This window comes from Caretta caretta, chromosome 8, assembly GCF_965140235.1.
Source record: "Caretta caretta isolate rCarCar2 chromosome 8, rCarCar1.hap1, whole genome shotgun sequence".
Taxonomy (NCBI): domain Eukaryota; kingdom Metazoa; phylum Chordata; order Testudines; family Cheloniidae; genus Caretta; species Caretta caretta.
Window position 1 is genome coordinate 55,233,230 of NC_134213.1, and position 138,474 is coordinate 55,371,703.

The window sequence follows — 138,474 nt, forward strand, 5'->3', positions numbered from 1 at the left end:
ATTTCATTTCTGTGGGGGACTGGATGCACTCTTTTCTTCTGGGTCCAAATGAACTGGCTTGTCTAGAAAATAAGGTTTTAAAAGGTATCTTTTGGTTAATGTCTGGGGTGCATTAAATGCTAGGATCCCAGACATCATGACTTAGTCCTGGTGGGGAATGACTGATGAGTAAAGATTAAGTAAATATGTTTGAAGGATGAGTAAGAGGGTAGGGAGATATCCAGCTAGTGTGTGAAGGAGGTACACCCCAAGGAAGGAGATGAATTGGTTAGAGTGGTGTGAAAGGGGACAGGGAGGAGTAATGCAACGAAATCAAATAAGGAAAAATGTTGATTAAATATCAGGAAAATCTTCCTGACAATGAGCTACATTGTTCTCTTGGGGAAGTGGTAGAAGTCCCATTGACAGGGGTGTTTAAAGATATGCTGGGCAATAGAAAACACACTGCAGTGATCAGTTCTGCTTGGCGGGTGGATGGTGTAATGCTGGCTTTGTAGATCGGTGGAGGAAGAAGTGGAAGAAATTGTGTATTTCGCAGCACACGGAATCTTTTTTAAATGTACTTCACCAAATGAGCGAACGACCCACAAGGTAGTTTGGCAAGACCCCGCTGTTAATTACAACATTGGGAATATTTATGCCTACCCTTTTAAAAAAACATCAGATAAGGTAATCCTGGGTGGCAGAAATCGGCATGCCATCAGTGGCACCTTGGTGGGTTGGGTTTATTGCTTGTCACAGCCTATGGCTAAGCTCCACTGTGTTAAATTAAAAAAGAAAAAAAGCTCTAACAAAAGATCACTCAAAAGCAGAGGCAGGTAAACATGGCCAAGGGGAATCCCAACCATGCAGTGGCATCATGCTGGTTGCACTTCACGGACTCCCCAAAATGCTGCTCCTGATCCCCTGGCAAGGAACCATGCAGCATAGTCAGCACTAGGAATTTAATCCTTAGGAGGCTGTTGGGCAGTTTAAGAGATTTGGAAGGAGACCTAAACATTAACGGCCTGAATTAGAGATTGAGGTTGGCTCTGAAGCTAGCAGGGCAGCAGTAAGTGGAGAAGCATTGACTGGACTGGATTTCAAACCAGGGGCTCAGGGCCCATTGAGTAGAATAACCAGTTAGGTGATCAGAAAGCTTGGGTTCAAGGCTGAGCTTGTAGTGCTTCTTAACTATTTCTCCCTGAGCTGGTAATGCTCATGGGCAGTTCACCAAGGCATCAGGTCAAGTGTAGTTATACCCAGCTGAGACCTGTGACCGTAATCAGAAGGCATATGGTGTCGTGCATAGGGCACTGGACCTGGGTTTTAATCCTGTTTCTGGCCTGCTGTGTGAGCTGAGGCAAGTCACTTCACCTCTCCATGCCCTTTGTTTTGTCTATTTCGATTGCCAGCTCTTCTGGTCAGGAACTGTCTCTCACAATGCATCCGTACAGCACCTTGCACAATGGGACCCTGATCTTGACTGGGGCCTCTAGCGCGGCTGTAATACAGGTGGTGGTGATCAATTCACGAAGAGCACTCTAAAGTAGGGAGGGTGACTGAGACCCGGCCCCCTCGATTTCAGTGGCAGGCTTGGGTACAATGAAGGATTCACAGCATCTGCAGTGGCTTTTGTTTAATTTTGAGGGGCTTCTGCTGAGGAGAGGAAACATATTACTAGAACCCCAGTTGGCACTGACTGTGGGGAAGCTCACACTGCTGATGTGTCTTTCTATCCCTCCAGATCTCCCTCCTGTCTGGTTTTGTGCTGCTGTTTTGGTTGGTGTAGGACAGCCCCGAGAGCTGGTAAGGAGATCTGAGGTTTGGGTGTGTCTGCTTCATATGGGCTGGGCTCTCCTTATTCACCAAGTAAGTCTGACTGGGGCACATGCTTTCTTCCTGTGTCGGGAGTGACTCAGGTACAGGAGCTGATAAAACCACCTGAGAAGAGAAAGCAAAGCACACTGGAAAGCCAGCTGCAAGCTCCTGGCTCTGCTCTGGTGTGTTGTGTTGTGTATTCATGCCTGGATCCCCAGAAATGACTTTGCACTGGCTGCTAACCCTGAGCTGCCTCTGTGTCTCTGTCTTCCTGCCTGCAGCCATTGGTACCGACAGAAGAGAAGGTGAGGCTTACATGATTAGATCGTCCTGCTTCCGTTTAGAAAACTGATTTCACTTACAACTTTTTTTTTTATTTTTTATTTTTAATTCTGCACTGGTTGAAGGGTACTCCAAATGACCTTACCTGCTACAGAGCCCCCAGGTGAGACAGCACTAAGCTGTGAGATCTCACTCCCCTCCTCCTGGGATTTCTCAGAGATGCTTGTGGATGGGAGTGGTAATGTTTTGGTTGGGAATAAACACTAGATACTGTTATCTGGATTTCCTTGGCACTTAAACATCACAGGAATGCTGCATTGGTTCATCAGGACCATTGGTAGCCCAGATGATTCTGGGACCCCCTTTAAATAACGTACTGGTGTGTAACTACTTTCTTTAAAGACTCTCTGTTTGAGAGGAATTGGGTCTGAACATGCTAATTATGTTATGCTGCATTGTGTTAATATAGCACTTTTAGTAAGCCAGAGTGTACGCTGCTAAGCCAATGCACAAACTGGAAGAGGAGAGCCTTTTTGGTTTAGTAACACAGAATTCAGATCTTGCGGAGATTTGCCTTTCAAAATGTTTTGTGTTAGACCAGGTCTGCACATCCAGTGCTTGCAGGTGAACATGTGTCCAGTTATCTGTTGTGACACCACACAACTAGTGTTTTTATATGTTGCGAGATACTTTGTATGATGGTGTTGGTTGTATATCTATACATGTTTGAATGGGCGACTGTGACCGGTACTGTGACAGTGCAATTATTTGTGTGTGTGGCTGTATGACGGTGTGACACCTTGCCTGTATAGTATGTTTTGCTACATTGCATTGTATTTACATGTATGGTTACAGAGTGTGTACTGACAGTAATAGGGTCTTCATAGACCATGTAAGCTAGTCTGCCTTTATGGCTATTGCTGCTACTGTGTATCATATACAATGATGTGACACTGTCATGGGTTATGTGTGTTTTGTGACTGACTTGAATGTGTGTTGTAGGTAATGACATGCATCTAAGTTTGTTTATAGACATTTGCTTAACACTGTCAGTTTGAGGGCAGCATCTGTAAGTACATTGATAAAGGCGTGCTGCTGTGTATATTTTATATTTGCCAAAATGTATTTGCATTCACATTCAATACATTTTAATTTTTAGTGGTTTGGAAGTAGGGTCTATAATTTTAATTATTTTTAATGTAAACGCACCAAGAGATAGTGGAAAAACTAAAGGAAGAAGTATTGAAAACAATTCTGTTTTGCAAAAACAGATGTTTTCATGTAAGGTGCAGCACTAATCAGATTATTATAACAAATATAATTATATCTGAAATGAAATCTCTTAATAAACCATCATAGTTTCTCTTCCCTTTCCCTGCAGCAAATGAATCTGTGTAGTCAGACATTCAATTTATGTGGACTTTGAACTTTTTATTGCACTTGGTATAAAGTGACAATCAACGGCAAATTATTGACAGGCTCTCATTCAACAGGATTAATCTATTACAAACGTCCTGAATCAGTTAATATAAGTAGCTCAGTTTTAATGTTGTTGGTACTCTCTCCTGCACTCACCAACCAGCCATGTCCTCACAATCAATACAACTGTGTTTACAACTGAGCTATTTAAATCAGGTTAGCTAAATATTGAATTCTCATTTAGTTACAGAAGATCAGATGCTGGTGTTTCAAACTGCTCAGCAAAACCCATTGTACTAATAGATGTGTATGTTGTGATGTAGGCAGGTGTCTGACACTAAAAGTTTCCTGGTATTGCAGTGTCTCATTCAGTGCGTGCATGCCTGGTTGTCAGCGTGGCACTGCTTATAATGATTTGGGGACAGAAGGCTGTGCACTAGCATGAAACAATTTTTTCCATGTGCCATTATGTGTGATGGTGCGAGCTGTGTGTCACTTGTGGCGTGCGTGTCTTTTTCGGTTGGCTGTGGGTTTATAGGCAGTGACGTTTGCCTGTACCCAACCCCTGCAGGTATTGGTGCCAGATAGGGAGATCTAGGCTACCTGTGCCTTGAGTCTGTTAAAGGCTTGTTCTCAAGCAATTCTGGTGGGAGAAACATCCTTGGATGTATCAGGACCCTGGGTGGAGTCAGATGTGTGGGGCTTAGCAGTGTTTGTTGTCTCCTTCAAGTGGGGAGAGTTTGGCACATGGATTGGAGGTACTCTCATTGTTCGGGGGCGAGGGAGGCTTTGGCAGCTGGAGGGGAGACTGAGTGAGTGCTGGATACTGGGGTGTGTGTGTGTGTGTGTGTGTGTCTTTCTGGGGCTGGAGGAATGGGCTGGATTTGGGTGCTAGCTGGCAAGGGTTGAACCCAGGTTCATCTTGCTGTGATGGGGTGGAGGAGCTGGCATGCTGGGCTGGGTCCCTGAGATATACAGAGCTCTGTGCAGTTGGCACATGCCATGGGCTGGCCCTCCCAAGTGTTTCCACCTGTGACATTTAACTGTCGGAAAGAATAGGTGGGTGTTTGGGGCTTGCTGACCAGCAAAGACAGCCACCCCTGGTCTGCTCCTTTCTGCCTGACAGGGATTCCTCTGCACTCTCCTCTGGGATGTACAGATCCTGCCAGGTTCCCAGGGTTCATACTGAAGTAATGCGCTCTTCAGGCTGGCCTAGAGATCTCGGACTCAGGCCTTTGCCTGGCGGAGGCCTGGGAGGCTCCACTGGCTTGGCACAGTGCTGTGTATGCCACTTGGAAACCAGACAAGGGGTACATCTCTGCCATGTCTCCCCAGCTCTGTCTTTCTGTGTTTGTCCAGCCCCAGACAGAGCAATGTGCGTAGGAAAAGCAGGGTCAGGTCAGAAGAGGCATTGTCCTGCAACGTCAAACTCCACTCCTCTGCTCCTCCCAGGAAACACTGATGCTAAATACATTCAATGTGGGAATTGCAGCGCCCTGGAGAGCACGTGTGGGAGAAATACTGACCCACTGGAGGAACAAGGCAGCCTGCTGAATTCCATTAATACTGTTGCCCCTTTTTGACCCGAGCAGCTAGTGAAAGTTCGGGGCCCTGGGGACGTTCCGTTTGGAAGTAGAAATTGATGGAGTCTGGGATTTTCTTTGGTGCAGTTTTGCAAGAAATGTACAAAGCCCCTCTTCTCCAAATGCAGGAGGAAATAGGAACAAAAGGAGCAGTTTCCTAGCTTACAGTCCCAAGCTGCTTCAGCCAGGACCTGACCCAAAAACTCTCTCTAGCTTTCTCCTGAGCCATGCTGTGCTCGCCGGCTCCTGCTTGGCTTTCTTCCTCCTCTGAGCCTCTCTGTCATTTTTACACACACGTGCACATGACTCCCTCCCCCAAAGCCCCTTGTCTGCAATCAGACACCTGTGCTTAGCCAGTGCCAGCTGACTTGGGCTCGTGGGGCTCAGGGTAAGGGGCTGTTTAACAGATGTAGACGTTTGGGCTTAGATTGGAGCCTGGGCTCTAGGACCCTGTGAAGTGGGAGGGTCCCAGAACTCATGCTGCAGCCTGAGCCCAAAAGTCTACATCACAATTAAACAGCCCCTTAGCCCGAGTCAGCTGGCAGGGGCCAGCAGCAGGTGTCTAATTGCTGTGCACACACACCCTCAGTCCAGAACTCCTGGGTGGGTTCACAATCCTCTTTTCTCTCGGGGGGGGGGGGGGAAGGAGGGGCTTCCCCTTAACTCATCCTGACAGTTATGCTAATTGAAGGGTGCGTTCACACCCAGTCTCAAAGCAGTTTGTGATTCAAGCAGCACCCAGTATCTCTCAGCATAGCAATGCCACAGTGCCTACAGCTGAGGTGCAGGGCAGAGACATGAGTTATGGGTTAGCTCATTACAATGAAATAAATAGTATTGCCAAGCCACGACTCTGACTTCTTGTGGGCAGAGGCAGACTGGTGACGCTGCTGCTGCTGACTGATGCAAGATGTGGCCAGTGCATGGAGGCAAGCAAGATTTTCTGCTCTCCCCTGCTTGACGAGTGATCTACATGGCTGAGATGTCGGGGGAGAACGGAACTTCTTTCCCCATTTTGGGACCTGGCTTGGGCTCCCTGCTCCAGAGAGCCTGTCAACTCTGTGGTGATGAGGAGGAATTCCAGGCTTTGGCAGACTTTCAGTGACCCGTGCGCATGCCTGACGGCACAAAACCTTGTGGGCTGCGGTGTCATTCGCCTAGAGCAGGCACAATCCACTGAAGAGTCTGTTATGGAGCTGGCAGTCCACCAGTGAATTCTAGCTGCACTGACCTGACCATCTGCTGGTTTTATTCATCTCCTAGAATAAACAAATAGGAAAAGAAGGTTGCCTGTGGATTCAGCCATCTCCATGGGACCTTACACAGAAAGGGGAGAGGTTATGGTTACACAGAAAGGGGAGAGGTTATGGTTGTCGTGGAAGCTTGATTACATTTAAATGTGTTGGTTCCCAGCTGCTGAAGAGACTCTTTGCCCACTGGTTTGGTCGGTAATGTTGCCAGCTTCATTCCTCACTACAGCTGAAATATGAGTTGCACAGATTCAGGAACAATCAGGGTTTTCATAGATTCATAGATATTAAGGTCAGAAGGGACCATTATGATCATCTAGTCCGACCTGCACAACACAGGCCACAGAATCTCACCCACCCACTCCTGCGAAAAACCTCTCACCTATGTCTGAGCTATTGAAGTCCTTAAATCGTGGTTTAAAGACTTCAAGGAGCAGAGAATCCTCCAGCAAGTGACCCGTGCCCCATGCTACAGAGGAAGGCGAAAAACCTCCAGGGCCTCTTCCAATCTGCCCTGGAGGAAAATTCCTTCCCGACCCCAAATATGGCAATCAGCTGAACCCTGAGCATATGGGCAAGATTCACAAGCCAGATACCCAGGACAAAATTTTCTAAGGGCTGGTCTGCACTATAAAGTTAGGCCTGCTTAACTACATTGCTCAGGGCTGTGAAAAATTCCACACCCCGGGCGCTGTAATCAAGCCAACCTAAGCCCCAGGTTGGACGCTGCAAGGTCGACATCAGAATTCTTCTGAGACCCTAGCTACCGCCTCTGGGAGAGGGGGGTTTACTACAGCAGTGGAAGAAATTCACTGTGCCACTATAGCATTCCTAGTATAGACACACCCTTCTTTATGCATGAATTTAAGAGTAAGGCAATGGTAGGGGGAGTTCAGGGCTTGCCTGTCTCCTGCTCCCGCCCTCCAGAAGCTGGAGTCATGATCAGAACAGCAGGCGAGAGTTTCTCCCTCTTTTAGTATCAGGGATGCTTTGAGAATGAGGTTTTGCTGGGCACGTACTCTGGACACCCACATCTTGGCACAGCATTAAAGAATCCCAGCTGTTCTATCTGCAGGCCCCACCTTTTCCGAACAGCTGGAGACTTCAGTTTTCCCAAGGTAGGGCCTCTAAGCACCAGATAGGAAAGGGCTTTTCCACTGTAAATCCCTTTCTTCCCTCAGCCCTCAAACACAGCATCGCATTATCAACTCAGACAGTTCAGGGTTTTTTTTAAAACAATCTGTTTTAGCTCTCCCAGGCAGAGGCTCCTGGGGGAAGCCCAGCAGTAGGAACAAACACGCAGTCCACTATGGGACACCACTTCAGGTTAATAATGCATTAGCCCAATCTGTTGCCCTGGGCCAAGGCTATAGACGTAGCTCACAGCTCCATGCAAAGGCAAGACGTGAAAATGTGCCCTGCTCTGATCCCCCGTAGGATGCGCTGACACCAGTTTAACAACCTGGCCAAACTTCGGGGATATGCAAAAACTTCTTGGATGCTGTGTCCATGTGATCAGACAGCATTAACCACACAAGGGAGTCAAATGAGAATGGAAACCTTTTGAGAAAAATCTGGCTCAAGGAATGACTTCTGTGGCTCTGGAACAGACCAGTCTACCAGTGGCGGGATTGCAAGAAGAGAATTATGTTACTGGAGTGGACCTATCTTGGTTACTGCCTCCTGCCTTTGGATGGCATCTTCTTCATGTTAGCAGCCTTGGCTGATGTATGTGAATGTGTTTGTCAGCCATGCATGTTAATGGTGCATGGGTGAGGACGTCAGTGTGTGTTTGGGGGGGTGGTGTGCTGGGCACTGTATGTCGAGGTGGTGGGAGTAAAGGGCTAGCCCAGCATGGTGGGTCACAAATGTGAACAACATTTTTAAAGGAAGGGGACAATGGGTCTAATTCCTAAGTAAAAATCAGTGTGCTAAAATACCAGGGGAGAGTTAGGTCTGCAGCTGTGCTGGAGGGCAAGCAGGTTCCTAGGAGCCTTTCCCTTGCATGCTGCCCACCCTGGGGCTGGGTAGCACAACCATCAGGTGGCGATGGGGAGTGAGCATTGCCAGCACCACTCAGCAGCCCAGGGACAGAGGGCAGAGGCTATCCCCTTCTGCAGCATGGATGGCTCTGTGTCTTGAGGCAGATGTTAGCCCTCAAGGGAAGTGGAAAATGGCTACAGTGTGTTACCTGTCCTCAGTCTATGAACCAGATTTCTGCTTGCTCTGGAATTCCTCCGATCAGTGTCTCTCCTTTCCTAAGCAAGAGATTTCTTCTTTTTTCTGTTCTCAAGCTTCTCTCTGTCTCCCTCTCTTATTTGTCTTAGGAGACTTTCCCTGGTTTCTCTTTCCAGTGTCTCCCTTTTCCTTCACCCTTCTGCATTTTGTCTCCATTTGTAAAGTGAGGTTAGCGCTGGTAGAAGATGCTGGATTAACAGCCTGGGAAACCCAACTTCTTGGTCTAGATGAGGTGCAGCAGGTCGGATTTCCCTAGCAGGGACAATCTCTACAAGGGCAGCTCACCCCAATGGCCCATTCAGTCCTTGGCCTCTCTGATTCAAGGTGGCCAGTGATTTGCAGGGTTTTTCTAATGTAGACACTTGGATGCTAGAAGCTGAGACATTACAATTTCCAAATAGTTTGCAGATAGGGATGATTTTGAGCCAGTGACCTAGAGCAGCCTGCATCCAATTCCCCACATCTTCCCCACGTTCTAAACTTTTGCTAAATTGCTCCTCTCTTCCTGTCTCTCTGTTCTCAGTCCCGTCTGTTCTTTTGATAACATCTTTGTCCTCCCGCTGACCAAATGTCTCACCTGTAGTTGCTAAGGAACCAAGGCCCTGTCCTTTCAACTGCCTCCTAAAGGGGACTTTGACCCTACATCTGAGTTTCTCTTTTAAAAAAATTGTGGTACTGAAAAGTGATCTGTGTCTAGACATGCCTGGGTGTGCCATGTACGTGAAAGCAATTCTGGTGCCTTGAACAGAATAAAGTAATTCTCTTCAGTTGTAACCCTTCTGCCAGGTAGAGTTGGCAACAACAAGGGCTGGCTTCAATATCCAGAGTCCCCCTTAACCATACAGCACAGAACCAGCTCGAGCCCCCACCCAGTAATCTGGGAAAATTATACACCACCCTTGTGCGCCTCTAAGAGGCAACGCTTCCCCTCTTGCGAGCACTGAGTCTGTGTATGGCAGAGAGAATTTTTACTACAAAGGGGAAAGGAACCTGGCATTAATTTAGAGAAAATACCACAACCATGATTGAAACACATCTGACCATGAGCAAAACTCCTGCCCCAGAGTACATTGGGCAGTGTCCTTTGCCTCCATTTCTCACCTTGCGGTATAAAAGTCCAACAAACTACGGTCTCTTGCCTTTAACACGCCACTTCCCTCTCCCTCCAGTGCCTCCCACTCCCAGCTGCTGTCCTTGGGCAGGGGAGACCCAGCGTTGAGAGGTGCATTCATGTGAGTTCACCTCCCATCTGGAGGAGGAAGGAGTGTTGAGCAATGCCTTCCCTGCCGCTGCCACCGCAACTGGGTCACATTTCACACTGTGTCACTGCTGCACCATTGCTCATTCTGACAATGAGGAGTCCAGTGGCATCTTAAAGACTAACAGATTTATTTGGGCATGCCACCGTTCACTCCACTGCACTATCATCTGCTCCATCACCAATGGCCCTGTGCTGTCACCTTCTGCTGCCACCTGCTTCTCTACTGTGACCTCTGCAAATCTGTCTCTCGAGGTTCCACCCAGTTCCCGGTGATTTCAGCTCTCAGTGTGGGTACCTCACTGCTCGTGCAGGTGGGCAGTCTCATCTGCAGGGAGGCTGGCCCACAGCAGATCTGAGCAGCACTTAGACCTGATTACTGGTGATCTCAGCTCTAGCAATCCCTTAATAAAACAAGAGACTCAATGGAGCCTAATTAGCTCTTTCTTTAAACAGTGGAGGGGGTAGGTTAAATGGCACTTAGGAGTCTTACGCAGAACCCACACTTCCAGGCAGGAACACCTGTCCCCATCCCCCTCACTCTCCACTGGGATCTGGCATCCAAACCCATTGCTTAGTGAGTTCAGTTCAGTTGAGGGTGACCCCCTCAATCTGGACAGGCTAAATACAGTTCTGCTGCCCTTTACTCATACATAAAGGTAATAACATTTCATTACCCCTGCATTGAAATTTAAATTTTTTTATTAAAGCTAAAGTTAAAATTGTTTAATACACAGATTAAGGAAAAAAGAAAAGGAGTACTTGTGGCACCTTAGAGACTAACCAATTTATTTGAGCATGAGCTTTCGTGAGCTACAGCTCACTTCATCGGATGCATACCGTGGAAACTGCAGCAGACTTTATATACACACAGAGAATATGAAACAATACCTCCTCAGTGGGGTGGGAGGAGGTATTGTTTCATATTCTCTGTGTGTATATAAAGTCTGCTGCAGTTTCCACGGTATGCATCCGATGAAGTGAGCTGTAGCTCACGAAAGCTCATGCTCAAATAAATTGGTTAGTCTCTAAGGTGCCACAAGTACTCCTTTTCTTTTTGCGAATACAGATTAACACGGCTGTTACTCTGAAACCTGAGATTAAGGAAAGAGTGTGTATAATTCTTACTAAAGTGATTTGTTACCCAACAGCAGCCAAAACTGATCACTTGGGCAACACAGCTCTGTCTGCTATATACCTACACAGAGTAGCTGTGTTCATATACATACAGTCTGGTCCTGAAGCCTTTTCTCCCCAGCTCGTCACTAGCTTTCAGGGAAGAGCTCCTTCAGAGCTCGCTTACACAGCAATAGAAATGTTCTCAAGCAGCATCCCAGGTAGGCCATTCAGAGAATCCATTCTCTGAAGATCTGTTCCTTGGAAGGCTCTGCTGGTATAACAATACTGATATACCAGCAAAGGTCTCTTAGTGTGGATGCAGCTTATACTGGCAAAGGGTTTATTAGAGCTAGCCAGCCAGAGAGTGAGGGGGGGAACTTGTCATTCTGTACAGGAGAGATGCTCAAATGTTATTACTAAATGTCTATAGCCCAACTCAGCCCATCCTGCAGGTTTCTGTGTCTGGGGGAGATGAGTGTTCAAGACTGGGAGGCCATGCAAGTTATTCACAGGCTGAGAGAGGCTGTCACACCTACCTGCGTGTGGAAGTGGGGAACGTGCAGAGGGTGGCAGGTACACGTGGCTCTGACAGTGAGCACAGATTTGCAGGAGATCTTAGTAGGAAACTCTTCTGAGCTCTGGAATCTTGTTCTGAAGAAGTCATGGAGAAACAAGGCAGGCAGGGACAGTGTGAAGGGAAACAGAAAATTACACGTGAAACAGCGTACAGTTACAGACATGTTGCAAGTGATGTCAGCGTCCTCTCTTCAAAGGCTGCAGTGGGGTGGGAGGTGCCCTGCACATCACAGGATCTGGCTCTTTATCCCTGACTGAAGAGATTTCTTTGCTTGAAGGGGTTTTGCATGTGAAAATGCCAGAGAACTAGTTGCAACTTTACATTAATGATATGGAGTATTTGCCAACAATTACCACATTTGATACGTAAACCAGGGGATATCTGCTATCTCTGATGCTGCAATGTCCCTGGCTGGGGACGTAGCTGCACTGGGGCTCCCCAGGCTACAGCCGCCCCCCCTCGCTCCCAGTGTGGTCCACGTGCTGTTGCATGTCGAGTTGGGCTCTGCCACACGGAGTCAGTGGCTGAGTTGAAGCAAGGAGGAGGTGAGTCCGACCCCCATCCTGGCAGGATGGAGGCGGGTCTCAGCACTGAGATGCTGCTGAGTGCAGGGAGCAGTGATTGAAGGGCGCGTGCTGCTGTGTGGTGGAGAGTGTGAGATCAGCTCTGGTTGGTTTGGCAGCGTTAGCAGACCCCAGGTCTGTCTCAGGTGTTTGGAATTCCAGTGTCGTGTCTGAACCTGGCGGTGTGCGCTGGCAGCCAGCTGGGGCAAACGTACAGCTGCTGCTGCCAGGGGCTCCCAGGAGTTCTACTGCTCATCTCCAACCACAGGAGTGTTTGGATGCTGATGGGCTTGTGAGCACAGGGCACGATTTCTGAACACACCATTCTGCCCAGCTGGCCTCATCGGGTGATGTGCCTCTCCCTGTTAACCAGCACACTCGGACACGCAGGCCAGCTGTGCCCCGTCCTCAGCCCAGTTTCCTATTGCACCCAACACTTCCCCTGCAGCAGCAGGCCCTGGCCAGTGGTTGCAATAGACCCGCAAGCTGTTCCAGGGGGCAGGGCAGCCTTGTGACGCAGTTGCCCTGCGGGCGAACCTGAGCACCACAGTCAGTAACCAAACAGCCGCACTGCCAGCAGCTGCCCTGGATTATCAGCAAGTTTGGAAGAGCTTATGCAGACTCTTCCTGTTTGGTGGGCTGGGGATAGTCGTAGACTGACATCATTGCTGCATGGTGACAGGGTCCCAGGTTGGTGGGTGTTCGTCTGTCCAGCGCGCTGCGTGCTGTGTGGCCTCTTTCCTTCGCTTCTCCTTCCCCTTTGGTTTGGTTCCTTATTTCTGAGCCTTCTCCCCACGTAAGGCACTGAACAAACACCACTTGTTACTTTCTGTTGCAGATGACTTTGTGCTGGACGTATTTCTGCCATTTGCTCCTTTGTTTCATTGTAAATAGTGATGCTGCCCCCACCCTTTGTACAGACACAAAAGATTATATTCAATTCATTTTCCCTTTGCCCTAAATACCTGTCCCTTTTGCTCTCCCAGGAAGTTTGGACAATGGGACACAGCCTCAGCTGGTATAAACCTGCATCGCTCCACTGATCTACAAGGAGCGACTCCAGTTCACGGAGGCTCAGAATCTGGCTGTGTGTGTGATTGTTGGTGTTCAATATATAGCTAAACTGAAGGGTGGGGTTGGGGGGAGAATATTTATTTTAAATCTGTTGCGATCCCAACCCAACAGCACTCCGTATTGTGAGCTCTGCTGTGGTGTCAGACTTCTAGAAGTGACTAACTGACTTCGGCCTCCTGCAAAATCTAGCCTCAGGAGTTTGCTTTCTTAAGAAAACTTATGGTGGTGCCCGGGAGTCCAAATCACCAAAAGAACCCAGTATACTTAACACCAATTGGCATAAACCAGGGGTGGCCAAACCTGAGCTCGTGAGCCACATGGGGCTCTTTTACAGTTCAAGTGCAGCTCACAGAGCCCCCCACATCCCCACCCCATTCTCCACCTACAGATTGGGGATGGGGGAGCTCAGGGTTTCTGCCCTGCAGCAGGGTGGTGGGGCTAGGGGCTTCTGCCTTGTGGGGAGGCGGGGTTTCGGGCCTTCAGCCCTGCGGGAGATGCCTGTCGGGGCTTCGGCAGGAGTGGGGCTGAACCCCCAAGCCCTGGCTGGTGCACCCAGCCCTCAAACTTCTGAAGATTATTGTATGCAGCTCGGAGGGTCAGTAAGTTTGGTCACCCCTGGCTTAAACTAAGGACACAAATGGCTAGATGATAGAGTGGTCTGTTAGGGTTGCTAACCCTCCAGGACTGTCCTGGAGTCTCTAGGAATTAAAGATTAATCTTTAATTACTGATTGTGTCAGGTGATGAAACCTCCAGGAATACCTCCAACCAAAATTGGCAACCCTATGGTCCATTCAGGTCAAAGTTGGGGCATGTTAGTGGGACAATGCACTGCCCGTGCTATGCGTGTTTTATGGCTAAACAGGGCTTTGATATCCATGACTCTCAGGCTGGCACCCTTTACCAGCGGTATGTTTGCACATGAAAACTTAACCTCCAAACCTGATCCCTTCAGTGTAAGAGCTACTGGGGTCCCTCTGTTTAACTGTGGCCATGTCCTCTGCTCTTTCAGTCTGTGACTGCAATGGGAAGTCCAGTCAATGCATCTTTGACAGGGACCTGCTCCGAGAAACAGGAAATGGGTACCGTTGCCTCAAATGCATTGACAACACGGATGGCGTTCACTGCGAGAGGTGCAAGGAGGAGTTCTATCGCCAGCGGGATGGAGAAAGCTGTCAGCCTTGTAACTGCAACTCCAGAGGTACCTGAGCATCTAGATGGGACACAGGAGGAGGTGGGGGGCACTTATCTACTCTAGTCCTGAGGGACGGGGGCTGGGCTAGAAGTGATCAAATCCAACAGCTGACTTGGAGTTGCTATGTATTGCCAACTAAAATAATTCCTGCCTGATTCTGGTGGATTAAATTGAATGGATCCTTAGCCACGTCTCTCCCAAACTCTATCTGTTATGGTGAGCGCTGGCCGGGTTGTGGGAAGAAGGGACAGTTTGCCCTGGGTCCCACCTTTGAGAGGGCCCCCAAACTGAGTGACACTAAGACCTAGACTTGGGTTTGGAGGGTGGCTGGGCCACACCTGGGTAATGCTGTGACTCTGCACATCAGGTCACAAAGCTCCTCCCTCAAATTTGGCCTGCTGCCCCTCCATCATGATGTCATGACTTAGGGGCTGCCAGGCCAAACCCAAGTGGTGCTGCACCCCTGTGTGCCAGGATGCAACACCTGGGGCGGGGCGCCGGGCTCAGCCCAGTGCGACAGGAGCTGCTGCTGCAGGGTGAGTGCAGGGTGTGGTGGCTCAATTTCAGATTTTGCCCCCGAAAAGCTCTGTGCGGCCAGACGCTGCTGGGATGGTCACGCTGCTGGAGTCCCAGTTGTCATCAGCACGGCAATGCTCTGAGGAAGCTCACGCTGCTGAAATCCTATCTTAGGTTGTGTACAGTGTTGCTGCAGTAACAATTTCCTCCCTAACCCTTTCCAGAGGGAGATAGAGGGGGAAAGAGTGGGTCCCACCTATCTCAGCAAGCTGTGTCTTGTAACAGCTGCCCTCCCTGCAGTGCCTTTTCCTTGTAACATTTTAATAATATGGTATCGTAATCCTGGAGGCCTGCGCGAGGCGTTCTGTGGGCACGGCTCACGGATAGCAAATGTCCTCAATGAGTTCATCTGAGCACATCCAAGCCAGCCCCCTTCAGGTCTGGCGAATGAATACGAGCTCTTGCCAGTTCAGGTCCAGCAGATCTAGGGAAATTTGTGGTGAGGGTTCGGAACAACCCAGAAGAACCCATGCTGCAGAAGCCCATCCTTAGCTGGGATGCCGTCACAATGTGATGACTTAGGCGTAATGAATTCATTGTTCGCATCAGGCGGGGTTTGCTGAACTTTGTGGCTAAAACCCAAATCAGAATCTAAACCTCTGCCATGGATTAAGACACTGCAGATGGAGAAAGATGGATTGAGTGAGACCAGCTCAGGCTTACCAGGCACTTAACCTTTGTGGAAAAACACATGGCCCGAGGTTACGTTACTAAGCAGTGAGTCATGCAAGTTCATCACCCTTTAGAGATGTCATTGAGAACATAGATCTAATGCAAGGCTTTGGGGTTTGGCTCCGGGACAGGCCTGGCATTCAAGGAGCACACAAGATAGCAGGCTGCCTAATAGAGTGAGACCGGAGCTGTTGGTTTTACCTTCCCCTCTTCTCTTTACCATCTGCATGATGTTAAAGGCTCTTTATATCATTTTTAGTGAGTGGTATACCCTAAAGCAGAGGTGGGCAAACTATGGCCACGGGACCATCCTGCCTGGCCCTTGAGCTCCCCTGCTGTCCCCCCTCCTCTGCAGCCATGCCAGCACTCTGAGCGGCGGGGCTGCACGCTCCTGCAGGGCGGAGCACAGCGTGCTTGGCTCTGGCTGGGGGGCGTGGCTGCCGGACATGCTGCTCTGAGCGGCATGGTAAGGGGGCAGGAGGCAGTGAGCAGGGGGGTTGGATAAGGGGCAGGGAGACCCGGGGGGCAATCAGGGGACAGGAAGCAGGGGGCGGTTGGATGGGGTGGAGGTTCTGGGGTGGGGTGGTGGGGTTTGATAAGCGTGAGAGTCCTGGGTGGCCTGTCAGGGGGCAGGCGGGGTTGGATAGGGAGTGGGGTCCCGGGAGCAGTTAGGGGCTGGGGGTCCTGGGAGGCGACAGTCAGGGGAGAAGGAGCAGGGGGGGTTGGATGGGTTGGGAGTTCTGAGGGAGGCAGTCAGGGGGCGGGAAATGGGAGGGGGTGGATAGGGGGCAGGGGCCAGGCTGTTTGGGGAGGCACAGCCTTCCCTACCTGGCCCTCCATACAGTTTTGCAACCCCAATGTGGCCCTCGGGCCAAAATGTTTGCCCACCCCTGCCCTAAAGCCAAGACTGTCAGGAAGCACAGGGATATCCTGTGAGTGGCAGGAGTAGGGGATGCAGACCCATGTGCTAAATTGCATTTGTCACTGCATGCACCACTTCTCCTGCACTGTGCGCAGTACTGCATCTCTGCCGGACAGGTCCTTTGAGTATTCCAAACCTCTGAGCAGCTCCAAACAGCTGCCGGTTCTTAAACTCAGCCTGCCGCTAAAATATGTCCTTCATGTTCACTTTTAACTGTCACGCTTGCTCTCAGCCCACCAGTCTACTAGGACTGGAACCTGTCCCCACTCTGTTAAAGGTTTGAACTCAGCAGGTTGAGGGTGATCAAAAGGTGGGACCATCTGATGGCTGTTCAGAGGTCTGTATGAAATGCATTTGCTGGCCTTTGTCCAGATCCCACTGGACAGGTATCTACATCACAAAAGATCTTAGCCAAAGCCCTGGACCTCAGTGAGCCTTGAGCCAGGTCCACAGCTGCCACCACATTTTGAAGTAATTGGCTTTCTCGCAAGAGGCTGAGGATTGACTGGGTCATAGAGGTGTAAGCATAGTGTGAAGTACCATGTCTGGGGGTGGGTGGCAATGTACAGGCTGCTGTACCTGTTCTGTGGATAAATAGAAAACTTTAGTCACCAAAGTTGTAGCCTGTTACCTCTCCCCAGCACTGCCACTTCAAAAGAGGAAATAATACGTAAACCACACACAGTGTAAATGCCCTCGATGCTGTTTATGGTGCACTGACCCGTGGCAGCTCATTCTTGTGAGAAGAAATGGGATTAATGGCTTTGATGTCCTGGAGGGAATCCCAGCAGAGGTGTTCACCTTGTTGCAGTGATTACATGGCAGGGATATCTGTTGCTTGTCTGGTTCTGGTGGTAATAGCCAATTATCTGTGCACAGAAAATACCTGCATTTCTTAAATGCTACAGACTTGCTGTACATGTCAATGAAGCTCTGCACAGACCCGTTGTCCGCAAACACAGAAATCAAGTCGTCTTTAGAACCATTCGTTAACACCAAATAGAAATGCACAGAGGTTTTCTTCTGTTTGTTGGTTGGTTTAAATTCTAGGACTGAAAATATCTACTTCTCTTTGGATTGCTCCCAAGTACTGTATTCTAACAGGAATGGAAACGGGTGCATGAGAGCACACTGTGAATATGGCAGTGTGAATGTGAATCTGTTCTCTACTGTAGTCTGTCTCCCTGTCGCTCAGGCGGGCAGCGCAGGAGGTTAGCTGGGAATAGAGACAGCCAGTTCAGGAGAATGGTGTGACTTGATGTCATGTGGGCAAGCTTGGTCAATGATCCTGGTCCAGATTTTTAGTTGATATAAAATTGGTGCAGCTGCATTGAAGTTAATGGAATTACAGCAGTTTACCCCAGTTTGTGATCTGACTCAGATGAAACAATTCTGGGACTACCTGGTGGTGTGTGGTGTTACTGGGGTTATAGTAGGACAAGAGGCTCTTTGTCCCTTAAGAGTCCATCAGCTCCTACCACTTTTTATCCTTTGCCTGAAGTCATAATCTTTTGTGGGGAGGTGTTGTAACAATTTCCACAGCAAGAACTGATATCACACGCATACACTGTGACCTCATGGGTAGAGCTCAGAGCAGATACAAAATTTGTGTCAGCATTTGATCTGTGATCCACAAGCATGGTCTGCAAATATAAAGTGGATAGCCACAGATTTGCAGGGCTTTAGATAGAAAATTTGGATCCTCATCCATCCGCGATCCGCAAACCTGGTCTGTGGATAGCCGCAGATTTGCAGGGCTCTACTCCTGGGGGAATTAGCAGCAGGGGCAATGGAGAAATTAAAATGAAAGCAACTGCCTTCAGCAAGTGCCTTGGATATTGTTGTGTATTTGGTTATCGTGGTAATAGCACCTTGTTGTTGCTATGGCAACTGAGTTAGATTATTAGGGGATAGCCCAGCCAGTTTTAGCTGGTTTGGTTAGTTCAGTGTGTAAAAATAAATGGTTGCTCACAGAGCTCACAGCTCTCTGTGTCTTAAGTGATTTCTTCCTAAAACTGCTGCCCCCAAGGATACAACAGATATCCCCAATATGGGGGAATTGACTATATAATAGTACAGGGGTCGCCAGACTATGGCTTGGGAGCCACATGCAGCTCATTTACCATTAAAGTGCAGCTCGCAATGCCCCCATGTCCCCCCATTCTCCACCTACTAGTCTTGTGGGGGAGCTCAGGACCTCTGCCTTGCAGCGGGGTGGTGGGGTAGGCGCTTTTGCCCAGCAGGGAGTGGGGTCTCAGGGCTTCAGCAGGAGTGGGGCTGAAGCCCTGAGCCCCAGCAAGTGTGCCCCAGTTTTCGAACTTCTGAAGATTGTCGTATAGAGCTTGGAGGGTCAGTAAGTTTGGCCACTCCTGCAATAGTATATGATAAATAGTGAGATTTGTCTCAAATTAGAATTTTTTCCCTATCATATTTTTCCTAAGGGTCCCAGTGGGTGTTAGATTCCTTCATGAGTGTTCTCAACACGAGATAACCAGAGACAACACAGTGACGGTGAGACTATGGAATTCTCTGCTTCTCCTGTTCCCATAGGCTCTCTCGGCCTGCAGTGTGATAACTACGGCCGGTGCAGCTGCAAACCCGGTGTGATGGGCGATAAGTGTAACCGGTGCCGGCCGGGGTTCCATTCCTTCTCAGAGGCTGGGTGCCGGGCAGGTGAACAAGTGTCGTAAGTACCTGATATGAGCTATGAGGGCTGGACTGGCCTCTCCAGAGCTTTGCCAGCCTTTGTGTGGAGCCTGTGGTGGCTGGAGACAATTTATTCATGGGAACTGAGCATGGTATGGTAGTTTCATCCCCCCTTCCTAGTGATAGGCGCCTCTCTCTGATCCTTATTCCTAACACTGTGGCCATAGCCATTCTAGAAGTGGCCATGAGGACAGAAAGTGAAGTGCTCATTAATAACACTCCAGTGCACCTCCATGCAGAGCTCACGCCCTAACGTGTCACCCTAACGTGAAACACTCCTGATCTTCACGGACTCTGGCGGCTCACGTCCTGCAGTTGCTTATGTACTCTTATCCTGATCCATCTGGAGTACTGAAATTCTAAGACAATACTTTCAAAGCTGATGGAAAGAGAGGTTTGGACACCATTCACAATTAACCCGTGGAACTCTCTGCCACATGATATTGCAGAAGCCATACATTTAAGTGTTCAAAAGAGTGTAGTGATTTATTTGCACATGAACAGTTATAATAAATAAATAAAACAAGCAAACCCTGCCTACAGGTGTGCTGCATAGCACTTAGCATAATGGAGTACCAATCCTGAGTAGAGCCCTGCAGCACCTCCACATGGCAAATAAATACAACAGGGACATAATGGCTCACGCTCCTAGGCACAACCCAGACTTGAAGAGACAGAAGTTAGGAAGAAACCTGCCTCCATGGACAGGTTAATCCAGAATTGTCCTTATGGGGTTTCTTGCGTCTTCCTCTCACATGTCTGGTGCTGGTTACTGTCAGAGACAGGTTGCTGGACCTCAGATCTGATCCAATGTGGAGTGAGTTCTCAACCTGGGGGTGTGAACAAGTATCAGGAGCAGTGACCAGCCTGCTGTGTCTATATTATTAAGCAGGACGGGGTCCCAGCTAGACAGGGGGCAAGGCTGAGAACCACTGTGTTTCTAGTACAATTCCTGTGTTTCTAGTACATCACCATGTACCACCCTCGGTGGGCCAACCAGGCTAGACCATGTACTTGCTGTGTATACCGAGCTGTTTACATATACCCGCGGTGGTGATTCAGCTGAACTGGAAATCAATCCAAGACGCTTTCTTTCCTTCTTAGGAGTGCTCAGTGTGACTGCGATCCAGCCGGTAGCGCGGGACATTGTGTTTCAGGTCGCTGCATCTGCAAGGCAAGCGTCTTGGGAGAGCGATGTGACCGGTACGTGCATGAGCCCTTCACTTCTACAGAGCAGACTTTAAAGGTCCCCTTCCAAATACAGACTGTAAACCCAAAGGGCTCTGCCGATTAGCACGTGGTTCCGGCATGGGAGTAGGGGTGTGAGCCACCTCCACCGGGTGTGATTTCTAGTCCCAAAGCCTCTTGCCCCTCATGTTTCCCAGAGTTCGGCTATGCCCTTTGCCCACAGGTGTAGTGCCAGATCTTTTGCTTTCAAGGGGCTGCCAATGGGCCCAAAGCCTTGTGTGGTTCCCATTGGCCATTCCTTTTGTGAGGATACCCAGTATCTCTCTGCCCAGGTGCTGGGTCACAGAGTATCCTGGGGGCGTGGCAATAGCATCACTTGACACAAACAGGAGCAGGGCACTGACTGATCAGCAGAGCCTAAGAAAATCCCCTAATGTGTGTGTCAAAAAGTGCCTCTGGATGAGTTCTTCAAGCCAGTTGCACCATCACACACCCAGCAGGGAGCTATTATTCCTCCCAGCCCTCTGGAGCAGAGCCATGTCCAGGCAGGTGAAGCTGCATAGCAAGATCCACCCCAGACCTGCTACAGTACGTTCCTCGGGTACGTGCTGTGCTCTAAAGCTGGTCCCTTGCCCGGGATAGAGAAGGGCAGAGGGCTGGTGGGGGAGTCTGCCCCAGAGGTGGTGAATCACACTTGTTCATGAAGAGCCTTTACATGGGGACCAGGTTTTTTCAAGCGCTCAGCACCCACAAGTGGAGCCAGAGAGCTCAGCACCCAGCATGTACTTTAGAAATTCTGGTCCTGACTGGGGGGTCTTGAGCTCTTCAATGTACGGCCTATGTTGGGCCTTTGGGAAGGAAACTCCTTGTGACTCTCTGTAGCAGCTGTTTGGACAATGGCTGGTTGGTGCTGGGGGAGGGGTTGGGGTGGAGGACTTCTGAGAGAACTTGCGCATGGCTAGTTTGAAATACCTTCTCTGCAGCTCAGTTGTTCCTGGCATTGTTGAGCGCAAAAGGACAGCGAGTGACCCTCTGGCTGTAACCTCTGCCTAGAGATACATATCCTGACAGCTGCACTCCGAGCCATCAGCTCTTGGGTGGCCAGTGGGTGCTTTGTGCTGGTTGGGTTTCATGGGTGTGTGCAGGGAGGCTCACCCAATACAGCAGGTGAGGTGGCACACGCTGTGTGTGACACCAGGTGTTCCGTGCTGATGTAAAATGTACCCTAAAGCCCAGTAGATTGATGCAATCTCTTTTGCAGGTGCAAGCAGGGCTACTATCATCTGGACGCAGGAAACCCTGAGGGATGTTCCCAGTGCTTCTGTTATGGTCACTCCGCCATGTGTGCCAGTGCAGAAAATTACAACATCCATAAAATCACCTCCACCTTCCAGCGAGGTAAAACCTTTCCTCTCATGTTTGCGTTACTGCATTACCTTCCCATTGTGTTTGCACCTTTGTGTACGTTGCCTGCCGGGACGCTGTGGCTCTGTTACCTCCTGCTTTATGGCGTGTGTGAATCTTCCTTTCACATGATGTTCCCTGGTGGGGATGGAGAGATTGGAAACCATCCTGCTACACCAACCTATCACCCAGTGACCAGTTCTCAGTGACCACCCTGCCTCCCTTCCAGCCAGCCGGCTCTCTTCATTTGTTCCGTGGCATGCCTGAAGAATTTTTCCTCCTTTTATGGACATGTGTTTTACTTAAATGCATGGAGAGCAGCACTTGAGACGAATGCAGATATTCAGCTTTCTACTCATGGTTGCCATTGTCACCTCTCAGATATGCATTGTCCTGTGTGGGGAGGGCAGCCAGACATTTGTTTTTAAAGAAATCAGTGGGCCAGATCCCCAGCTGGGGAAATCAGCACACTACACCGACGTACACCCGCTGGGGATCTGTCTCAGGGTGTGTATTTATTAAGTAGCAGGAAACGTTTATTCTGTGTAGTTTCTAATTCAGTTGGGTGTCCCCTTTGATCTCATCAGAGTGCCCTGTGGCTAGCAGTTCTGACCTCACAGCCGCTCAAGCTTCCCTTTACAGTATTTACTCATGGGCTGATTTGCAGATCATAGAAAGCCAAGTCTGAGAACACAATGTCCATCTAATTCCATCTTCCTGGTCTTTGGCATGTGATCCCTGCTGTGAGCAAGGATATCTCCAGTCAGAGACAGCTAGCGTACGAAGAACTTGACTGCTGACTGTGGTCAAGGTGGTCACTAATGTACGGCATGAGGAAATGGGTAGCGCTGGCCAGAATGCTGCCCTGGGGAGAGGCAAGGGAGAGTGGAAGTGTGCAGGGCAGAAATGATTGATTACAAATGACCTTCTGACTGCCTTTCCTTTGCTTCGATTTCCTGGCTCTGATGGCTGCAAACGGTTTTATTTTCCCTTTTAGATGCTGAGGGCTGGAGAGGAGTGTATGCAAGCGGGTCCCCTGTACAGCTCCAGTGGTCTCCCCGCCATCGGGATGTGTTTCTTACAGCCAGAAGATCAGAGCCCACCTATTTCCTGGCACCGGGTATGGAAGTGTGCAGAATGTGGGAGACGTGTGTAGGGAAGCAGCCAAAGGAGGAAGAGCCATACAATGAAACTGAGCTCTGCAAAGCTGCGTTCAGTGCTTAGCACAGCCATGATCTCACAGACCCCTCTCCTTCATGCTGCTGTGCTCACACCCAGTCACACCCGGGAAATCTAGCTAGAAAAACACCCTAGAATAATACAGACTTGCTCAGTCTCACGACACCTGCTGGCTTGCTGTTGCTGTGCCTGGATAAATCATACTGATTGACAGCTGGGGGCTTCCCTTTTTCATGACTGCGGGGGGGAAGGATATTGGTTTTTGAGAGAAGAGGGAGTTTGCCAGTTGCACTGTGGAAGGAGTGGGTTTCCTGGTGTTCATCTACTGGCTCTGCCTGTCTCTGGCATGACTGTGTGAGCTAGCAGGGCCTGGCATGAAGGAAGAGGGGTGGGGTCTAGACAGCCCGTTCTGGTCTGGGAAGCACATTTGATGGAGAGAGGGCAGGCAGTAATGGTTGCAGGGCGGATGTGGGAGTGTTTTTCAAATATGAGGGCTTTTGGATGCTCTTTACCGGGGCCCAGAGTGAGTTTCAGCAGCAGGGGGTTGGACTGGATCAGGGCACTTGCCACTGGAGAGTCAGTAAATGCCGGGTCCCCATATTCATCGCTCAGGCTGGTGGTGGGCATCACAGCAGACGGGATACTGGGACCTTCCGAAGTGTGGGCTCCTGGGTATCCCCATGCGTGGCACGTGCCTGGGGCCGGCCCCAGGAATTAAGACTTCCTAATGGGAGAATTTGACTCTTTAACCTTCTCCCTCTGGGTCTCTTATGTCCCTTCACAGCCAGATTTCTTGGGAACCAGCAGGTGAGCTACGGCCAGACCCTGTCCTTTGATTATCGCATGGACCGAGGTGGTCGTCGTCCTTCTTCCCGAGATGTGGTCCTGGAAGGAGCTGGCCTACAAGTCACCGCCTCCCTCCTGCCTCATGGGAAGATGTTGCCCTGCGGCATCAGCAAGACATATACATTCAGGTAAAACAGGAGGATGTTGGGGCGCTCTCACCCCTCAGCGACTGCAGAGGAACTGCCTAGTGACTCAGTGCCAAAGATGTGCCATAATCACTGAGGTTTCTGGATAGTCCAGCTGCCAGACCCACCCTAACCAGGTAGATTCCCTGTGCTCTAGTGTGTTGGACCCTTCACAACCAGGGGAGGCTGCAGTTCAGCTCCCAGTGCATGAGGCCATCCATCTCTGGGGAGGCTGTGAGGCCTGGCACTTAGTCTGTGGGACCCCAGGCCTTCTGTAAGCAAGAGAGGCTGGAGTTGTTGATTCCCAGTGGGCTAGTGAGTCGGTCCGTCTCCAATGGTGAGAGTGACACTCATGTTTGTAGCTTGGGCTGGATGCTTTCCCTGCCACTGCAGCTCACCCTGCTTCTTGCCTCGAGGTGCCGTGGGGTTGACTGTTCCAGTGGTAGGTAAGGAGGAATCATAGGTGTCCTCTATCAGGGCTCCTCGGCTGGGCTTTGTCCCATGTCAATAACACTCTGCAAGGGGCTAATCATTGGCGCCCAGGTTCTTTCTGTTCCAGTGGGAGTTTGGAGAGAGCCGACAGCAAGATGCTCTTCCATTTTATTCCTTGTTTCTCAATTTCTTTCACTTCCGATATGCAGACTGGATGAGCACCTGCACAGCGGATGGAGCCCCAAGCTGAGTTACTTTGAGTATCGCAGGTTACTCGGAAACCTGACGGCCCTTTGGATCCGAGCCACATATGGAGAATACAGTGAGTGTGGGGGAGGGTTGGGGTCTGGGGAGAGCATCATATAGCACTTGTCATCTCCAAAGCACTGTATTAAACCTCACAGCACCCCTGCGAGGTGGGTAAATCTTGTAGATGGAAAACTGAGGCACAGACCAGTTAAGTGACTTGCCAAGGCCATGCAATGAGTCAGTGGCAGAGTTGGGAACAGGAGAGCCTTGACTCCAAGTTCCTTTCTGTAACCACTACACACATTCTCTGGGTATAAGTGCAGTGTTCACAGAAAACACCCGCTCGTCTCTGGTACAGACACAGTCTTTAGAATGCCTGTTGTCTTGGCCCTGGGGAGGAGTTCAGGGTGCAGCTGCTGGCTGTAAATGTAATGAGTTGTCTCCTCCATCAGGCACTGGGTACATCGATAATGTCACCCTGGTTTCTGCACAGCCGACCTCTGGAGCCCCGGCTCCCTGGGTGGAACGATGTGTGTGTCCTGCTGGCTATCAGGGGCAGTTCTGTGAACGCTGTGCTCCTGGGTACAAGAGAGACTCTTCCAACCTTGGGCCTTTCAGCACTTGTGTGCTGTGTGACTGCCAGGGGGGAGGAAACTGCGATCCAGACACTGGTAAGGAAAACCACAACCATAGCCAGGGACTTCTGGGTGCTGCCAGGAGTGCCTGTGCACTGTGGCTAGAGCTGGGGGAAGGGAGGTGTTGCTGTGGGACAGGTACCAGGGTTATAGGTGAGGGTGCTGGGTGATAGGAATGCCATCAGGAGAACCGTTCCCAGAAATGTAGGTGGGACAGTTTTGCATTGAAAAATGTAGTTTTGTCAAAATCTTAATGTTTGATGGGAACCTCTCAATTTCGATTAAACTTTCAATAGGGAAAATCTTGTTTCGTTTTGATATTGAAACGTTTTGTTTGGACTTTTATATGCTATTAAAACATGAATTTTAATAGTAAATCCGATGACCTGTATTTAAAATTTTAAAATAAAAATCCACGTGGAATCAATAGAAATCATAAAGCCAAAGCTTTTTTACTTTATCAAAGTGTCATGTTTTTCCCTAGTTGAAATGGTGGATTTCAACAGTCCTGAATTTGAAGTTTTCAGAATTTTTGTTCTGCAGGAAGTTTTAAGATTGCGGCTCTTCATTCTGATTCAGAATGCAAATCAAGTTTGGAATGTTAGAAATTCCAGCAGAACGGAAACTCCATTTCCCCAACCAGTTTTTGTCATGAGGCTGCAGAGGATAAAACTGGGAGATGGGCAAGGTGCTGGGTACCAGGAAAAGGTGCTGGATTCTGGGCAATGGTGTCAGGTGCCTGGTACACATGCCTATGTCTTTATCAGGAATGTTTTATGCTCCATAAAGCGCTCTGTGTTCTGTCTAGGTGCAGAACTCTGACTGTTACAGTCAGTTCTAAGGGCTGGACTTACACTTACATAGCCTGAGTGTCTAGCTCTGCGAGCTAGCTGTCTAGATATGGTGCATCGTAACATGATAGCCTGTTATTGACTGGAGGAGTGAACGTGGCCCCAAGTTATGAAGGACTGTGTTGAGTTATGGAGGAGAGGAATGGTGCCAAGTCACATACGTGCAGCAGAAGGGTTGCCAAGTTATAACGAATGGTGCCAGGCTACAGGTGGTAGTGTTGGGTTATGAGGAATTGTGCTAGGTGGGTCAGTGCTTGGTTCCAGGCAGGTGCTGACTCACATGGGATGGCGCAGGTGGTAGGAGGTGGGCTGGGGTTATGAGGAAGGGTCTTTTCTTGCATGTACAGTGGCAGTGCCAGGCTGTCAAGGCCTGCACCACAATACAGGAACCACGCCTGGCCAGATCTGCACTGGCTGTTGTGATACCTTTTTGTGTCTTTCCTAGGAGACTGTTATTCAGGAGATGAAAACATGGACCCCAACACCAGCTGCCCATTTGGTTTCTACAGGGACCACTGGAATCCGCAGAGCTGCCGGCCGTGCCCTTGCAGAAATGGCCAGGGCTGCTCAGTGACGCCAGGGAGAAAGGAGGTCGTTTGCAATAACTGCCCTCTGGGAGTCACTGGTAATGGCCTCCCTCTGGTTTACCTGGAGATTTGTTTCCTTTCTAGGGTTCTTCTAGTCTCCTGCAGGACAGCAGGATAGGAAAGGGTAGCGTAGAGAGTGTTACCCAGTCCTTTTCCATTGACTATTACATGTATTCCCAGAGAATGCCCTAAAATCTCTCCCTAGCCCCTGGTTAGTACAGAGTGGGGTTGTGATGGCTGCAGTGTGATTGTGTCTGTGCAGCCTGACTAGCCGATCTGTCCCCCACTCTGGTTATCTGTTGTTCTTTATTCTATGTATTCCCAGTAGCGCAGAGCGGCCCCAGCTGAGATCAGGATCCTGTTCTGCTAGCTGCTGTACACACGCACAGAGAGACAGACCCTGGCCCTAGAGCGTTCACACTGAAAAGACAAGACTGGCAAAGAGGGGAGCGGGGAAAGAGGCACTCTAAGATGAAGTGCCTGGATCCAGGTCACACAGCAGGGCAGTGGCAGAACCAAGAGCAGATTCCAGGTCTCCTCAGTCCCAGCGCAGTGCCCCTGTTGGTCAGAAAGGCTCCCTCTCAAGATACCACTGCCTAGGGAGAGAGATTGTTGCTCCCCTTCTTGCCCCTCATCTGGGATGGAAGGTGACTTGCTTTCTGGGATGGTTTGTGTCAAAGGCTCCATGGAGCTAAATCTGCTTCCCCTAACTATATGAGGAGGGCGAGTTCCCCTCCACGAGAACAGAGCTGAGATTGTGAAATTCATTGTCCTGCAGGTCCCAGCAGGGCGTAGTGCAGGGACGGGCAAACTTTTTGGCCTGAGGGCCACATCGGGTTTCCGAAATTGTATGGAGGGCCGGTTAGGGGAGGCTGTGCCTCCACAAACAGCCAGGCGTGGCTCGGCCCCCTCCCCCATCTGACCCCCCCTGCTTCTCGCCCCCTGATGCCCCCCCCGGGGACCCCTGCCCCATCCACCCCTCCCTGTCCCCTGACCGACCCCGGTCCCTCCGCCCCGACTGCCCCCTGCCGCCCCATCCAACCCCTCCTCTCATTCCTGACTACTCCCCCAGGACCCCTGCCCTATCCAACCACCCCTTCTCCCTGTCCCTTAACTGCCCCCAGAATCCCTGCCCCTGACTGCCCCCTGCCACCCCATCCAACCCCCCCAGGGACCCCTGCCCCCATTCAACCCCCCCTGTTCCCCACCCTCTGACCGCCCTGACCCCTATCCACACACACCCCTGACGACCACCCCGAACTCCCCTGCCCTCTATCCAACCCTCCCGCTCCCTGCCTCCTTACCGCGCAGCACAGAGCACCGGATCAGGCGGCCGTGCCGCCCGGCGGGAGCCAGCCACGCACCGCGCAGCACAGAGCACCGGGTCAGGCGGCTGTGCCGCCCGGCGGGAGCCAGCCACGCACCGCACAGCACAGAGCACCGGGTCAGGCGGCCGTGCCGCCCGGCGGGAGCCAGCCACGCACCGCGCAGCTCAGAGCACCGGGTCAGGCGGCCGTGCCGCCCGGCGGGAGCCAGCCACGCACCGCGCAGCTCAGAGCACCGGGTCAGGCAGCCATGCCACCCGGCTGGAGCCAGCCACGCCACCGCGCAGCACAGAGCACCGGGTCAGGCCGGGCTCTGCAGCTGCGCTGCCCCAGGAGCTCGCAGACCCGCCGCCCAGAGCATTGCGCCGCCGGCACAGTGAGCTGAGGCTGCGGGGGAGGGGGAAGAGCAGGGGAGGGGCCGGGGGCAGCCTCCCGGGCCAGGAGCTCAGGGGCTGGGTAGGAGGGTCCCGCGGGCCGGATGTGGCCCGTGGGCCATAGTTTGCCCCACCTCTGGCGTAGTGCCTGCGTCCCCTGGCAGTAGGGGGAGGGCAGCGTTCGATGGGGTTTGGCTGCTGCTTTGGGGCCCTGTAGTTCTGGAGGGTAACTGGTCTCTGTCTTGTTTGTCTCCCCCTCCCCAGGTGCTAACTGTGAACTCTGTGCTGATGGCTATTTTGGAGACCCCTTGGGCGACAACGGCCCTGTGAGACCCTGCCAGCCCTGCCAGTGTAACAATAACGTCAATCCCAGTGCCGTAGGGAACTGTGACCGGCTGACGGGTGAATGCCTGAAATGCCTCTACAACACGGCTGGCTTCTCCTGTGACCAGTGCAGGGACGGGTTCTTTGGGAACCCCTTAGCCCTCAACCCAGTAGAGAAGTGTCAAGGTAGGAGTGTAAGCCAGAGTGTGCCCCTGTGAGAGTGTGGAGAGTGTGCCTGTGAGTAAACACGTCCCTGTGTGTGTGTGAGTATCAAGGCTGGGCATGTAAGTCCCACATCAGATAAAGCCTCCAATAGTATCTGGATAAACCCAGGCTGGCCTTTCGAGAAATCTGGGAGGTGCCAGGACCTGAGAGCCATCCAAGCAGTGTCAGGTCCTACTGATCTGATACCTGGATGGCAGAGGGCTCAGGGTTCAACAGGAACTCACCAGACCATAGATGCCCAGCCCCACTTGAAGAGGGGGTTGGTTGTTGCAGAAGAGTGGGGGCAGGTGGGGATGCTGGGGTGGTGAGGGCCGGCCCTGCTTGCTCTGCATTCTGAGGGACAGCAGGACAGTCTCTTGAATTCAAACAGGAGAGGCAGTTAATGGAGGGCAGCCCATATATCGGGCATTGCAGGACATGGTCCCACCAGACATTCACCACAGGATACGGTGGAAGCCGCGCTTCCATCCACTATATCTGAAGGGAGAAAGGTTAGACTTCATCCCCCATCTCCCCCTGCTGGCCATAGAGGAGGTGGTGGTAGGTAGATGCAGCATAGGCCATGTCTACCCAGACCACTGGGGAAGGGTTCTCTTCTCACCTTCCTTGTGGAGGCTTCTGCCCTTCCCATTAGGCCCTGGCTAAATGTAATTAAAGCCTCATATCTCTGAGTTTGTTTTCCTGTTTACCCTTTTCACAAGCCTTCCTAGCCCTTCATGGAGCCATTTGTGGGGCCACAAGAACACAAGCTCCAGTGTTCTCATGATGTTCCATCCATCTCTCCAGGAGCTGAAATACCGGGAGGAGACCAGAATCTTGTGATGTCTCAGGCCCCACAAATGGCTCCCTGAAGCCTTACAAAAGCCTGTGAGGAATGTAAAAGCAAATACAAATACTGAACCCAATGCAGACTCCTGCTGAACAAGTCAGCCCTGGAGAATGTGCACGTTTGCCTCAATGATGCTAAGAGTGTGATCCGTATGCGGGGTGGGGCGACAGAGAGAGCTGCTGCTATGTGAGCATGCAACTTCCATGATGCATAAAAAGTGACCGTTAATTTGCTGTTTGACTCCAGTGCTTTGCTTGATTTCTGGATGGCTCACGTTAAGACTTGGGCGCTTCCCAGAGGTGTTGATTTCTGTCTGCATATGGGGAGTTTCCATCAGCAGGGTACTGCTGAGGAGATCAAGGGGAAAGGCCCTGAATTCCTTCAGCATTTTCTGAGGCTGCTGAAGGCACTTTCGGGGGTTACAATTGTGGGGGAAGGAGGGATTAAGAGGGATGTGACTGAAGTGTATATGCCCAGAGAAGAGCTAGGGAAAGCTACTAGACTTGCTGGTAAGAATAACAGGCACAGAAACTGAATCTGAGACAGGAGCCTGGTCCTGAGGGTATGTGCTGAGAGTGTAACTGGGCAGGGAATGGAGTCCCAAACCCAGTACTCATGTCGTGACGCGCTTTCATAGCACTTTTAATTTTAAAGGGTCCCAGCCAGCGTTTCACATGTTCTGTACAAGAGTCACTTCCTCCACCACTGAACCAGCCATTTCTTGAATCCACATTCAAGAAGGATTTCACAGTGAGCAGCAATGTTACACATTATTTTAGGACAAGTCAATAATACTGTGTCCAGCTGAAACTCCCGGGGAGAATTTTAGGTAGTTGGAATATAATGGCTAGGACACTGAGGCTAGGCCACAAGCCTGAACCCCACATTTTAGGTCCCATAAAAAATGGGAGCTCCAGCAGTACCTTGTTAGCGCAGTGCTGATTCAGAGGCAAGGCTGGTATAAATAACCAGCCCGGCTCCTTGTAGCACCGCTGATTTTCCTTGGAGGTTCCCCATCAGCGTACGAACCAGACCTGAACTCCTTCAATATGGAGTTATAGATATTTGGAAGCAGTCAGCATTCAGGGGAACAGTGACTCTAGCAGCAGGGTAGGGTGGAGTTCACTGGTCTCTGTTTAGCCCAGAATGGGAGGTGGGCATTGGGCAGACAGGTCAGTCAGGATGTGGGTTGTTGTGCATCTTTGAAAACCAGTGCAGATGCAGAAGTGTGAAATCCCCGCGGAGGCAGATGGGAAGACGTTCTGGCGAGGACAGGCACGTGTTATTATGAGAGCTATGTTTCCTTACGCTCCTTAGTCCTCAGTGTTGAACTGATTTGTGGCTCCTTCCAACCCTTTGCTTTCTCTGCAGCCTGCAACTGCAACTCGGTAGGTTCTGACCCCCTGACATGCAGAAGCGATGGGAGCTGTGTTTGCAAGCCAGGATTTGAGGGGCCCAACTGTGAGCACACCCAGTGCCCAGCCTGCTACAGCCATATGAAAACACAGGTATGAATCTATGAATCTGTCAGAGACTGAACCAGTAGCTGTCAAGGCTAATCCACAGATGAGGCTCAGCAAATGCTCCTTTCCAGATACGGAGGAAATGAACCACCCATGCTCTGAGAGCTCAGATAGGCCCAGAAATATAGATCCCCTCTCTCCAAGAAACAACTCCGTGCAGACTTGGGGACCACACTGACAGTCTTTCAGCTCTGCTCTGGACAGAGTGAGGGCTCTTTCCACCTCTTGAACTCTCATCTTTGTAGGAAAAGGCGAGACAAGGGAGATCCTTCTAGCCTCTTCCTATGGACGCTGCCATGCAAGACGAGGTTAAGGAGTCTGGGACCTTCTTCCTTTCGGAGCGTGGAGCGGAACACATTCACAGTCGCGCCACCTCCTGCTTGGGTTTCAGGGTTAACCATTTTCCTGTGCACGAAAGAGCCCAGTTCAAATCCAGTCCAGGGCTTTAGTGACCAGAAGTAATTACTCTCTGGTGGCTGTTTGGTGGCCTGTCCGGTCTCAAGTGGGCAAGCGTTCACATCCCTAATGCCATGGTCATGACTGGCCCTAAGTAGTATCCTTAGGGGTGGTCTCTGTAAGCAGGCCAAGGACTGAATGGGAGATGGGAGCAGAGGCTTGGTTATCTTCTTGCTGCTAGTTACGCTCCCTCTAAGAGAGGTTTGTGGCACTTTGCTCAGGCTGTGTGTGGGAAGCTTGCACTGCCTGGTCTGTCAATAAAGGATTTCAGCCACCAGGACTGTTAATCTGGCAATTTGACCAGAATTAACATTCACTAAAAGGACTCTTCGTCCAGGTTACTCTTCCAGACTGTGCTGGGCTCTCTACTTCTCACAAATCCTGGGGCTTCTCTTCTTCCCACCACTTGGTGCCTGTGGACCTGGTCCAAGCCCTTGTCTCTTTGCCTTTGTAACCCACCTTTCTCTGCCACTTGCTAATTCCATGGCCTGCCTCGGTTTCAGGTGGATCAGTACTTGCATCAGTTGCAGCAGCTGGAGGTGCTTGTGTCTCAGCTGCAACTTGGCAGTGGGGCAGGGGCCAATGAGGAGCTGGAGGGGAAGATGCAACAGGCTGAGGAGACCCTGCGTGAAATCCTGAGAGAAGCTCTGAGTTTACAAGGTAACGCCAGGCACCTCCCCTTGGATGGGGTTGGAGAGACAGCAGAGGGGCTCCTGGAGGCTGAATGCAGTGAAAGGAACCAATGCTAGACACTCGAGTGCCAGGCAAAAGATGCAGTTCTGAACCATGCACTTCAGAGATAAAATTCTGGGACAGCCTTTCCCCTCTCCCCATCCCCGACTATGCGGATGAGGGGTGCAGTCCTGGACAAACCCCCTGACTGCCGGTACAGTATGGGGATGGAAGGGGGACTCTCTGGGACAGCCCCCCAACTGCTGGTACAGTATGGGAATGGGAAGGGATGGACACTCTGGGACAGCCCCTGACTGCCAGTACAGTATGGGAACGGGGGGCATTCTGGGACAACCCCTGACTGCTGGTACAGTGTGGGAATGGAGGGGGGACACTCTGGGACATCCCCCAACTGCCATTATAGTATGGGGATGGGGGGAGTACTCTGGGACAGCCCCCAACTGCTGATACAGTATGGGGACAAGGGAGCAGATGACACTCTGGGACAGCACTCCGACTCTGGTGTGTCCAAACTTTCTTTTTCTCCATTGAGCTGTCTGCCTGTTTGTGCTCAGTTCTGGTTTTGTATCCGGCGGCTCCCCTGCAGCCCAGTAAATCTCTCTTTGTCTCTCTTGTCAGCCTCTGACAAGTCCCTGGAGAGCCGGGTGTCCAAAATGAAGGGACAAGAGTCCAGCTACCAGAGCCACTTGGCCAACATCAGGGTGACAGTGCAGAGGCTGCAGGCACTGGGGCGTCAGTACCAGGCCCAGGTGCAGGACATTAGGAGGCTGATCGAGAGAGCCCATTTGGACCTTGGGCAAAGCAAAGTGACCCTGAGTGGGCTGGTAAGTTCTCCCCAGGACCTTTCAGCACAGACACTCCAGACCAGCGACCAGCCTCCCCCCTGGTAAATACACCCCTGGCCACTGCTGCAGAGGCCAGAGGAATCCTCTTCTGCTGACTTCTGTTCCCTTGCTCTCCATGGTGATGTTTTCCTGGCACCTGATGCTGACTCCCTGAGCTCTCCCAACCTCCTGCCTCGAGCTCTTCTCCCTCCCCCTCTGCTCCCTTATTCCTTAATCTTCCTCTGCCCGGTTCGTGCTAGCACACTAAAAATAGTGTTCTAGATGTTATGGCTCAGGCTGGAGCTTGGGCTTTTAAACCTCCCCCTATCCTTAGGCTCCAAAGTCTGAGCTCCACCCCGAGCTGCAGTGTCTATGCAGCTCTTTTTAGTGCAGTGGTGCGAGGCCCCATCTGTCAGCCTGGGCTCTGAGACCCGGGCTGTGTAGATGTACCCTAACAAAGGGTGGAAGCAGGTATCCTGCTTCTCCATAGGCTCCTTCAGTTTTGTTACAGGGAGGCTGCAAGTGTAGTAAAAGTTATTTTGTGGGTGCAGAGTAACAGGGGAGCTTTGGCCAGCACCTTGCTCTAGGACAGGAGTTCATTAGCATTGCTCTTTTACCTGGGTTCATACTGATGGGAATGGCTGGCTAGGTTCCTTTGGGCGCTGTGGCAGAGCTGTGTCTGTGTGATGTACTCTCTTACCTCCAGCCAGTCATTATCAATCCCTCCCTTTTGCCAGCATTAAATCAGAGAGAGGGAGAGAGAGACAGTGCAATTAATTTCTCTTTCTCCTCAGAATATTCCAACTTCAAATCTCCCGGGTGGGTCAAACAGTTTTTTGATGCTGGCCCAAGAAGCTCTCAGACTAGCAAACAGGTGAGCTGATCGCTGCGTCCACTGGCATGTTCTAGGCCATAACTGCCTCTCCCCCAGTCCAGATCAACTGGTGTTAGATGCACAACGGGTCAACACCATTGCCAAGAAGCACATATTCTACAGGGGTACGGTTCCCTTTCTTAGCTCGTTGGGTTTCCCAGAAAGACCTGCTCTCATGATGCAGACAAGGTGGGCGACGTGATATCTTTTATTGGACCCACTTCTGTTGGTGAGAGAGACATGTGTGTAAGTAAGTAAAGATACCACTTCACCCATGGGTGCCAGGTTTATATAATTTTTGGTGGTGCCTAGAACAGGTCCAAGCAGAACCGTCCCGTCCATAGGATGGACCGGGGCAACCGCCCCAGGGCCCGGGCTTTGGGGGGATGTGGGATCCAGGCAGAGCATTCCCGTCCATAGGAGGGACCAGGGTAACTGCCCTGGGCCCCGCGCTTTGGTGGGGCCCCTCGCTTCAGCGGGATGCGAGGTCCAGGGCAGCTTGGTGGGCTAGTGGGGAGCCTGGCACCAGCAACAGCGAGTGACCTAGCCCCAGCCTGCCCCTGCTGTGCCCCTTCCCTGCCCCCATTCCACCCCTTTCCCCAAGCCCCTGCCCTGCCTCTTTCCAGCTTTCACCCCTCTCCCGAGCAATGCTGGGAGCTGGCAGGGCAGAGTGAGGTGGGCTGGGGCCGGGTCACTCGCTGCTGTCGGTGCCAGGCCCCACACTAACACCCCAGGCCGTCCTGAAGCGCGGGCCCCGCCAAAGTGCAATAAGCATAAATATTGGTGGAGCTGGGCCCACGTTCCTAAATATTGGTGGAGCACAGGCACCGCGGGCCCATATAACTCGCCGCCTATGACCTCACCCACCTTGTCTCTCTCATATCCTGGGACCGATGCGGCTGCAACTGCTCTGATGATGACCACCTGAATAACAAGTGGATGGAGGAAGTGAGGCAGCCTTTGCAGGCCCATGTCTCATGGGAGCCCTTCTGTTTTCCAGCCATGTGCAATCAGCAAATGCCATCGAACAGGCAGTCAGGGCGGCGGCGGATGACTCAGGACAGGCCCTGGAGCTGGTGCGCTCAGCTGTGAGCGGAGGAGGCATCCTGGCGAGCTCTGTGCAAGGGCTGCTGCGAAAGTAGGTTCCCAGCACACGTGTGTGTAGGTCTCCACGGTGGTGGGAGGGGAGAGAAGAGAGTATGGTAAGAAGTGCCTCTAAGAATTCCATCCTCCTTATGAGGTGTCTGTCGGGGGTATACAATTTCCTTTGCGTGTTACGCACATTTGTGGGGCCAAACTCATCCCTTGGGCAAATCGTCCATTGGTGTCAATGGATTTCCACCAGGGATGGGTTTTGCCCAGACAATCTCAGGCATATTAAGCCCTGATCTACGCTAGGAAATGAGGCTGGTATACCTACGTTGCTCAGGGGTGTGAAAAATCCAACCCCCGGAGTGACGCAGTGAAACCACCTACGCCCTGGTGTAGACAGCGCTAGGTCAATGGGAGAATTCTGCTGTCGACCTAGCTACCGCCGTTTGGGAGTGGCTTACCTGCGCCGACCAGAGAACCTGTCCCGTCAACGTGGGTAGCATCTTCACTGACCCGCTGTAGCAGCTTATGTGTAGCGGCTTAGAGTGATAGTAATAAGGGAACTAAGAGAAGAGCTACACAGATGATTCGGGAGCAGAGGGGACTGACCTATAGGGAAATATTAAAGTGGGATGACCAGGATTTGCAAAGTGCCTATTGATTTTGGGTGCCCAACTTGAGATACCTTAAAGGGGCCTGATTTATAAGAAGAGCTGAGAGCCCATCTCTGAAATTCAGGCTCCTTTAAGAAGTCTCGTGATTTTGTTTGCCCGTCCTTAGTCACCTTTGAAAACCTTGGCCAATGCGTGAGCCCGGGTCTGAAGCAGCTTGTGACACAGGACGGCCTGCTGCTTTTCATTTCCTGGCTGATGTGGTGCGGGAGGCTGTGTTAAATAACATGAATTGCTCCAGAGTGGGAAATGTACATGATGCTTTGCAAAGATGCAGCACCCGACCAGCTTGCAGGCTCGCTGATCTGAGGCAAATGGCCACGCGATCTGACCCAGCAGGGAGGAGCTGGTCTCTGTGTCTCATGGGCTGTTAAACATGAGGTGGGTGTTATGGCTTACGATGCTTTTCTATTTTTTTTTCTTGGCAGATATGATGAAACCAAATTGCTGGCCAGTGATCTGGAGACTGACGCCAGCAGATCTGCCTTGGATGCTGACAGAGCCTATCAGGGCAGCCTGCTGCTCCTCAGCTCCGTGTCTCGCTTCTCAAAGATCGACACTGGGTCCTTCCAGGTGAGGATTTCTCATCTGCTAGACACTGGAGAACCTTGAGGCACTTTGTAGATGCAAATCACCTTCTGCCAGCCCCTCCACCATCCCGGTGTCCTGTTGGGAAGGAACTGATATGCTTCTCTCACCTCACTCTGTCCCCCTCTCCTTTCCTCCCATGAGCACAGGGGCTGACGAGCCTTTGCCCGTCATGAGGCTGAATGTAATGGATTCTTACTCCTGCTAGGTGGTCCAGCATCCTATGGAAAGCCTCACCACCTGCAGCGTGGCATGTTGCCACCCTGCTAAATGTACGTCCCTTTCAGGCCTGCTCTGGTTTCCAACAAGTGATACCGCGGTGGCAGCCAATCGGTGCTGTGGACCAGTCCTCATGACTGGCGCTGGGTACCTGTGTTCAAAGTTAACTCTTGTTTCCTTGGTGTCTCAGGAGGAGGCGAACCGGCTCAGGCAGGAGGCAGACGCTCTAATGGGCTTGGTGGAGACGTACACGGCAGAATACAGGCGGCTGCAAAGCAACACAGGAAGCTGGGAGGAAGAAATCAAACAATTGTTACAGAGCGGGGAAAGCAAGAGACTGGTAAGACATCATCCCCCATGTTAGTAGGTATCCTGAGAGAGCTGCCATCTCTGGGATCTGTACACTACTTTCTCCTGTCTGTGTTAAGGAGCAGGAGGTGGGTGAGCAGACAGGCTGCAATCCCAGCTCCATTATTCTGTTCATGTGACTCAGGCTGGGACGGGCGTTGAGCCTTTGCTGGCAAGTTGTAAATTTAATCCTCCCCGGTGAAATGAAGCTGCCTCAGAGACGGCTTTGGGAACAGGACCGGGCCTCCTGTGCTCTCTGCTTGATTTGCTGTCTCCTTGTGTCCCTTCCGGCTCGTTACAGGCTTCAAGTCAGCTGTTGTCCCGCGCCAACCTTGCCAAGAGCAGAGCACAACAGGCACTGAATGCTGGCAATGCCACTTTTTATGAAGTTGAACTCATCTTGAAGAATCTCAGGGGTGAGTCTCTTTACGGCGAAAGCATCTTACTTCAGCAGCGGTCACCGGTTCCGATCTATTGCTCTGAAAGCTCCACATTGCTGTTTCCCCAGCTGGTGATAGTCACAGTATGTTCCATTGCAATGTAACGTATGCCAGGTAATCCCAGCTCCTAGTTTCAAAGGGTTAAAGGAGCATTCCAGGCAGATCATTTTAACAGTTCCTGGGCTGTGAGACAGTGGAGCAAACCTCCTGGGACTCTTTCTCTCCCCGAGTACCCCCATTTCCCCATTCTCTAACTGTAGACATTCTTCCATGGAATAAGCAGCACCAGAGGTGCCAGTCTTTCCTAGGCTGATGGGGGGGGGGGGTTCCTGCTTCCGGTCGTCTCTCGTTTGTTCCTCCGTCAGTGAACCACAGCCCTGACTTCCAAGGCATTGCCCTCTCCCCTCTGGGATCTGATGGGGCTGCATATTTTTCTCCATTTTAGGGTTTCACCTGCAGGTAGATGGTAGGAGAAGAGAAGCTGAGGAAGCTATGAGAAGACTCCCTCTCATCAGCAATATGGTCACGAATGCCAATGATAAGACTAGACGAGCAGAAGGCGCCCTGGGCAGTGCTGCTACAGATGCAAAGACAGCCAGAAGCATGGCCGGTGAGGCAAAGGAGATCACTGGTGGTATCCAGCAGGTAAGGGAAAGCCTGGGCTCTTTGATAAGCAGAGCATTGGGGAATGGCAAGGGTAAGGATGGGGAGTGACTGGAGAAGGGTTGGTGAGAAGCTGTCATCTGCCTGGATTAGACACTAACCCTAAGTCCTGTTCAGGTCTCGGTCAACATGAAGGGTGTGAGTTACTTGAATGTATCACGTCAGTGTGTCCTGATAAATGATATGCAGTGTCTGAGCCCCAAGTGCAGACCAGAAAGTTTTGTGACACTGGCCTGGCATCAGTGAGACTGCAGGTTCAGCCTCTAAGGCAGGGGTGGCCAACCTGAGCCTGAGAAGGAGCCAGAATTTACCAATGAACATTGCCAAAGAGCCACAGTAATAAATCAGCAGCCCCCCATCCGCTCCCCCTCTCCAGCCCCGAGCGCCTCCTGCCCACTGGCAGCCCTGCCAATCAGCGCCTCCCACTCCATCCCCAAGCCTCCCGCCCGCTGCAATCAGCTGTTTTGCAGTGCGCAGAAGGTTCTGGTGGGGAGGAGGGAGGAGCAAGGGCATGGCAGGTTCGGGGGAAGGGGCAGAGTGGTAGTGGGACCTGGGGCAGAGCAGGGGGTTGAGCAGTGAGCACCCCACCGCACATGGGAAAGTTAGCATCTGTAGCTCCGGCCTCAGAATCAGCGCCTATGCAAGGAGCTGCATATTAACCTCTGAAGAGCCGCATGCGGCTCTGGAGCCACAGGTTGGCCACCCCTGCTCTAAGGGGACAACTGCTCTACAGGTGGGAGGCGTAATTCCTAGCTCAGCTAGGCCCCCAAGTACATAGCTAGGAGGTGGGACAGGATTGTACTTAGGCACTGTAGCTGCACTGCTATTGTTAGTGTGCTAGCTCGATGAGAACTGGCGTTGTGTACGTCTACCCCAGCCGGGAATCACACCTCGCAGCTGCAGCGTAGGTGTGCCTGAAGTCACACAGAGTAATTCCATGTCATTGACCTGTCCGAGAGGCTGAGTTCAGGGAATGGCTGCAAAGCGGAGTAAAGCTCTACAGAAGGGAAATAAAACTAGCTGGGAAAAGAACACGATGTTGATGCAAGTGGGTGAATCTCATAAAACTTGGGCCTGATGGGCCCATGTTTCCATGAACTGGGTCATCTTTCTGCCCATTCATCTCTGGTCTGATTTTTGGAGGCGCTAAGGACTAGCAGGCCCATGCTGAAGTCAGTGACAGTAGCGGGTGCGTAGCACATCTGAAAATCAAGCCACTAGTCTGTCCTTTCAAGTGGGTGTTGCCACTGTTTCTCTCTTGAATGAATCCTTGTTGGGACTTCTTTCCTCTCAGATATCTCCTACTCTTGCTGCCTTTGCTTTCTTAGGAGATAAGGCGGTTGAACTCGGAAGCCAACAGGACAGCAGATGGGGTCCTGGCACTGGAGAAAGGAGTCACAGCTTTACTGGACGAGGCCAGAGAAGCAGAAAGGAAGCTCACGAGGAAGGCTCTGGAGATGGATATGGATGCCACGACTGCACAGAAAGTGAGTTCCCATCCCTTGCGTTTAAAGGGACTGCAAACCTGTTTGGGTGACACAAGCCCTTACTGCCTTGTTTTTGCCTCTCTCAGACCGGTCAGGAGGCACAGGGAGCCCACACCGGTGCCCGTACTGCTGGGGTTGCTGTCCAAGAGACACTGCGTGCCCTGGAAGATTTTCTACATCTGATAGGTAAGTGTATAACCACCTTCTTCTTCTTCTTCTTCATTCTTTGTGTCATGGTAGTGTCCGGAGGTCCCACCAGAGATTGGGCCCCATTGCGCTAGATGCAGGACAAGCACATGTTGAGAGGTAATTTCTGCCCTGCTTCTAATTTAAACTGGCAAGACAGAGGGTGGGAGATGGGAAGTATTAGCCTTGGTTATTCATTTATAAAATGGGATGAGATGTCTCCACTATGAGCTAAGGGTGTGATGCCCTGCCCATGTCCCACACTCACAGTAGCTTGATGAGTGAGTGTGACTGAAAATAGCAGTGTAGCTTGCGGTGGCGGAGCCATGCTGAGTATGTATCCACTGGTGCTGCTGCGGCTACACCGCGATTTACACTCACACTACCTGCCATTGAGCTGCCAAGAGTGTGTGTGCATGAGCAAGAGAATTGCCCCTCATAGCCATAGACAAAGAGCGATATGAAAGCTTGGCCCGTGGGCTGCATGGCAGAGCCAGGAATTGAATCCTGATCTCCTGAGTCCCAGTCCAATGCCTTCACCACAAGTCCAGTTTTCTTTTCTACCCTCGTGACTGTGCCTCATTGCTTGGGATGTTGTTGATTTCAGATCCAAACTTTCCTCCACCCCACACCAGCCTGGAGGAATTTAATAGTTTATTACCTGTCAAGTACTGATCTCAGAAACGTAACCTCTCTGAGATGAGGTTGTGAAGAACTTCACACGAGTGTAAAGAAATGAATTCCAAGTATTTCCCAGCTTCCTCTTTCTCTCCTGGTTTGTGCCTTGTCCTCCATTTTGAGTCTGTCATGCTTTTTTTTTCAAAGACATTTGGCCTAGGCAGGTTGAGAGCCTTGGATAACTGTAGCTGGGGTGTGGGGCTAAGGGGTATGTACTTAGGAAGATCCAGTTCCCAGCATCTGTTCATTGTTTCCTTTTCTTTATTTTCCTCCTCGGAAATAGACCAGCCTGGCACTGTGGATGAGCAGGCGTTGAAATTGCTCGAACTCAACCTCAGCAGTGCCAGGACAAAGAATAGCCAGTTGAAAGAGCAGATGGCCGAAATGGAGAAAATGGCCAGTCTGCAGAGGCTCCGGGTTCAGACTCTGGAGAGGAACATTAATGAGATCCTGGCAGACATTAGGAACCTGGAGGAGATCCGCAACAACCTCCCCCCAGGCTGCTATAACACAAATCCCATTGAAAAACCTTGAGACCTTTAGGAAGACTCTCTGGACTGGGTCTCTCAGGCTTGGATACTAGGGCTTGGCCTGATGGGTTGTAGGGGATGGGGAAGCCAAGCCTGCCAGGACCAGCTGCCTTTGGCTCTGATGAGCTGAACACAAACGCTTTGGGTGCAGCTGGTCAGACTTGTTGTGGCAATGTGCTGACGTTTGCCTCACGACACCACGTTTTGATGCCAACATCACCACAAGGTGCCTCTGAGCCGGGAAAGCCTTATACTCTGGTATCCGTCCCTGGAGTGCAGGAGGAAGGAAGGAGAGACCCGGCTGCATGAAGAAGCTGCTGACCAAGAAGAGCCATAGCTAGTAGGAGCCCATCCCTAGAGCGTGGCCTGAGGAGTCAGCAGCAGCCGGTTCAGCTTCTGGACAGTCGCCAAATGAACGTCTTTCTAGAAACTGAACTCTGACTCCTGTGGATCTCCCTGTCCCTACCAAGGCCCTGACGCTTGGGCACAGCCAGCAGAACTTGCCACTCTCCTTCAATGCCAGTGCCTATCTCATTGGCTTTCACCACCCAACGCAGCATTGGCTCCCCTCAGTGTATTGCAAGACCCTTTCTCACCAGCAATCCTTTCCGAACCCAGCAAAGGACAGGGACGGGCGCAGGGCCAGGGAGGTTGGGGTTCCCTACTGCGGCACTGTCCTCACTGACTTTCCAGTCTCGACACGGACACTAGTACTGCCTGTACATCTGTTTTTGTGCTTTAGACTTGTGCAGGGGGAGGACCCAACTTGTGACCCTTTCGTTAAAGGTGCAGGTCTTCCCCAACGTATCTTAGCAAGGTGACTAAATTACTGTTTAGTCAGGGATTTATTTTTGATGGTTTAAAAATGATCACACCGAAGAGGGTGGGAGGATGGTCCAGTAACTCCTTAGACTGTTGAAGGGGCCCTCAGCTGGAAAGTCCTTCCTACCAGCACACTCGGCTCCCGGGGGAGATTTCACACCCCTCTCTCCTCCCCCTTCTCATCCTGGGCTTTTCATTCAGGTGGGTTCTCAAGGGATTAACCGGAGAGGATGTCTTTGAGATCAAACACTCAGGCTTGCAGTATCTAGGCCCATTGAAAGCACAGGTGCAAGACCCAGGAGGGATGACTCAGCCCTTCATCCTTCTGAGGGCAATCAACTATCATGCAGTTTACTGTGCGTCTTTCAGATGAGACTTTGAAAAGCAAATTCTTGTTTTCTCTGCATGGACATCAAAGTTCCCCTGGCATTTTCCGTAATAACGGGGGTTTGTCTTGCTGACCTTGGCCAAAATTACTGGCACCCAAGAGCCAAGCTTACCCTACACAGTGTTAGCATATTGATTGCCCTATTAAAAACCCCCAACACCGTAAAGGTAACCAGATGTGTCTCCACCTCCAGTTTGGAAGCAGTTTGGTGCTGCCTCCCAACAGACAATGTTCGATGTTTTACATAAAGCAGCCTCGCATCAGAGGAATTGTGTCTGATTCTTAATCGATCATTCTCTAAAACTGGAGGGAAATCTCTACCACCGGTCCGATTCCATTTTGTTCCTCTGTCTCAGTGGAGACAGTCCCCTGGCCCTTGTGGCCACTAGAGACTGCCTCTGCTGGATCCTTGTTACCTCTTGTGCCCCTCATAGTGTGGCAGGATCAGCAATCTCAACCGTGCCCCAGAGGAGGGGGACTTTCTGGGGTTAAACTCACCCCTCAGTTGCTCAGCTTCTCTGATAAAGTGCCACCTCCTTGTTTGAATATTATATGTTAAATAATCATCTATGGTATATTTCTATTTATAGTGAAACACACTAACCACTGGCTTGTTCTGTGATTTCTCCCACTGCACAGGACAGGACAGATGTTATGGATCTGACTTTTTTTGTTTTGTTTTTTTGCTTAAGTGCATTTTTTACTTGGAAAAAAAAGTCAATAAACAACAAATCCTTGTGGCTGGATGTTGCTGTTTCTTTCTTTCTTCCTGCTCTCCATTTGCAGATAGGTTTCTCTGTGTCCAGCAGAGGTGAACTGGCTGTTGGGGAAAGGAGGCGGCAGCTTGAGTTAGCGGCTAGAGACGGCTGAGATATTGAGATGACGATACTTTCTAGTCTGCATCTTCTCAGAGTGCTGTACAGTGATTGGTAATGACTATTAGCCTTGTTTCACAGATGGGGAAAGTGAGGAATGGAGTGATTAAGTGACCTTCACAGGGGAAAAAACCCTGAAGTCCTGACTCTGTCCTCTTCTCTACCCTCTAGGTTCTCAGACTTTCATGGGGGGAGGGGGAGAGGGGGAGGAACCAGGCTTCAATAGAAAAAGTGTCCCATGGAGACCTTCCCTCCCATTCGTGATGGTACAGTGTCCCCAGCAGCTTTGGCCTTTCCTTTTGAGGAAAAGTAGTAATAGAGGAACATTAAGTTTCTCTTCTGATGGCTCTGGCTGAGGCCATCTTCTCCTCCTCCGCCCTATGTAGCAGCAGCTGCTGGTCTGGCCCTTCTTCCTTGTTTGCAGCGGCTTTTACAGGCCTCCAGGCTCTTTTTTGCAGCCGGTGAACTTTGATAACTTTAGAAGGAGGCGGAGCCAACATCATGTGACCTGCCAGCTCCCTACAGAACATGTGTAATCCAAGGGCCAAGGATATCCATTTCCAAATTTCAGCATTAGACCAGGATGCCTCCCTGATTGGAGTGGCTATAAAATAAGTGCAAAGTATTCTCCTTATTCTAGGAGACAGCCATCCAGCTGTCACAAAATGGAATGGGACATTTCCCTAGCTGAAGCAGCAGTGAAACACTACAGTCGAATAGCATCAATTTTTATTACATAATTTAAACACTTTGCTGATAAAGGGGTGGATTTTTTTTTTGTTTTGGGTTATTTTTCTTTTTGTCGACCACTTTTAGCAACAGAAATCCAACTCCCAACTCTCTCACAAAGATGCAATTGGCAACATGGCAACTTCAACCCATTGGGGTTTTTTTTTTCTTTTAAAACTTTTTTTTATTCATTTCAGTAAAGCAAAACTGTGTTACTAAAATTGCGGGTTCAAGGACCATTCCACCCTCTTTCCCCCGTACACTGAAAAACTCCTTCCGTGCCAACCCTTGTTGCATGGGTTAGAGATGGAGGTGCGACTGCTCGCGCCAACCCAAGGATTAAATCCAGACTGATCCCAACAGTTCGACAGTCCACTCCAAAGTTATGCTACATGCCCACCCCCCACACCATGAGTTTTGCTGAGCAGATAAATGAAGGCATAGATAAGACTAGTAAGACATAGTATATTCATCATCCATACCACAATGCTATGTTTCTAAGGCATGCCGTCCTAAACTGGATGAGATAGAAAACTGGCCTGCTTCCCATCTCACACCCTTCGATCACCTGAAGGAGCAGGGGATCGAGAGCTTTTCGACTCTTATAAACACTGTCTTAATTCATTTTTATTTCCTTTTTCTATCTTCCCTCAGTTAAGAGCAATTGTCCTACCTCCCACTCCAGGGGCAAGTCTCTTCTCTCTGAGTTTATTCTCTTGGTGGCTCGTTCTAGACATTGATTGCTTTATCTCCTCCAGCTTGGAGTGGAGAAGTACAGTGGGTTCTGGCAAGGAGCAGTTGCTATTTTCTGAAATAGCTTGTATGTGAGACAGAGCTCGTGAAAAGCTTGACCCACACGGGGTAGTAAGAGCTGTTTGTCTAGAAGAGCTTAGCTACTGACGTATAGAGAACTCTTCCCCTCCCTCCCCCACAAAATGACCGTGCCCTGTATATCCACCTGCTATGTATGTGAGCAGGAGTCTCCAGGAAGGCTGCTCGTTCCAGGTTCCCACATGCTAGTTTGTAGAGCAGTGGGTGCTAGCTAGCAGCAGGAACTCCAGATGGAGACGTCCCTGAAGAACAGGTGACAGTACACACGTTTCCTACTTGCTCCCATCAGCCTCTGTGGATTCTGAGTTGGCTTGGTGCCCCCTTGGAGTCCATGTTTTCCCCCACCTAGACATACATGCTGCTGCCAGGAGCGGCAGGAAGAGCAGAGAAACGAGCCTGGCAAAGCCAGTCCAACCTCCCCACACCCTTTCCTACTCTTCTGCTTGTCATGGGAAACTTCAGTGCAACAGTGACAATTCCTGAACTAACCTTTTCAGGTGGGGATAAAAGCCTGGGAAGGGAACGCTTGCTGGTAGTACCACTGACAATCCTGTTGCCTTTCTAATAGGACAGGAATGGGCTTGTGGTCTGAGCAGGGACCAAGGGATTCCTGGGTTCTGATCCCTGCTCTGACATTGATTTTTTTCTGGGCCTTGGGTAAGTCACTTAACCTCTGGATTTCTGACTTTCCCTCTGTGAAATGGAGGTGACAATACCTACCTCTGAAGACTGATCATTGACTTCCTGTAAAGCGCGATAAACTGCAATGAGTTTACAAATGCTAAGTGTTATTCTGGTTGAAGGGCTGACAGCAGTGATTTGCCATGACAGAGTCGCCTTCCTGGACTCTGGCTTCTCTTGGTAACTGGTGATAGTGAGTTCACAGCAAGCAAGATGGCTGCGTGGAGCAGCGGGTCACCAAATCTAGTGCAGCGTCTTCTCTTTGAAGCTTCCACTGGAGCAGGTTGTGCTTCATTGCAACCCTTTAAGGGCTTTTGCTTTAAGGTCCTTCCCTGAAATGCTCCCTCTCCCTGCGGGGGATCACAGCCCTCCAAGGGGCACAAGCAGCAAGTTCCCTGGCTGGGATTCTAGTGCCCTCCTGCTTTTCATGGCACCTTGGTGGGAATGCAGAGAAACCAGCGGAGAATAGCTACAGCACCTTGTTACAGGAATGCAGTCGGGTTGAAACAGCCCAGGTTAGCACAAGCATAGCAGGGAAGTAATGGCAGGTGCCTGAGAACTAAAGACAAGCAGCTAAACTCCAAATAAAAGGGCTAACTGGAAAAGCGGAAGGATGAAACCTAAAACTGGGCTTTGCCTTCCTCTCTAATGGTGCAATAACTCCAGAGCACACAGTGTCACAGGCCGGGAGTCCTCTGCAAGTCAGTGGTACCCTGCACAGCAACCTGCTTGCCGGGGCCAGTATGAGGCCTTTGTGTCTCTTAAACATCCCTGCTCCTTCCAACCCACTCTCGGCATTTCTTGGCCAGTGTATGTCCCCCTTGCATCTGTTCCCCTTGCCAGCATTTGGCCCAATGTGCTACAACCCCAGCCCTGGCCCGCAAAGCACAAGAGCGGTTTGTCCGGAAAGAGGCATGCAGGAGACGGGGGAAGGTGCAAGCCCCAGAGCTCTCAGGCTTTTAACAGACTCCTCACGGGCAGCTTGAACCCCACAGTCTGGGAGGGAGGAGGGGGAGAGGGAGGCAGGCAGGCAGGAGTGGAGATCATACTAGCCAGGGAAGTGCCAGCAAGTAGATCCCAGGGGTCGGGTATGAAGGGAGCAGCTTGTGCCTATAGATCAAATGAGATCCCTGAGAGCTATGCTCTACCCACCTGCGTCTGTATAAGGCAAGTTTGCTCAGGGGTTAGCTGTGATGGCAGCCCCCCTCCCTGCTAATGAATTCATCAGCCCCTTTTGACATATCATTGTAACCCCCGCTGAGACCTATGTGCCTCCCTGCACAGCAGGATATGATGCCTGTTGATCAGAAAGACGTGTATTGACTGTTGGTAAATAGCAGGTTACAGAGCCTCTCCCCCGTCAGCATCCCACGGACAGATGCTGCCTTGTTGTGGAAGGGACATGGATGCTATGAAACCTAATGGTTGGGCTTGAGAGAAGCACAACCAGTGATCTTCGGCTGCCGTTTGCTTTTGAGTTCCCATGATCTAGTCTAGTATGACAGGTTCCTTTCTAGGATCTGGGTCAGGTACCCTCCATCTGTGACTCAAACACAGCATGACCACTTAAGGGACATCCTGGAGTGACCAGGTTCATGTCAAGTGAAGATTAAAGGAGCCCCCCCCCCATGAATATCTACAGCAGAAGCAATTGCTGCCAGGCTGAGGTGTGCTTTCCCCTGCCCCCACCCCCCTGCCCCGGGAGCCTTAGCTCCAGAAAACCATTTCAGAATTTTCACAGTTCTTTTTTACTTCAGAGCTAAACTGTCCCATAAGTGGCCTGAGCAGAGCTCTCAGCCTAGCCCGAGTCTGGGCATTGAGCCAAGTGGGTTAGGATTTCCCATTGCCAAGCACGGACATAGTGCATCATGTTACGAGGCCAAGGGGCTCACACTAAAACTATTAATAAAAAGATCCACCGTGTTTTATTTAGCGTAAGTGCCGTAGGATGGGAAAAGACCAAGCCCCTGTTCCTGGAGCATGCTGGGAAGGTGGACACCAGGGCCACTTCCCTAGGGCATGCTGGGAAGGTGGACACCAGAGCCACCTCCCTACAGCATGCTGGGTACATCTCTATTTACTGTACCCCCTGCCCCCGGTGTATGAAGGGGAAGGGTTCTCCGAAGCAGATTGCTGAGATGTGTACCATTGGGGTATCCCACAGCTCCCTGGAGATTCCTGCACTATCGAGCGCTAGAGTCAGTGAGTGAGACAGGCGGACGCACCGGAGGCCGTGAGAGAGAGAGAGACAGACACACAGAGAGCGAGAAGTGTGATGGAGAGCTGGAGAGAAGTGGGGCGGTGGGGCTGCCTTGCTGCAGCACCTCAGGCTTTAACCAGAGGCGTTGATGTATAGCTGGCTCTTGAGGATGTAGTCAATGACGGGCTGAGACAGGTAATCCACAACGTGTCCATCCCCATGCTGCAGGGCCAGTCTGGGGGGCAAAGAGAACAGAGGGAGTCAGCGCTTGCCAGTTACCCACCCCATGTTGCCCCAGACCGTTTTCTCTTCCCCAACAGTAAGCAGGTGTTTGGATAGGGCTCAAATCAGGCTCCATGTGAGCTCAGTCCATGGAGGAGCTATTCACAGCCCTCCACAGTGAAGGGTGCATTTACGAGGGTTACTGTCTCTCACACGTATGCACACGGTAACATTTTAGCCAAAGGAGCCATTGGTCTGAATGTGTGTGAGATCAATGCAAGTGGACAGGATGAGACTGGCGAGGGAGGACAGCACAGTGGTTAAGGCACTGGATTTAGGAGACATGGGTTCAATTCCCTGTTCCATCACTGACCTCCTGTGTGACCAAAGTCACTTAATCGCTCCATACCTCAGTTCCCTATCTGTAACTAGGGGATCAGACCACTTCCCTCCCTTACAGGATGGATCCATGATTATGAGGTGCTCAGATACTATAGAGATAGGGCCATGTAAGTATCTAGATAGATGGGGAAATGTTTGTGGTGGATTGTGGGAAATTCTTGGATCCACTGGATGGGAGATGAGAGGGCGGGGCGGGTCTCTGTACCCTGCAGCAGGAGGCCCTTCGAGTCACGCACCTGCTTTTGGTTGAACTGACGACAGACATCGGGTGGTTCATGTCATCCTTCACGACCAGGATGTTGTTCTGTGGTGAAAATGAGAAGAGCAAATTAACATGACTGACCTCAGCCCTCTGCTCCTCATGGCTTGTGCACCCAGAATGTCGGGGTCTCTGGCCGTGAGGACAGCAGTGCCCAGAGGTGAGTTGGGCACTTCCTTGGGGATGGTGAGAGGGCTTCTGGGTTCTCCATCCCAGTCGCTGAGGTCTGGAACAAGGCCTGTGAGCCCTGAAGATGTAAGTGACACACAGGCCTCACACTGGTCCTGTGCACAGGGATGAATGTCTTCCTGGATGCAGAGGCTGGGAGCACTTGCAGGTACTGGTGCTGCTTTATGGAAGTGGTGCAGCGGTAAAGCTTCGTAGCTGCCACTGCACAGCCAGCTCACCCTGCCCATTGGCCTGTCCCCCAACGGCACCATGGCACAGTAAGAAACCAGGGGCGGAAGGCAGAGCCAGGCCAAGTGGACCCAGTCCCAGCCATGATGCAGGGAATGTCTGTGTTGTGTGAAGTCACTTACTTTGTACTTGCGGAGTATTGAGGAATGGTTCATGATCCGGTCTGTGTCTGTGCCGTCCCGGGGCACCACCACGATCCCGAAGTCCCCGACAATCACCTCCATCTGGGAGCAATGCAAAGAGGGACGTTTCAGAACCTTCTAAGCCTCCCGTGCCAGGGCGACGCTGGCTCAGGAACCAGCTCGCAGGTCCCTGACTCAAACAAAAGATGCACTGAAATATTCTGTGATGTGTTGAAAGAACTAAGTCTTAACTTACCCTCTTTCTGCAAACTTCCTGGGAAGTCTTTGCCAGAAACATGAATGTCATTAAGGAGGCTAATTGGCAGCTTCCCAGGGGATGTCTACACTGCCAGTTGGAGGTATAAATTCTAGCTCAAGGACCCACACCTACACTAGTGCACTAAAAATAAAATGTAGCTGGGGTGGTGCGAGGGGCAGGAGGCGCTAGCTGCCCTGAGTATGATCCCACCGAGCTATGTATTTGGAGCAGCTAGCCCCTTGCACAGCTGCGGCTGCACCGCTATGTTTTAACATGCTAGCTCGAAATGATTGCAAGAGGGCCCCAGCTCTCACTTGCTTCATCCTCGGCTTTGTGATCTGCATTGGCCCAGGGGAGCGCAGCTGTCCTGGGGGTTCCTAAATCAAAATTCAGCCTTTGAGGTAGTTGGGACTTGAGCCATTCATTGCTTTGAAAACTAGGACCAAGGTCTTAAATTGGCATCATAAACTGACTGGGAGCCAGTGGAGGGACTTGAGCCCATGCCTGATGTGCTCACTGTGGCCTAAGCCATGGTGAAGGTGAAGCCACATTCATGCCTGTGCATCCTCTCTCTTCACATTCAGCTTCAGTTACAGCAACCCAGTCTGGAGGTGAGGAAGGCGTGGAGTGCTGTGCTCCGGTCCTTGCCTGAAGGGGGAAGGTGTGAAGATGCCTAGTAAGCTAGAGGTGGAAGAAGGCATTTTGGGAAACTGATGCTAGTTTCATCCAGGCTTAGCGAGGAGTCAGAGAGAACTCCAAAGCTTTGCCCCACTTTGGCGAATGGAAGCTGTGCACCTTCGGTGGAAAGTGAGACGACATCTTGACCAGCTCTTTGAAGCACTTTCTCCTTTCAAACAACTCCCCACAACTTAGTACTCTGAGCATATCAGGAAATATCTGAGCAAATAAATGGCCACCTGCTAAACAGCATTATCTTTACCTGATACAAATGTTATTCCTCTAAGCAGGTGCTGCTCGCAGCAAGCAAAGCAGAATCGGCAGTGAGCTGCTGTCTTCACTCCCTCCTGTGCTTTAATTGAAGGGGAGGGTGTTGGGCTGCTTTCCCCCCAGAATCCAGTCCTATTTTGCGTGGGATCACAAGGGTCAAACTTAGGGTCCAAATTAGAGCACCCAATTTTGACCCTTAGCACTCAGACCAGCTGAAATTATCAGACTGAGCACTGATCTGCTGCACTGAAACGCAGGTCTGAGCACTGAAATGCAGGATTAGGTGCCTTAATTTAAGCCCTCAAATTACAAAATGATCCATTATTTTTCAGTCTGTGAATTGATTTTCTAGAGTCATGTCCGGATGGAAAAGCAGCTCACAAAGCAATTCGTTTCTCGGGGTTTCCTTTCTGGTTTGCCCAGTTGCAGAGCAGGAGAAGGGAGTGGCTGCTGTTTCCTAGACTGGATATAGTTGCTGAAATAGAGTCTCTCTGTTGATCTCACTGTATCCGAGTTAGAAGTTTGTTTGCTTGAGTACTCAGTGTGGGATGCCAGAGGAATTTGGCTTTAGAGATTATCTGGCACTGGATCAAAGACAACTCCCAAAGCCATTTTCTGGTGGTCCAGTGTGTGTGTTCCACTCTTGTCCAGACTTTGTTCTTTCCTCATCTAGATTATCTTCCTCTCCTGGGTCCTCCCCATTTCCCAGCTTTCTCCCCTGATATCCACCCAAAATTTGGAAACCCCATTCTCTCACAGCCAACAATTACTTCCGCAATATCACTTACGGCTGCCACCTTGGGGTAAACCACACGCCTGATTGCCCCAGAAACCTCTGCCACCACTTTACCCACAGTGGACTTTCCAACACCTAACTGGTTGGCAATGGACCTGTAGCAGTCTGGGGTAGCCAGCTTCCAGACGGTTATAGCAACTTGCTTCTGGACCAGAATGGCCACCCTCATGCATGTGTCTTTATGGCGGAGTGTCACGGCAAACTGCTCACAAAGCCCCAGAAATGTAGTTTACTTTGTGTTTCTTCTTCTCTCCCTCCCCCCTCCACCTCCCACCCCGCTGGTCATCTCAGGTCTGCATGATGCTGTTACCCCACCAGGCTGTGCTTGTGGCCCTGCTCCAGAAGCCCAAGTCACCAGCGGCTGTACAGAGTGCCATCAGCAGCTTCAGCCACTTTGCATCGGCCATGTCTGTGTCCTCCTCCTCCTCCTCCATCACAAGTTTTGTCAGGTGGCTTTGGTGGGTCAGAAAACACTGCTGAAATGTCCACCAACGTCTCACAGAAGCACTGCCCATTTCCTGACACAGGAGTACAAGTGCAAACATGAGAAGTTCTTCAAAAGGTGCCTCTTCCATGTTGCTGGCTCCAGTAGCTGGGAGCACACTGACCAAAATGACTGCTCAGCAGGCTGTTCAAACTTCCCGCCACATGGGGGGTGGACAGTCAAGTTTTCCCACAGTCCACCACAGCCAAAGACTAGAGAGGCCACATTGTGGGAGGGCAGTAGGGAATCTGGGATATGGTTGGCTTGACTTGGGTCTGCGAGCTGCAGTGAGGATGCCAGAGCCCCAGTTTGAGCCTGGGTTAATGTCGGGTTAACAATCATTGTAGACGCTCAAGCCCTGAGTTCTGTAATGCAGGGTCAACTGACTTGAGTCCCACTAACCCTGGGTTTACATTGTAATGTGGAATACCCCATACACTGCAATATAAGCCCAGGGTTAGCTGACCTCGTGTTAGCAGATCTTGGGTTTGTTAACCTAGGGCTTGAGTGTCTTTGTTCATGTGTAACCCCAGGTTAGGAATTGTTGAAATCTGGGTCCCAAACTGGGGCTGCAGCGTCTAGGCTTCATTATGCAGGTCCGAGTCCAGCCACCCCTATCCCAGGCTTCCTAGTGCCCTCTCAAAATGTGGCTGCTCTAGCCCTTTGTTTGTGGTGCATTGTGGGGGGAAACTTGACAGTCCACCAAACTTGACTGTTCAGAGGACAAAGAAAGTCGGCCCGTGGGACTGTGGGATAATTTTGGCAGACTCCCAGAGCGCAAGTTCAGTGGGGTTGTGTCTACACTGCAAAGCAATAGGGCTTGAACCCTGGGTCCCATGGGGTCCTGGGACCTAGCTCTGAGCCACAGTTTAGTGCACTTTGTGTGTAGATGGAAGCAAGGGGGTTAGGCTTAAGTCTGAACTCGAACCCTGAGCTTACATTGCAGTGTAGACATATCCCACAATTATCTTCCTCCATGTCCACTGTTCTGACCATGTTGCTCTCCTCCAAGCCCTTGCACAAACTTCCTGTAGCCTTCTTCACCAAGTCTAAGTTTCTCAGTCAGTCTTCAAGGACTGTGCCACATTGCCAATGAACCCCACCCCACCACACCTCTTATCTTCCTTTCACACAGCCCTTTAGGCCTGGAACTCCCTCTGTGTTGCTGTTCAGGAAGGCCTCTCCTTCCCTTGATTCAAACACCTGCTTAGAACTCTCCTCTCCCACAAAGCCAGCTAACAATCATCCACTTCAGTAACACTGTTGCCCAGTCAATAACAAGGAAAAGAGCAACGCTTGAACCTCCCTCTGGGTCTCCCAGCATGTCTGATCTGTCTTGTCTGTGTCAGTTTTAAATTACTCGGGTAGGACCACATATCTTTCTGTGTCTCCTATAACACCAAACAAAGGATTTCACTGGAAAACATGTCTGCCACGTTCAAAGGTAGCAGGGAAATCTCTCCCCTTCCTGAGCTCCCCTCAGGTCAGTTGAGACAGAATGTAACAGCTTATGGTCATGTCATGTAAGACCTGTCTGACCTGCTTTGGCATTAGAACATCTAGCAGAACTAGCTATGTCCTTGCAAGATGGAGCCGTTGCTTTTATGCATGTGTCTGATTTAGGTAGTTCAGTATTTTCTGGCTCTGACAAAAGTGATCATCTGGACAGATGGGCAAAGCTTAGGCAAATATTCTCCCCAAATCCAATTTCCTAGCATGTTCTCTCCCAAAAATACATTTACAGCCACGATGTTTGCATCTGTTTTGTGTTCCCTTTTGCAGATATTCTAGTACATGAATTCATTGGGGGAAATGTTCAAGGAAACAGCAGATTATATGTGATTAATACAGAATAATCATGGAAAGCAAATTTTGAACTCCTAGTTCCAGGAACACCTGAAAACCTTACTCTAAAAATTACACTTATGCAATCAGGGAACAGATTATTCACATGCTTACAGGCTTTGCTGGACTCGGTCCTTGGTCCTTAAAATAGAATTCTGTTGTGTTGACAATGTTATCTGTAATTATCTGGGGGAAGTTCCATGGCCTATATTATACAGGAGATCGTACTAGATCAGTGGTTTTCAACCTGTGTTCCGTGGACCTCGGGGGCTCTGCAGACCATGTCTAAGAGGTCTGCAAAAGGTTGTCATTACTATAGAACAGTGGTTTTCAACCTGCAGTCCACGGACCCCTGGGGGTCCACAGACCATGTCTAAGATTTCCAAAGGGAAATTTTTTAGGGGTCTGCAAATGAAAAAAGGTTGAAAACCACGGGATTAGATTATCACGATCATTGCATCTGGTCTTGGAATCCATGAACATGGATAGGTTTGCTGGAGGTGGAATTTCTAGCTAGCAAGAGTATTAATGTAGTGGCTTTAAATTATGTTTGTTGCTATCTGTCACTCAAATTAGGAGAAACCTTAGGTGGTGAATGGGGTCAGTTTGATGATAAACTGGGTTATGATGACCTAGGCACATTCTTACTTTTATTGGTAAGTACCAGAGCCCCAATATTGATGGGTGTATTAGAAAAGCACATCAAATGATCCTTTGCTCCACACGTAGTGTTGCGGATTCTTGTTATTTTAGCATGAGTCTTGTGGTATTTGATGTTTTTACTTAAAGCACCAGTTCTTGGAGTCAGATGACTGTGAGAATCTCAGCGGTCATAATTTAAAAAGTCAACATCTAGCCCTCATGGTTGCAGAGAAAATGTCTGAAAATGTGAACCAAGTGGGCACTAAAAATGCCAGATGACCGCAGCCAAAACCCAACCCCCCAATTTTTTAAAAAAATCATGAGATTTTTAAACTAATTTTCATTATTGGGGCGGGGGGGGGGCTGACTCATGATTTAGACTATTCGGGGCTGGCAATACAGCACTCAGCTTTAAAGACAAAATAATCTGCCAAAGTAAAAAAAAAAATTTAAAGATGGTAACATGCATTTAAGGCAACACAGATTAGAAGAAATAATTTCACCAATTTAATTTGCTTTTCCTCATGGATGCTGTAATAATGTCTCCTTTCATTCAGTTCGGGCAGTGAACTGAGACTGGTCAGTTTCACTTCCTGGTTCTCATGCCCTAGCACAAGGCAGCTGTGTTTGGGTTCCTAACACTGTCGTGCTATATAAGAGCTAGGTTGGAATTATTATTATTAGTGGTAGGTTTATACTACACGAACACTGTTTTGCTTGATTTATTTACATTTCTTTTTCCTCTAGTGTCATGAAAATTGGGTCTTGTAAACCCCTATACGCCTCTCCCCATATTCCAAATTTACAGCCTAAATCTATTTAACAGCATCTGTTTATAAAGGAAAATGAGTTTGGGAGATGGCCTTTAAAGTTTTCCTTACATCCTCAGAATTAGCCATAAGTAGCTGCAGTCCCCAGCTGTCTCCGCCACTCATCTCCCTGAGGGTGGGGAGAAAAACATGATGTGAAAGGGAAAGTTTTTGGCTCCAACCTGAAATAAAAGCCGAGTGGGTCCCGAGAGTCAGAAGCAGGATGGCTTGCTCAGCTCAGGGTGTGAAATAGAAGGGGGCGCAGGATGGAATGGGGGATAGACGCAGACTGTTCAAGGTCTCCCATGTGAGTTGATTCAGTTGTTTCCTGGGAATGTTATGCCACATGTAAGGTCACCGTGGGAGAGAGCAAAGAGGCGAGAAAAATGAGAGGGGAGGGAAGGAAACAGTGCACAATGGATTGTATGCAGTGGGAGGCGGCTACTCACGTCAGACTCATTCCAGAGGCCTGGGATACAGAAGGACTCCAGCAGGTCACTGCCACAAAGCAATAAGATACGAAGCTCTGAAGAAAGGGAGCAGAGAATGGAGACATTCAGAGACATGGGCTGATGGCTTCCCCGTGACACTACTGAACCAACAACCCCTGCACTGTGCTGCTGGAAACACTCTTTCCGTAAAACACAAAAAACAGGGCCTGATGCTTTGTGGCTATTCAAGGTCCTGTCGCACTTTCTGCAAGAACAGTGATGTTAGCGCGGTGCAGTACTCTGGCCAAACCATCTGCCTACTCTAAATACCTCTGTAGTTTCAAACAACATTTCATTTCCTCTCCTACACTGCTGTGCAGCATTGCTGTGGGCAGTTAAACAGCTGTTGCATTCCACCCCAGAGATGGCTGCATTTCAGCATGTGTGCATGTGCCGTGTAAAGTATGTCATGGGGAAAGAAGTGATTCCTGTGTATGTAGGTGTATAGAAGTGCTTTGAGATCTTTAAAATGACAGATATTCTATTAGTTCTGTTAGATATTACAAGGACCCAGACAACTGGTTAACACCAGGGTCTTTAATGGGGGTGTCCCACTGCTCCCCAGTACGTACCTTACTCTGCCATGACAGTGATGAATTTGCCAGAAAGCCCCGATACTTGCTTGCTGCAGGGCAAACCTGTTATCGACTTTCATGTCCTCCCTTTAACTTCCCCTGTTTGGATCAGTCTCCCCTAAGTGGCTTGCTGACCTGCACAACTGCTGGCATTTTACTCCTGAGATGTGTACAATTCTACTTATTGACCCTCAGAACCTAGGACATTTAAAGGCACAGAAACTGCAAGTGGTCAGTGTTAGAACTGAGTGTTGCCGAACAGATTTCTTTGTCCACATCACCACTTTTGGCCACCAGAGGGAAGCAGCAATATTGCTTAAATTTGCAAGGATAGAGGAACACCCAATGTAATGCAGCCCCCCCACACACCCTCCCTGTCTTAGCCACCTATAGCTTAGCGTAAGTCAGCACTTTCCTCTACTTCTGAACTCTGGGCGGGGTTAACACTTAACACTTATAGGGGTGCATAGAAGGCTTCAGTGATCATCTCCTGCCTGAGCTATCCATGCTATTTCTAAGGCTTTTAAGCTGCTTTACAGCTAGCTAGTGGTGGTGGGGTGGGGGGGTGGGGTGGGAAGTGTAAACAATGAAACGGGTCTAGAAGCCTCAGCAGGATACTTCCTGCCAGAGGTCTGCTAGCCTCTGCTTGTGAAGTGCAGGGAGGCTTATAAGGATGCGAAGGGTTTTTTATATTTGGACACGCCACAAAATGGATCCGTGTGTTAAAGAAATATTGAAAGGAACTCCCTCATTTGTAAGAGCTAGACACCTCCGCTATTGGACTGGAGGCAGCCAGAGTTAGGAGGGGTTGGTGGGAGATGCCCTTAACTCTCTGTTCACCAGCTGGGGCGAAAACCATTTCGGAAGGGGCCTGACCAATTTCTGACGCACTGGTAACTGGGCGTCTCAGTCTGAGTGGCTCACGCCAGGCTCTCCATGGTATTTTGTGTGATGGGAGAAGGGTATTCATCATTAGAGAACACTGAAAGTTGTTCACCAACTTTCACCAAGCTGGCGCTGAGTCCTTTCTTCTGCAGTTGGGCCAGGGACACTCTTTGTGCTAACTCGGCAGCCCTGCTGTGTTTCTTTAATGCCGGAGACTTACTTTAATGGGGGTGGGGAGAGGTGGGCAAGGAACACTTAGAACAGGCTATACCATGTATAGCAACTTCCACTGGAGGATTTCAAAGTACCTTACAATGGTGGATAAGTAAGATTTTGACTCTCCTCTTTGGCCTTGTCTACACTAGAGAGGGTTATACTGGGATAGCTCTACCATCAAACCCTGCTAGTGGAGATGCAGCTTATACTGGAAGTGAGTTCTTTGGCTGGTATACCTTACCCACCATTTCCCAGATGAAATCACATCCCTAACCAACACAGCTACGCCATCAAAAGCCAGCTCTAGCTTTAGATGCAACCTTAGGGGCTCTGAGCAGTTAAATGACTGGCCCAAGGTCACAGTGAGTCAGTGTCAGAATTAGGAAGAGAAGTCAGGTGTCCCGACTCCCAGTTCTCTTCTCTAACCCTGTAACAATGCTGTCCTCCCCCCAGTGAGGATGGGAATCAGCCCAGGGCAGTTCATCACCCTTGTGAGTCAGCCCAAATCCAGATGCCTGGTGTCCAATGGGAGCAATGACCCGGTCTGCTAATTTTGCACCTGCATTGTGCTCAGTCGCTAGAACAGACTGTTAATCTCCGTTCCCTGCGTGGCCCCTCCCATGCCACCCACTTCTGCGCTTTGCAGGGCCCCGCCTTCCCGAGGGAAGAACAGCGCATACTCACCAATCTCCTCGTATCTCATCACGGTCCCCAAATTCGCATTCTCATCTAGAGAAAGAAGTGCCAGAATCCAAGCTTCAAATGAGCATCCGTGCTGGAGCATGCCCAGGAGGGGAGATGGCTCTTTAACTGTTCAGCAGTGGCTCCTTAGTGTTAACAGGATTCCTCCTCCACCAGCCTACCTGTCTACCTGGCACCTGGTGGTGGGTTCCCCATCACTCAGAGTCTTTTGAAGGAGATTGGGCATCTTTCTAAAAGATCTGCTCCCACTCAACAGGGGAATGGCTGGGTGAGGGTCTAGGGCCTGCGTAGTGCAAGAGGTCAGGCCAAGTGATCATAAAGGAATCATCCAGCCTTACAATCTATGGTGAGAGAGACTATGTAGATTTCCTGTTAGTGGTTGGAGTTAATACTTCCAGGGATTCTTTCACCTTGGTGGTGTCTGTCTACATCCAGGCATTGCAAACTCATGGAGTCGCTGTGCCTCTTCCCCTAGCGTAGCCAGGCTCGAGCGGGGCAGATTTCCCTAGTTAAACTAATGCTTCTTCCTGCTGAGCCATCCAGGGAAATCCTGGGCGGGATCTGAGTGCCTACCTGCAATGAATCTTGGCATAACCCCTGACAATCTCTGTGACAACCAGGGAGAGGCTGTCGGGGAGAGAGTGGGGGCCTGGTCCTCAGCTGGTATAAATGGACATAGCACCACTGCTGGATCTACATTGATTTTCACCTGCTGAGGATCTGGCTGTGAGTGATATTGCAGCACTGGGTTGGATGTGAAGCAGGAAAGCGGGGGAAGACTGCGGAGTGGGGAGGAACGTAGATGAATGCAAGCATCTACATTTTCATGACATACCCACAAAGGTGAAGCGTTCCATTGGCGGACGGACACAGCAAATCCGGCTCAGACTTTCTCCCACCTTCCCCAAGATCTTTGCTGGAGGGAGAGAGAATAGGTAAAAGGCAGGTTCAGAGTCTGAGCTACCTGCAAGAACCATGTCCCACTGCACAAGGCCTGTCTTTTATTCCCCTACAGAGCTCTCAGAACACACAGGGCATTTGACCCTGAGGGTGTGAGGGAATCCCCACTGGCCGTCTCTGCTGGCTGGGTTCTTAAATCAATAAGCTCTTGTCCCCACCTTCTGTACTGTTTGTATTCACCTCCGTCTGTTTGAATGACTTGTTTAGAGTCTTGATGCAATATTGAAGTTATTTCATGTAGACGTTCATCATCCTGAAGAGCTTTTTTCCCCGCACCAAGATTTGGAAAGAAACCAATATTTTCTGCTAAGGATCTGATCAGCAACTTGGTGCAAATGGCCCCTTACTGGTTTGGTTACTAAAGCCTCAATCTACAGAGATAATCATTGTTTCTTGATTTCAGCCCCCTCTTAAAACACTTTAATTTCACCCCATTTGGATTTTTAACGAAGCTAGGTGTGCAGTTGTCGGTGCAACATGCACTCAGGACTGTGCTTAATCTGCACCTGGAATGACCATGATTGCAAATACAAAACAGGTAACAGCATATTTAAAATGTCCTCAGACAGCCCCCTGAGTGGTTAATCATTGGATTTAAGAGTGACACGCAGTACTTACACGCAAAAAAATTGGCGTGAAATGGCACTTCTACCACGTTTAAGGGTCAGGCCTGGTTTTGGGGCAATTTTAAGATACCTTTTTCATGTAGATTTAGTGCCAGAGTGACAGCCCTTCGAAAGGGAAGTCCTCTATTCATTCACAGAACAGGTAAGGCATAGACACTGGCAGTGTGAACTTCCTCCCAATACTCTGCCTATGCACCTTAACTTGAACCTGAAGAGACCACTTCTAGCTGTGGAGCGGGACTCAGTCTCCATGGCCCGTTTGGTCTTTCTCCCATGTTGCTCCCGGTGCCAATTGTGTGGACACTCAAGTGGACTCTGCTGATAGATCCCAGTCAATAAGGAGTTGGGGAAGGGAGAGAGAAGATAGTAAAAGGACCCAGTGACAGGTAGGTTGCATTTTCCAAACTTGAACCCAAATGTTGCTGAATTGCATGGGTCTGGAATCTCAATTCACTCAAATTTATACATTTTGGAACCATAGACAGTCTTACCTGAAACCTTCATTTATTGTTTCTTGGACAGGTCTGTTTCCCTTCCCCATCTCTGCGAGAACAAGTTTGGGGATTTCAGATTGGTGCTGTCTGCAGGGCTTGCCTCTGCTCCATTTGGAGAGCTTACTTCCCTCTGCTGTGACCTACCTGCAGTGGGCTTGTTGGAAATGTTGCTGTTCTGGTAAATGGGCTGTGGAGACTCATTCTGGGGCTGTCCAATCACCGGGGTCATGGAAGGTGTGTTCACATTGGAGAGGATGCAGCCAGTCACTCGCTAGGGTGGGGATGAAATGTAAGGAGTCAATAATACAACTCCAGAGCCAGAAACACAGCCATAGATCTCTCTAGCTTGGTAGCCAGCCCTACAGCTCACAAATTAACAACGTTCTCCAGCCTTTACTCGGAGACACAGCCAGCCTCATTTCATACTTCCTGTTCCCGTCTGTAGACCTGGGCTGGGAGACTCGCTCAGCATACCCTAAGCATCTCCACAAATAGGATACCCACTGGAATGATTTCTAGTACGTGCAATGAGGCCAGCTTGATCTGTGCAAAACCATGATAAGGATACAATTCAAAAACTGGTATTGACAAAATACTAACCCAAATGCCCTCTCCCATTTAGTCCTGTATATTTGATGGCCGCCTTAACTCTTAAGGTGAATTAATAAGGACAATTGTGTGGTTTCAAGTATTCCTCTCCTGGATTTTAGGTATAAGATGAAGGCCAAAGCTAAGCAACAGGGGAGATGCTGTTATCACTGGAGATGATGTCTGTCCGCACGCCCGCAGATCTTATACCAGCTTGGCAACATTCTAGTCACCCACTCACCAGAGCTGAGTAATGTTTTGTCAGGCAGGTAAAGTGTTACTGGATTTTCCGTGATTGGTCACAGTAAAGGGCACCTGAGTAGATTTTGGTGCCCAGGCTGGATAATTTTGCAAGTCTGATTTATACATTGCCATTTCATTTTTTTTCTAATAACTCGAGATTCTCTGTCCCCCGCCCCCCCCAAGCACACATGGGCCTTATGGGAATAGGAGACTTCAAACCTTCTCTGTTCTTTTAAAGTGAATTTGGTGTCAGCCTGGCAGCCCTGAGGACTGAATACCTCTCTATACCCACACCATGAGGTTGGCAGAGGGAAAGGCTGTGTCAGCTTCCCCCATGCTGCCACATTGGTATGCTCTTCCCCTGTTCTGTAGGGACTGGCTCTGGGTAATTCAGTCTCCATGGCCCATTCAGTCTTTATCCCCTTTGCTGAGTCTGCTAAAAAGGGTGTTGGCCAGTGATGATCATATCCGAGTGCCTGCGTGACCATCTCTGGGATGTGAGGGGCCTTCAGCCTTATGGTCCATCCAGTCTTCTCTGCTGAGTATGATAAATTAACTTCAAATTAGTGCTAATTGGTGGTGGGTTTTGTGATGCAGCCACCTGCGCACTAGGAGCTGAGCTGAGTTCTCCAAAGTCATTTCACAAAGGCCATTGTGAACAGCTGCTAGGTGACAGTCGGCTTCAGTCAGTGTCAAACTGTGCCAGATTGGAGCCACTCCCAGAGGTGAAAGGCTCCTGCTCAGATGAGCTGCCGGTCCCCTGAGCCATACATTCCCCTTTCAGGCCGTGATCCTAAGAGGAATAGAAAAGCTGGCTCTCGATTTGACTGTGTGTGAATTTGCTTCTGTGAGGAGATTGCTGCACACATCTCAAAGAGGCAGGCAGGCTTTAAGCATTGTTTTAGCCCTGCAACGAGTTAGCACCGTTCTGGGTCCCCCGCCCCCATGTTGTTGCCCAGGATAAGACTGCAATGCTGCTAACTCACCCTATGCTAGGAGAGAAAGACAGCAGAATAATGACTGCACTCAACACACATTCTTGCATCAAATCTTATTTCCTGAGCCACTCCCAGCTGCTCCTTCCTTCCGCTCCCTTCGAACTGGAGGCAAGAAGTGAACAGACGGGGCCTCATTAACTGCGGAATCCTGGGGTGGCTCCTGCCCTGCTAGCTAAGAACTTTAAAGGAATGTTAATGCGGAGGGGCAGGGGGGAGAGAATCCAGCCCACCCTGAGCTCTCACTATAATCCCTTCCCTCGTGCTACTGCAGCATCCGCGCCACTCGTCTCCCTTCAGAGGAATTGGAACCATCATAAAAATTTCATCTGACTGGAGGGTGGATTTGAAATGGTTCAGAACAACTTGGCTTGTTCCTGGAATGTTCCCCCAAGGTAACGATAGCGCTGTGAGACATCAGCTCTCCTCCCTTCAGTTCAGCTCCATGGGGCAGGGGCTGGTAGGATCCAGAGGGGCAGAACAGCAGTGGGAAGTAGTGTTGTATGAGACCCAATATTCGGCCTAGCCTGCCTGTCCAGACCGCTGAGGCACGAGTTCAGGCTTTCCTCGTCTTGTGTCTCAACTACTGTAATCTGCCCTTCTCTGGCCTGGTTGCCAGCCACACTGCCTCCCTCAGTCCAGTCACAACACTGCTACTAGGGTCAAAGAATCATAGAAATGTAGGGCAGGAAGTGATTTCAGGAGGTCATCTAGTCCAAGCTCCTGCACCGGAGCAGGACCCTCAACCTAGACCATCCCTGACAGGTGTTTGTCCAACCTCTTCTTAAAAACCTCCAATGATGGGGATTCCACAACCTCCCTGGGAAGCCTATTCCAGATCTTAACCACCCTTAAAGTCAGAAAGGTTTTCCTAATATCTAATCTAATCTTGCTGTAGGTTAAGCGCATTACTTCTTGTCCTACCTTCCGTGGACATGGAGAACAATTGATCACTGTCTTCTTTATAAGAGCCCTTAACATAGATGAAGACTGTTATCAGGTCTGTGCTCAGCTGTCTTTTTCCAAGACTAAACATGCCCAGTGTTTTTAAGCTTTCTTTATAGGTCAGGTTTGCTAAACCTTTTACCATTTGTTGCTCTTCTCTGGGCTCTCTCCATTTGTCCACATCTTTCTTCAAGTGTGGTGCCCAGAACTGGACACAGCACTCCAGCTGCGGTCTCCCCAGTGCTGAGTAGAGCAGGTCAGTTACCTCCCGTGTCCTACATAGGGCAATCCTGTTAATACCCCCAGAATGGTCGTCTTGACTTGCACTTTCATCACATCACGTCTCTGCTTGCATTCCTCCAATGGCTCCCCCTCTCCCATGAGTGCCTTGTCTTTGCCTTTAAAGCCTTCTCCATTTACCCCCTCCCTAGCCATCAGATCTACTAGCTTACTGAGCTGTGGACACCCCAACATCACTCTGCCAGTGGTGCCAGCCTCAGTCACTCCCCTGTCTGCTTCTCCATCAAAACTCCTCCACGCTTTCTTCCACCTACCCCCTGCCCCCCCCACACACACACCTGGTGAAAACTCCCTGTCCAAACGCCTGAAGCTTCCACCTTCTCTTCTTTTAACTGCTTCCTCTAAACCTGCCCCTGCTGTGATGCCTGCAGATCCTGCCTGCCTGGCACTGCAGCAGGCCAGTGGCATGGCTGAGCCTTCTGCTTTTCTTCTTAACTCGGTTTGTTTAATTGGTTCCTCCTCCTGCCTTTCTTTGCCCACTTGACCCCTGCCCTGTTTGTCCCTTTCATCCAAGTCTCAGGGCGGCATTTTGATGCCAACCTCCCCGTTGCTGTTGCTGGAGGGTAGGATAATGGTCTAAGGTCATTAGCTGGAGAGGTGGTGGGAAGTCCCATTTCTGTTCAGGGTTTGTGAGCTTCATTCTCACTTCTGCCTGCGCCTGTGGAGGGGTTTCACCTACTGTGTCACGTATTCTCTGGGGTTTACCCAGCACAGAAGATGACCTTGAATTTTCCTGTTGCTTTGAGTCATTCCTTAGGGCCAGCGGAGCCAGGTTTGTCCCGTGGGGTTATTTTGGTAGGTGAGTAAGCAGGGCTTCATTCACTTGCCTTTCAAATGCCCTCTTTTCCCCTAGATTGACTGTGTGGCCAGCAGGGTGATGTCTGCTTAGCTGTGAGTTTGCCTTTTCCACCTGCTCTCACTGCAGCCTCGTTCTTGTGTGCGTCCTGACAGGTCTTTTTTTCTTTTCCACAGTGTATAGAAGCTCAGCATTTCCCTGGAGTAGACATGGTCCTGGAAGTTTGTCCTTAGCCCTTTTCCAAAGGTAGATTCAATTTGGTTATGTGCGGCACAATGTTCTTTTCATTCCACTTTCTTCTACTCTCCTTTTGCCTAGTTCCCGTACTGTGAGGGCCCATCTACACAGTGAAACTTAATTCAGATTGAGGAAGTATGTGAATTTACAGTGCAACAGCTACTCCTGAATAACTCCACTGCAATGGGGTGTGTACACCCCACACTGGCAGCGAAAGGGTTAATGGGAGGCCAAGGCCTCGTTTAGCCCACTTGGTGGCACCTGGAGGGTGCATTAGGTACAGTTCATAGGCAGACTCAGGTGGGGTGGAGAGTCACCTTCATAAAGCGAGGCACTCAGAGCAGTGGGGGAGAGACCCAGTGGGGTGGGGGCTCAGAGGGAGAGAAGGCCTGGGAGTCTCTCCTGAAAAAGGAGCTGTGGCAAATGGCCAGGGAAAGAAGGGACATGGGAAAGCTGCAGGCATGGAGCGGATTCCTACGGTGAGCTCTAACGGAAGGACAAAGTCCAGTGGAGGCCGCCGAGTGGTTCGCTGTCCCAAAAGAGTTGGGGAGAACCCAGAGAGGCTCAACCCCAGGATGAGTGGAGTGGCTGAAGTGGTGCTTGGTTCTGTTTGGGGGGTTTTGAGTTCTGCGGGGAGAAGTCTGGGACACACACACACACACACACCCAGCCAGGAGGGGTGGGGGTGTCGGACTGGTGATGCTGTTGGTGCAGGACGTTGATACTCTGTAATGGGTGGACCTGGCTGGCCGGCAGAGTCACACAGCAGACCATGTGAGCCCTGAGGTGGAGAGGAAGAAAAAGGGTGGCAATGCCAGGACTCACCAAAAGGGGGTGCTCCGGGCCAGTGAGTTTGTCACACCATGTACACCTTGCGTGATCTGCATACCAGGTGCTGTGACTGTCTCTGATTGGCAGCTGCTGGAGTTTGGGCCTTGGTGCATTCTTGGGAGCCTTTCCTATTTGCTGGTCTGGAGAACTATTCAGTTTCCAGGAATGGCGGCTGTTTGGAATCCCTTGCTTGAGCAATTCTGTTGTGAGGAGCAGGGTTTTGTTTAAATTGACATGTCCCCCTCGTTCCTTGTTACTGATGGTATTTTTAGCCTCTCCGTGTGGGTGTATTGATCTGGGCCGGACTGCTTGCTGCAATCTGTGATTGGTACTTTGCTGGCTGATGATGACGTGCGCACTCAACCCTAGAGGGCTGACTCCTTTTTTTTTCAGCCAGGAGAGGCAGACACGCACCTGTGTAATAGTCTATCTCCTTGACCTGTGTCGGGCCAAGACCTCAGCTTGGGTAAATCATCACAGCTCCACAGGTGTCAAGGGAGCTATGCTTTATTTCCCCAGCTAAGGATCAGTCCACTGAACATATGTATCACGTTGATGTAACTGAGTCAACCTGAAAGAGAGAGAAACCTGCCTTGCATTGGCTACTGCTGACCCTGAACTCAGCCCTGAAAGTGCAACAGATCAAAGCTATTTGAGGGACACTCAGGTTGGGCATTAAAAATGCATCGGTCTAATCACTCTCCTGCACCACGTCTCCCACTAGCCACAGCTTTCCCCTCCCCCCTGTGACACATCTGCCCAGGTGTGACTCACCTTCATCAGATCACGGTGGTGTTCCAGCACACTGCAGGTAGTCTGCCAGGTGTCCTGATAGCACTCCCAGGGGTCCACCCTGCAGGGAGGTGAGAACATAACAAAGAGGGTTTGCATGTGAATCTTGCTCTGTCCTTCACCATCCAGCATGCTCAGTTGCAATGGAGAGGCCAGGAAGAGACAACAGATAGGACCATGCTGCTGAGAACCATCCATGTTAACCTCCTCATGTCTGCCTGAGATTAGAGGCTGGAATAAGATGCCAAATGCAGCTTTTCCAGCCATCACATTCTCATTGTATTCCCCCCACATGCCTTTGGTTAAACGTCTCCATCCCTGCTCTGTTTCCTTTTCCCTCCGCAGTCCTGGGCATGCCCACTAAGAGCTCTTCTCCTCTAGCCCCTGGCCAGGTGCCAGACACTGCATGGAAATGTATTGAGACAGCAGCTTTGGTCGCCAACGTGACAATGGGACAGAGAAGCACACTGGGCTCCTGAGGAAGAGGCTGTCCAGGGTTTCTGCTCACAAGGGTTGCTCACAGAAATTTTTCCTATGGTGTGCACAGCTGAAGCACTCTCAAGTCAGGGCTCACAGCATCACCAGGGGGCCCCTCCATTGTGACAAATTTCGGTGAGTGGCGTTGCAACCTGGCACATTGTGTCACAACATGACTCTGTTTGGGGGCCCTCTCAAATGGGACTGGGTGGGGCTGGGACAAACTGCTTCTTTTGCCCTGCCCTGCTAATGATGTGCACCATGCATAACATCCGCATGGCTGCCCATGCCACTGCTGCTCTCAGTGAAGCACTTTCTCTCTCTGCCCCCTCACCCAGACAGCGTCTGGGAGGAGCTGATGGAAGTTGCATGGAGCTCAGTGGCTGCTGGGACATGGTGTCACTGAACTACGCCCGCACTGCAGGCAGATCACTGGCCTGGAGGGCACCTCCGTGGGGATACTGGGCACCAGCCCAGCCTGTTGGCAACCTACATCACAGAGGGGTGTGAGGCCCCGTAGAGAGGCTCTTACCTGTCCCCACTCTTGGGCCTTGACCTACTGTAGTTCTATCCATATGGGAGGAAGCATCTGAGGGTTGGATCCTTAACCCTTTTTGTGCCGGCGCTGCTGAGCCAGTGAAGAGAAGCCCCAGGCAGGGGTCTGGGTGAGAGGGGATGTAGCTGTGCCTTGGGAGGCAGTGTCCAGGAGCTGTGACGTTATTCATAAAAATTAACCCTACCTCTTGCTTTTCCCCCCCTGGGCTGGCCTCCCACTGTGAGGTAGGACAGTGCTCTTATCCGCATTGTACAGATGGGAGGCTAAGGGACTTGCCCAAGGTCACACAGGAAGTCTATGGCAGAACAGGGAATTGAACCTAGTCTTCCACATCCTCACAGCTAGTGCTCTAACCACTGGACCATCAGTCCCCATAGCCTGATGTTTGTAAAATCACTTGGGAGACATGGAATGTATCCAGCAGTTGTTTCTTGAGGCCGTGCGGGGAATTCATTAGTCTGGTGCCTTTGTCTTTTTGCACAGAGACAATGTGAAAGGCAGTCTTTTTTCTAGGAAAAGCTTCCTCCATTGGGCCTTTTTCCCAGAGCAGGAAAACACTTCTTCTTTTTTTCTTTTCTCAGATCTTCTGGGAGCTCCCAATCTTTCATGAATTGCTAGTCGCACCCTGGCTGTTCCCAGAGCCTTTCCTGGCAATGAGATTTCATGCCTGTCTCACACAGACTGTGGGTGCAGGGATTTCCACCCCTCCTCTATACACCAGGTTGTGAAAGGCAAACCTCCAGTGCTACAGCCTGGCTTAATTGAAAACTTAATGAGCTGCTAAATTGGGATGTTTCTTAAACATTTTCTTAGCAACTGAATGTATTTTTTCTCACACACCCCACCTGAGGAGTCACAGACACGATCTCACGAATTAAAAACACGCCGAGTGCCTAATGTCTGCGTAACCTCTGTGCTATACATGCCTGAGCTAAGTTAGAAACCATCTCTGCTCTTCATTAGAGTCTGTGTATCTGGGATTGACACTAGCGGTAATAAGAAACAATAGCACTCGGAGTCTGTGCATACAGACACGCTTCTGCACGTATGGCCAGATGCTCCCAGCTGTGTCAGACACACACGCTCACCAAAGCCAGGCAGACACTCAGTCATGACCATCCATCCAATCCTTTTGATAGCTTCCATATCATGTGATGCAACTTGGTGTGTCTCCATGTGGCCATCAATATTAGTCAACTCTATCTGGGCCTCATCCAATGGAAAGAATCCCACTGAAGTCAATGGGATTTGGATCAGGCCCAGATATGCCCTATTTGTTACTCCTTTTCTCAATCTTCTTGATCTTCCTCCCTTGCAATTCCTCCTGGTACTTGTCCCTCTCTCCTTGTTCTTCCCCTTCCCTCCTCTCCTCCACAGCATGTTTACTCATGCCCTTTCTTTTCAGCAGCCTCCTCTCACTTTCTCTCTCTCTCCTTGCGTGAGGAACGTGCCCTTCCTCTGACCTACAAAGACTGCTGAGTTTCTTATATAGGCACGCGCACTCACAGTAACAATGAGCCATTATTAAAACATGCTCTTTCCATGCAAATTATAATGGCACAAATTTTTCTGGTGCATAATTAAGGTAATTAGTGGAAGCTTGCTTTAATTACACACTGTGTGCTTAGCCGATAAGGATGTCTGTCATCAGCCGCAGTCGGCAGGGCTGACTGGAGCTTTGCTTTCACCTCCTTCCTTGATGGGGATGTTTGATGCACACCACTCGCCGGCTCTGAGATGAACCCTTTGAAAATCCTCTCCAAGCTCAGTCTGAACTGACCTTCCCCTGAGCTGGTGAATGTGACTCGAACCGGATTCCTACAGGCGTTGCCCCATAAAAGGAGTGTTGTGTCTTTCAAAGTCTCCCTGTATAACCCTACCAGTAATACCCAAGGTGTTACTCACCTGATCCAGTCAGAGGACTGGACGGCCAGTTGGCACATGGTCAGACGGTGTCGGCTGGAGACCAGGCCCTGAAAGAGAATAGTAGCTAAGAGAGGATGCAGGGAGAATCAGTGAAGCTTTGTCCAATATCAAGTCTTCCCTCAAGCTTGGACCTGATTCAATTCTGAGGTTTCCCCACCAAAACCTAGTTCTAGCTCTCTTGAATGCATCACAGGGACACAGATCCACTAAAAGGAGTGTGAACCCAATAGCACCCTCGCAGATGGGCCATCACCACTGTTATTCATCTGTATAGAGCAGAGGTATCTATGTCTTGCCCAGATTCAGAGGGCAGAAACAAGCAGCCTACATGACATCATAAGAGTTTTGCTTCTCTCTGAATCCCGTCTGGCCTGGGGGCTAATGATAGGGACAGCATTTTCTCCAGACTTTTTGGTTAGGAGGAGACTTCTGCAGCTCAAATATAGAGATTTCCCCGTCTTTGGATTTCTTTCTCCAAAGGATGCTTTTAACAGCTCCTGTCCCAGTATTGCCAAGCCCAAGCATATGAAAATCATGAGCCAGGCCCCCAAACTTATGAGATTGGCTTTAAAAACATGAGATTAAAAAAACCATTATTTGCTTTCTGGTGTTTGTGCCTTTAGGGGTCACATTTTCCAGCTTTCCTCTGTAACCGCAAGGGCTAGAAACTTGGGGGGGGGGGGGGGGCGGAGTTAAATGAAAGCTGAGATTTTCGTGTAATCACAGGACTCCAGGAGCTGCAGCTTTAAGAAAAAAAATAGACTTAGGGTAAAATCACAAGAGCTGGTAACACTGCTGTCCCTACATCAGGTTCATCAGAACTATTAATGGGTACTATCTGACTCGCACAATCTATCCCAGCCCTCTGCTCAGCTTCCCCACAGCTTTCCCTCTGGCATCAGCTGAGCTGTAAGATTTCACTCTTTCTCAGACTCCGTTTTGGAACCAGCATACCTGGTTCCCCAGGGTGTTCATTGAACTAGAAACCCTCAGACCTAACTCTTCCTGTTGTTCACACACACTCCCAGCTTCCTGCAGATTACTTTGGCAATATCACACAGGAGAGAGCAAGAACTTGATCAACCAACCTGCTTCCCATAGGAGTCATGTACAGGTGAGACGATTCCACCAATTACTATGAACCTTCCAGTCTTGTGCAGATAATCCCGGGCTCTTTCTAATGAAGAAAACAAACAAAAAAAGGAGGAGGAAGGGGATCACGATGTAAATTCCACTCAGTAAAGCCAAAAGTTAACTAGCATTTTGAGTCAGATTTGAAAAACTGGTCTCAATTTTCACATGCAATTTGTGCAAATCCCTGAATTTTCTCCTGCACATAATTATGCAAGCAAAATTTACTGTGCAAAAGTGGTGGCGGGATTGAGGCCCCTTGGAAACTGTCCCTTTGCCTTTAGGATAAAGATGAAGCTATTAAATGCAAAGTCAGGGCTAAATTCTCTGCTGGTGTAATTGAGTGGCATGCCATTGAAGTCCAGCCATGCCCATTAACACCAGCACAGATGCTGGCTCTGAATATTTCAGTAATGTTAAGGATCTGATTAAAATACACAAAACCCAAGTGCATTTGTAATACAATGGCAAAGAACGTATTAATCTCCCTCTAGTGACTGGTACACTCCAGGATAACCATGTACTACTACCACCAGCTAATGAAAATAATCCCTTAGCTCAAGTAACAGAGGTGTGACCTGCAGTGCTAAACATCATGAGTTGATTTTAAATCCAGCTGATGACCCAGCCCTGTGTGTATGAGGGGAGGGGAGATTGTTGTATATTCAGAATGTAAGGCTACCAATGCCCTCTTTAGCTTAATTTGTCATGCCAGTGTGGCAGAGCTCAAATGGCATTGAGGAAGACCCCAGATAAAGGATGTAATTGGTTTTAATTGGATGCAGGTTAATAGTGAACATAGCCATTACCATCCGAAAAGTGTTTGGTGGCCTATGTGAAATAAGCTAGTGGGCTCTGCCCCATTCTTAGTGGACACAGGTGTCTACATCACAGAAACCACCATTACAGTTGGCAATCTCGGCAGAGAGCCCAGGGAAGGAATGGGGTCTGGTGACTGACTTCCTGTCTGACCCCTAGAAGTGGTCATTGGTGAGAGGATGAGGGGAAAGGTTGCTGTGCCATGGGCACTGCTGTAGGGCTTGGTCTGTGATTAAATCTAGCCCCTCAGTCTTCAAAGATGTCAGTCCAGCGCTGACTTCATTTAACAATCACAGTAATTAAAACAAGAATGCGTGCAATGGAGTGACCTGTCTTGCAACAACATTGTGGGTGGAGTGCAGCTAAATCTTTGGGGCAGATTGAAAATGGGCCCCATACATTTCTGTCATGACTGTTTGCATTTATTCTCTTTGGCACTGTCTGTGCGGGTGCATTAATGGGGCTGGTGAAACTGTTTTAAAACACAATTTAAAAACAGCTCCTGCTGACACAGCTTGTCTGGCTAGCAGAGGCAGTTTTACAAACTACGTTTTGCATGTATGTGAAAGACAGTGTGGTCTAGTGGGTAAGACACTGGCTGGGGGCTCAGCAGACCTAGTCTCTCTTTCTGGCTCTGCCACTGACTTGCTGTGTGACCCGGGGCAAATCACTTCACCTCTCTGTGCCTCAGTTTCCCCTCCCATCCTTTGTCTTGTCTATCTCACTGTAAGCTCTTTAGGGTAGAGACTGTCTCTTACTATGTGTCTGTACTCTGTCCAGCACAGTGGGGCCCTGGTATTATGGGGGCATCTAGGTACTGCTGTGATATAACTAACAATATGTGATACTCGGTCTAAATTACATCAGCAGAAATTATGTTTTAGAACAATTCTATTAGCACATCTGGAGTTACAGAGGAGACTCAGCCTTTGGGTTTTTGAAGAAGGATATTAAAACTATGCATAGGCTCCATTCAAGGTGTCATCACACTCCCTACACAGTAGCACATGAGTGACTAGGGCAGGCAGTATAGAGCACAGATAGTTTGCATAGTAGATAAACACTTGTGCATCATGTATGCCCCATCTACAGTACTGGAACACAGCATGCTGCCCTACTTCTACTTTGCCCTATGTACATTGCTAAGGGAGACGATCTTGTGGTCAAACCATTATTGCCAATTTGCATTTCCATTTTAGTGTGGTTTTGATCTAACTCTTCTGCAGTCCTTGCTGCAGCTCTGGAGGAATCTTCCCCACACCCATTAATTCCAAGAGCCAAAGTTTAACATCTGGATTTAAAAACAGACATATATCTGTAACAGAAATAGTCTGAAAATAAAACAGAAGGGAGAATAAAGACACCAGCTGGTCAGCACTGATGCTTGAAATATGGTTCTGCTCTGAGAAATGTCTATGCAGAAATTACATAGATCTTCCCCTTGTGCGTGTGCAGAATTATGGGTGCTCACTTTAGTGGCCAGTTAGGTCCCCGTCCTGCGTTTGGATCCATATAGATGAACCCCTGTGCCTGTACATGGCTCCAGGTGGGGTACATGTTCTCCCGCACAGACCCTGTCATAAATATAAAGGGAAGGGTAAACCCCTTTGAAATCCCTCCTGGCCAGGGGAAAGCTCCTCTCACCTGTAAAGGGTTAAGAAGCTAAAGGTAACCTCGCTGGCACCTGACCAAAATGACCAATGAGGAGACAAGATACTTTCAAAAGCTGGGAGGAGGGAGAGAAACAAAGGGTCTGTGGGTCTGTCTGTATGCTGGTTTCTGCAGGGGATAGACCAGGAATGGAGTCTTAGAACTTTTAGTAAGTAATCTAGCTAGGTAGGTGTTAGATTATGATTTCTTTAAATGGCTGAGAAAAGAACTGTGCTGAATAGAATAACTATTTCTGTCTGTGTATCTTTTTTGTAACTTAAGGTTTTGCCTAGAGGGGTTCTCTATGTTTTTGAATCTAATTACCCTGTAAGATATCTACCATCCTGATTTTACAGGGGGGATTTCTTTATTTCTATTTACTTCTATTTTTATTAAAAGTCTTCTTGTAAGAAAACTGAATGCTTTTTCATTGTTCTCAGATCCAAGGGTTTGGGTCTGTGGTCACCTATGCAAATTGGTGAGGCTTTTGATCCAACATTTCCCAGGAAAGGGGGGGTGCAAGTGTTAGGAGGATTGTTCATTGTTCTTAAGATCCAAGGGTCTGGGTCTGTAGTCACCCAGGCAAATTGGTGAGGCTTTTTACCAAACCTTGTCCAGGAAGTGGGGTGCAAGGTTTTGGGAAGTATTTTGGGGGGAAGGACGCGTCCAAACAGCTCTTCCCCAGTAACCAGTATTAGTTTGGTGGTGGTAGCGGCCAGTCCAAGGACAACGGGTGGAATATTTTGTACCTTGGGGAAGTTTTGACCTAAGCTGGTAAAGATAAGCTTAGGAGGTTTTTCATGCAGGTCCCCACATCTGTACCCTAGAGTTCAGAGTGGGGGAGGAACCTTGACAGACCCGATGGCAGGACTGGGGTTCACTTGCCCTGGAGCAGCAAACTCTGGTTTGGTGAGGGGCAAGTCACAGTTACAGTGGTGCAGCACGGCAGTACTAGGGCTTTGCATGGGAGCAGCTGCATTGGGGTAACCATAGCAGTGGCTCAGACCTGCAGTGTGGAGAAGCCCTTTGTTTGTATGATGGGTTTAGTCCTTAGCACTCCAGAGCCAACACACCTCTAGAGAACGGGCGGGACGAGTCTCTGTCTCATGCATCCGCATGGAATTGTTAACTAAGTGCCATGTTCTGCCCTCAGAGCCCATTGCTCGCCCTCAGATTGCCTATAATTACAATGGAACTTGCTGCATGTGTGTGCACTTGCCTGATATGTGAAAGCCTCAAATCCCTGCTCTGCCTACATCAGAGCAGACTTCGTCCCAGGCCAGCGCCCTGCCCACCAGGCCGTAAAGTGCCAGATACATGTCAGCCTCAGCAGCACAGTGCTGCAGGATGCTATGCTGTAAGAGTACCAGAGCTGCTGGCATATGTTGTGTAACGAGATCATCTTTGTGCGCAGTTGTCTGCCAGCCTCTCCAGAAACAAGGAAATTAACTTTTTTATCCCCCGAGTGGAGTTCGGTGTCCACTGTGCTGTGAACTGACAGAGCGAGAGAACTGAACATGAAGGGAAACTGAGCTAAGAGAACTTCAAAGGGACTGAGCTGGACCAACACAGTCAAGAAATTCAGTGCAGAGACTGTTTAGCCCTCATGGGTTAGAGGGGCTTTTAGCATAGCTGATGCTGGCCCTTTCCCATTACATGCGGACAGTGGAAGAAGGGGGGGGGGGTCTACAATGGAACAGGGGAGACTGTTGGAAAATGTCAGGACCATACACTATTCATAGCCCATCCCCAGGAGGAAAGGACGGTCCAGGGGTTAGGGTGATAGCCTAGGACTTGGTAAACCTGCAGTTAAGTTCCTGCTCTGCCACAGACTTCCTGTGTGACCTTGGGTGAGTCAATTAGTCCATCCGTGCCTCAGAGCCCCACCTGTAAGCCATGGATCGTAGCACTTCCCAGTTGTTGTGACAAGACTGCAGGTCGGTCTATGCTGCAGCTGGGGCAGGAGCACGCATGCTAGTGTAACTCTAGCTAAACAGAGCAGCGCAGATGCGCCAGCCAAGCCTGCAGCATGGGAGAGCAATGCCGGTATGGACACAGGGTTCCGGGTGGGCTTGTACCATTGACACCGGGGTCTGCGCTCCCACATCTTCACTGCTATTTTTAGCCAATCCAGCTAGATCAAAGCTAGCATGTGTGAGGCTGCCTGGGCTCCAATCGCACCTCTGAGTGCAATGCAGACGTACCGCCTATGAGGTGCTGAAATATTAATGGGGGGCAATGTAAGTTCCTAAGTGCGCAAAACCTCAGTGCCCTGGGTAGACCAGGCCTAAGAGAGAGAGAGAAATTAAGGGTGGAGTGTTAGTAATAGTCTCTTTGTCATTCTGAGTGTTGTCTGGTTGTTAATCAGATCCCTCTCATTGTCAGGGTATTACAGTGTATTTAGCAATTTCGAACCATTTGCTTTCAAGATGCCCCTGCCTGGACATTGCAACCGCTTGTGAAAATCTGTTACATAGCACCATGTCCTGTGTTCTTTCTCTGCAGTACTAGGAAAACTGGCCTTGTGGTTAACAGTAGAAGTGGGAGTCAGATCTGGTTCTGTTCCCAGCTCTGCCATGGACTTGTTGTGGGACTGTGGGTAAGTCACTTAATCATTCTGTGCCTTGATTTCCCTGTCGGGGGGTGGGGGGGTAATAATACTTACAACCTCAAAGGGCTGCTGTGAGGCTCAGTTCATTAACTTGTCAGCCTGCAGAGGTTTCACTTTATTCTTCTACAGCATTTTCTAAGACCTGAATAGCCCCGTGCCTGAGTTTGCGCACAAGATGAGATTTCTTTATTCCTGTACAATGGTTTTGGGGGGAGAGTGTGTGTGTGTGTGTGTGCACGCGTGAGTACAAACGAGTTCAGTGTGAAAATACTGCAAGCATCACTCCCTTCAATTCCCTGCATGTGACTCCTTTTGGGAACCAAAGCTGCAGTCTCAGACAGGTTGAGTTGCATGTTTTCTGTAAGCGTGTGGTCCCTGCTCTCATTCAGCAGACCAGAGAGGCCAAATCAAACCCAGGAGCCCGCACATTAGGCTGGTTAATTCTCCAGGATGAAAACAAACCATTTTCTTGAGTTCCTTCACTTTCCATTTGTCTGCTGTCTCCGGCTGCTGCTGCTTAAACAAAACTCTCTCTCTCTCTCTCTCTCTGTTCATGGTGTTGTTGATCTGGTTTCAGAGGAACAGCCGTGTTAGTCTGTATTCGCAAAAAGAAAAGGAGTACTTGTGGCACCTTAGAGACTAACCAATTTATTTGAGCATGAGCTTTCGTGAGCTACAGCTAACATCTGATGAAGTGAGCTGTAGCTCACGAAAGCTCATGCTCAAATAAATTGGTTAGTCTCTAAGGTGCCACAAGTACTCCTTTTCTTGATCTGGTTTGACGTTCATTGTATCTGGCTTAGGAGTTCCTAGCAACTGGGGAATGGGTTTGTGGCTCTCAATTTCCCAAATGTCGCTTCTGACTACTTTTTGAAGGAGGGGAAGCACCAGAGACTTCCATCACTGCCAAGGCACTGGGACACTTTATTATTATTGTTAGAGAATTTGCTTCCAGCTCGCTCATTCCTGCCTGTCTCTGGAGACCTGCATCCTCTCCACTTGAAAAGTTCCTCGGGTGCCATCCCTGCAGGGACTTCACCCACTGCAGCAGAAAGATTTACCAACATATGGATGCTAACGGGAAGAAGAAGAAAAAAACGAAGGCACGCAGAGAGGAGAAAAAACGGTGGAGCAGTTTTCCATCCAAGGTGCATTAGGTTTTTGAGGATGATCATTTTAAAACTCAACAGCATCTAACAAAGTTTGCAAGGAGTTGAGATAACGTATTGGAAGATCTGCTGGGCTTGATATTGTGGCGTAGAGCATTGGAAGTTAAGGAGGCATCAGTGCTTTTTTTAAAACCTTCAATTCCCAATGATTGATTACATCCGTTAAAATGCGCTTTCACCTGAAATTCTGCATTGGAGGCTTCTGCCCAGGAGCTCATGTTTTGAAACAAAATTTCTGTGAATCACTTGAGTTGTGTGTGTATTTTAATGACAGAGGGACCAGGAGCTAAGTAGTTTAAGTTTTCTGAGCTCCTTGAATTGCTAAACTGATCAAGTGATGCATTGTTAAACCCATCCTTTGCTCTCAAGAGCCTGGATCATGTATCGCTTCCAGATCAGTCCTGTGGAATAGCCATAGTGGATGAGATTGCTTTGGAGTTGCTCTGACTTTTGAATAATAATTTATCTGCACCAGCGCCCTCTTGTAGAGAGTCCCACAGAGGTTCATGCTTTCAGCTTTGTCATGCAGTGTGTATATGAATGCACTCAGAGAACCGATCTAGCAGCATGGCCCAAGGTGTCATCAGCAAAGTGGGGATACTTGAGACTGTGTCATAGTCTCTCCTGACCAAGGCTTCGTCTCTGCGCTGCCTGCCTGGCTGGGGATGTGAGACGGCTGGATGAGGCTCGGCTCCAGATGGCAATACGGGATTGCTTGTTGGAAGGAGGAAGAAGCTGAAGTGTTGCTCGTGTGGTGGTTACTCCCATGTCAGTACAGAGAGTTCCCAGTTGATGTTATATTGTTGCTTGTGAGCTGAATGTGGAAGCCAGTGTCTTGGTAATAGTCGAAAGTGGCTGCTTGCATCCTCAAAATATTCTGCAGTTGTGACCTCCTCTCCCCAAGTCGTGGCCCCAGTCACAGTGAGAGGTGTCTGATAAGCACTGAGGGGATGTGCGACAGTCACCTTAGAGCGCAGTGGTACACTAAGCATGCAAGGCACACCCAACCAGATGGGCGTTGTCCAGCTAGCAGCCTGCGGGCTGGACGATTCCATCTGGCCCCCATGGAGAACACAAAATGGCATCCTCTGCATGGTATAACCGTGCAGGCCCCAGATGTGTAAGGTCATGCCACATGGAGGACACCACTTAGGAGAAAAAAATGGTGTCCTCCACACTGCACGACTTCGCAGGCCCTGCCTATGTGAGGCCACACCGCATGGAGGATGCCATTCTGGATTGCCTAAGAATCCCTTGTTCATAGGAAGACAGGAATAGCCCTGCCAGATCAGACTTGTGGCCCATCCAGACCTGTATCCTGTCTCTGTGAAAGGGGCGAGTACAGCTGCTTCTGAGGGAAGTGCAAGAAACCCCCAACTAGGCAATTATGGAATAATGGCAGGGGACCTTTCTTCCTAACCTTTCCTCCTAACCTAACCTGATGGCTAATACCCTGGCACAGGAGGGGGGCAGGGGTTCAGGATGATTTTTTTAATCCCATCTAAGGTCACGGTGGATGCGGCTATTACACAGATGTGTCTAAAACTTTCTTTTTTTAGGGCCTTAAACTGGAGGGAAGAAAAACCCTGCATTCCTCTCCAGCCCCTCGAGGAACCTGCCCTGCTCCTGCCATTCGAATAGGAGTAATAACCCTGGGACCTTCCCATTGGTGGTGACATCCCCATTGGGTGCCAACAAGAGTGTTCGCTACAAATAGGATTCTCCATTAAAATCAGAGGACCATATTAATCTTTGGTGGTGTATCTCCCTTGACTGCAATGGAGATACACCAGAGATGCATTAGGCCCAGCTTCTCGTGCTTTGGTGGTAACGGTTTGTCCACAGACCTGCAATATGCCATGTGCTCTGGTCACTGTTGCTTTGTGCATGGCGGGGCTGATGGGACCTGGCAGGCTAGCGAGTGTGTGGGGAGCAGCGCTGTTACCCAGGGGCTCCAGTGGAGTTGGTTTTGCTGCTTGTTTGGGTCATGATGCTTTGCAATAGAAACAACAGTTCCTTTCATGGAGACTGGGCGCTGCTCGCCAGGCCTAGGTGCTCTGAGGAAAATCCCCTTCCCCTTCCTCGTGGGCAGGCACACGTCCCATCCAGTTGGTTCTGGCGGCTGCGCTCTCCGCTCCCCGGCTCAATGTGGTTCTTTCTCTCCTGGTTTCCCTGGGTCAAAATCACCTTTGGCTTCTCCATCTCACTCCCCCGGCGACAAGGCTGGTGCGGGGGAGTGGGGAACGGCGGGGCCTCTCCCTGCTAGTAGGGCAGGGTAACTGGTGAGCTGAGAAGGTGGGGGAGAAGTCAGGCTAGGGAGTCAGGAGAAGGGGGAGAGGCAGAGAACGCCAAGGGGAATAATAAAGTGAGTATCTATTGGCTTCAGCACAATAGCCGTGCTGGAGAAAACAGTTCCCTGAACTGTACATATCACCTGAAGCCAATTTTCCCCTTCCTTGGGGCAGTATTGTACTGCTGTTGCTCCTGGCCCATAGATCCTCAGCTGGTGTAAACTGGCTTAGCTCCATTGACTTCAATGGAATGGATTTGCTCCAGCAGTAGATCTGTGGAACGGAAGCTCTATTGATTGCTGTTCATTCCCTTTAGAGTATGTGGTCTAGTGGACAGGGCACTGGACTGCAACTTAGGAGACCTGAGTTCTGTTCCTGACTCTGCTCCTGAGCTGCTGTCACCTTGGGCAAGTCACTTCATCGCTTGGTGCCTCTGTTTCCCCTCCCACCTGCCTGCCTGATCTCTTTAGACTGTGGCTTTTTGGGGCAGGGCCTGTGCCTCAGTGCTACTGCAGTAGAAATATAAAATAACGTGACACATTCCCAGCAAGAGCGACTCGCGCACACAAATGGCTTTCAATTCCATTGCCCACCAAGGCCTTGCTTACATAACAAAAGGGCTGCCAAGGAGCCCTTCCAGAGCTCTGAAACATTGCTCTATCTTTAATTTAATTCAGACTGGTTGTCTGCCCCCACTCCCCACCCCCAAAAGCTGCTCAGGTTCAGGCAGGGTTGTCAGCCTTCGATCTTAATTTCTTGGCTTTGTCTCATCATCTTATGTCAAAATCTTTATGTGCTTGGGACTTTGTCTTTAATATTGTGTGGCGCTGACTGTCCCGTGAATGTAACCAGGACTAGCTATGCAGGACGGGTGCATGATGAACATCTGCAATGCACTTACCCTCCGACCTCTCTTTGGCTACACAGCCTCATTTCCACATGCAGTGTGCACGGTTCCACCAAATCTGACAGTAACTGTGAGGGGTCGCTTACAGGGAGCAGCGAGAGCGGACGGTACATATTTGTCACCGCTAGATCATGACGGTGTAGCGAAACAGGCCTCTGGCCTGCATGAGGGACAGAGCGACCCCCTGCTTGTGCAAAGGACAACAGCTTTTTGGCTTGTGTTCGTAAAGACTGGCCCCGATCCTGACTAGTCCAAAGTATTTTACTTGGGGGGAAAAAGATCATGTGCATAAAGTCCAAGCTGATTTACACCCCTCTCTTTCCAAGGGAGGTGTGTGGGCTTGGGTGGGGTGTAGAATTTGGCCCTCAGGCTTTTAAAAACCCTGCGATCCCTCCCCGTGCTTTTTAGAAGTTGCACAACTGTCAGGGATGGTCCAGGGTTGCTTGGCCCTGCCTCAGTGCCAGGGGCTGGACTTGCAGACTTCTCACAGTCCCTTGCAGCTCTGCATTTCTACAATTCTGTTACAGAGATCGGTTTAGCAGTAGCCACGCCAGCTTTCTGCGGCAGGTCAGGTATTCAGACTCCCCCACAGTAGGCTCCTCATGCCAAGCTCTCACTCTCTCCGGGCAAGATGGGCATTCCTCTGACGTTGTGCGAGAAGGGTCAGCCCTCTGTGCAGGCATTTTTGTAGGGATTCACACTCACACTCTCTGAGTGCAGTAGAAGTCCTGGCCCCTTGCACTCGTCCGGTCTCTGGGCATGCGGTGGGATTCACCACCATCGTTCGAGTGCCAGTCGAGACAAGCAGACAAGCAGGATTCACACACCCAGGCTTCCAAATGCAGCAGGTCCAGTCAAGCGCTTTGAGATTCTTTTTTCTAAAGAGGGACATTTGGAAGCTGTGTCTGATATGGCTGTATTAGCAAAGCAGTTCACTCTGTCCCTGTTCACTCCAGCCCTCAGACAATCGCCAGGTCACAGCCCTTGTGCTCTGGGACAAAGCCCTGGCAGTTCAGAGGACACATTAATCTCTACAGCCTGTCATCTGACTGGAGAGGAGGGGCAGAGCCCCCCAGGACAAGAGAATTAAAACATCTCCTGTACTTTGAAACGCAGCTGAGCCAGGCCCATCTCTGGCAGACAGAGAGCATCCTTTCCGGGGGAGGAAATCCTGCATGGGAGGAATTTATAGAGCAGAAAGGGGGCTGCCAGGGTCAGACTGAACCATCGGGGGCAAGGAGAGTGATGGCACAGGAGCGTGACCAGAACAACTGCTGCTAAGAGATAAAATCCCAGCCTCCAGGAAGGCAGCCAGCTACTTTCTCTGCTGGCGGGGATGGGTTATTAATGAGATCAGATCATTTCTTCTCTTCATCCACTGTAGTTCCCCCTCCCCAGGACTGGGTACTTGCGCTGTGTAACATACCACAGGCAGGCTCCGGACAGGCTCCCAGACCTCGCACAAATACTCCCCACTCATTGGATTGCTTCCACTTGGTTCTAACTGGCTCTTTTTAAGCAGTGAGATAGGGCCAAGAAAGGGAGATGTAGCGAGGGGTTTTCTTTCCTTCTGTTGCCCCAAATGACCTGAACTTTTTTTTCCCCCTCAGCATTAAATGAGCTGCCTCGGGGCAGAGAAATGGGGCCAAATCCTCAGCTGGTGTAAATTAGGGTGTCCCTCTTGGAGGATCTGGCTCATGGCCTCCTTTGCATTATTGTCCCTGGCACCAGTGCAGAGCAGCAGTTCTGTTCTCCAGGCACAGATGGGAGCGCCCCTATCCATGTGAGACAGAGAGGAGAAATGCCTGCAGTTCTTGCTGGAGAACAGGACTTAATGAGCAAATTGCCTCCCCTCCCTCTTTATTTCCTTTCCCTCAGCTTCCCCGGCCCAGCAGTTAACACTGGGGAGGGGAATCAGAAGGGGGCTGCTTTCAACATCAAGCCAGCGCCTGCCTGCGGGAGTAGCCCAGCTGCTGCGTTGCAGGTCACTTAGGAGTCAAACCAATTCCAGGGTTGCTCTAGGGACTGATGATGTGGAACAAGGGCTCTGCCTCGTGAATCTATGTCAGCGGCCCATGTTAGCACTGCCACGGTTACAGGACTGTCAGTGCGTCCGTTATAAAGCGTCTTTTTCAGGGGGCGAGAGCTCACACACCAAGACCCCCTTTGTCCTCAAAGGCTCAGCCTCCAAGCGGAGGTCTGTTTTGTTGGAAAGAAAAGGTCATGAAATCAGTTGGTTCTTTTCTCTTGAACCAGGCCCAGAAGGAGAGAGAAGTGGAGGTTGGTGGCTGTGCCCTTGTCAGTGTGCAGGTAGAGCACAGGGGTCACCTTTTGGAAAAGTGTCTAATTGACTTAGGAGCCGAAAGCCAAGACTTTCAGAAGTCACTGATGAGTTTGGTGCCTGGATTTCTGCTTGCCCTGCCTGAAAGCACTGAACCTCTGCCCTCTGAAAATCAGACCCCTTACAAGCGTTTCCTCTTGGGCACCCCAAAATGGAGGCATTCAAGGGCACTACTCGCTTTAAAATGGGGCTTAGGCTCCAAAATCTCTTTGGCGCTTTTGCAAATGTGACCCTTTGTCTAAGGTTGTGCTTTTCAAAGAAATCTATTCGGTGCTCCAATCCCAATGAATTTTAATGCAACTCCCTGAGGGGCCTTTGAAAATCCCAACCTAAACCTTTATTAGGACGCAAGAGAAATATAACTTTGCAGGACTCATTGTCCTTTCTTTGGAGTCTGTTTAAAAATTAAAACCATGTTCTGACAGTGCCGGGTATTATTGCTAAACTCTGTTGTGATAGCCCCCTCCGGATTATAAACCTCACTTTTGAATAACGTAATAACGATACTGAACATTTATCTAATGCCTTCCATCCCAAAGGATCCTAAAGCATTTACAGTTGGTATTATAAAAATCAACTTATCTATGCAGGTTCTTATACTGTGCATATCTATATGCAAGAAACACTGCACCCATCTATGAAAGGCAGCCCCCTCTGGGGTGAAATGCAGCAGCTGTTGAAAGTACATTTCAACATAGCACAAGACTTGGACAGGAAATGAAGAATACCAGATTAGACAAACTGCAGAGCATATTTTGGTAAACTCAATAGAATTATTGCAACTGGAATTTAGCCAGGAAGCTAGGGCTAAAACCTCTCCTCTTTCAAAAGCACTCTAGGCTCTTTAGTGAGCACACATGGCAGTATTGCCAACTGCAAGTGTTCAAAAATCACGAGACTGGCTTAAAAATCATGAGATTTTTAAAAATAATATATTTGGGGCTTTTTTTTCTTGGCCCTCTTGTCTCTGAGCCTTTAGGGTGTACTTGGGTTATGTTTTCCAGCTTTTGTGTGCAACCATGGCAGCTAGAAACTTGTTTTTATTTTAAATGAAAATTGAGTCTTTCACAAAATAACATGACTCCAGAAGCTGGGGCTTGAATAAAAATGCCAAATATGATAAGCCTTGCAATAAAAATTATGAGAGTTGGCAACACAGAGTGGTAAGGACTTTGGTTTTAAGTCTCATCCTATAAACACCCCCTCCAGCAGCACAGCACTCTCTAAGGACATGGGGTCAGTGCTAACCTTGAGACAATAGTGCTGTCATCTGAATCATCAACATAAGCTCCCTGCAGAACTGGTTTTTCCCTTCCAACTACTTACTAGGCCTCCCACCCTTCTTAGGGCCTGATCCAAAGCACACTGAAATCAATGGGATCCCTCCCTTATTTGTGAGATCTGATGTTATTGCATCCCTAGAAGGGATAGTTGCTTGCAGTGATTTACTCCATGGCCATGAAATTGACAACAAACATAGCCACTATGTTTTGGGCCATTCTGTCTGTGTTCCCTCTACTGGCTCTGCAGTGGCTGCTGTTTAATGAAGTACACTGACGTCAATTGCTGATGCACTGACAGCAACGTTTTGGCACAATAAGCTGCTACACAAATTTATTATTGTTAAGCAAAGCCAATTATGTTTGCATTTTACTCCCAAAAGAAGCCATAAAAAAACAAGAGAAAAGAAATCAGAGAAAACTGGTCGAGATGAATAGAAGAGGAAGGGACCAGATCCTCATTTGGTTTAATTTGGCATAGCTCCAAGCCAAAGGAGCTGTATTAATATACACCAACTGAGACTCTGGTGGCAAGTCTTTAAGATGCTATTTCAAGTAACAAAAATGAGCCAGTAAACACAGTAATATGTCAGCAGCCTCCCATCAGCTCCTGCACTGCGCTCCCAATTTGAGGCTCGGGAGGAGTGAGGACATAGCAGGTTTTTTTGGGGGGGGGAAGTGGGGGCAGGCCTGTGGCAGAGCAGTGAGCACCCCCCGGCACATTAGAAAGTTGGTACCTGTAGCACCAGCCCCGGAGTTAGTGCCTATTTACAAGGAGCCGCATATTAACTTCTGAAGAGAAGCATGTGGCTCCAAAGCCACAGGTTGGCCACCCCTGTCTTAGCACTTGGGTAGCTTCATGCTATAGACAGCGTACCTAGCTGTGCACCTGTGAACTCTGAAGCTGCTGTTAAGAAGCCACAGTTGCACTATCGAGAACAATTGCCAGCTCTAAAGCCTGCCCTATTCAGACGGTTTGGATTAGGTTGGGAGGAATTGAGAACATTTTGCAATCTGGTGCTGGGGACAGATGGGGACATCATAGAAGTTAGGAATGGAAAAGAGCTACTTAGGTCCTCAGGTGCATTCCCAAACAATCCAGGAGTGTTTCCGATGCGTATTGTCTACTGTGTGGTCCTACCTAGTTTGTAAATGTCCAGAATAGAGCTGGTCAAAGTTCAAAATAGGAACAATATTAATAAACATTTTTGACAGCTTTTGACCAGCTGTTGGGGTGTCAAAACGTAGAATTTTTGTTGAAGAGGGGGAAATTTAATTAAAATGGCCAGACAGTGGGTTTCCTATTGTTTAACCAGATCTAGGTCCAAAAGATGCAATTTGCCCTGCTCCCTTTGGCTCTTTGTCTATACCTAATACACCTCCTGCTCAGGTAGTTCTTCTTGATACCCTAAATTGTTTCTCTGGATTTCATCACATTCCTCCTCTTGATACCCCAAATGTCTCACTAAATCATCTCTCCTTTCTTGGGGTTTTTGCACCCTTGAATATTTGCAGACTGTGATAATGTATCCCCACTGTAGAGGTTGTTCAGCCAAAATCTGCATAATGAGTTCTTTTGATTTGCCCTTATAAAGTCAGCCCTTCCAACCTGCTCCTTATTTATGGAGTTCTTCTCTGAACTGACTCCATTGTGCCTATCTTTTTGCTAATGAGGTGTCCAGAATGAATACAGTATTTCTCACGCTGTTGCATTCAGTTCATGTAACGTCAGATTATTACTTGCCCTGTTCTGTGATGTGATGTCTCTGCACAAAACACAAAATGACACTGGTTTGGTTGCCACCATATCATGTCGTCTTTGATATTCACTGTGGTGCTTTCAGCATTACTGTTTCCCCTTGAATATGTGTGTTTGGGATTATTTTTTTCCTTGACACATTAACTTCAATTTTTCCAAGGCAAATCTCATGTTGCGATTTTCCTGCCCATGTTTCTAATTTCTCTTGAGAGTTGTGTATTTGTCTGTCCTTTATACTATTTGCAACAGCAGCTCCTCCCAAGTTAGTATCATCTATGGATTTTTCTCCCCTCTTCCAGATCATTAATGTCTTGAACAGGCAGCTGTTAGGGAGTTGTAGCAGGGTTGGGAGGGAGAAGGGTTGATGGGCTGGTATGTCTTTGGTATGGGGAGAAAGAATTGGGAGGGAAGGGTTGACAGAGGAAGGGAATTAGAAAGGTGATGTGGCCTTTGATTATTCCATTCTCAGTGGGAATCTCGTATGCCCTGCATTGCAGAAGCCACACAATTTCTCCTCAGGAGGGCACCAGGGCCATGAAGTTAGTAGTCAGAGGTAGGAAGACGTTGGGGGTGGGCAAGTGGAGGGAGATGGGTCCTGACAAGTTTAAAAACTAGTCTTGAGGCTGTTCCTGGAATTCCTGGGGAGAGGTCACAGGATGCTTTGGGGGGGAGGGGAAGGGCATAGAATATGAGCAAGAGCTTGAGTCCGTCACAGAACTTTGTGTAAGAGACTCAGTCCTTTATCAGGGGGACAGGCCAAGATCTACGACTGGGTGAAAATTAACACCTGCAAGTGCTCCTTGAATATACAGGCACACGCGTTAGCCTCCGCTGTTTCTGTGAAGCTGTGACTGGGATTAGAGAGCCGTCTCAGATGCTGGTAATTCAACAATGAAGTCCTTTGTAATATTAGCCCAAGGCCTAGAGCAAGGTGGGTCTCAATGGGCATTAACATTCCAAAGGGTTTAGTTCAGGGCACTTTGGTACAGCCGCAGGTGTCACAAGGCCTGAGGTAGGCATGAACATCGGAACGCAGTTTTGGGTCCCAGGATGCCGGACGTCCCATGCGAATGATTTTTGCCTTGCCAAAATGTCCAGCCCAAAGGCTGTCATGACAAATGCATAGGGCCTCCAAATTGGGGTGGCCCCCAGGGACGCAGATATGCCTGTGAACAAGGAGGCATTTATTCTGGCATTGGAAATTAGGAGTGTCTGGGTGAAGGGGTCATTTGGTGGGCTGGAGTGTCATGAACAAATCAGGTAGCAGTGATCCTCCATGGGAGTGATGTGGTTTCAGGAGAGAATCACAGAAATGGCAGGGACCTTGAGAAGTCACTAAGTCCAGCCCTCTGCGCTGTGGACCAAGTAAACCTAGACCATTCTGACAGGTGTTCATACAACTTGTTTTTAAAAGCTTCCAATGATGGGGACTCCATGACCTCCCTACAAAGCCTATTCCAGAGTTTAACTACCCTGATAGTTAGAAAGTTTTCCCTAATACCTAACCTAAATCTCCCTTGCTGTACATTAAGCCCATTACTACTTGTCCTGGATTCAGTGGACATGGAGAACAGTTGATCGCTGTCCTTTAAATAACAGACCTTACTATATTGAAAGACTGTCAACAGGACCACCCGCAGTCTTCTCTTCCCGAGACTAAACATGCCCAGTTTTTTTCACCTTTCCCCATAGGTCAGGTTTTCTAAACCTTTTATCATTTTTGTTGCTTTCCTCTGGGCTCTTTCCAATTTGTCCACTGTGCCAGGGGGCTGGCCAGGAGGTTAGCCCAGCTCCAATTAAGAAGCATTAATTGGGGCTGGCTGAGTATGTCATGCCTAATTGCTGGACGAGAAGCACCTGCGGGCCTTATTAGCCAGGGGGCGATATAAAGCTGGCAGGAAGGAAGTGAAGGGGGGAAGAGAAAGGCAAGGGAGGAGCCAAAGGCTGTGCATCCCAGCTGGCTGGAGAAGCTAGCTGTCCCCCAGCTTGCTGGTTTGGAGCACACTGTAAATAGAAGGTGGTGGGAGCTGATACTGAAAATAAAAAGCACTGGTGATTGCACTCAGAAGGGGTTTCTGGCTGATTTGTTGCGAGGGCAAGCGAAGGCCTCATTATACCACATATTTCTGAAATTGTGGTGGCTATAACTAGCCACAATGCCCCAACTGGAGTCTCACCTGTGGCAAATAGAGCAGGACAATTACCTCCTGTGTCTTACATACAACTGTCCTGTTAATACACCCCAGACCCAGATTAGCATTAGATTTTTGCAGCTGCATCACATTGACAATTTCTATTCAGTTTGTGGTCCACTCTAACCACCGGCTCATTTTCAGCAGTACTACCACCAAACCAGTTATTCCCCATTTTGTAGTTGTGCATTTGATTTTTCCTTCCTAAGTGAAGTACTTTGCTCTCTGTTTATTGAATTTCATCTTGTTGAATTCAGACCAATTCTCCAATTTGTCAAGGTCATTTTGAATTTTAAGCCTGTCCTCCAAAGTGCTTGCAGCCCCTCCCAGCTTGAAGTCATCTGTAAATTTCATAAGCATACTCTCCACTCCATTATTCAAGTCATTAATGAAAATGTTATATAGTACTGGACCCAAGACTGACCCCTGCAGGACCCCATAGAGACACCCTTCCAGTTTAACAGCAAACCATTGATAACCGGTACTCTTTGAGTACCGTTTTTCAACCAATTGTGCACCCACCTTATGGTAATTTCATGTAGACCACATTTCCCTAGTTTGTTTATGAGAATTGCATGAGGAACTGTGTCAAAAGCCTTACTAAAATCAAGGTATATGACGTCTACTGATTTCCCCCCTATCCCCTAGGTCAGTAATCCTATCAAAGAAGGAAATTAAGTTGGTTTGGCATGATTTGTTCTTAACAAATCCATGCTGACTATTCCTTTCCACCCTATTATCCTCCAGGGGCTTACAAACTGATTGTTTAATAATTTGCTCCAGTATCTTTCCAGGTATTGAAATTAGGCTGACTGGCTTATAATTCCCTGAGTCCTCCTTGTTCCCCTTTTTAAAGATAGGCACTATGTTTGCCCTTCTCCAGGCTTCTGGGACCTCTTCCATCCTCCAGGAGTTCTCAAAGATAATTGCTTCAGCTAGATCCTTAAGTACCTTGGGATGAATTTCATAAGGCTCTGCTGACTTGAACACATCTAACTTATATAAATATTCTTTAACCTGCTCTTTCCCTATTTTGGCTTGTGTTCCTTCCCCTGGGTGTTAATATTAATTGTGCGAGTATCAAGTTATCATTAACTTTTTTCGTGTAGGCTGAAGCAAAATAGGCATTAAACACCTCAACTTTCTTGATGTCATCAGTTATTAGCTCTCCTTCCCTGCTAAGCAGAGGACCTACACTTTCCTTTGTCTTTCTCTTGCTCCTAATATAGTTAAAGAACTTCTTCTTATTGCGTTTATGTCCTTTGCCAGGTGTAACTCATTTTGTGCCTTAGCCTTTCTGATTTTGTCCCTACATGCTTGTGCTGTTCTTTTGTACTCCTCCTTATCAATTTGACCATGTTTCCACTTCTTATAGGATTCCTTTTTGATTTTCAGGTAATTAAAGAGCTCCTAATGGAGCAATATTGGCCTCGTACTATTCTGCCTATCTTTCCTTTGCATCAGAATAGTTTGCAGTTGTGCCTTTAATATTGTCTCCTTGAGGAGCTGCCTGAATTAATTTTCCCCTTAAATTTTCTTCCCAAGCGCCCTTATCTGCCAGTTCTCTAGGTTTGCTGAAATCTGATTTTTGAAGTCCATTATCCTTATTCTCCTTCCTTTCCTTAAAATTATGAAATCTATCATTTCATGATCACTGTCACCCAAATTACCTTTCACATTCAGATTCACTATCAATTCCTCCCTGTTGGTCAGAATCAAGTCTAAAATGTCTGTCCCCCTGCTTACTTCCTCCACTTTCTGGAACAAAATTTTTTTCTCTGATGCCTTCCAAGATTTTATTGGAAATGTTGTGTTTTGCTACATTACTTTCCCAACAGATGTCTAGTTAGTCCCCCATTACTACCAGGTCATGTGCTTAAGATATTTCTGTTTGTTTGTTTTAGAAATGTATCATCCACCTCCTCTTCCTGATTTGGTGGTCTATAGTAGACCCCCCCACCATGACATCACCCCTATTTTTTTAAGCCTTTTATCTTTACCCAGAGACTTTCAGCTGATCTGCCTCCCATCAGAACAAGTGTGTATATCTTTTATGTATAATGCAACCCCTCCTCCCTTTTTTCCCTGCCTGTCCGTTCTGAACAAGCTATACCCCTCTATACCAATATTTCAGTCAAAAGACTTATCCCACCAAACTCTCTGTGATGCCAATTAAATCATAAAAAGAAAAGGAGTACTTGTGGCACCTTAGAGACTAACCAATTTATCTAAGCATAAGCTTTCGTGAGCTACAGCTCACTTCATCGGATGCATACTGTGGAAAATACAGAAGATGTTTTTATACACAAAAACCATGAAAAAAATGGGTGTTTACCACTACAAAAGGTTTTCTCTCCCCCCACGCTACTCTCCTGCTGGTAATAGCTTATCTAAAGTGATCACTCTCCTTGTAAGGATCTCTCACAAGGAGAGTGATCACTTTAGATAAGCTATTACCAGCAGGAGAGTAGGGTGGGGGGAGAGAAAACCTTTTGTAGTGATAAACACCCATTTTTTCATGGTTTGCGTGTATAAAAACATCTTCTGTATTTTCCACAGTATGCATCCGATGAAGTGAGCTGTAGCTCACAAAAGTTTATGCTCAAATAAATTGGTTCGTCTCTAAGGTGCCACAAGTACTCCTTTTCTTTTTGCGAATACAGACTAACACGGCTGTTACTCTGAAACCTGTAATTAAATCATAGTTTACCTTATATACTAGTACTTCCAGTTCTTCCTGTTTGTTTCCCATACTACCTGCATTTGTCTACAGACATCTAAATGTTGATTGGATTCCCCCACTGATTTTCCTGCTTGTTGCTCCTTGGACCCTATTGTAATTTCCCATGTCCCCCTGCAACAGGATGCAGGGAGGCTCTTCGGTCTCTTAGGATCACTGGCATATTCCCTTTTGTGGGACAGAGCATCTGTTTTCCCATTGCGGGTCCCATTGTAGCACACCGGTAAAGGTACTATGGGTTCTGAAGGTGATGTGGACCCATGGGGCTGCAGGAGATCTTCCCACTTGCAGTCCTTTGATCTGTTCTCACTGTGTGCAGTTTTCCACCCAAAGCTGGTCCATTGTGGCCTGTTAGTGAGTGACCTGCTCCTGGAGGTGCAGCATCCCCTGGGGCATCTGTTGGTTCCATACCTGTTTCAAGTAGGACAAGTCTTGAAGGAGACCAAAGTGGTCTGAGCAAACTGCAATGTCCAGTGGCTGAGGTGGTCTCAGGGGCAATCCAGAGCAGTAGTCAAATGTGCATGGGTCGTTGGGTAGCCGGGAGGTCAACTGGTATCAGAGGTAGCCCGTGGCAATGGTCAGAGATCTTTCACGGGTCTGTAGCTGGCAGATCCAATCCAGGGGGTTGGATCAGTGGGTTAGGGAGGCAAGGTCTGGCGATGTGGCAAGGCAGGGTCAGGTGAAGCAGCATGGCAATGTGATCTAGGCAGCAATCAGCAGGCAATGGCCTATTACTGAAATAGCTTCCTCTGCCTGTTGAGGCCTTTATATAGTCCAGGTATCCAATGAAAGTGCTGCCTGCCCAGCCAATCAGGTGTCTGGGTCGTGGCTGCTGTGGGTCTGTAGGCCTTTAGCGCTAAGGCTGTTGATCAGGGGTGGTGGGTGGGTCAGTGCACTGCAGTGGCTAAGGATGTGGTCTAGGGTAGGCCTGGGTTCAATATGGGGGTCCTGTTTGGGGGGTGAGGGTTAAGAGGAAGAGCAGAGGTTGGGAAGTGGATTAAGGTTTTATATTCCATTGGGGAGACTTACTGCAGAGAGAGCCAAGGCAGGGCATGTTGCCCATGTGGAGTCTGGCTTCAGAAAGGTCTGGAATAAGGTGCCTTTAAAAGGCCAGGCCACAAGGTAGCAAGAGTCTCTGCCATTGCCATCTCCTTTTGTGCCAGTAGGGTAAAAGGAACCCCTGGCTGCATAGGAGCATCACAGCTGTCTCTTCCCGGTACGCTATGGCCTCTTGCAATGTCACACCAACAGCAGGGCCAGAAGGTGGGGTCATCCTGTGCCAATAGCATGGGGCTCTCTGGTTTAAACTAAAGGAGAGGCTCCATTTTCTGCTAGCAGTAGAGGACAGCCCAGCAGTTCTGGTTCCACCCAGCAGAGGGCAGTAGTAAGCATACACACACCAACTAGTTTGTAAGGCTGGGAACAATGGTACACCGAGGATGGCCCTGCAGCAGCAGAGTGGGGGGAAAGCAATCACTTGATTTAAGAGGGGCTCCAAAAACTGGGTGCTAAGCAGTGGCTGTTTTCCTCCAGGCAATGGAGTGAATCAGCTGTCAAAAGGCTGGTGGAAAAGCCCTGGCTCTTCTGTGAAAGTTGCTGTAGTTTTCTTGTAGCACTCAGATCCTGGCTGTAAAAAGAATGACGGGCTTTGTAGGTTACTGAGTTATCTTTCCTGTCTGTGAAGGTTGGTTGGAGCCATTGTCGTTGTGCTGATAAACCCCGTGGGTGAGGTGACGAAAAGCCCTGTTAGCAGAGCAGGCTGAGTCAGGTTAGTTTCTCCAGCTAGGGACAGGCTGCGGGGCGGGTGGCAGGAGAAGGGAATCAAGCATCTGGAGGGTAGTGCTGAGGGAAAGCTCAACTGGGCAGCCAGGCATTGCAGAACTGCTGAAAACCCTCTCATTGGACTACAGCTCTGTTCCCTGTAACTCCTGTAATGTGTGTTATGAGCAGGAATGTATGCAAGGGGGGAGGGGAATGCCAGAGCTCCTAGGGCACCTTCTGGGAGACTCTGCAACCCCATGAGAAGGCCATTGTTTTGGGTGAATTTCATTATTTAGAAAGGCTGGAAAGGCAGTATTATTATCCCGGTTTTACAGATGGGGGAATTGAGGCACAGAGAGATGCAGGGACTCGTTCATAGTCACCCAGGAAGTCTTTCCAGAGGAAGAAAAGAATGTCCTTTGTTTCCTTACAAGTGCAGAGTGAGACTTCAGGGGGAAAAGTGTATTTTTGATGCTACCGACCAGCTCTCTGCATCAGGGATAATGTTACCGATCTCCATAAAGTGCGCTGGGCTCTAAAGATTCATCAATTCAAGGCCAGAAGGAACCACTGTGATCATCTAGTTTGACCACCTGTATAGCACAGGCCAGAGAAGTCCCCCAAGAACAGATCTTTTAGAAAAATATCCAACCTTGATTTAAACATGGTCAGTGATGGAGAATCCAACACAACTATTGATAAATTGTTCCAATGGTTAATTACTCTCACGGTTAAAAATGTACCCCTTATTCCAGTCTGAATGTGTCTGGCTTCAGCTTCCATCCCTTGGATCATGGTACACCTTTCTCTGTTAGACGGAAGAGCCCATTATTCAATATTGGTTGCCCATACAAGTATTGATAGATGCAAAGTGCCACATAAGATGGTGGCATTATTAATTATTATTATTATTATCATTAATAATAATTATTATTTATTTTATTATTGGAGGGGAAAATCGGTCTGCTGAGCTGCAGCTCTAACCAGCACCACTGAAACACCAAATAACAATATAAATTAAAGCATGAAACCTGCATCTCAGGGAGCATTTTTGATTAAACTTTTTTCCCTTATAAAATGTCTTATGCTCTTTCTTTTCATTTAAACATGTCTGTCCCTATTAGATGCTGGACTCGCTTTACGGGCTATTGATGGAGAAGAGCTTTTCCTTCTAGGAGCTGTCTGTGCTGATGCCTGTTTGTGCTCTTAAAAAAAATCTGTATATGCCTTTCCCGCTTTGCTCTTTTCTCTTTTGTAAGGGGCAGAGAAGGAACTGGTGGCTTCTTTTCAGAACACGCTGCTTTTGCCATTGCTAATAATGGCTTTTCCGTCATTGCCTTTAAAATAATCAATCAAATGAAGAAGGGGGAAAAACCCCATACTTCTGAACCTGCAATTTTCTGAGCTCAGCTGCACATCCCAGCCCCCGCCGCACATCCCTAGAGGGCAAAGACGCTCAAACCATCCCCACATGCAAAGCTGAGTAGGTGGGGGAGGCGTCACAATGCAAGACTGAGGCTAGAGATCAATTGTGGTGGAGGTGATGTCTTGAAAAATGTATGAGAGAGGAGAAGGGAACTACTGTGCTGAGCAAAGTCTGGGAATTAATTCGCTCTCGAGCAGGGGATGAAGATGGAGATCAGCTGAGCTGTGCTCTGCTGCATCTGGGTTTTCATTCACTAGTATGCTGGAGGGCAGATGGGGAGAGAAAGGATTTGATTCTCCTCTCATGCTGGCATAAATCAGGAGTAACTCCATTGAAGTCAATGGGGTGACACTAGTGTAAGTGAGATCAGAATCAGGCCCTGAGCAAGAAAGTTAGGACTCAATTTGGGTACCCACCCTTTTGGATGAGATTCGACATTCAGAACAGAATTTGAACCTGTCACAGTTCATGCTCTGGAGCGTATGGTGACCAGACAGCAAGTGTGAAAAATCGGGACAAGGGGTGGGGGGTAATAGGCAGTGGTGAGCTGGAGCTGGTTCGTGCGAACCAGTTGTTAAATTTTGAAGCCAGTTTAGAACCGGTTGTTAAAGGAGTGGGGAAGCTCAGGTGGGACAGACAGGATGGGGCCCGCGGGATCGTCCTGTCTGTCCCGCCTGAGCTCTCGGCTGGGGAGGCTCCCATGTGAATTTTTACTGACCCGGCAGTACTCTGAGCCTTCGGCAGCACTTTGGCAGCAGGTCCTTCCTTTGCTCCGGGTCTTCGGTGGCATTTCAGGGGCGGGTCCTTCAGTGCTGCCAAAGACCCGGAGGGACTGAAGGACGTGGCACCGAAGACCCGGAGCGAGTGAAGGAACCGGTTCTTGAGCTTCTGGCAGCTCATCACTGGTAATAGGTGCCTGCATAAGAGTAAACCCCAAATATCAGGACTGTCCCTATAAAATCGGGACATCTGGTCACCCTACTGGAGGGGGCCTTCAGTTTGCCAAAGCCAATGGGAAGACTTCGGCGGCCTTCAATGGGCTCTGGATCAGCTTTTGAGATCTAGACCTGCACATTTGTTGCATTCCCCTGGTAGCTCTAGAGGCAGGGCGAGAATTAATCGCAAAGAACGAGCGTTCTTGCTTGCACAATGCAGGCTTCTGTTCAGTTAGGGAAAATGCTCTGGAATTAAATTTCCCTTGGAAACAAGAGCTTAAATTAAGGGGAGCAGAGGAGAAAATGCTTGTGAATTTCAAACCACACGAGCTTTTGAGCAAAACCTAGTTGCATCCTCTCATCCTTAGAGGAGGGGGAGAGGAGAGGAAACAAGAGGCAGTGGGGTTGGGAAAAGTTGGTGACTTTGGGGAAGGGTGTGGGAGAACCACACACCCTGGAACACAAATAGTTTGACACCAGCTGAGGATCTGGACCAGTCAGCATAGTTTTATTGACTTCAATAGAGCTACCCCGGTTTATACGAGCTGGACATTTGCTCCTATGGGATCATCAGTTTATTTCAAAGTTACTTGTTTGATAATAACAAATTTATTTGAACATAAGCTTTCGTGAGCTACAGCTCACTTCATAGGATGCCTAGATTGTTAGTCTCTCAGGTGCCACAAGTACTCCTTTTCTTTTTGCGAATACAGACTAACATGGCTGCTACTCTGAAACTTGCTTGATAATGTTTATCCTGCTGTGTTCCTTAGTATAAATTATCCTCCACTCAGCCACAGCTGGGAGACGCATCACCAGCCCTCTGCACTGAAGTTGGAGAGAGACGCGCCTTGTATCATTGCTGTCGTGATCTTAAACCCAGGTAAGCCTGCCAAGGTAAGCTCTTCTCCTGTGCCACTTCATAATGCCTGGGTAGGCTGCAGTCTGCTGCCTCCTTTCCATGCCTGACGCTGATCCATATCACTGACCTGATGCCTTGTAGTGGGGGCCTGGGAACAAGGACTCTAAGGTTCTGTCCTGCTCGTCCACTGACTTGTTGTGTGACCTGGGCAAAGTCATCTTCTTCGCTGTGCCTCAGACTGTTCCCTGTGGGATAATACTATTGTGTCCCTGTTTACTGGGAGCTCCTTAAATCTAGCTACTGAGACACTCTGGTGATAAGCAAAACTAGGAGCTTTACTGAGCCTATCTGCCCTGCATGTATATTTATCCAACACAGACTATTCTCTCAAAGTCTGTCCCACAATTCAAAAGGCTCAGTGTAAAACCTAGAATGGATTTTCTGGGTACAGGTTTTTTCTACTATCCTTTTCTATAGTGTCCGTCATATAAATCAGTGATACTCAGACTGAGGCTCGGGAGCTGCAAGTGGCTCTTTAATGTGTCTCCTGTAGCTCTTTGCAACATGTGATACTAAAACTTAATTATTAAGTGACTTAATTATTAACCAATCAGGATGATTTTACTAGGTTATTAACCAATTGTAGTTGATTAAATAAAAATACTTGTTCAGTCATTTTGCTGTGAGAATAATATATATATATAGTAAATGAAACAATGAATTCACACTACTGTGGCTCTTTTGGGTAATGTTGATTGCTAATTTGGCTCCTGAACCACTGAGTCTGAGTATCACCAATATAAACAATTTCTCAGGACCCCTTACAGCCTTAAGCAGAAGACTGTGTGATATCAATTACAGAAAACTGCTATAGTAAAGATTTGCTAGGGTAGATAAATTAAAGCACTGAGTCATAAAGCTGGAAGTCAAGCAAGAGAAAAATTAAGAGGAGAAAAGATGTGTTTTCAGATGAGATTCGAAATGAGGTGGAAATTTACAGGAAGATTGCAGCACTGTATTCACAGTAGTTTAAGCACACACAAAAGTAGGGCTCAGAATTTTCAAACCTGAGTGCCTAGAATTAAGCACTTAAATATGTGGTCTGATTTTCAAAAGTATTGAAATGGGACTGCAATGGAAATCACCAGTATTGAACACAAATGAAAATCAGGTCACTAAAGTGCCTAAATCTGGATTCAGATTGCTTAACTTTAGCCCCCTATATTGATATCACAATTCAATTAAAAAAAATTGAATTCCCAAGCAAAACCTTCATTAACTTTAGCATCATTTCATTATTCCCCACTTAACAAATCAACAAGGGAAGAAGGTAAGGTTATGGTTCGAGAAAATTTAACAAAAGATTAGAAATACTAATTTCAGTTTGTCTATGCACAATCTCATGAATTTATGATGTTATATTACTCAATTTACAAACTAATTCTTAAAAGTGGAATTGGACCTCATCTTAAAAAAAGCACAGTTCCACATTTTCCTAAGTGACTAGTGATTTTGGGTTGCTACAGTTGTTGGGTGGACAACTTTGATATACAATAAACGAACAGATTTTAAGACTGCAAGGGACCATCTAGTGTGACCTCCTGGATAACACAGGCCATATAATCTCACCTGGTGATTCCTGCAGCCTGCCCATATCTTGAAGACATCTGATTCTGATAGGGTGAGTGCTCAGAACTTTCTAAACATCAGGGCCCTTTGAAGGGTGTCAAGCTGAGTTCCCCAAAACAGGCACCCCAAATCACTAGTCATTTTTACAAATCTTGCCCATTAGAAACAAACTTTTCTTCTCCTATAAATGTATTCAAGTGAAGGTTTAGCACTGCCCAGAAATGCAAGAAAACATTTGAGATACATTTAACTTGAACTGGAAAGTTACTCACAAGTTTCTATAGGCATGACCGTATCTTTGGTTGCACAAATCATTTCAAATTTTGTTAATACTTAATTGTCCTCTCTGCTTCCACAGAATGCCACACTATTATGAAGATGCACACAGTATTGTTGTGTGCTTGCTTGTAAAAATTGCTCATTTTTAAACTGCTCACTTTTTAAATTGGACATGATTATGGAGTTCTGTGCCGCTCTTAAAAAAACAGATAAAAGGACAAGATCCGTGCTTCAAAGAGCTTGCAATCTAATAAATACAGATCATGGGAAATAAATCCAAGAAGGTACAGGATATAGACACTGAGAAAAACCAGTTATTGGATTATAAATCTATGGAAGATTAACATTGAGGACGACACTACAATATTCTTGGCTCTGCCTATGGCATGCAACAAGTCACTTCACCTCTCTGTGCTTGTTACTCCTCTCACCCTTTGTCTGTCTTGTCAATTTAGAATGTAAGCTCTTGGGGACAGGAACTGTTTCTTAGTATATGTCTGTACAGTGCCTGGCACGCCACACCCTCAGACTTAGTTGGGGCCTCCAGGTGCCATTGTAGTATAATTCTATGATATTGCAACACAGAAGTGCCAAGTGAAGGATCCATTTTTAGTAGTTAGTTTTCTAATCTTCCATGTATCCATTAAATAGCATTTCCAAATATCTGAATGTTTCACTTCTTTAACTGTAAAGCTTTTTCACTGCTGCTTTTGTAAGTGGGCACTAATTTAGTAAATTTAACGGAAAGTCAACAGCGTTGTTGGGTTGGGTTATTTATAGGCTGACAGCAGTTTGACTGCATGAGTGCGTGGAAGGGCCATCTGTGGGGAGATAAACACTGGAAAGCGTCACTATACAAGAAGTGGGTGATAAGGAGATATTTGAAGAGAGAGATGGGACTGACCCAGATGTCAAACCCCTACTAACTCTGAGGGAAATTTGGATTCAGACCCAGATTTGGATCTAAATTTCATACCTTAAGCCCATCTCTAACGTCTCTTCAGCACTGCAATTGTCACCTGTTCACCGCATAGTCAAGGCTTTAGCATGACATAGGGACATGGTTAAGTCCTGTTTATGCTGCAAGACAGAAATTGCTTTGACTATGTTGGGTCAATTGGGTTGTAACTGTGGGGTCTCTCCAAGATGGTTGAATTTGTACTGTGGGTGGGTCCCAACACAAAGTTCCACGCATGGTGGGTATTTCAGGTACCATGTGCTGAGTAACAACATGAGGGGACTCCATGTTTCTAAAACTAAACTAGCTCTTTACTGAGAGAGGGAGAAGCTGCAATTGCAGCCAATATTCCAGCCACATGTACACAGTCTGCCGCCTTGGTGCCTCCTTCAAGCTCTTCCTTCCTGCAACTCGTGCTCCTCCCTCCAAGTTCAATGCAGATGGCCTCAGCGGGGACCTTGAAAGAAGGTGTGAAGCCTTGAGTGGGACAATGATTCAGGGTGAGTGAGGTACTCAAGAGGAAGCTGGGAATCTCAGGTTTCAGTTAAATGCTATCACTGAACTATTATATGAGGAATGTAATGGACTAACTGGGATTTACTTTCTGACTCAGAGTTCCCAGAGTATCTCTTTGGGTCTCTCTAGCCGTCTTCCACTTGCCTTCCTGTTAGATACATGCAGTATCCACAATGTGGCACTGTGCCATGGGCAGTCAAGTGTAAGAACCTACAGTTACTCAACACCGTGGTTTGATGGCATCTGTGGAATTGGCAAATGGCCTCTCCTGAATTGTTTTTTCTCTAGGAATTGCTCATGGGCTGTGATGCTCCTGCACAGAAAAACGTGTCTCTTTTCCAAAGTAAATTGTTCTTAATGCTCCAAACAGTTTTTTTCTACATAAATAAATAAAATAACAGCAATTAACCTTGCCAAGGTGTGCATTAGCCTATTGGGGAAAGCCTTCTGCCTCATAGCGCTCCTAAGGTGTGCACCAGTGCTCCCAGAATGCACACCCTGGTGTGATTTAGTGCTTAAGTAAGTGCTAATTCATTGCGGGGGGCACGTCACAGAGCTGGCTAACCGAACACATTGGCCTTCCGTGCTGTCCCTCAGCCTCAAGGGTTGGTGGAGAAGTGTGACAGTGAGCCCAGAGTTGCTTGGATTGAGAAGAAACCTGATTCCATCTGAAGTGACAGATCGCCTTTCGGCTATAATCATGAGTTACCAACCACAGTTAAGAAATTCAGAGCTTTTAACCCAAACCACTGTTTGCTAATAGTGCAGAGCCTTCAACCTGCACATGATGAGATTCCACAACAACTCTTTAACCCACAGGCTTCCAGCTCAGCCTCTGCAGAAATCGGAATCGTTTAGGCCCTGAAAAACCTTGGGTAAAAGCCTATTTTAGAAAATGCCAAAAACATCAGTGCGTGGTCCCCTTCCTGGGAAAGCACCATCTGTGCTCTATGCCACTCCAGAGAATGACCCATGACAACTTTGTCCCTCTCCTCTTCCTGGGATGGAGCTAATCCACCTGCTGCCATCCCACCCCAGGCTGCAATGCTATCAGCTGCTTTAGAGCAAGAAGCAAGAAACTCCTCCGTAGACAGTTATAGGATAACCTCCCCTGGAAAGCTTCCTCCTAAACCCCACTAGATAGAGGCTGGTTTGTGCTCGGAAGCAGAAAGTTTTACATCCTTTCCAAAACTCTTATTTAGTTTCTTTACATATTTTCTTGGCTAGCTCTGGATATTTCTGTCTATTCCTATTCTGAAGCCTGCTAAACTCGGGGCCTTAATAATATAATATGGCAATGAGTTCCACATTGTGCATTGCTTTAAAACGTAGTTTTAGGAAAACAATCCACTGACTGACAACTGTCCCTGGAAAATCAGCACAAAGTTCAGACCACATAAGGCCCCATGGTCTAGAACCCAGACCCTTAGAGGTGGCAGGTCGAGGCTGCTACCCAGCAGCAGCTGTTACCACTTTGCGCTCCACTTCCCAGAACCTGCCGTGGACAAAGAGCATGGGAACTTCCGCCTCAGGGTTTGACAGACATCAGGACCATGGCTCCTGGTTGGCTCCCTGCCCTACATAAACCCAAGGGGCATTCCAAGAAGTGTCCAGGCATCAGGGTGGATCTTCTGTGGCTTGCTATGACTGTTCTTGCTCTTGAATTCCCGGTTTGACCTCAGCTTGATTTGAACTTCAGTGCCTGGCCTGGGACATCACTACGAACTCTTCTACTATTCCCAGACTCAGGTTAGTCCCTGCTCTGACCTTTGGCCCTGACTGCCCTTGTTGGGACCCTGACAGGCCTGCTCCTGATCCCAACAAATCCACATGAGGCCCTTCAGATTATATAACCCCAAGAGGTAAATTCTTCACTTATACTGGTGTTTCTCCAGTTCACCTTTACATTCCTCTGCTTAAAATGAATGCTGTTTATTTTTGCCACTTTTATTTCTAGCAAGATCACTGTGAGGAAAGACTGATCACAGGACATTCTGCAGCGTTATAAAAGATAAGTGATTATTTATCTAGATTGCATTAAATGAAGTTTCCTGCTTCCCAGATTGGAAAGTACTGGTTATTTAAAAGATGCATTTATTTTCAGTCATTCACACTGAATAAGTTTAATCATCAATGTTTCAGCTCCTCTGACATTTCTCCAATCACATACAATTTACATTATTGAAATCAGATATTTTTGTGTTTACTTTCCACGGCCTGATTTCAAATATTATTTGCTTTGGGGTTTTTTCTGGCACTTTGAAAACTGACACACACTCCCAGCATTTATTCTTTACATAGGAATGTTTCTAGTTTGTTTGGATTTATGAAATATCCTGCTGATGGAGGTTAAAACTAAGATGCAATCAAACAGCGTTGTTCATTAAAAAGATACTGTTGGGTCAAACTTGACCTAAAATGTAGGTTTTGTATAATAACAAGAATCATTTACAAAGACTGAGACCAATAGAAAATGTTTCCATTATTTAAACTTGTTTCCATAGGCATGGTATTCTTTAAAATAATAATAATAATTAATAATTCCCTGCATTGTTTGCAGCCAAAACATTACATCATTATGCTAATATATGGGAACCTGAAAGAGAAAATGACCAAGAACTGTCTCTAAACAAATGTAAAATTTACTAATTCAGTGGTACTACAACTCTGTAATTCTTCAGATCCCTAGATGAGAAAGAGAGAGCCCACTCAATGAACATACCTAGCTTCCCAACACCCCCATCGCCCACCATTTGGTTCTAAGAACGTTCCACTGTGTAGATCACCACTGGTGGTCTATGGAATATTGTTTTACAACCTCTGGACCCAAGACAGTTTTGACTGTGAAAGAGGTGACAACATCTAATAAAAGACACAAGCAGTGAGGCGTGAACGTGATTTTTTAAAAATATTTTTTCAGCATCTGTTATCTAAGGTATTTTTTGTAATACAGATAACTCGTTTGTCTAAGAATGTATTCTTTTTTAACCTGATGTCTTCTCTTGAGTGGGGCTTAGCTGCCTCAGGAAAGTCTGACCTCAGATAAGGAGAGGAGTTACTAGTGGAATAGCTGGTCCCAGGCAAAGAGACTTGCAAAGTGCTGCAAATATCAGAGTGAGCCCCAGGAGAAGTAAGGGCACTGGAGGGTTTCAGTCTTAGTTAAAATAAGTTACACAGAGGATTGTGAAATAGATATTGCGTTATGTACAGGCCGTGCGGTCTAGCAGAGAGATCTAGATTCTATTTCTGGCCCTGCCACTGACCTGCTGTGTGACCTTGGTCAAGCCATTTCACCTCTCTGTGCCTCTGTTTACACTCCCACCTTCTGACTGTCTTGTCTAGGTAAACACTGTAAGATCTTCAGGGCAGAATCTCTCTCTTATAACATGTCTGACCAGTGCAAGCTCCATGGGGCTGTAGCTCAGTACTAAGCTTTACAATATTACTATCAGATCACAATACACAGTCAGTGTTGCAAGCCCCTCTTCTCTCTCTGACCAAGAGCTAGGAGAGAGCGATTACAAAGGGCTAGATTGTGACATTGCACTCCATATGTTTTATGAAAATATACTTATAAATGTGAATACGATGTAACTGGAATGCTTTTTTGCAAAAGGTCTCTCGTAAGGTATCATTGCAAAGCTTATAATCTACTGAGTGTAGTCATCCTATTTGTTTGCATGTATTATTTCTATGTCTGGAGTTAGGAGAATAAGGTATAAACTTCTATTACTGATGTAAACATATGAAGTGGAAGCCATTAAGGGTGCTTCAGAATCAATGAGCTGTAAATGGCTCTGTTTACTTGCAAACCTTCCTGTGTATGTGTGGGCCAGCCCAGGAAGAATGGAGGCTGGGGTCTCACAGGACGTGACCCTGTCACATGATACTGGAATCCATCTTAAATCTGGTACTTTTCCATTTAGAAGGAGAGGTGGGGACCCAGAGAGACAAAAGATTCCTGCCTTGTGCCAAAGCTATAAAAGGGGGTGGAGCAGGACAAAGAGTCAGCCAGTCATGAGAGAGCCCCTGCTTACCCCCTGAGATGTCTGCTGGAACTAACAAGGACTGTACCAGGGAAAAGGATTGGGCCCAGACTAGGAAGGAGTTCAGTCTGTGAAAGAAGTTTACTGAAACATCTCTGAGGATGAGATATTACCTGTAATCAGTTTCTTAATGTATTAGGCTTAGACTTGTGTATTTTTGCTTTATTTTGCCTGGTGACTTACTTTGTTCTGTCTGTTATTACTTGAAACCACTTAAATCCTACTTTTTCATACATAATAAAATCATTTGTGTTGTTTATTAATAAACCCAGAGTAAGTGATTAATACCTGGGGGAGCAAACAGCTGCGCATATCTCTCTATCAATGTTATAGAGGGCGGACAATTTATGAGTTTACCCTATATAAGCTTTATACAGAGTAAAACTGATTTTATTTGGGGTTTGGATCTCATTGGGAACTCAGTGTGTGGATGCTGGAGAGGTAACCTGTTGAGCTGTTTTTGGTTAAAGTCTGTAGCTTTGGGGGCGTGGCCCAGACCCTGAGTCTGTGTTGCAGCAGGCTAGTGTGTCTGGCTTAACAAGGCAGGGTTCTGGAGTCCCAAGCTGGCAGAGAAAACGGGCTCAGAGGTGATTTCAGCACATCAGGTGACAGTCTCAAGGGGGTCTCTGTGACCTAATCCGTCACAGTGTTGCAAACCCCTCTTTCCTCTCTGACCAAGAGCTAGGAGAGAGAGATTACAAAGGGCTAGATACCATTTGTTGATAGGGCCCATTTTCATAGACTCTGTATTCACACACAATGGAGGACATAAAAATAGATGTCTGTGATTCTTGTATTTTGTAATTTGGTCTCTGCCTTCCCCAGTTCCCAAGGATAACCCAAGGCTCATGGGCGGCGAGTATCATAGCCTAGGGGAGGCTAAGCCTCCCCTAACCCAGGCTGTGGCCCTGCCCACACTGCACCCCGAGGCCCCACCCTCCCTCCTCCTCCTCCTCTCCCCTGAAGCTGGCGGGGGGGTCAGGCTGGCACCCAGGAGCTGGGGCAGCCTGGGATGGCTGGGGCGGGTGGCCTGGGCAGGTCGGGGCTCCTCTGGCTGCAGGGGAGGGGCTTCAGCAGAAGGGGGCAGGGCTGGGGGCTAGTCTCCCCAAGGGGGGGCTTTACCCACCCCCCATGCCAAGGCTGGACATTACCATGAGCTACTGAGGGCTGGTCATTTTCTGTCTGGCTATTTAAAAACGTTCTCTTGCAGAAAACAGTACCCCGCATATGCTAGCACGCTTTATCTTCTTTTTTAGCTTGCAGAACTTTTAGGTCCCAAATGTTGTTTCCCTCCCACAACACCCAAATAGAGCAAAGAACCAGCAGTTACTAATTAAACAATTTCACGGAGCAATACCTATAACTCAGAACAGCAAATCAGAGATGTGTTTATAGGATCCTTTCATGGCCACATAGGTGATAGTACGTTGAATCAGGTTGGGTCTTCATTCTAAACGGTTGAAATAGTGTGAAATTAAACAACCTGGAGAGTGGTATATTGCACATGATACCACTACTTTACCTTTTAGTTCAAGGGTCTGAATGCACTTTGCAGGCATTATTGAATTAAGCCTCCCAAAACCTTGGGTGGTAGGTATTTTTACAGATGGGGAGAGCCAGCCCCCATCAGAAGTGACAGTGGGGCTGAACCCTATAAAAGGAACTTTTTTCCCAATTGTTTGTGTTATATGGGTGTTGACAAGAAAACACTCAGAATAAAAGTCACTTGCCTTCCCAATTAATCAGGTTTAATTTCCTTGGTACTGGTGATATCAAGATGCTACCAGTTCTTCAGCCTGCCATAGAGAAAGGAGCTTTAAATTGTTCCTGTAAATTAATTTTCATGGATTTTGAAAAGCATTTTCATGCATTTCAGATCCACAAATATACATGTCCAGTGAACTCCTTGAAATATATATGCTGCAGAACTTTGAAAGCGAGACTTTGAAAAAAGTCAAAGAAGAAGGATACCTCAATTTCCCACCTATGAATATTCACTAGTCAGCCATCCAGACATCGTATCAGAGGGCCCAGTCCAACCCCAACTAGAAAGTAATGACTGATGACTAATGTAACTCATGCTGTGACCATATGTTGACCACTGATTGCTTCCTGATAGCAGAGTGAGATTAGAGGTTTAAAAGAAGAAGTCAGTGGAGGACTGAGTGATCAGTTCACAATCAGGTTTCAGAGTAACAGCCGTGTTAGTCTGTATTCGCAAAAAGAAAAGGAGTACTTGTGGCACCTTAGAGACTAACCAATTTATTTGAGCATAAGCTTTCGTGAGCTACAGCTCACTTCATTGGATGCATACTGTAGAAAGTGTAGAAGATCTTTTTATATACACACAAAGCATGAAAAAATACCTCCTCCCACCCCACGCTCCTGCTGCTAATAGCTTATCTAAAGTGATCACTCTCCATACAATGTGTATGATAATCAAGTTGGGCCATTTCCAGCACAAATCCTGGAAGCATGGAAGGTTTCCTTGTGGGGGGCAGTGTGTGTATGTTTGCGGGGGGGGGGGGGGCACAGAGGAAACAGTCCATTTTTGCTTAAATATAGACTCAGCTATCAGTGATTTTTTGACGAAACGTAGCCCTGAAAGGATAACCCATCTGAGGAAGCATTATCTAGGCATCTGGAGACAACCTGGGCATCCTTAGGTTTATTATCTCCTATCAGGGTTGAGGGAGAAGAGGAAAAAGAAGAGACTTGCAGAAGTCTTAATAAAAGTCCTGACACGGTGATGAAGCTTGGAATGGTGCAGCCGGTTATCCACAGATGATGATGACACTGACAAGGAGTGGAATATCCCAGGTTAGCATTGGGAGTGCAGAGCAGCATAGCAGTTCCCATCAAACTAGGAAATATACCAGTGGGCACGGAAAAGCAAGGTGCGCTCAGAAATGCATATGATGCAGAAGCCTCTGCTGTAACTCAGCAGGACAGGAATTGTACCCTCTTTCCTGTATGGAAAGTGCCCACCATTGCAGGCACTATCATAAACTATACAAAGAGACAGTTCAACTTAATTGCACAGAGCTCTCAATCTGGCACTAATGAGAAAGTTACTTGGACCTTGATGCTAGAAGGTGCTCAGTGCCCCAGTATCCAAAGATGAGAATAGGAGCTGTGAGGATGCTCAGAGCCTTGCAGGACTGAGCTCATAATATGTATAGTTCAGTCCTTTGGGGGGCCATATTTCTTCTAACACTGTATCTGTTTTGTATTTGATAAAAGACAGCCTTACTAGAGTCCTCCAAGCTCTTGCTGAATGTGAAGCGAGAAGAGACTGAAAAGCCAAGGGTGGTTTATATTCAGTAGTTAGCTAAACTGCTAAAAGCAACTGCTAGAAAGAAACTGATAAATCTATTTCAAAATAATCTTTTCTATGTAATGTATAATTAATCTATGGAACTCACAGCCACAGGATATTACTGTGGTGAATTGCTTAGTAACTTTCAAAAAAGGAGTAGACAGCTATACATAAGAATAGCATCTACAATTACATGAGTGACGGAAAGATGGCAAGGCCTATCAGTTTTCATGGTTTGCTGCATTAGCTGATCACATGATGGGGTCAGTAATAATATCCATCCATGGTACAGCATTGCGCATTATGGAGGGTGGTGGGGAAATTATATCTTCCTCTGAAGCTTCCAGCCTGCACTGTGTCAGAGATAGGAGAGGGGACCTATTGGTGTCTTCCAGTGTGATAAATGTTATGTTTTCAAGAGAAATCGGTGAAAAATTGATATAGGCAAGAGAGCTTCGGTGTTCAGTGTGAAACTGCAGCTGTGGATATCAGTATGTGAAACAAGCCTTCATTTTAGTGCCAACCATGAAAGCGAAAATCACGGCAGTTCTGATTGGCTCCAGCTCATTCTGAGCAGAAGATAGTCGTGGTAGCATCTATGTCCCATCAGCAGAGGACAGTCTGCCACTCAGAGGGAACATGCTCTCTGTTTCCCACTTACCCCACAAAATGCTTATTGCAAACTAGATCTCACCTCTGTCTTTTCTTTCTTGTCTGATTTCCAAGGAGGGTTAGGAAGGCACCAGCTGCCTGGGTCTGGGGTGTGTCTACACTGCAAGTAGGATGCAAGCAAAGCAGCACAACTTGAAAACAGCCCTGCAATGAATCGTTTGGATGTTAACACTGCAGATTATGTGGGTTGAAACATTACTCTCTAAATACCATACAGAAGAATAGATTCTTAGCTGGTGTAAATCGGCATAACTCTGTCGTCTTCAGTGGAGCTACACCTATTTACACCAGTTGAGGATCCAGCCCAGAATCTGCATCATGTGGCTACATTTTATTTCAGTTAGACTTTAAATATCAGTGGCAAAAACAAGCTATTTGGCAAACAGAGAAGAATGTATTCCAGCTATTTCACAGCTCCCTTTTGAAAAGATTGTTACTGTCTTGGCTCCACACATGTATTTAAATGGTAAGTATGTAAAAAGAAAACCTGCTGCATGAGCATTTTCCTTTTCCTCCCTCTGGAGTAGCCTGTTTTGCTTTACATCAAAAGTCAAACCACATGACTGAAATGGGACAGCGTCCTGGTCTGATAGCCCAGAAGAGGCTGTGATGCACAGCTCAGCCCATATCAGCCTTGTCAAATGGTGTCAGTAACATTTTTTTTTAAAATCCATCCTTTTCCTCTGGCCTAATTTCCCTTCTTAAGCGTTTCTAGTTGCTTTAATTGTTGAGCCACTGGATCACATCAAGGGGAGCACTTTGTAGCTTCTGGCATTTGTAATATTATTCCTTTAGGCAGATACACAGCTTGAGCAGAGGAGTATGAGAAGCAATGGATTTATAGTCCCAGGTCCTTGGCCATGGTAAAGGAATACACTGGACAGCTTGTGCCAGTGGGTGGTGTTTGAAGCCAATCTTGGGTTGGCTATGTGCCAGGCTAGTGCCCCAAAGCCATCTAAGAGGCCACTATTGTAGCTGGAGTACAAGGCAGCCCTGGCTGTGCTCCCTATGCCAGCTGCAGGGATGGGGCTGGAAGAGGACACAGCACAGGGGAGAACCTGCGACCAAGCTTGTCATGTGTGCGCTCAGGTGATTTCAGTCTACGTTGCTTTGGCTAGGAGCGAGCTGGCAAAGAAAGGAACAATAGCTGCAAGCCCCAGTACTGGCAGGAAAATGGGGTCGATTTAAGACTAAAACAGGCTATTAAAAGACTAAAACAAAAACAACACAACTTGTATGTTTACGGCAATGAGCAGGAAAATGTATTATGCATTATAATCCTAGATACTGATAAAAACAAAAATACTAATGAAACTAAATGTACACTTGCCCTGCTCAATCCTGGAAGAGCAGCAGCGGCTCCTGGCACGTGGGGCTGGCTCCAGCTCCCTGCTCCAGGGATTGCAACCCAGTGCAGAGGGTCAAAGAGTCACTCATGTTTGGCCTGTCCATCCCTCCATTGTGAAAAGGGCCACTGGGCCAAATTTCAATGAATGGTGCTGCGACCCAGTGTGTGGGGCTGCAGTGCCACTCCACTTTGGCCCTCAAGGGGGCACTGTGATCTGGCCCGCCAGGTCACAATGCCACTTGGCTTGGGAGCCTTCTCAAATGGGTGGGGAGTGAGGGTGGGCAGGACAAACTACCCTGTCAATGGTATGCGCTGTACGTAATGTGCATACAGATGCAGGCAATCTGTCTATGCCAATGTGGATTTGAAAACATTTCACCTTGACTTTGAAGGGCCAAATTTTGGCTCCTCCTATGTGTGTGTCATCCTACTGGAATCTGTGGGACTGCTTACATATGGGAGGTGAGCATGATTTGAAACACAGTGGCTTCTACTTCCCAGATTGCCATATGGTAGCCCTGTCATTTTCTATACTTCAATTATTTGTATTACAGCAGCACCTCAGAGGCCCACTTGGGGCTCTGGGCCCCATTGAGCCAGGTATTGTACAGATACAACTATCCCTGCACTGAAGAGCTCACCATGTAAACAGCCAAGGCTAGCAAAGGATGGTAGAGGAAATACCAATCAGGTGACATGCCCAAGGTCATGCAGTAAGTCAGTGGCTGAGCTGGGAATAGAACCTCTGTCTCATGACTCACAGTTTAGTGATCTAGCCATAAACCCCACTGCCTTGCCTCACTTCCACCTGCTACCCACTGAGTCAGTGTTGAAACTTGAGAAGTCGCTACAGTGACACACTGGAGACTTGCAGGCCTGTCACCACAACTCTGTCTCCTCTGACTGGACAGTTCAGCAAACACCAGCTTTCTTCAAGTCTCTATCCCCAGCACCTGCTTTCTTCAGAAGAGACCGTTGACAACACCTTTGCACCGAAGAAGGCAACTGGAGGCAAAGATTTTCCTTTCAGACTCACAGACCCAGCTGCAAGATCTTGGAAACAAAACAGGTTTCTTATGCATTTCCCCTGGTGCTAAGGCACAGTAAAATGTGCTCTCCTCAGGGTGGTCTTGCGCTCAACTAGGGTGTGGGATTTCCTTCCCAAGCATACATGGCTGTGATTCAGATGCTGAGCAATTTGTGATACTCTTCCCCTGGGAAGGAAGAATTCTGTTTGTATGCAAAGGGAAGTTTCTCCTTGTTTGGATTTTCCTTTTGCCAACCTATCTCCCAAACCAGAAAGCAGCATGAATCTCACTGCACCCCTATGCTGGGGTCAACCCCTGGGCGTTGCTCATGGTAGCATCCTCCAATGACAAAATGTCTTAGGATTGTTCTGCCATGGTGACCAAAAGATAAAACTGTATCTATGGATCTTGTTCTCAGACCCATTGCAGGAAACCAGCCCCCACTGGAAAGGAGGAAAACAAAGGTGAGCACCAGCCAAACCACTGAATCACGATGTCTCGCAGGGAGCTGACTTAAGACCAATAGTTTTAATAGCACGGCTGCTTAAAGGGGACGGGAATTCCGCCTTGGGCCTGAGTTTTCAGAGGTATTGAGCACATGCAGTAGTTGTGGTGGCTGACAGCACCCCTGAAAATCAGGTCCCTAATGAGAGGGTGCCTTTGGATGCTGAAGTGGACCTTCTGTGTATCTAAGTCCCATGCTGAGTTGTCTGCTCTTTTAACACCTTCCAGTCTTTCCATAGCTGCTGGGAATTGTTTCAGCCGTCTGGTCCTGGCTCATACCACACCAGTGACACATGCAGAGAAATCAAACCAGGCATCTCCCCACTGCCCCAAGGCACTGGGTCGGCAGCAGTCACAGTCCCTATTCCAATGCAGCTAGTGCTCTTAATGGGGAATTCCTCCGTGGTCTGAAAGGCCATTCACTGAGGGCATCGTGATTCAGAGGAGCTTCCTGTAAAACTATGAGGAGTGCAGCTACAATAGGGAACCTGGGATACAGGACTCCTGGATCTGTCCCTAGACTTATTGGGACCTTAGGTTGGTCATATGGTACCTTCTTTGCCCTTCCATTTTCTCAGGTGTAAATTGGGGCTAATACCTACGCAATGGAGCTGTGAGACCAGTGTCTGTCTGTAAAGTGCTTTGATAGCTTTGGATGAAAGACTCTATAGAAGTACAAAGCATTATGCTTGATTATAAGTATTACTTATTATTTGTGCCTTGAGCCCTCCACCAGAGGAGGGCTCCATTGTGCCAGGTGCTGCATAGACATACAATAAAAGACAGTCCCTGCCCCAAAGATCTTACTATCTCATCTGTCCTCACAACACCGCTGTGAGGTAGGACAGTGCTAATATATCCTCATTGGAGAGATGGGGAACTGAAGCCCGGGTAGATTGTGGCTTGCCCAACGTCACACAAGAAATCTGTGGCAGGGCAGGGACTTGAACTTAGTCCTAGGCTGGCACCCCTAAACACAGGAATATGTGTCATTAATCATACAAGTGAATTCATTAGTATTCTTTGCAGCACATGGGCTCCCCCTATTAAAACATAACAAGCTAGCAGCCAGAGCCACGTAGACATACTAATAAAGGGCAAGTATTTTATAAATGAACTGGGGCCTTTGTTTCTTTTCTAACAAAGTTATTGGGTTAGATTGCTCCAGTCTGGGCTTATTTTCATCTTTTTACTTGAAAATGAGATCCATTCCTTCCCCAACATTCTGTTAAACGGCATTGTTTTAGACAGCGCCATTGTCTATGGAATGGAATAAACACTGCTAAATATTTAACAGCACGTAAATATTTTAGAGAGACCCAGCCCAAGAAAGGTTAGGGATGGAGTTTAAACTCTGTGAGGCATAAAGAAGACAAAGGCTTGGGCCGCAGGAAGCTAAGGAAGAGTGCTGGAAAAGAAAGAGTCTATTGCAGGGGGGATTAGTTAAGAATTAGTCTTAATTCTTAGCAGGATGGTAGCCCCTAGATCCCCAGTGTGCTAGGCGCTGTACGAGCACAGTGACACTCAGTGCCTGTCCCGAACAGCCTTCTGTCTGTCTAGACAAGACAGACAAAGGCTGGGAGGGGACAAAGCAGGTCAGTGGCAGGAGCAGAACCCAAGCATTTTGACTCCCTGCCTAGTACCCTGGGCACTAGACAATGTCGCCTCTCAAGGAGCCTCCCCCTCCTTGATCTTTGTGTGGTGGAGGGCCTCGGAGCATGGATTGCCCCCTTTCTGTATAGAAAGGAGACTGTCACCTGCAGGGCACTGTCCCTCTTTCCCCCCCCCCAGCCCCAGCACAATGTGTTCCGTGGGCCTGGGGGCTTCCCAGGGAGGAGAGGTGGGCTGGGCCAGGCCAAGGCGAGTGTCAATCTCCCTCTTGTCCCTGTGGAGTTTACAAGGAACGGCTAATATGCCCTGGATCTATAGTGTCTTTTCCATGCAGCCCCCTCTGCAACAGGGGTTCCTCTTTAGTGGGAATCCCAGGGTAGGTGTGGCCAGGTGGAGTCCCTGCTAGGGTGGCACTAATGGAACCGCTAGGGACCAGAGCTGCCATAGCGACTCTATGAGGATGGTGCTGGCCTCCCACTGGCCCCTGGGATCTCTGCAGACTCCAGAAAATTGGAGGGCCTGGGGTGATGGTCTGTACCGTGACAGAGCGCACAATCCACATCCCTGCCTTGTGGAACTTGTGAGGGAATCTCCACGAGAGATGTTTGCAAAAACTTCCTCCCCTGGCTCCCCTCCCATGCATTTACCACAGGGAGGGGTGATCCAACGCCATCATTTCCTATGACCAAATAAGGCTTTTTAGTTATTATTGGCCTGAGTCTGCTTGCACTTACACACGCACAAGTCAGGCTAACTCCACCGACATCCAGAGCGTGATGCCAGTGGGAGTGAGACGAGAACTAGGCCCACTGGTTTAAATGGCCACACAGTGCACAGCTTTATATACCGAACGCTGCGTATTCTAACTGCGCCTGCACCATGGATGTGCCTGCCACTTTGAAATGCAGACAAAGATGGTCCTCCTTGCCCCAAAGCGTTTACAGAAACACTATTCTCCTCTATTGTTCGGGGAAGTATTAGAAACCAGTTACTTCCCAGCCAGAAGAGGCTAAAGCTTTCAGTGAAAAAAGAGGAAGGAAGGATGCTTCCATGCAGTCACGCCAGACTTATCCAGGCTGAAGAAGAGATGCTTGGACAACTTCCCCACATTTGTTGGCTACTCTAGAGAAAAATGTGATGCATTAACTAGGATTAGAAGCATATGTAGGGTGATTTGTGCTCACATGCACAGGGTTGGACTGATTTTCACATGTGGGGGTGAAGAAGGAAATGCCCCCACTCCCCTGGGGTTTCACCGTTCTCTGGAGCATTGAATTGGGATCAGGGGTTGGGTGTATCCCACACCAGCAATTTCCAGTATCAACAAGGGGCCGTGGGAATTGCTGGAGGTCTGGTCCTTCCCATGTTTTTTCCATTGTTCTCTGTCCATAGTTTTCAGTGGTTTGGATTTCAGTGGCAGTTTCTCCAAAGCCCCACTAATGGTACACCCAGAGCAGTGTAAGGAATGCATCTCCCCGGTTGTGGGCCTAAGTCTATGCTCTGTTACCCTACTTCAGTTCCACTGAACTGAACAGTATATAGCCCAGTATAAAACTGGGTGCAACAAGGTGGAGAATCAGGCCTATCTGTCTGTGATGTACCCAGTAGCTGCTAGCGTCACATTACCATCTTGTGCTCTATCGACAGATTGAGATAATTCTGTATAAAGGATTCAGACATGAAATACAAGGGAAAGACAAGCCAGCCTGACAGAAGCTTTTAGCTCTTACATTCAGGGCCACCGTCAGGCATACGTGACTGTGTAGGGCACCGAAAATTTGGGGCACCACCAGGACTATAGGTGCCGACTTCTCATCTTGCTGAGGGGTGCTCGACCCACCCCACCCCGCTCCAGGCCCTGCCCTCACTCCTCCCCTGCCCCCAAGCCTCTTCCTGCCCCTGCTCCACCCCCGCCCCACCTCTTCCCCGCTTCCTCCCTGAAGCATGCCCTCTCCCCGCTCCTCTCCCTCCCTCCCGGAGTTTGAATGCTGAAAATCAGCTGTTTGCGGCATTCTGGAAGCACTGGGAGGGAGGAGGAGGAGTTGGTAAGCATAGGGCCGCCAGCGTGCGAGAGGCACAGGGGGAGGGGGCAGAGGGAGGGAGCTTGGTGACGGTGAGTGCTCTGCACTCACTAAATTTTCCCTGTGGGTGCTCCAGCCCTGGAGCCCCACACACGGAGTCCGTGCCTCTGACCGGGACAGCAGGGGGGGTTGGCTCCCGCACACCCAGCATGTGCTGCAGTCTCCTTACTAGGCAGAAGGCAGGGGTCGTATTTACCGAGCTGAATGCACAGGCATAGGGGCACCAGTATACCAGCACCAGTATTCATAGAGCAGAACGTGCCAGCATAGGGGCGCCAGTTTAATAATACTGTTTAGGGCCCCATAAATCCTAAATCCATAATGCTCACATTGCTGAGAAAAATCTCCTCTTTTAGGTTTCTGAGTGCCCTTCACAGGATGGGAATTTTGCTTGTGGTCATGTACAGATACTATCACAATTGAAGTGAAAGCAGGAAAAGGGAAATGTTAACATCTTGTTCAGGACATGGGATTTCACAAGCTGTGTTCTGAGATCATTTGATTCAGCTGTTTTTGTAGTCCAGTCATCTCCACCACTAAGAAAACCCTGTTTTTAAAACTCAAGAGATTAAAATAACAAAACAAAGAAACTCTCCATCTCCTTCCTGTTCGTTACTTTCAAAACTTAGTCTCTTTATCTTAGAAGCCTATTTACATAATGTAACAGATTTCAGTGGCTCCCCTTCGATGGGTTGCTTTGACTAATCAAAGCGCAGCCCGCTGGGATTTTTAATTGCTGGAATTTTCTTTGAACTGTGCTGCAATGGAGTTTTTACTTTGGGCAGTGGAGCGCTTTCTTATTTCTTCAGTAAAAATGTTTCAGATCGAATCATTTGGTCAGGAGATAGCTGGCATGTACTCACCATTAGTAGGTACACAGATGAATAGATATGGGCAGAAATTCACTTCACATTAGACAAAAAGAAAAAGAAGGGGGTTGGAGCTGTGATTCACAGCTGCCAATGTGAATGTGAACTAGAGGGCGCCATGTTCTGCTCACCAAATTGCCTGTGATGCCACAATCCCAATGGCTTATTTTGTAACTGTCTGGAAAACAAATGTTCTTTAAATGGGGAGTAGGAGGGGGGGGCTGAGAGATTCATCTTGGATAAAAAAAATCTTTAAAGCACCTAAGTGACATAGGCTCTAGACTACCAGAATCTGGGACTGGATGACAGGGGATGGATCATTCCATAATTACTCTGTTCTGTTCATTCCCTCTGAAGCATCTGGCACTGGCCACTGTTGGAAGATAGGACTAAATGGACCAGTGGTCTGAGCTGGTATGGCTGTTCTTATGTTATTATGTAAGCTCCTAAGTGAAAAGCATTTCTCTCTTGCAAAAACAGGGTTGTATCAAATAGAATCTTACAATAACCCAGCATGCAGGAGATTAGAAAGGTTGTGTGCATATGGATGTCATAGATGTAATTAAAATCATGAGTTAGTTAGTAAAGTCTCACTGTGAAAATCTGTAGGAGAAAGTTCTGCAGGAAGGAAGGAAAATGCACCAGGTTCCCTTTGCAGGGTTCTCTCCAAATCATTCCGTCAGGGATTTGCCCCATGCACAAGGAACAGGCGGGCCACACACAGATCCTGAAGTATAAGGAGAGACCTGAGCCTCCCACTGGCACTGGGCCTCCCTGCCCCCTGGCAGCTGGGCTCCATTGGACCCACAGTACCAGGGGCATCTTCCATCAGTGGCTGCCTCTGGAACTCACCATGAATAGGGCTTCCATAGCCCAGGGGAAAGTCAGGGAGATCAGAATAAAGCTGCATTAACGTTTATGTGCTTTCCCTGTGGATTTAGGAGTGGACAATATATGCACCCCAACCCATCACCCCCTAGCCCTGTAAAGGCCTTGCTCAGGATCCAGGGAATTCAGGAGGGGAGGTGCTGTGGAGGCAGCTGATCCTCCCACCTTTTATGATGAGTGGAACTGGAAAAAGAGGGTCGAGTTTCAGGAGGAGACCCGGTTTGGTGGGTCACCAGAAGCTGTGGAATGCAAGCTCAGGCCAGGTTGCTACTAAACAAACAGAGGCCTCTTACTCTACAGGTAATACTGCCTTCTAGGAATGCTCAATAAAGATCTCTTTCCTGCAACTCTGCCTGTTTGCTGTATCCCTTATGGCTAAAGAAAGACTGGGAGAGCTTCATGGAAATCTTGGTAGGGTTAGCTGGCTCCATGCTTTGATAAATTTCTTTTCAAGTGTCACATCCTAGATCATTTAACATTTCAATGGACTTTTCACCATCTGTGCAGTTTGTTTACATTTGTTTGTTTACATTTACAACTTCGCACTCTGCTGGAGATTTAAACTAGACTGGTGGGTTGGACTTTGGTTTCTCATCAGCTTCACTTCCTGGTTCTCCTGCCCTTAGCAGGCTGCTGTTACATGGGGATCACCTATGATAGAGGGGAATGATTTAATGAAAAAGCAAACACACTCTTGTCAGCTGGAAGCTTGCCAATTTTTGCATTGTTTTGTTAATGGTGCTGCACAGATTATATTTTTGTTCTTGACGTTGGTTGTACAGTTTGTCCTTTGGTGTCATTGCTTTGCCTTTGTAATGTAAAGGAGGTGATGGGGAACTGTGATATAGACAGATCCCCTTCGCAGCTGTTGGCTTTCTTGTCTGGGCACCTCAGGGTGTGGTCAATGGGCATATTTCTCATTGCAGCTGCCCCATCCTTTTGCATACAGAATTGCAATCAGCTGGGGATCAATTAGAAGCAGGCTTTGCCTCAGAAGTTCTGCTTCTGACAGTATTACATATACTATGCAGTTAGGCAAATGCCACACAATGTTTTGCTGAGTATTAACTTGAAATGAAAACTGAATTCAATTGAGTTCAATGGAACCACCCTATGCACGTGACTTAAGGCAAGCAGGTATATGGCTTTTAATGTCTAATATTTGATGTCTTTTCCATTTGTTTTTAACTGAGGACTTTGTTCTGAGACTCACGCTCAATTGCATACTGTTGTGATTTTTGCATAGGGTCTGTTTTCATGTAGTAATGCCTGTTTTGGAATAAAAAGGAAACCTGATTTCACTTAAATTAAAAAGAATCACAAATATCTCTATTAATTTTAGATTTTATAAAACAAGCCCATCCCTTCCCCTTCCCCTTCCCCTGCTTATAAACAAAGCTGAAATTTGGATCCTAAGCAAAGTGGACAATGTTCCTTTAAATATACAAAAGGCAACTCAAACACTGTGACTCAGACTACATACACATTTCAGAGTACATATAACATTACAAACAATTCAAGGTGTGATTTCAGAGCTATTATGGTGTTATCAGAACCACTTCATATAGGTGGGTGCATAGCTTTATACCTCAGCTGCATTATACCTGCATCTATTATACACACATATATAAAGAAAATTAAACTTGGCTAGTGTTAAGAGCCTGACCCTGCAATTTACAAAGTGTGGCCAGAGCCCTGCTGAGGTCAGTGGGACTTGCCATGGTTATGGGGATCTGTCCCAGTGGAGGATGTTGTAAAATGCATGGTTGTGACAAAATCACAACCACCTGAAAATCTGCACCTAAGGAGGAAGCTTCACGTTAAACTCAAGTGACTGGTGAAGAAAGGACCCAGTCGACAATAGCACGCATCAAAAAAAGCCACCCTAGCCCTAATCCTCCAGGCAAACTCAGCTGGGCTTTGCCCTGAGTAGAAGACTACAGGATCCAGCTCCACAAGTGAAAGAATGAGTATCAGCCTTTACCTGGCATTTCCTCTCTCTGTTAGTTGTATTTTAAGCAGATATAATTTCTCTGATATTGAAGAGCAAGTGTTTCCTATCAGGTTTATGAGGGCCATTTCTTTACCTGAGAGAGGAAGAGGGTCTCTTGAATACACATTTAGTTAGTTGTTTGGAACACGTTATTTACAGGAAGCAGCACTGTTCTGCTCTCTGTTGAGGACAGAGTCAAAGGAGCCATAGAAACTAAGAGCCAAATCCTGCTTGCCTAGCTCACATGATCACTCCCACTGACTTAGTGGGGCAGCTTCCATGAGTAAGGTGACCAGGATGTGGCCTTAAAAACCCAGTTCTGTAACCCTTGCTCACAAAAGCAGTCCTTACTTGCTATGAGAGTTCTCAGCCCTTACTCATGCCAGTAATCCTACTGGGGTAAGTATGGGCCGACGGTTAAGTAAGGGTTGCAGAACTGGGTCCAAATTTATAATGTATTCATAGATTTTTAAGGCCAGAAAAGACCTATCTGACCATGTGGTCTAACCTCCCACATGACACAGACCAAAGAGCCTCCCCCAATAACTTTTGCACCAAGCCCATAACTTCTGATTGAGCGACAGCATATATTTTAGAAAGTTACCCAGTCTTGATTTAAAGACTCTAAGTGAAGGAAAATCCATCACATCCCTAGATAAGTTGTTCCAATGGTTAATTCCCCTCACTTTAAAATGTGAGCATTATTTCTAGCCTGAATTTGTCAAACTTCAGTTTCCAACCATTGGATCTCATTCTACCATTTTCTGCTAAAGAGCCCTTTATTAGCAGCAATCTCTTCCCTGTGTGGGTATTCATTGATATAATGAATCTCTTAACTTTCTCTTGGATGAACAAGTTTATTTAGTCTCTTGCTAGAAGGCACATTTTCTACACCTCATATCATTCTTGTAGCTCTTTTCTGAACCCTTCCCAATTTTTCAACATCCTTTTTGAAGTCTGGACACCAGCTGTGGACACAGTATTCCAGTAATGGTTTCAATAATCCCAGGTACATAAGGTATACTACCTCTCTACTATTATTTGATAGTCCCCCCGCTTACACATCTAAGGATCACATGTGCTCTCTTAGCTACAGCATTGCACTGGGAGCCCATGTCCAATTGGTTATCCACCATGATCCCTAAGTGCTTTTCAGAGATGCTGTTTTCCAGGATACAGTCCCCCATCTTATAAATATGACTTACATTCTTCATTCCTAGGTGTTTGACCTTGCATTTTGCTGTGCTAAAACATATGTTGTTCAAATGAGCCCACTTTACCATAACTGACCTGGTCCCATCACTAATGACACAAAAATTGGCGGAGTAGTAATCTGCAAATTGTACCAGCAATTATTTTATATTTTCTTCCAGGTTATTGATAAAGATGTGGAATAGCAATCGGCCAAGAACAAATTCTTGTGGGACCCTGGTAGTAACATCCCCGCTGGATGACACTTTCCCATTTACAGTTGCTTTTTGTGATCAATCAGTTCAACAAATTTTAATCCATTTAATATGGGATGTATTGATATTTTTTTAAATGTTAGTTTTTTTCATCAGAATGTCATGCAGGACTAAATGCCATACAGAAGTCCAAGTACATTATGTCACCACAGTTACCTTTATTAACAAAACCTGTCTCATCCAAATACCAAAACAAGTTTGACAAGACCTATTTTCCATAAAACCATGTTGATTAGCGTTGGTTATGCTATCATCTTTTAATTCCTTGCTGACTGCATCCGATGTTATCCTATGTATTACTTTGCTCAGGACTGATGTTAGACTATAGTTTCCAGGGTCATCCTGTCTACCCTTTTAAAATATTGGTGCAACGTTTTCTTTTTTTCAGTCCTCTAGAACTTCCCCAGTGATGCAAGATTTGTTAAAAATCAGCTATAATAGTGCTGAGCGCTCCTCAGCAAATTCTAAAAGAATATTTTTGGGTGCAAGTTATCCACTCCTCCTGATTTAAAAATGTTTAACCTTAATAATTGCTGTTTAGCATCCTTCCTAATTACGGATGGAATAGAAAGTACTTCTTTATCATTGTAAGATATGAATATATCCTCAAGATTCTTTCTGAATACAGAACAGAAATATTGACTATTTCTGCCTTTTCTGGACCAGGATTGATAAATTTACCATCTTGATCTAGTTTCTGAGTTACGCCATTACTAGAATTTCATGTGTTCCTGATATATTTAAATAACTTCTTCTTGTTCTTTAATCATACTGGCCACAGATTTATTCACTGATGCTTTTAGCTTTCCTTATCAATCACCTGCATTTACTAACTGCCAATTTGTATTCATTACTATCAGCATCCACTTTTTCTATTTGTTATATAAATTTATTTATTTATTGTTGTTTTCATCTTTCATTTATGACTGCAGCATTGTGAGGGTATTCATTTTTCACTTAATAAAACATTCTTAAACAATTTCCAATTATTCACATTTTTATGTTTAAATATTTCCTCCCACCAATTTTGCTCAAAATTGTTTTCAGCTTTGGGGAATTGGCCATTTAAAAGTACCAAGTATATTATTGGTGAGGACTATATTCTGTTTGCACGTAGTAAAGGAAATTAAATTGTGATCACTTGCATCTATGGAACAATCAGTTTTTAGTTTGGTTATCAATTCATCTTTCCTCATCAGAATGAGGACTAATACTGAACAACTAAGTTAGTTGCATTATTTTGTGTATTAGAAAGTTATTGATAACTTTTAGAAACTCCAAGTATGTTTTACCAGCATTAGCATGAGATCCCTAGCATATATCCATCAGACTGAAATCCTCCATGATATTGCACTTTTTCTTTCCACACATTATTGATAGATGATTAAGGAGCTGCTCTTTCTGTTCCTTGGTCTGATTCGATGGTGTATAGCAGACCCGCCCCCTCTCCTCAGTACCCTGTCTTGTGATTTATCAGTTACTGTATTGATCCATAAGCATTTCAGGTGCTGTCCTTCTGAACTGTCAGTAATTCTAAAGAAGGTAACACACATTTTTGACGTACCATGCCATTCTCTCCCCTTCTGTCCATTCTTTGTTCTAAATTGTGAGTTTCCAGTGATTTTAACATTTCAGTCATCTGAATCATCCCACCAGGTTTCACTGATACAAATCAGATCAAATTCCTTTCAGAAATTAGTGTTTCTAATTCCTTCTGTTTGTCACCCAGGCTTCTAGCACTTAGTATTTTAGTTGGCTCTCTGTTTAGTACTCTGATCTCTCACACACAAGAGCTGGAGCTGACACCTTGGTCCAGTCTTACATTTTCCAGACAGATAGGAAATGAAAATGCCACAGAGACAGTACACTCAGTGCCTATGAGAGAGAATCCCCCAGAGAATAAGTGGCACGATGCACTGCAAAAGGCATTCTAGCCACATGTGAGGCCATGTTTGGTGTGTGTCTCTGGGTGTGGTGAATCAGGGGAAATTAAAATGGGAGAATCCAAGAGCATGAAAAGATGCACCAAGAACCTGCTAGAAAAATAGTACTTAATGGTTCTCATTATGGTCTGTTGTGTAGGTACAAACTGAGCATTGGTTTCCACCCTTTCTCTGTATGGTAAAGTGGTATCAAACAGTTCTCAAAATACCTTTCTGCCCCGTACAGTGGCTTTGCTTTGAATTTCTTTACACATTATGTTAAATGTCGTTGTTTAAAATAAGACCCAATCCAGTTTTGTGGGTAGGTGGATCATTTCAAAGGGAATGTTGCTCAGTTTCTAATGTAAATCTGATGGTGGCAGGAAGGGGGGTACGAGTGTGCAGATCTCTCCAGACCCATATTTAAGAACTTCGGGGCAAATTAGAGTCTAGGAGAAGATTTTTGGACAATAGAGTTGTAGATAGAGCCCTGTGTAAATAAAGGAAGATCTAGTGGATTCTTACTCATCTCTAGCTGTATATATGCACACAACTTATACTGAATTAAAATAGGTTGTGAATAGTACCCACATCTATTAACCTGACTTCACTCATGTTTATCCCTTCGGGGAGACAAGGTGGGTGAGGTGATATCTTGTACTGGTGAGAGAGACAAGCTTCAGTGTTTTCACAGAGCTCTTCTTCAGGTCCTTTGGGGAATGTTATGGGCCCTTTCTCTAGAGCAGTAGCAGGAACTTGTTCAGTTTCATTAATCCTTCAATGAGATGTTTAGCTACAATGGTATGTAATCAGCCCTTAAAAACGCCAGGGCTTGCTAGCTAACATGACCTTGTCCCCTCACACCCCTGCCCACACCAGCCTGAGTGTGCTTCAATATATCACATATCGGGCTCTTACTAGCAGGAAGGAGATTTCAGCACCTGCCTGCGGACAGCGCCCAACCCTCAGCATTGATCTCTCACCTGCACCTGGCACATGCTCTCCTAGTGACACCAAACAATCGCCTCTGACAGCTCTTCTGACACCAGCCAGCAAGCAGCGAACCCACTCCTAGACCCGCAGCAGGGAAGCCCCCTTTCTTCCTGCTGCCAGCTGATCCCACACAGCCAGGGAAACCCACTCCCACCCTAGTGCCACCAGCTCCGAGCCAGGCAGGGCCCCTCTCCCTTCTTGCTGCCACCTGATCCCAGCCAGTCATATAACCCACCCAACCTCCATGGACACCAAAGCTCAAACAGCCGCCTCTCCTCCAGAGGCCCCTGTCCAGTCCAGCAAACACTCATCTGCCTTTGAACACCCTCCCCCCCCGTCCACCCCACTCACCCCAAATCCTGCGCAGCCATGAAATCTTCATCCAATCTTCACCGAGCCCCTAAAGAATCAACCAATGCCACATCTCCTGCCCACTCCCACCCCCAGGAAGATTCCCCCCCACGCGCACACACATGCCAGATTGATCCCCCTGCCCATCCCACTAACAAAAGTTCCCTGTCCCCAAAGCCCCTGCAGCTCCCACCCTCAGCCTAAGCAGGCAGAGCCTGGCTGCCCCTGGCACTGATGGCCCCCTGACTGAGTAGATGCCTAACAACTAGCCATTGCACCTCCAGCCTGCCCTGGGCTCTCTCTCACCAGTGACCCCTGCCATGGTCCTAGCCCTGCCAAGCCAGCCACGCAGGGCAGTCCTGCTCGCTAAGTGCCCAAGTAGGGTGACCAGGTGTCTGGATATTAGGGGCATTGTCTTATATAGGCAACTATCCTCCCTGAAGATAAGTGTCCCCATTTTTCACCCTTGCTATCAGGCCACCCTAGCCCCAAGCCCAGGGCTGGTGCAATCCAGCTTCCCTTTGCCCCGGGCATGTGGCCTCCCCGCAGAACAGGCCGGCTCCGACGCAGCCAGCATCCTCCCTGATGGCCCGGCGCCAGCAAATTCAATCGCACTGAAAAATCCAGGGGTGCGGAGCGGGCGGGGGGACGGACTCACCGAACATCTGGATGTGCCCCTTGGTGATGGGGTTGAAGCTGCCGCAGGACAGCAGGATAACGTGGGTCTTGGTGGTTTCGGTCATGGTGCTGCTTTTCTGCCAGCTCGCTCCAGCCTCTTTTTGTGTCTCGGTGTGTCTGCAGAGGGAGGAGGGAGGCGAGGCGCAGCCGGCGCTGTGGGCTCCAAGGAGCTGAGCCAGACGCAAGCAGCATCTCTCCCCTCCTCCTTTAACGCTTTCAGTGCCACAGTGGGGCTGCTGGAGACACACACACCAGAGAGAGGCTGCTGGAGACACACACACTCCAGAGAGAGGCTGCTGGAGACAGACAGACAGACACCCACCCCCTAGAGAGGGGCTGCTGGTGCCTGGAGATATAGTCACTCACACATGCACATCAGACAGGGGCTACTAGCAGCTGGTTCACATTCACATACATACCAGAGAGGGGCAGCTGGTGACTGGACCACACTCACACCCAAAATTAGCTGTGGCACCAGGATCTTTCTGGAGCCAGCCAAATTAAAATGCCTGAATAGAGAACAAGTCCAGCCACTCCTACTACCCCCAAACTCTGGCACACCCCAGTGCATCAGCACCACAGAACACAGGACCCAGCACGTGACTCCTGCCAGAGCCGTACAATTTTTGCCCTTATCACCCAAAGAGCATGGTATGAGTACAAAACAAGCATAGTTGTTCCTGCTGCACTAAAATATCCCAAACCATGATGTAGCCCAGCATATGAATGCCACAAACAAACAACCCAACAAACTACATATCTGGCAGCTGGATCTTCAAAATGTTTGGCCTCAAACCCCAGTATGTACAATCTAAATGGAAAACAGGGTCTAGCCCCTCCTACTTTGCTAGGAAAATACAGACCTTGATGCAGCCTGGCCCAGAGCCCTGGAAAAATGCACATCTATTAAGATCCAATGGTTGGAAGCTGAAGCTAGTCAAATTCAGACTGGCAATAAAGCATTAATGTTTAACAGTGAGAGTACTTAACCATGGGAACAATTTACCAAGGGTCGTGGTGGATTTTCCATCACTGGCAATTCAAGATCATGATTAGATTGTTTTTGGAAAGATATGCTCTAGTTTAAAAGGAGTTATTCTGGGCAGGGTCTGAGGCCTATGTTACGGGGGGCGGGGGGCCAGACTAGTCACTTGATGATCAGAATGGCCCGTTATGGCTTTGGAATCTGAGTCAATGGATCCTGCCAATTTTTACTCCAAACTCTACTGAGGGGAATGTAGTAGCTCCCAGAGCACCAACCCCCCGACTCCTGTTGCACAGTAGCACCACAATAATATTTATTATTTGTATTACAGCAGCACCTAGGGGCTCAATTGAAGCCCGGGCTTCATTGTACTAGGCTCTGTACACATAGTAATAGACAATCTACACATGCTCACAGCCCGCTACCACCCCCAGAGAAGGGCTGCTGGAGACTGGATTTCCCCCCTTATATACACACACCTGGGAGGGGCTACGGAAGACAGGCTTCCCCTCCCGCAACACCACACAGCTAGCAGGAGTTGTTGGAGACGGATCCCCACACATACACACCAAGAAGGGGCTAATGGACACTGAATTTCACACACACTCACACACACACACACAGGTCTGCTGGAGTCTGGGTTACACACAGCATAAAGGTGGTTCTGGAGACTGGATCTTCTCTCCCTCCCACCCACCCCCTCCCCGGGACTGGATCGCATGTATACACTCACACCAAGATAGGCTACAGCAGGCTGGATTCAAACACTCACAAATGCTCTCCCCCACCCCTCCAGCTCAAGGGTATCTCTATCCCTTGAATTCCTCCTAACACCAGGGAGATTCTATCCTCTGCAAGCAGCTTCCTTCCCAACACAGAGTAATTCTGCATGCAGCTTTCTCTTTCTTGCCCTTCCTCTAACAAAAACACAGATTTCTTTCTGTCCTTTTCCTTAAGAGATTTCAAAGTACCAAACATTTATTGTTTATACTGCAGGCTCTTTGTCTCTGTTAGTTCCACAATACTGTACCCATCTTTCTCTCCCTTTTGTGCCTCTGTTTTTCATCTCTGCTAACAACAAAGGTCTGTATGGCCCCAGTTTATATATTCCTCTTTACGGTTCTCACTATCAATTTGCACAATCCCCTGCTTGCTAGTATGGATGCATCTTTTTATTTCCAGGATTGGACTTGAAAAGTTTTGTTTTGCGAAAGGCCACAGATCCAAGTTCTGATAGCAGTCGATGAAATCCTTAAGCCTATCGGAAAGTTCTTCCAGCTACAGAGAATTCAAGCCCATTTGCACAGGAAAATCTTATTTATTACTTGCATTATGGGAGCACCTAGGGGCCCCATTGTACTAGGCAATGCACAAACACATAACAAGAGACAGTCCATCCATCCCAAAAGCTATGGGACCCAATAAAACACACACCTGGAGTTTCTTTCAACCCACTGTACACAGAGGCTGTCCCTTGTCCCTCTGACTAGATTGCCATTGTCCATGGGAAAGCTTCCAAGATGTTGAAAGAATGTTTTCTTTCCTAGTCTCTTTTTTTTTTTTTTTTTTTTTTTTTTTGTGGTGTTCAGCTGTCTAGAATTCCAGAGGAATTGCAGCATCATTGAAGCCCTGGATGAGCTGCTAGGAGGATTGTGTGTTGGTGGCATTCCTTTTCTCTCTTGACAAGCTTGTTCAAACTTCCTTGTGGTTGATACCTCACAAGCCCCCTTCTGAATAGCCCTTGAAAGCTGAAGGCTCTAGGAAAGTCTGACAGGGACCATTTCTATCCATATGTCTCATCTGTCAAAATTAAACAAACAGCACTCTCTGCGTAAAGCATAGCAAACAGGAAGCAGTTTATATGCAGCAGTGAGGGCTCTTTTAAGAAAAAGACATTGACAACTAAAATGGAAGAAGCACTAGAAAATACTCCCAGGCAGAAAGAAGTTGTGTTAAGGTTTTCAATATCTCTCAGCCACTTCAGGGAAAAATCCTTAAGGATGAGCTAGGATGAAAATAATGTGTCACAGTCAGGAATAAGAGGTAGCCTTGATGTAGGAATCACTGGGTGAGGTTCTATGGCCTGCATCATGCAGGAGGTCAGACGTGGGTGTTCATAATGGTCCCCATATGGCCCTAAAACCTATAAAGTTCTCACAGAGGGCTTAAGTGGTACAAATGTTTTGTGCTGGCTCTCTGCCTGGGGGTGAATTTCACCATAAGAGCGGCCATACTGGGTCAAACCAAAGGTCCATCTAGCCCAGGAACCTATCTTCCATGCCAAGTGCCCCAGAGGGAATGAACAGAACAGTTAATCATCAAGTGATCCATCCTCTGTTACTCATTCCCAGCTTCTGGAAAACAGAGGCTAGGGACACCATCCCTGCCCGTCTGCGAATAGCCATTGATGGACCCTATCCTCCATGAATTTATCTAGTTCTTTTTTTAACCCTGTTATAGTCTTGGCCTTTACAACATCCTCTGGCAAGAAGTTCCACAGGTTGACTGTGTGTTGTGTGAAAAAATACTTCCTTTTGTTTGTTTTAAACCTGCTGCCTATTAATTTCATTTGGTGACCCCTAGTTCTTGTGTTCTGAGAGGGAGTAAATAACACTTCCTTATTTACCTTCTCCACATTCATCATGATTTTATAGACCTCTATCATATCCCCCCCTTAGTTGTCTTTTTTCCAAGCTGAAAAGTCCCAGTCTTATTAATCTCTCCTCAAACGGAAGCCATTCCTTACCCCTAATAATTTTTGTTGCCCTTTTCTGAACCTTTTCCAATTCCAATATATCTTTTTTGAGATGGGACGACCACATCTGCACACAGTATTCAAGATGTGGGCATACCATGGATTTATATAGAGGCAGCATGATATTTTCTGTTTTTTTTATCTATCCCTTTCTTAACGATTGCCAACATTGTTTGCTTTTTTGACTGCCGCTGCACATTGAGTGGATGATTTCAGAGAACTATCCACAATGACTCCAAGATCTCTTTCTTGAGTGGTAACAGCTAATTTAGACCCCATCATTTTATACATATAGTTGGGATTATGTTTTCCATTGTGCACTACTTTGCATTTATCAGCATTGAATTTCATCTGCCATTTTGTTGCCCAGTCACCCAGTTTTATGAGATTCTTTTGTAGCTCTTCGCAGTCTGCCTGGGACTTAACTATCTTGAGTAGTTTTGTAGCAGCTGCAAATTTTGCCACCTCACTGTTTACACCTTTTTCAAGATCGTTTATGAATACAGTATGTTGAATAGGACTGGGCCCAGTACAGACCCATGGGGGTCTGGCCATGGCCTAACTTAGGCAGCTCAAGAAGTTGCGTAAATTTATTGTAGCCCTGCCTGGGAGCAGATCAGAATCCCCCATAGTATTCAGAGTAACAGCCGTGTTAGTCTGTATTCGCAAAAAGAAAAGGAGTACTTGTGGCACCTTAGAGACTAACCAATTTATTTGAGCATGAGCTTTCGTGAGCTACAGCTCACTTCATCGGATGCATACCTTGGAAACTGCAGCAGACTTTATATACACATAGAGATCATGAAACAATACCTCCTCCCACCCCACTGTCCTGCTGGTAATAGCTTATCTAAAGTGATCATCAAGTTGGGCCATTTCCAGCACAAATCCAGGTTTTCTCACCCTCCACCCCCCCACACACAAACTCACTCTCCTGCTGGTAATAGCCCATCCAAAGTGACAACTCTCTACACAATGTGCATGATAATCAAGGTGGGCCATTTCCTGCACAAATCTAGGTTCTCTCACCTCCTCACCCCCATACACACACAAACTCACTCTCCTGCTGGTAATAGCTCATCCAAAGTGACCACTCTCCCTACAATGTGAATGGTAATCAAGGTGGGCCATGTCCAGCAGAACGCCACTAGCCGTCACCTTCAGCCCCCAACTAAAACCCCTCCAACGCATTATTAAGGCTCTACAACCTATCCTAAAGGATGACCCAACACTCTCACAAATCTTGGGAGACAGGCCAGTCCTTGCCTACAGACAGCCCCGCAACCTGAAGCAAATACTCACCAAACAGAACCACTAACCCAGGAACTTATCCTTGCAACAAAGCCCGTTGCCAACTGTGCCCACATATCTATTCAGGGGACACCATCACAGGGCCTAATAACATCAGCCAAAGGCTCGTTCACCTGCACATCCACCAATGTGATATATGCCATCATGTGCCAGCAATGCCCCTCTGCCATTTACATTGGTCAAACTGGACAGTCTCTACGTAAAAGAATAAATGGACACAAATCAGATGTCAAGAATTATAACATTCATAAACCAGTCGGAGAACACTTCAATCTCTCTGGTCACGCAATCCCAGACATGAAGGTTGCTATCTTAAAACAAAAAAACTTCAAATCCAGACTCCAGCGAGAAACTGCTGAATTGGAATTCATTTGCAAATTGGATACTATTAATTTAGGCTTAAATAGAGACTGGGAGTGGCTAAGTCATTATGCAAGGTAGCCTATTTCCCCTTGTTTTTTCCTACTCCCCCCCCCCCCAGACGTTCTGGTTAAACTTGGATTTAAACTTGGAGAGTGGTCAGTTTGGATGAGCTATTGCCAGCAGGAGAGTGAGTTTGTGTGTGTGTGTGTCCGGGAAAAAAGGGGGGGTGGGTGAGAAAGCCTGGATTTGTGCTGGACATGGCCCACCTTGATTACCATGCACATTGTAGGGAGAGTGGTCACTTTGGATGAGCTATTACCAGCAGGAGAGTGAGTTTGTGTGTGTATGGGGGTGAGGGGGTGAGAGAACCTAGATTTGTGCAGGAAATGGCCCACCTTGATTATCATGCACATTGTGTAGAGAGTTGTCACTTTGGATGGGCTATTACCAGCAGGAGAGTGAGTTTGTGTGTGGGGGGGTGGAGGGTGAGAAAACCTGGATTTGTGCTGGAAATGGCCCAACTTGATGATCACTTTAGATAAGCTATTACCAGCAGGACAGTGGGGTGGGAGGAGGTATTGTTTCATGATCTCTATGTGTATATAAAGTCTGCTGCAGTTTCCACGGTATGCATCCGATGAAGTGAGCTGTAGCTCACGAAAGCTCATGCTCAAATAAATTGGTTAGTCTCTAAGGTGCCACAAGTACTCCTTTTCTTTTTCCCCATAGTACTGTGTTCTATGGCCCTGCCCACAGCCCTGCCCTTGCCCCACTCCATGTATGCTATGGTAGGGCTTGCAAGTGACACTGCGCAAGATGCTTGTACCTGGGGCATTCTCTTCCAGCTGAGAAAAGGGCTGTTACTGACTCTGTCCCGAGTAGGGTAAAGAGTGGAAGGGCGAATCCTTCCCATGGTTTTAGCCTGCCAGTCTCACTTGAAAATAGTCCTTTAATTTCTTGTTTGGTCAGAAGTTGAATATTTGGTTTCCTTATTAATATGAATACTATTCTCCAAAAAGAGAGGCTGGTGTCCACAGAAATGCTCTTGGTGAATCCTTAAGATTTTGTAGGGTCCTGTGAACGTTTATGATTCATTTTCTTTTGCAGCATTAGCCAATGTATATGCTACATGTATCATTTACAGCACAGTAGTATGGATCAAGCACAAGATGAGACTATTGTATGTATGACCATTGGGCAGCTATACCAGCTGCATTGTATTGTTTTTCCCACATGGCTGTTCACTGGAATATCCCACATTGTCTTAGAACAGGACAACTCAGCATTTGGCCTAAGTGGATAGGAAAACTGTCAAATGGAAAATACATATATGTGCTGGCCAGGTACAAGCTGGGGAGATAATTTCATGGACCAATAGCTGGAATGGTAGTATCCAAAACACAGATAAGGAAGGTACAGGAGGAGCAGCCAGGGAGCAGGGGATTGATTGGGAGCAGGCTCAGCTGGGAACAGTCCAGGAACAGGTGGGACTTCCATAAAGCCGGGGAGCAGATAGCAGAAGGGGGATGCAGGGAAGTAGGCTGCAGCCACTCCCTGGGAGAAGAGAGGTGCATTAGGGGCTAGCGGATAGTCCACAGCTCCTTTCTGAGAGGAAGGAGTTGAGGCTGGCGAACCCAGAGAGTGGGCTATGAGAAAGGTAGGAAAAGGCTCAGGGAAGAGCAGCAAGGTAAGCAGCAAGGTGCAGGCCTTGGCCTGGGACAGTTTGTCCAGGAAAGACTTTGTTGCGTCAGCCCAGGAAGGGGAATAAGTATGGTGACCCAGCTAGAGGGCCAAGTCTTGAAGTGGAGGCTGTGGTTCCTGGAGCGTGAGGGGTCCACAGGATGAGAGGACAAGAGCAGAAACACCACCTGAGGAGGAACACCACCTACCCAGAGCTAATCCCCAGGATGGTCAGGAGGAGGCTCTATCACATTTTAAGTGAGTGGACACCATCACAAGGTGTCAGACCTTAAAAAAGCGATGGGGCCTAGACCTTCCTGGGCTTCAGAGCAATGGGCAAGGGGGGACCTGTGCTTCCCCGGGAAAGGAGGAAACAGTTCTCTGAAAAGCTTGAATTTTTTATTTAGTTTTTTGATCCGAGAGTGGCTACTTGAGGCTGCTCAGAGGCTTGGCATGTTAGTAGTCCTGGTGGTGATGGATTTGTGGGCAGAGTTTAGATGAGCTGGCCAGAGGTGCAAAATCAGGCCCTGATCCTTCAAGCCACTGTGTGCATGGAGCAGCTTGCAGGATCGGGGCCTAAATATACTTTAGCATGTGGTTGCAGAAATATGATTGTCATCTGTCTGTGTGTGTGTAAAGTGAGGGGAGGGGCTCATATACAGATATGAAGGAGGGGGGAAATCTAGAACATTACGTCCATCAACAGATAAGAGTCACAAACTTCCGATTCTAAACTGCAGGGAGAATCAGCTGCTCACAGGACTATGGGCTGAGATTATGGAGACAGATCGGTCACTCTTTCTAACTTAGCCAATTTTCAGCCTAAAATAAAGCAGATGATCAAAAGTATATGAAAGTGTCACAAACTCTCCTGCAGGCTGGGCCTACAGAATTCTTGCACAGAGACATCAATGGACTGTACTCTGGAATTCAGTACTTTGAAGATTAAGAAGCCTTGACAAGCCCATCTTTTCTCAGTAGAGCAGAAGATTTTAAAGTCTGCTCTCTAGCAAATATTGAGGACAGCAGAAATTTGAACAATCAGACTGAACTCTCAATCTTCTCTTTTCTCTCTGACTGCAGCCCAAGGCTCAGACACATGACAAATCTAATATAGAGGATCCATGAGATGCACTTAGTGAAGTCTGTGCCATGTTCTTAGGGGTCAGACAGTGTCATTAATTATAAGCACTGATGAGCAAATGATGCACTGCATTTAAAATATGTAGTTACTATAATCCTTTGTGCACTGGGGCACTGCTGGGTTTGGGGCTTTCTCAAAACTGATTCAATAACACATTGATTTTTGTTCCTTTAAAAATTTTCAGTGAATTTTCCACCCTGACAGCCCTGGAGACTGAGGTGTTCGTTGGATAAGACATTTTCAAGGCAGCCAGGGGACTTGGGTTCTCATTCCAGTTCCTTCATCATTAATCTGCCGTGTGACTTTGGGTAAGTCAGTTTCTACATTTGTAAAACAGGGATAATAGTTCTTATTTTCCCTTGGAATGTGCTTGGATATTTATATCAGTGGCAAATGTTTTTATCTATGCAAAGCTCAGGCAGTGCAATCTTTGCACCACGTTGTCTCACTCACGGGCATCAGCTCGTCTCTGGAGGCATTGCTTCTAGGAAAAAGATTAGTTCAGCCTCCGTTCCCCTTTCAGCCTTCACTTCTTTGTTAACGCAGCCAGTAATGGTGCTAAACAGAACTGTGATGGTGGCTTTTATGATGTGGTCACCTGCACACAAGGAAATGGCCAAAGTTCATCACATCATTTCACATAAGTCTCTGGGTAGCTATCAGATGGTAACACCTTTCACACACTACCAACTTTGCTCAGATTTAAACCACTAATAAAGGTAAAGTCTTCACCTCTTATTTGCAGTCCTCTGAGCCATCCAGTTACTCCCCAGTAGAAAGGGAGAAGAAACTGAAAGAAGGAAGATGCTTTCCTTACTTTCATAGGGGTTCCAGCATTATTCCCCAAATTGCTACCTGTTTCAGAAACTAGATAAGTCCCTTTCTTCTACCCTTTCTCTATCTAAATTCTTATACTGGTTCCCATCATCACAGCATCTGAATCCTACAGATATGCTCTACTCTACCAATGGGCTGGAGAAGAGGAAACAATTGTTTAGTTCAAGGATGATGATCACATAAAGGAAGAGCAGTGTGAGGCAGTCAGAAGTCCATTGCATGAGCAAGTCTATGCAGAGAGCTGCAGTTTACCCAGCAAAAGCCTGACAGCCCAGAAAAGGGGGTGAAAGTGAATCAAGTCAGTTTCCATTTTCACAAAGCGCTTGACCAAAGTGTCACTGATGTTGAGGGTGCTGAGTTGTGGGTAAATCTAACATCCTGGATTGGGTGTATCTGACCCTTGGATGGGTGCACAATGGTGGAGAAGGGTGCAAGAAGCCTCTCCCTTCGCAAGGGCCAGTCACAGTCACAGTCCCTGTACTCTCCTGAGCACAGGGACTGCTCCGTCATAGCACCACCTGGCTCAGAAACCATGCCAAAGAGAGGAGAGAGCAGTCATGACCCACTCTCCTCCTACACCTCCAACAGATCCAGGCAACTGTGCATGGGAGGGAGCATGGTCCCTGCAAGACCTGATCCACACTGTGCTCCTGAGGTATAATAGCTCCCAGTGCAGCCCTTCCCCTGCATCAGCACAGGGCTATGGCTAAAAGCCACAGCAGAACCCTAGCAAGTGACACCAAAGGATTAAAAGAACCACTTGCAAGATGAGGCTCAGGAAGCTGTGAGGAACTAAATAATGATGCAGTGATCTTTATGGTTTATGATTGTCTAACTGCCAGAGTTAATGGACAGGATATACTGTTGTTCAGTGAGTGCAGAATAATGAGTGTCTAGAAGCAAATGACTAAAAAAGAGGGAATAGCAGCTGAATGAGAAAAAGGTGGAGTCAGGATAGGGGAAAGGGAAGATAAGAAAACCTCTAAAACCTTCCAGCTAACCTGCAAATGCAGTGCTAATAAGATGCTGAACTGGACTGCTAGAGAAATGTGACACCTAGGAGAAGAGGTGCTTTGATCATTGTACAGGGCACTAGTTAGACTTCTGCTATTGTACTCTATCCTGTAACATAGCTTAGAAAATATGGCTACTGTTAAGAATTACTGACAAGCTCCCACTTTAAATCCTAAGGGGTTTCCTGGTCCTGCTTGCAATCTAGGGGGCTCAGAAGGAAACATCTGAGCTGGGTCCTCTGCAACCAGTCTGGAAAGAGCCAGCTTAAAGCAAGGTGGGGTGAGTTGTGCTTTGCTGCCTTAGGAAGCAGCCTGTTTTCTCGCTCTCTGTTTTTGATTCTTGTGTGTCAGGGTTCTGGATTGTAACAAATAAAGTAGTGTTATGTTGCAACCTTTCATGCAGCGTATTTTAGGATTTGTATCTAACTTTTCTGTCTGTGTGCTGTGAACATAACAGGGAATCGTCTTGAAAACTCCTGCACAGGCTACATCTGAAGAAAACAGGCTGAATTTCAGAAAAGTTGATATTTTTAAAATAATTTTGGGTCTAATTATGTTCTCGTCATTTCAAGTGGATGTTTTGGGCCCAATTCTAAACCCCACATTAATGTTAGTAGGGATTTTTTTCTATTGACTTCAATAAGAATAGGGTTGGACCATAACCAAGCATAGGAGGATCAGACCCCCTCCCCCTACCCCGTGGTGCAGAGCCAACATAATGGCTCCTATGCCACCCCTCCACTCCCAGAAGCTGTTCTAGAAGGAAGTGTAGTTGGGGAAAATGGGGTGTGGTTGAGATTTCCAGGAGCCCCAGTGAGCCCTGGCTGCCACAGCAGCCCCTTCGGAATGTTGGCAACGTGTGCAAGTTTGAGCAGCCCTCCAGCTACTCTTAATTTACACTGGAGATTGGCCCAGCATGCAGTCAATCCTGGATCAGGGCAGTTTTAAGATGGCCTCCATAGGCTGGGCTGTGTGCTTCTAGGCCATAGCTGAGGATCTGGCCTATGATGTCCTTGACTATTCATTTTCCAGTGCCTCGCTTTTGGCAGAAGTGTAGCAGGTAAGGACATTGGTGTCTCTTAGCAACCTTCCCCGGGTATGTGAGATGAGATGAGTGTTGGAATTGTGCTGAAGAGGTAATACGGGGGGTCAACACATGCTATTCACACAGCCGTGCTGCAGAACAAAGAAAAAAAGAGATGTTAAAAGGTACGGCTTTAGATGGGTCTAAGAATGAGTGCGTGGTGCATGCATTTTCCCTGACTTGCAATCATCAGCTACAATATGGAGCAGCGTTTTGTGTCGCATCATCTGCAAAGCAGTTTACAGCCCAGCCTGTCCTGTACCTTTCTTTCCTGTCCCTTTGTTGAATACTTGAACACCGTGGTCCAAATTCTCATCAGTTGACAAAAAACACAGTGCAACTCTCTAGGAGGTGGGGGGATAAAAAGGTAGCTTGAGCCATGGGCTGGTGTCCCTTTGGTGCTGAGGTCCCACCCAGGTGCTGAGGTCACTTCTAACATGCATCACTGCCAATGGCCATAAGGGGCTGACACTGCTGCTGGTATCATCAGGGCACCAGGAAACCTTCCACTTCCTCTTTCCTATCTCCTTGCCCTCTACATTGGCAGACAGCTCTGTGTCACTGGATGATGATCCTCCCACAGCCAGCTATTATTATTAATATTTGCATTACAGTAGTGTCTAGAGACCCTCTATTGAGAGCCCCAGTCCCATTGTGCTAAGCACCATGCACACTCAGAGTAAGAAAAACACCTCTGCCCTGAAGAGCTCACAGGCTAAATAGGCAAGACAGACAGAGGGTGGGTAGGAGAAAGGAAGGATTATTATCCCCATTTTACAGATGAGGAAATGGGTTCACAGAGAGATGGTGTGATCTGCCCAAGATCACACAAGAAGTGATGAGCACAGAAGTGGGAAATGAGCACAGATCTTGTAAATCCCCAAATCCCAGCTCCCCTCTCCTAGTGAATTATCCATGCTTCAGGGCTTTGGATCAAGCGCTGACTGAATCAGTACATAGCTTCAGAATAAACCTTGAAACTGAATTCACAGAGCAGTTTGGCTTTGTATAGAATGATCTAATTCTGTGCCCATGATTCACAGCCAAGGTATGTATGTGGGGATGTGTTCTGATTTCTTCCTTCCCTTTCCAGTGTGACAGTATGAGAATGTCAGGCAATGTAAGGATGGGGGATGCCCAAGAAGAAAGCAGGAGAGACAAGAATGAGAGCGGAGGAGTGTGTGTGTGAGAATATGAGTGTAACAAGATTCAACAGTTGCTAAAGGAGTAACCATTTGTCAGAGCAACCTGGGGACCACATCAAGCAAATATCAGAGAGTACAGTATATACTTGTTCGTTAGCCTGTTTGTTTATAAGCCGACCCCCCCCAAGATGGATAGGTAAAAATAGCAAAAACTATATGACCCTTTCATAAGCCGACCCTATATTTCAGGGGTTGGCAAACTTTGGCTCCTGGCCCATTAGGGTAAGCTGCTAGCAGGCCTGGACGTTTTGTTTACCTGGAGCGTTCACAGGCACGGAGCGCCACTTCCTGCAGCTCCCATTGGCTGGGAACAGCAAACCGCGGCCACTGGGAGCTGGGGGGCTCTGTGCCTGCGGACGCTCCAGGTAAACAAAACGATAATGTATTAGATATTCAATTCAGTGATTTCATAGAGTTTAAAATCATCAAATTTTGGTGTAGACCCGTTTATAAGCTGAACTCCGCTCTTTGATGCGTCACTTTTTTACCAAAAATATTCGGCTTATGAACGGGTATATATGGTAATTTGGACAGGTTTTGGTCTCTGCTATTGCCCCTTTATACTCCTTCAGTAGCCAAAAAGGAGGCAGAGTTGCTTAAATCAGAGGCAGTGTAGGGCTGGCAAAATGAGCCTCTGTGTGGCAACCTCATATTCCCCATCATAAGGGTGTGCCGGGTCATGTGTGAGTCCATGATGGGCAGAGAGTGTGCACCATCCTCCCCTAGGCTGCACTGTGGGTACAGCGCAGAATCTGGCCTATATTTACCATTCTCCTCAGTCTAAATGAGTTCAGAATGTTTTCCATCATTGAATGAAAGGAGTTGCTGCTATTTCTGTTTGCAATACATCATTTTAAAGTAGCCCTCAGTAAGGATAAATCTGCAAATTCATCCACCCTATGTATACAGAGCACAGGCCTCTTTTGAAATGATGGGTCAAAATTAGCTGTTACCACTCAACAAAGAGACCTTGGAGTCATTGTGGAAAGTTCTCTGGAAACATCTGCTCAATGTGCAGTCAAAAAGGCTAACAGAATGTTGGGAATCATTAGGAAAGGGATAGGTAATAAGACATAAACTATCATAATGCCACCATATAAATCTGCTAAGACTGTCAGCAAAGGGGCCACTTTGCACTGGGCTGGATGGTGGCTGGTGGCAGGTGGAAACAGCTACATCTGAACTTGCTTTACAGCCAGACACAGCTGTCTGTGAACATAAACAGGTGTCGGACAGGGACATGACACTGGCAGCTGGCTGTCTTGTTTGGAACAGAGCAATCACTTTCAAAAACCATGGGCCAAACAAAGCCACCTCCAGCAAGGAGGAAACTAAAGAACTGGATGAAAGTTTTCATTTAAAAAAAAAAACCTGACCAAAAAGTACTTCTTCACACAATGCACAGTCAACCTGTGGAACTCATTGCTAGGAGATGTTGTGAAGGCCATAAGTATAAGTGGGTTCAAAAGAAAAATTAGATCCGTTCATGTAGGATAGGTCCATGAATGGCTATTAGCCAAGATGGTCAGTGATGCCACCTCATGTTCTGGTTGTCCCTACACCTACAACTGCCAGAAGCTGGGGGTGAATGACGGGACAGATCACTCAATAATTTCCCTGTTCGGTTCGTTTCCTCTGAAGCATCTGGCATTGGCCACTGTTAAGAAACAGGATATTGGGCTAGATAGACCATTGGTCTGACCCAGTATTGCCATTCTTATGTTCTGATCCCATTAAGTCAATGGCAAAACTCCCATGGGCTTCAGTAGGGCCAGGATTTCACCCAGGGTCTTATGTTAAAACATAGAATTAATTATTTTTGAGATGGTCTCTACTACATTAGTGCAAGTCCATACGGGGTATGGGACTCGCTTTCCAGGACATTCCAAGGAGCAAGAGCAGCCTACTTATAAATTTCCCATTGTGCCTGTATTCAGCAGCTGAAAGTTGGCCCACAAACTCAATTATTTACTAAAGTATCTTCACAGATCTAATTCTGTCTTAATTAGGGATTATATGAGGTCATATAACCCATTGCTCAGCCTTACTAGATTTGTACATAGTAATAACCTGAGTTATGTTTTTGGGCACTGAGAGATATAGACTGAAGGAAATAACAAGCCAGCTAGGTGTGGATAGCTGAGGTAACTAGGTATAATACCTTTCACTTCTAGAGCTCTGGTTCTAATTCAGTTCAGGTTGGTGATGACTGAAAGTCATCGCCTTCTGCAGGCTGGTGGGTGGCCTGTGTGAAATGTGTTAGTGCACTCCATACAGCTTCTTCCTCATGTACACATCACAAATGGCTCCATTAATGACTGTTTCAGCAAAGGGACCAAGCACTAAATAGCGCAACAGACTAAACTGTCATTCTTCCACCTTTGGTGAAGGTCCCTGCAGCTCGGGGCTGGAACATGTTAATGGGCTATATTCATCGAAAACTTGCACTGTCACTGCCTGTGTTATAGACCTGTTCAGTGAAGTCCAGTCTGAGAGGAAAGCTTGTCCAGCAGTTAGGGTGCTAGTTTGGGAGACCCGGGTTCAATTTGTGGCTCCATCACAGACTTTCTGTGTAGCTCACTTAGTCTCTCTGGGCCTCAGTTCAGGTGGGGATAATAGCACTGCTCTACCTCACAGGGGTGTGGTGACATTAACTATTGTAAGGTAATGGAGGTCTGTATGTGTACCTTCTAGGGATGGTCTCTAGAGGTATAAAGCTGGTCCCTTTCAATAGCACTAAATACAGCAAAAAACAAAGAAAGAGCTAAGGCAAAATTGGAGCAAACTTTTTCTAACATTTCCTTTGAAAATTGGGCCAAGTACTTTCTTGGTGTTTATGGCTTCCACTGAAATGGGGGCAGGTGGGAGTCTGCAGTGCGGACCTCTCAGCATCTCCAAGCTGTGGTAAATTTATATGATCCAGGAAAGAATTAATCTTCTAGTACAAAACTTCTAAGAGTGAGGAACATAGCGCTTGTGAAAATCTTTTGACTGTTTTGCTTCTTCTCTCAATTGGATCTCTGACTGTGACACAGTTACTGTAATATCAAATTTTATGCACACACCTCATAAGCGTTTTTTGTTTGTTTGGGCACCACGAGAGGAGTGCTTGCTCTGGCATCACACTCATAATGCCTTTGGGTTGTCACTTTCAAGGCCACAGCTCTGCACAGAGTCCGTAAAATAGCTGAACGTTTCCAGTGACCTGCCTTATATTTTAAGAAGCTGCTTCCTTGCCCCAATTTCATTTCTAAGCTGCTGCAAGGAATTATTCTTACTGAGCACCAGCATTGTGCTTGGTGCTGTAGCTCTACTGAACATTATGGAAGATCTGGTCCATAGTTAAGGTTAGTTTCTGGTTTGCTCTTAAAGAAGGGATTCAACCTTTGTTTTATGTGAAAAATACAGCATCTCCTCCCCAAATCTATAGCATTTATGTCTGAGTACAGAATGGATTTTCTGAGATTTTACAAGTAATTCTATTAATTAGTCTGAATTGTAATTAATTAAAAACTGGGCACTTTAAGAACTGTAGTACCTGTTTCAAGGTTTTGATTGTGGGCTGTGTTTTTGTTGTTGTTGTTTGATTGATTTTTGTCCTGAATGGTTTTAACTAGTGAATAATGAAGATACTTCAAACTTTCCATATAGTTAAATTTAATTGAAATCTTGTGCATCTAATTTCTCCTTACGCACAAGACTATTAAAATCAGTTTAATCTAATCTCAGACCACAAACTAAAATGCCTTAATCATAATTGTATGGTTATTGCATGGGATCACCACACGGCAGAGTTAAGGCTGTTTGGATGCCTTAACTGTGCATTTCTTACTTTAACATATTTAGATTTAAGTGTAACTTTAACTCTTGGTTTATAATTCTTGATTTTTGAGATAACTACAACATCCCTGGAATGGTTAGTTTATTTGTCTGTTTTTTTTACCCTTCAGTTACAGATATGTACTCTCAACCCATGGTTTTCTGTCTAGGAATGGGAGAAATACTCACTGCGTCAAAGATCTCACAGTCAAAAAAGATTAGATAGCTCACTGAGAGGAAGGCTGGTCCAGTGGTTAGGCCATTATGGGAAAACACTGGGAGAAGGAGGGGGGAAACCTTTGGAAAATGGTAGGATACCACAATATACATAGGACAGCCCCAGATAAATTAAGGATGGAAGGATAATGTTAGAGAGGAAGAATAGCCTCATGGTTAGGGCGCTAGCCTGGTATGTGAGAGGCCCTGGTTCAGTTCCCTGCTCTGGATTGTGTGACCTTGAGCAAGCATCTCAGTCTCTCTGTGGTTAGGTCTATCTATACTATGGGGAGAACAGCCCTTCTTTATGTGAGAGGGACAGTGTGAGGATAAATACATCTCAGCTTGTGAGGTACTCAGCTACTATGTTAACAGGGGCCATATAAATACCCCAAATAGATTCTGGCTAGGGATGATGACATCTCCTGCTGCAATGCCACAGCACTGCACTCCCTGCCACTTGGCTGATGCATTCTCTTGAGCTGTGGGTATAGAGGAGGGTGTAGGTTGTTGTGTACCTGGGTTTAAATAGCACCTGGACTCTCTTGCTCAACTGTGGAGTAAATCCTTTCAAGCCCTCTTCAAATAATACA

At 47.8% G+C, this 138,474-nt stretch overlaps 2 protein-coding genes across 2 annotated transcripts; one reads left to right on the plus strand and one right to left on the minus strand.

Moving 5' to 3' along the window:
* Window positions 1–1,892: 1,892 nt before the first annotated feature.
* On the plus strand, window positions 1,893–43,024 carry LAMC2 (laminin subunit gamma 2). The gene is made up of 23 exons (XM_048860694.2): window positions 1,893–2,105; window positions 14,175–14,363; window positions 19,078–19,213; window positions 20,338–20,436; window positions 21,683–21,819; window positions 22,823–22,945; window positions 23,789–23,978; window positions 24,617–24,729; window positions 25,109–25,327; window positions 26,588–26,767; window positions 28,693–28,938; window positions 31,178–31,314; window positions 32,289–32,445; window positions 33,097–33,302; window positions 34,097–34,176; window positions 35,177–35,314; window positions 36,368–36,512; window positions 36,937–37,086; window positions 37,396–37,510; window positions 37,980–38,179; window positions 39,526–39,684; window positions 39,771–39,870; window positions 40,832–43,024. Exons 1-23 carry the CDS (start codon window positions 2,003–2,005, stop codon window positions 41,080–41,082), a joined length of 3,573 nt encoding a protein of 1,190 aa, XP_048716651.2. The 5' UTR covers window positions 1,893–2,002; the 3' UTR covers window positions 41,083–43,024.
* An 851-nt stretch (window positions 43,025–43,875) lies between these two features.
* On the minus strand, window positions 43,876–121,641 carry NMNAT2 (nicotinamide nucleotide adenylyltransferase 2). Its single transcript, XM_048861307.2, has 11 exons — window positions 121,450–121,641; window positions 69,533–69,621; window positions 68,424–68,491; window positions 65,468–65,546; window positions 59,903–60,029; window positions 58,514–58,594; window positions 57,661–57,705; window positions 55,259–55,335; window positions 49,027–49,128; window positions 48,465–48,532; window positions 43,876–47,839 (listed from the first exon to the last, which is right to left on the minus strand). Exons 1-11 carry the CDS (start codon window positions 121,532–121,534, stop codon window positions 47,737–47,739), a joined length of 924 nt encoding a protein of 307 aa, XP_048717264.1. The 5' UTR covers window positions 121,535–121,641; the 3' UTR covers window positions 43,876–47,736.
* Between the last annotated feature and the right edge of the window lie 16,833 nt (window positions 121,642–138,474).

Bases quoted from the DNA above. Each gene is read 5' to 3' on its own strand.
- LAMC2 (XM_048860694.2), top strand. From the start codon at position 2,003: ATGCCTGGATCCCCAGAAATGACTTTGCACTGGCTGCTAACCCTGAGC. The intron at 31,315-32,288 runs GTATGAATCTAT...CCTCGGTTTCAG, and splicing joins ACAGCCATATGAAAACACAG to GTGGATCAGTACTTGCATCA. The intron at 36,513-36,936 runs GTGAGGATTTCT...TTGGTGTCTCAG, and splicing joins TCGACACTGGGTCCTTCCAG to GAGGAGGCGAACCGGCTCAG.
- NMNAT2 (XM_048861307.2), bottom strand. From the start codon at position 121,534: ATGACCGAAACCACCAAGACCCACGTTATCCTGCTGTCCTGCGGCAGC. The intron at 69,622-121,449 runs GTGAGTCCGTCC...TTTCTTCATTAG, and splicing joins GGGGCACATCCAGATGTTCG to AAAGAGCCCGGGATTATCTG. The intron at 49,129-55,258 runs GTGAGTAGCCGC...CATTGCTCCCAG, and splicing joins GCCTCTGGAATGAGTCTGAC to ATGGAGGTGATTGTCGGGGA.